Genomic DNA, 125,343 nt, shown 5'->3' with positions numbered 1-125,343 from the left:
CCATGCATTTGGAAAATAGCGAAAATTGTTTTATTGAGGAAAGATGCAGGTTAAGGGTACGTCTTAGATAATATTTGGCCAATTGCGCTAACTTCAAATTTAGTCAACTTAATAGAGAGGGTAGTGCACAGTCGTCTAACAAAACATGTTCAGGTTGTTAATGGCCTTAGCTCGGCACAGATTGGCTTTCGTCGCGGATGCTCTATATAGACCGCGCATGTGGATCTAGAGAGTAAATCCGGCTCTCGATACGCAGAAGAGAAGTTTCAGCTTTGGTGACTCTTGATGTAGCAAACGCCTATGATAATGCAGAACATACTATTTTACTTAACACAGTCGCGCAGCTACATCCTCCAAACCACAATTATGCATGGATATCTGAATTTCTAAAGGACGGATACTTTTACTGCGCAGAGGGTACCCTATGTTCTAATACTTATCATCAATCAAGAGGAGTGCCGCAAGGTTGGATGCTATCACCGCTGGTTTTTAATATTTTGGTCAGTGACATCCCCATCCCTCCTGATATAACAGTGTTTGTGTATGCAGATGACATAGCTTTTTTCGCCTCGGCCAGAGATATGCATTCTCTTTACCAGATTCTGCAGGGATATTTGGATGCTCTTGGAGTTTGGTTGCACCGTATTAATTTATCCATGAATGTTAACAAATGTGGCATACTGGTATTTCCTCCAGACACGCCTTTGCACATTTTATTAGCCCATCACTCTAATCTGATTCCACAAGTGGAGTCTGTTAAATATCTAGGTGCTACTTACCATCCAACCTTAGATTGGAGCCTTCATATAAAGAACAACTTGCGAAAAGGTGAACGCGCTCTAGGCCGGCTGACACGAATCGCCAATAAAAGGTTTGGGATGCGCCGCGACACATTATTGTTACTATACAAAGCTTATGCAATGAGAGAAGCCAACAGCCACAGAAACCAAGAAGCTCAGGGGATTTGTTAATTTTTTTTTTTTGTGGTGTTGATCTAGTAAGAATATTACTGAATATGTTGTCGCTTAAAGCTAATTGATTAGAAAAGCAGAAGAAAAAACAACCACATGCCGCAGGTTGGATCCGAACCCACGACCTCCGAATTACGCGTCCGGTGCTCTACCTCTCAGCTATGGCGACAGCTGTTAAACCTTCTGCTTTCGGGGGTATTTATGTTTACAAATAACCTAACCTTGAGAGTGTTCATCAGCGCCTCCCACGTTCGTAAGCGGCGGACGTGGAACGTCCTGAGTTACCGCTGGTGTGACGTAGAACGCCATCGAACGGCGAGGGTGGAAGCTGTGTGAGAACCCTCTTATGCTTCCTATGGCGTCAAGGCTGCCAGAACCGAGGGCCTCGCTAAGCAATTAAGCAAACAAGGGAAGGGGAATGAGGGGCTCGTTATAAATATGAGAGAAGCCAACAGCCACAGAAACCAAGGAGCACAGGGGATTTGTTAATTTATTTTTTTGTGGTGTTGATCAAGTAACAATATTACTGAATATGTTGTCGCTTAAAGCTAATTGATTATAAAAGCAGAAGAAAAAACAACCACATGCCGCCGGTGGGATCCGAACCCACGACGTCCGAATTACGCGTCCGGTGCTCTACCTCTGAGCTACGGCGACGGCTGTTAAACCTGCTTTCGGGGGTATTTATGTTTAAAAATAACCTAACCTTGAGAGTGTTCATCAGCGCCACCCAGGTTCGTAAGCGGCGGACGTGGAACGTCCTGAGTTACCGCTGGTGTGACGTAGAACGCCATCGAACGGCGAGGGTGGAAGCTGTGTGAGAACCCTCTTATGCTTCATATGGCGTCAAGGCTGCCAGAACCGAGGCCCTCGCTGTTGGATTCTGTTGGCTTCTCTCATATTTATAACGAGCCCCTCATTCCCCTTCCCTTGTTTGCTTAATTGCTTAGCGAGGGCCTCGGTTCTGGCAGCCTTGACGCCATAGGAAGCATAAGAGGGTTCTCACACAGCTTCCACCCTCGCCGTTCGATGGCGTTCTACGTCACACCAGCGGTAACTCAGGACGTTCCACGTCCGCCGCTTACAAACGTGGGTGGCGCTGATGAACACTCTCAAGGTTAGGTTATTTGTAAACATAAATACCCCCGAAAGCAGAAGGTTTAACAGCCGTCGCCGTAGCTCAGAGGTAGAGCACCGGACGCGTAATTCGGAGGTCGTGGGTTGGGATCCCACCGGCGGCATGTGGTTGTTTTTTCTTCTGCTTTTCTAATCAATTAGCTTTAAGCGACAACATATTCAGTAATATTCTTACTTGATCAACACCACAAAAAAATTAACAAATACCCTGTGCTCCTTGGTTTCTGTGGCTGTTGGCTTCTCTCATATTTATAACGAGCCCCTCATTCCCCTTCCCTTGTTTGCTTAAAAGCTTATGCAAGACATATACTTGAATTCGGTTGCATTCTGTTCTCTGGTAGCGCAAACTACAAGGTTCAACCTTTAATCTTACTGGAAAGGCCTGCTCTACGTCTCTGCCTTGGTCTCCCAAAGTCAGTTTCAAACGCCCTCCTTTATCTCGAAGCCAGTATGCCTGATTTAATTTCCCGCTTTCAAATATTCACGGTGCGAACTTTCTTCAGGTCATTGGACCCCATGACTGATGTCAGTACTGCTATTTTTGTGTCTCAGCCGGCCTCACTTTTTTACCATCATTGGCCACGATATGAAATGCCACAAATTACCTTAACGCAGAACCTTTTAACACCGATTGGTGTTGATCTCAGTTCTTTGCTGTAGGTTGACGACACGCCGGCAGCAGTGGAATTCCATTTTGACCTCATCTTCCCATCTCATGCGAAGCACATGCCCACAAACATTTTAAACGGTATTCTTTCTGGTCATATAGCGGAATACCCCCATCATGTGGTGCTTTCTACCGATGCCTCCGTCAGCTGCCAAAAAGCTGCAGTTGGCATCTTTTCGCAGGATTTGGCATGGAGCTATTCTGTCCGCTTCTCAGATTATATATCCCAATATTCTTTGCGGAATTTTTGGCTCTTGGAATGGCCCTGCAGAAAATTCCGTGTCATGTATCTCACGTTATCATCCTGGCTGATTGTTCGTCAGTTTTAGTCTACTTTGAAACTTCCCAAAAAGATTTTTTGTGCCGTTTCCTGCGATTTTTTGTCCCGTCCACTTTAAAGGAGGTCCGTTTTGTCTGGGTTCCTGGTCATACAGGCATTCATTAAAACGAGGTGGCTGATTATTTAGCAAGGTCAGCTCTTGACGGGTCAGTAACGCATCCCGTCCCGAATTTCAGTCTGCTGGCGATCTCCAGGTTTCAGCGGTTCCAACACATATTATCCAGGTTACGCGATCCCTTACTAAATACTACTGATTATAAGCACTTAGCGTATAAATGGAACGTCCGTTTGTGAAAAACCAGGCAGTGTGAGGTATCAATGGCGCGACTGCGGTGCAGGATTCTCAGTTTAAATTTATACCTATGCAGATGTGGGTGGTCACCGACAAAGCTATGCGACTCATGCGGGGACGTTGAATCTGTGGACCATTTCCTTCTCTACTGTCCAAATTTCGCACTTCAGCGAAAGATTTACCTGGAGGTTCTTCTTTCCAGGTTAGGGCTCCCATTATCTCTGCCAGTGTTGTTATCGTTCGGTGCTAGCGCCAAAGGATTTTCATTGGGTTCAATTTGTCGGAATCTCTCTGATTACATAACTGCAACTGGTAGGTTGGTTTGCTAACTCCTTTAAAAGTCTTGGAGTTTTCTTTATATTTTTTCACCAAAATGTTCTTTGTTATTTAAACTTAAAAAATTCTACTGTCGTTATACATCAATACATTTTTCAAAAATCACGTTTCGCTCCAAAATTTTGTCGTAATCTTATGAAAATTTCCTCATTTATACCACTATACCTTGGCCAATCCCCCCACGTGGGTATGTGCCATTATAAAGAGGATGAAGAAGAAGAAGTCTCGAGCGCGCAGAGAAGCAGAGAAGAATTCGTGTCAGTCTGTCAAAGGCTAAAACAACAACAACAAGATTCGTGTCAGCGTAAGCAGGGCCCGTCCATGGAGGAACCCAGCAAGGTAGCCGAGGAGCACAGCGTGGCAGAGGCGAGCGCAGCGGCGGCGGGGCCAGGCGTGGAGCTTAGCGCGTCGCACGGGACCGGGAAACACAAGAAACAGGCCAAAAAACGCGGCAAGCCTCCCAAAGCCACCACCACAGACACTTTCAAGTGAGTTTGCCTCTGCGCATGAGGCACGTACACGAGGCGCATCTCCAGGCCTTGAGTTTCTAGTTGTTTGAAACAGGTGAGCGTCCGTCGTTTACCTTGAACGGTGGTTGTGCAAGCTGGAGAGCAAGTAATGATCGGCAAAAACGAAATGTGCCCAAAATGTGGCTACGAGAAGATACGCACGCCAGGAAGCGAGCAGGTAGTGATAGCTCGAGAACCGGATTCAAATCGCAAATGAAGCGACACATGCCTCACTGAGGATATCCTTCAGCCTATGACGGCCACCTGCTGTGTTACGTCTAGGGTAAACACTTTGCACCCGTTAGTGTGCGCTTGTGATCGACCCGTGGTGGGTGGAAGGTGGTGGATCTCGGCATCATAGTCTTTGGCTGAAGGGCCTTCCTCTGGCGAGACATTTGAGCTTGCAGGACTGAGTAGGTTTTTCAACGCCAACATTGTTGACGACTCAGTGAAACTACAACGCCTTTGCCCCTAGCAGAAAATTTGGGAACAGCAGGAATCACGACCTTAAGAACCCCTTTGTGGGTTCACCTATAATTTCCGTAAGATAGAGAAAAACACTACACATTTTTCGGGTCTAAGCATCTTCAGAAATGATATGAAAGAAATTTCAGAACAATAGCAGCAATAGTTTAATTAAAAAAAGTGGGACGCATGTGTCCCACTGGCACATGCTGTCCTTTTGGAAAAGTGGGACAACACTGTCCCATTGACTCACGCGAGTACCAAGCTGTCGTTAGTTCTGTCATTGTTGGTGGAAGGGGCCGAAGCAGGTTGCACACAGGGGTACATTACACACACCACACACAAACTTCATGCGCGTTTCACTCCCGGAGGTGGCACACCACCTACATCTTCGCCTGTTTGGCACTTTCCGTAGGTTGTGACCATTACCTGCAAACCTTACTTCGTCCGCAATTCCGACCATTTTTTGTAATAAGAGGGCGCACCTTGGTCAGACGGTCATATCCCTCTTCTCCTCTCTTTTTTTCTTTCGTTGTGTCATTCACATGAAGCGAGTTCATAATTTGCTGAAATCGTTTCAAGGACATCAGCTTTGAAATTTCTTCACAATGAAAGAGAGGGTCACGGCTCCAATACTGATACAGGTGGTGCCCTGGGCACACGCTCATCAACAGCAGTGCACCAAAATATGCTCGTAACTCTTCTTTTGTCAGAACTTGCCACTTCCTTGGGTACTTCTTTGCACCGAAGAGGTTCGTTTGCTCAACTATGAATTCAATCATCTCATCATCAAAATAGAGCGCGAATGCATCAACTGCGCGTGCTGGCGCCTTTGGGGAGGTTTGAGAATCCCATGTCTTTGGGCTTTGAACTGTATTTAGCGGTTCATTTGTAGTCCATGCACTGCCGACCTCCTCCTCTTCTGGCTCACTCTCTCCACCTTGATCCAGCAGGAGCGAATTCAGTTTTCTCCTGAAACTTTTTTTTGAAGGAGTAGACCGCCGTTGGCGCTTGCTCATTTCATTGATGGACCAGCTTCGATTTCGTCGTCTTCGAAGCTCGAATCCGACGGCGCTAGCTCAGGGACAAAGTCGTCCTCGCTGCTTTGGGCTTCGTCTTCGCTAGCCTCAGACTCGTCAGGCAAACTGAAGTAGAGCGCCAGCGCTTCATCCCGCGTAAGCGAGCCCCCTGCGAATTCGTAAACGATACAAAACAGAATTATCAACATCGACAGCTTACTTCGTTAGTCGTAGCATACTTTCAGCATTCTGTGTGCAAAAATTATGCCCCTGGAGCGCGCCCTTCACGTTCGCTGAGTGTTTTCGATCCCGTCAATCCGGCTCTCGCGCTCATAGAGACCTCTTTTTCGGGCACTCTGCGATTCTGACTACCTAATAAATCGTTTAGGGCATGCACCAAGTATTTCCCTTGAAGCACAGAAAAGGAAAAACTTACCATTCATCTCGAAATCTTTTTGGGCGCGAACAAGCGGGAGCAATGTTTCCGGCAGGAATCTTCACAAAGGAAAAAGTTCAGCTTTGAATGCTGGTGGTGCCATCTACAGGAAAACCTAAAACTTAGTGGCACAAGCATTGTCAAAGACTCAGGATAGATGGCGCGACAAGACTGTTGCCCAGAAATTCACCCGCTGCCGCGTACGGAGGTTTTTCGTGAGAGTAAAAAGCGGGACCCATCTGTCCCGTTATCCCATAAAGGGTTAAGAACCTCCATGGCGCCTTGGCTAGGATGTAGCCGTCACTTATTTCTGATATTTTGTAAAACTACAACAAATGGCTCATGCCTTCACAGCGAAACTCTTTTGTCGCAGCATTTGCTTCATACCATTCCGCATTATCGGTCTGTTTCAGAAGACTTGCGACCATCTACTTCAGTTGCTTCTTCTCACGGCCAGCCTGTCTGCACCAAATTCGCGGAGATGCGCACTGGGAACACCAGTCCGTCGCCTCTCGCTTTTCTCTCACTCTTTGTTCATTGTGTGAAGGTACAGGCGTCGTGGCCTGCGTCAGCGACCGAGATTAATCGAAGCGACGGGGAGCAGAAGCCCAGACACCCGGCAAGCTAACGCAGAATTGCTTAACATACTGGACCTCCTCTAGCATATTGCTTGCATCGTTGGCAACTGCAAGTACAGCACAAGCTTTTCTGCTCCGCTCCTATGCAGGGCAACTGATGCCGGCGCCGAATCGTCGCCTCCAAAGCCCAAAAAGTCGAAGCGAGAGTCCAAGTCCAGGACCGACACTGCGGCTACTGCACCACGTGTGGAGAGCCAACCGGAGTCCTCGCCACAAACTCCCGGTGAGGCTGTGGCAGAGACAGGGGCACCTGCTGTGGCATCTGCACAGCCACCTGCTCCCGCGGCCGTGTCGGTAGAGGCACCGGCTTCTGCTTCTGCAGGTGTCGTCACACAGAGACCCGCAGAGGTAGGGACTGACCCCGAATGCCGGCATCCGCAAGCCATGCTACACACAAGCACGGGAATGGACAAGCTAATCGCGCAGTGGCTCCTAACAAACTGGTGAATAAACTTGCGCTGCTGAGGGGTGCGTCGATTTTCCACTAAATGGTATCCACGTCAAGGTGCGTGAAACTGGAGGTCGCTGAGAAGCTACTCCGGCTCTTACGCTGATCGTCAAGGGAGAAGAAAGACCATGCTCACATCCTTCCCTGGCGGCTGCTGTAGCGCGTTGTCATCACGCAGTCGAGGACCTCCAAGAGGTTTCTCTCTTCAAGGGGACTTAATCTTAAGGAGCTTAATATTAATCTTAATAAGGAGCTTCGTGCTTTGTAGGAACATATTGTAGTGTAACTAATATTATGAGCATTGCTACCTACCTGCGAACTGCCTGAGTGCTGTAAGGTATCCATGAATACATGCAATTTTTTTTAATTTCATGTGTGATACTTGAATTGTTTCCTGGTCAGCGAGTATGTGTGCGTTTATTTCCTTTTTTTTCGTGTTTTGCTCTGTTTGCAATATTATTTAAATATGATTGTTCTCGCTTGAAGTTACCAATGATGACTGACATTACTGTATTGTTTGCTGTACTGTACATGAGTTATCTTTGTTTTTAATGTGTGTGTGTGTGTGTGTGTGTGTGCTGGTAACGGATGCTGCCGCTGTGCGAAACTGGGGTGCTGCGGGCCAGTAAAACTGTCAATGGGCAGCTTTTTCTTGCAGCTCCCGTCCACCTGGAAATTTCTAGATGGCAAAATAAACTGATTTGACTTGAACTTTGGTCGGGCCCGACCACAATAGTGATATTCTAATAGCAAGATCTTGTAATTTGGCGGAGATTTCCACAGGCATGCAGTTAGCGCTACTGCATGCGATAATTCGTCAAAGTGAAAGCAGGCTTTTAAGTTCTGAAAATAAAGCGTTTGAACAGTGCTCTGTGGCGACCGTTCTCTGCGCGGTTGTTCTCTCTGGTGAGTTAGTAAAACAAAGCAGGCGAGACCATTCCGAAGTCACGTTTCCACTTCGTAGATTCAATGTCTGCTGGAGAATGAACTACACTTCCTGACTGCAGGCGTGACTGACGCTCAAGTAGCCATTTCCGCACCGCAGGTCGGCGCCTACCCGCAAGTTCACGGGACACATGCGGACCATGAAACAAACATCAGCATTCCCGCCACCGAGTGCAGGAGACTGAAACCGTGAGCCGCCCTTTCCTCTGTTTGCATCCAAGTCGACGAGTTTTCGTTTCCCGCCATCCTCAAGGCGTTTGGTGACGGCAGTCGATCCATGGGGCGCCACGAACACGAGACTCGCTTCCGAATATCTCGCGAAAACGTTAAGAAGATCGTGTCGCAGAAAATCTTGCGTCGGCGTCATTGACAGTGACCGAAAAATCTACGAAAAATGCCCTGATAAGCAACCTTTGAGGCAGGTGAGCTACCTACGTCACGCAACCTTGTGGCGTCATCACAACCTGCCCACTGGACAGTCAGCAAATTGCGTACCGCGGCTCGAGGCAGCTAAATTATTAACGTGAGTCGCGCAAGCCTCGCTGATGGCAGCACGTGCGATCGCCGGGCAGTGGCGCATCGCTTAACCGCCCCAGCACAACGCCAGCAGTGTTATGAGGGCTCCCAGGGATCTATGAATGTTAAGGAATTAATGATCAAATCTGCATATGAGGGCATCAAAGCTATCGCGTCATATCCTTAAAGGGCATAGGAGAACTTCTTGCTGGGCTAGTTGGTAATTCATTGTAAAAGTAAAGGCGCCAAAAAGCACACACACACACAAGACAAGAGAACGGGACAGAGCGCCACTCACAACTAGTTTATTTTGCAGAAAGTGTATATATGTATCTGGGTTCTGCAAAATAAACTACTTGAGTGGCGCTCTGTCCCGTTCTCTTGTTCTTATGTGTGTGTGTGGTTTTTGGCGCCTTTCATTTACAATACCTTAAAGGGCAACTGCGGCGACTGTTCGATGTTCTTCGATCGAAATGAAATTTTTAAGTCTGTATTCTTTATGGTATTCTGATGTCTCATGTAAAATTTCGCACCTGAAAGCGGCGTAGTTTTTCCGCAAGCGAATTTTGAAGAAAGTGCTCCTCGACGCGAGCTGACGCGAGCGGCACCCATTGATCGAGCAACTTCTACAGGCCACCCTGTACTGTGACGTCACTGGCGTGCCGGTGTGTCAAGCTGGTCGGGCGCGCGCGCTGGCGTTGGCAGTGCAGAGGAAAACTGAAAATTGGGTTTGAGGAAAGTAAATGACGCAGTAACCGATCCGCGACGTAAGGGAGGAGTGAAAGAAGGAAGGAAGGAAGGGGTGCCGTAGTGGAGGTCTCCGGAATTATTTCGACGACCTGTGCAATTTCGCGCCATCTCAGCGTGCCTGATGTGATGTCTACGCCATAGTGATGGGTCACGGCAACTTCTATTGTGCTATGGGGTACACAAATTCTTCATCTGTGACAATGGGCGTGATCTACCATAGGTTTCCTAGCGATAAGAACCTTCGCGACAAGTTGGTGAGAGCTGTCCGCCGTGTCAACTGGTCTCCGAGGAAGCATTCCCGCTTGTGCTCGGAACATTTCGCGCCAGATTGCTATGAAGACAGTGTGTGCTTCAAGCAGAGCTTTGGACTCGCTAAGGCTTCGTTCAACCGGCGCTTGAAGGCATATTCTGTGCCAACGTTATTCCAGTACAGCCGCCTATCACAGCGGCCAGCTGAACGAAGCGCGGCCGTCAAGAGGAAGCGGTATGTTGGATTGTAGAACTGTAGCTGGCGTGAACTCAATTCCAAAAGCTCGCCGTCAAGGCATAGCTTCGCAGAGAGAACTGTTGGTGATGCATGCCCCTGCAAGGACGTTGTGCACCGCGGCAACGTTCCGCAGCAGATTATTTCATAAGGCTGGGTCGGCCGGCACTGGCCGCACGAACACACGATCACATTATCTTTTGTTCTGACGACTGTGTCACAAATGTATGCACGAGAAATGACTCCAGTAATTACTTCTCCGAGTTCAGACCGTCCCCATGCTGCAGGTGACACGGCCTGTGGTGTCACTCGGCTGGCTCGCGCGGCGGTGGATCATACCTGAAATGCGACTCATCCAGTCCAAAATCGTCGAATGAGTCGTCTTCTCAAGACTCGCTGGTCTCGGAAAAGCTGTTCTCCGCGTTTTCAGTCATGTCGACAGCGCGGCTCAGGGTAGTTGTGATATCTTCGGGGACTTCACAGCGCGGCGAACACGCTAGTGAAGTCACCGTCAATACAGCACGAAGGCACATCTCAGGTTTCGGTCTTCGGTTTTCGGTTTCGAGTTTTGCGTTTTTTGTTGTTTAAAAATGATTTTACAGTTGCTTTTGAAAACCTTGTATCGTACACATTACAGGAGGTTCTTAGGAACACGAAACAGCCATTAACTTAAAATGGCTAAAAAATCGCCGGAATTACCCTTTAAGCCGGAGCTTAAGTGTACCCTCCAATTTTTACAGATGCGAGAAAAGGTATATTCAATCTGCGCTACACTGTGCGTGCGCGCAGCAGATTTCACTTTCAGCTGGGTCGCGTAGCGAGTTGAGCTGGGACATTGAACCTGGCGTCGTTTATGTCGAGCGAGGCTCCAATCGAGCATGTGGTCACGGAATATGCCAACTCGCATGTTTTTAGAGGACACCTAACGCGAGGTGTGGGCGGGGACGAAAGTCTTTAGTCCATTCGACACGTGGCCGGAATAATGACCGGAACAGTTGTGCTGATAGCGCCTGTGCCGCGTCATGTGTCTTCTGTATCATGCGTTGTCATGTGTCGGCGTTATCGGATGCCTGAAACGTTGTCTGTCCGTGACGTCGCTTGTCACATGAGCGCTTGCCATATAAAGATGCTGCTTGCGTGAAATAAAGGCTTGCTGTTATCGTGCCGGGATTGGGGCCAGTCTCAGTTCCTTCCTGCCCGCTGCCTGCCCGCGCTCGGCGTCCGGCAAGGGCCCTATCGCCACAGCAGTGCGCCTGTTGTCTAGGCCGGCGCCCTGCCGGCGAACGCGCTTTCCCCATCCGCAAGTGAACTCGCCCACAGATGCCGCGCTCGGGAGGTCGGCATGCTGGCCTCCCTGTGGCGCCGACAGGCGCATGTCGGTCTCTTTTAGCCGCTCATTTCCGGCTGTTGTCGTGCAATTCTTCGCTCGTCTTTGCGAATTTTCACGACAGACTTCGAAGCGAACATTCCCAAGTTCCTGGTCGTGCTTTACCACCCTAGCTCTTGTCAGGGATAGAAAATAGGCGCTTAGATTGAAGCAAAAACTAGATATAACCTTAGACACTAAATTTTTTTTAGAACACTAAGGTCATGATATGCGGATAGTAGAAATAGGAATGGTGTCTTTTAAAATGCAAAAGTCACTGCATGCATGAAGGTTTTCTTTTTGGTAAAAGCAATTAGATAATTTTTCCAGTATTAAATAGGTGGCGCCCAACCAATAAATAGGTGAAGAAGTGTTTTTCAATGACAGTATATAGGTGCGATTTGTATACGCCATTCTATCCATGCAGGCTGTGGCCCGTAACAGAGGTCTTTCTTTAATGGCATAATACTCTTTGCAGACAACTTTCCGTTAAGAATCGTAAGGTATAGGTGCACTTTTTGCCTGTGAGCAACAGTGGCCTTAATTAGCGCTTTTATGCTTCATTGTGGAGCGGCGCCATTTTAAAGCAAACAAAAATGAAGCGGAAGGCGCGACAAAACAAAAAGAAAGAAGCGGCAGTTTGTCCCTTCCCTATTGTACAGCTTGTGAAGACGCGTAGGATCCACCTTCGCTGTGCGTTCTGTCGCGGCAGCTCGCATGCCTTCTTCAGCGTTGTTAGTACTGGCCTCGAGGAGTGAATCGACTGCTCATCTCGGCTCCCTCAGAACGGCCAATATTGCAGAAATTGATTAGTTGGCTTCCTTTTTTACACCGCAGTGCCTGCCTGTCCATGATCGGGAGCGTCGTCATCGTCTTCCTCATGGTGGCCCTGGTGGTTGCCATGATGATCGCGCGCCGCAAGCAGAAGGACGACTCCAAAAGGAGAACCGCCGGCGGTGTACAAACGACTGCAGCAGACACTAATAAGGACTGGACCACCCCTGCCACGGTCTCGGAACAGGCCGTGACCACCCTTGTCGTGGTCACCAACGAGGTCGCGTGCACCAGTGGCGGAGCCTCTGTGATCTCTGTTAGCTCAGACGGCGGGGACGCCCCGACGTCTCGCTCCGACACTCCGGTTCTTGTTTCGTTGCTGGATAACACTGGTCCTCCAGTTATAGAAGAAGAATGTCCACTTATATTTAATAATTATTTTTCTTCAGTGTTCACACAGGAAGACCATTCCACTACTCCACCATTAGTAGATACCGATTACCAGTATATGAGTCCCATAGAAATAAGGGTCTCCGGTATTGCAGCATTAATAAACAATCTCAAGATTTCAACTTCTGCTGGCATTGGTGATATTAATACAAAAATTCTCAAAACCACAGTGATCCATTCAAGCAATATTCTCTTCCATATCTTTCGTCAGTCGCTATCAACTGGTGAAATTCCAAGGGATTGGAAAATTGGTAAAATTATCCCCATCTTCAAATCAGGTGATAAAACGAACGCGCAAAATTATCGCCCCATATCTTTCACATCGGTCCCATGTAAGATCCTCGAACACATTATCGTATCAGCAGTCGCGCAGCATCTAGATAGTAATAATTTCTTTTTTTTCTAACCAGCACGGGTTCAGGAAAGGCTTCTCTTGTGACACTCAACTACTGGAATTTACTAACGAGCTACTACACAATATGGACGAGAACTTCAAACAGACTGCATATTCTTAGATTTTTCAAAAGCATTCGACCGCGTTGCGCATTCACGCTTAATAGGTAAAATTACTTCCCTCAACCTGGACTCACTAACAACCTCACGGCTAAGGAATTTCTTGTCTTTTCGTAAACAGTTGACAGTTTTTAACGGCCACTCATCTACGTTTAGCGATGTTCTATCTGGTGTTCCTCAAGGAAGCGTCCTGGGCCCGTTGCTGTTCCTGATTTACATTAATGATCTGCCATCCAACATTACATCAACCATTCGCTTGTTCGCAGATGACTGCATAATTTACCGCAAAATCCGATCACCTGCAGATCATCTTGCACTTCAAAGGGACCTCGATCATGTAACCGCTTGGTGTTCATCATGGCAAATGTCACTTAACACTGAAAAATGCAAGTTAATGACATTCAGCCGCAAAAAAATCTAACTCCTCGTTCAATTACATTCTGGATAACAGCTTAGTCTCTCAGGTGTCTTCTTACAAATACCTCGGTGTCCATTGTTCATGTAACTTGTCCTGGTCCACTCATATACAGAAGATAACAGCTAAAGCATCCCGGACCTTAGGCTACCTAGAACGGAATCTTCATGGAACTCCTGCTACTGCCCGTAGGCTCGCCTATCAAACATTTGTTCGTCCGCAACTCGAATATGCGTCATCCATTTGGTCACCTCACCAGGCTTATTTAATTAACTCCCTTGAATCAGTCCAAAATCGTGCTGCGCGTTTCATCTCCAGAAACTATGACCGTCACTCAAGCGCCACAAACATTAAATTATCGCTCTCTCTTTGTACCTTGCAATCACGAAGATTAATTGCCATAGTCTTCTTATTTCACAAGATAGTCTATAGTACTAATCATTCGACTCTCCCTCTTGCGCATACTCACCGCACCTCGCGCCGTTTAAACAACCATCTCAGCTTCCAACGCCCTTCAGGTAAAACCGTTGCATTCAATTCATCCGCTTTGCCGCAGGCTATTGTTCACTGGAATGGTCTTCCTGAACAAGTCGTCAATATTCGTGATCCAGCTTCTTCTAGGACCGAAATAACAGCCATTTTTTTCTAATTACTGACGCGTCAATAACTATTGCATAATGATGTTCTTATTGTTTTATGGTGAGTACTAACGGTCAGATGGCATTGTGTAATGATGTTCGTACTGTTTAATGAATACTAAGGGTCAATCAGCATTATATAATCATGTCATTTATGCTCCTGTTATTACCCCTATATATGTAATCCCCCCCTCACACAATACTCCATGTTTGGAGCCTGTGAGGCAACGTGATTAAATAAATAAATAAATAAATAAATAAGAAGCCGCAATGGCGTAGAGAGCTCGGGTGCCACATGTGAAGAAAGTCGCTGTGGCTTTAAGAACACGAAAGCTTCCGTTTCGTAACGAGCGTGCATTGGACAACGCTGCCAACCTTGATGCCAACCACACTGTTGTAAAGACAGTTGATAAGATTGCTTTCCTTTTTTGGTAATATTATTTTGCTCCAAGATCACCTAGCCCTAAGAAGCATTCACTGTCGTGCGGCCGACGACGTCTTCACCTTGCTGATTACTGCAAACATCTCCTTTGCCATCTTTTTCTACATGGCTTTTCGCTTCTCAGCAGCCCGGACAAAGATGAGGCAGGAAGCCATTGTTATTAACGTCGAAGAGGTTAGTGCCGGGCTCAGGGGAGAAATTTTGGGTCGCTCATGGAAATGATCAGGTACGTACAGTCTTTGTCAAATGTAACCAGGCTGGATGGTTTGCTTTAGCTTGTATAGTGGAGCCCTTGTGGCTTTCCTAAAGATCAAAAGCTGTTGGAAGGTAAAAAGACCCCCAGTCCTTACCTCTAACGACCATTTCAGCTTCAGGGAAGCTGTAAGGGCTCCACTGTACGAGCTACAAGCAAACCATGCAGCCTGGTTAATTTTGACAAAGACTGCACTTGCGCGAAGAAGACGGGACTCTACAAAGGAACACACATGTACAGAGCGCCATTTCTGCCATTTCTTGGAAATGGAAGTCCCCATTTAAACCATGCATTCCCACTTCATTTTTGGTTGAACAAATTTCGTTCAGGATGTTCTTCTCGTCGTGAACGGCAGTTTACCAGTATCCGTGAAGAAAATAACAGGTGCATCTTTCCGGTACTCGCCTGTGGTCAAAAAGGCGGAGGCTGACGAAAAGGGTTGAACTTGAGGTCAAAGCAGCGGACCATGCACAGAAAAATACGTGTAACGTTCAGACAGCAAGAGGACAGAGAGGGTTAGGGATAAAACACGGCTTATGATATTCAAGTTCAAATCTAGAGGAAAAAATCGGCTTGGGCAGGGCATGCGATCCGCACGCAAGATGACCGATGGTTCTTAAGTAACATACCGGATTCTAAGGTAAAGGGATTGCAGGGAGGGTTGGGAGAAAGTTAGGTGGGCGGATAAGATCAACAGATATGCGGGGATAGGGTGGCCGCAGCTGGCATGGGACAGGGTTAATTGGCGAGTTATGGGAGAGGTTTTTTTCATGCAGCGGGCGTAGTCAGGCTCCTGCTGATGATGATGGAGGCGCGCGAGACAACCGCCTTGTGTCTCTGAAATCCGCCCTTGTCACCTCAGGCGCTTGCATGGTATGCTGGGGTCTTGTACTCAGAATTGAGGAAATCCATTATTTGCGACTGAACAAAAGGTAATTTGTCGTTCGTTTTTTATTACCTTGTTTTAGCTTTGAGGGGTATGGCGATTCCCCGGTGCCAGCCTCACATTCCGGGACGAAGACAGATACCTCGCACAGCGTGAATGAAAGGCTTTGCGCGTCTCTAAAATGCTTCAAATTACGGAATGTAATTAGCGTGTAATCATGATTAACGTTTCTTGCATTTTTCCAGGAGTCTTAGCTCACTGACCGGAATCTGGTTTCTTTTATTGCTGTGGAATAATTATTTACATTTAACTATTCAGGGATTATTGCCCACGTAACCCTTTCCAACACAAGGTTTTTCACATATTACGCATATTTTTGTCTTGCGTTCTTCGCATCCTTAGCCACCGCGGTGGTTCGGTGGCTACAGCCTGATCGACTGCTGACCCGAAAGACACGGGTTCGATCCTCATCCCGCTGGTAGCATTTTGATGGAGACTAAGTACCAGAGGCCCGTGTACTAAGCGATGTCAGTGCACATTAAGGAACCTCACTTGGTAGAAATTATCGAGCGCCTTCCATTACCGCGTCCTTAATAGCATGGGGCGCTTTGGAATGCTAAACCCGATAGACCACACCATTCTCCGTAATGTCAGCGCCGCACGACAGTGGAGCCAGCAAGGCGCCAAGCGCATGCGCAATAGGGAGCGACGCGAGCGCCGCCAACCACGTAGCGCAGCTGCAGCAGCTATAGTACGACAGTTCTCGCGGACGGACGGACGGACGGATAACAATGAGTCAATAAAGGCTTTCGTGAGTCGCCCACCCGCGGCAAGATGGCTTCCCCAAACCCACAACGAGGCTACGACCCGGACGCCATGGCCTGGTCCGAGGTTCCAGCAAACCCAGCGCCTGATAGCCCGGACTCTGCGCCCATCGAGAACTTGAAGTAATTCAAGCTAGTGAAACGCCGCTCCCGCAAGCGGAACGCTACCTCCAAGAAAGCGGACGCCACGTCGGCAGGCCGCTCAACACGGCACAACGCTGCTGCGCGCGCTGCAGCGCTTCACGGTGGGCCCCAGTGTAAGACCGGACCTGCATGGAAACCAAAGCCGCTTCCGCGGCTTCATCCAGAAGACATCGTTATCACCTTGAAGCCCCGGGTGACCGTCGCTCTGAAGGATGTCTATCAAAATGGCGAGCTGGGATCAGCGCTCGCGGCCTACCTGGGCGCCAAGGCCGCAGCATCGCTGAGCCTGCTCCCCACATGGGAGCAAAACCTGATCGTGGCAGGCACCCGAGAGCCGCACGTCGCAGATAAGCTACTGCGGGACTTCGAACTAACAAGGCCAGCTCTCCATGTACGGCCAGTTGAAGCTCACTGGTGACGTGTGCCGTGGCGTCATCACCGTGGCCAAGCACGAGACCAGTGAGTCCCTGCAAAACAAGATACAGTAGCGTGCTGGAGAGCTTGCCGATATCCGCAAGATTGGAAAATCAGACGTCGCGGCGCTCACCTTCGTGGACAAAGTGATGCCGCGATACGTTCATTACAACTCAAGTCACCCTTGCGTGCATATATGAAAACGATCCCGGCCTGCGTGCGGTGCGGTACTGTGGGACACCGAGCGGACACATGCCCCTGCCCGGATCAAACGTGCGGCCTTTGTGGCAGTGTGGTGTCGACCGTCGACGGGGTGAACACACCGCATGAGTGCACTCCGTCCTGTGCAGTCTGTGGGCAAGCCCACTCCACCAACTCCCGGGACTGCACGGGAAAATTCAGGCAGCTCAAGGTGCCCAGCCGCAAGGCTAGGCGCCCAGAGCTCCCTGGAAAACAGCCACCTGGCCGGCCGCCAAGTCATCCCAATTTAGGCGCCGGTGGCGGAACGCCGCATGGGGCAGACGGCATCGACAGCCAAACGTCATCATCATCATCCTCGGTGAAGTCACCGCCCGGGAACAAGACTACGCCCCCACCGCCACCAGCGGCAGCGTCCCAGCGGCAGGTACGCTGACCACTTCCCGGCGCTCAAGACAAATGACGTTGCCGGCGCCCGAGCATCAGCGTCTCAACACGGCACACAACAGGTGAGCAGCTGGGCTGAGATCGCCTCCTTCTCCTCCCATTCCCCCTCCTCCCCAGTTACCGTCTCCGCACTCGACGCGGAATACAAAAAACACATCGACGTGCTCCGGGCACAGAATGAGCTTTTCCTCAACAAAATTCAAAATTTAGAATCAAAATTGGCGTCCGCCGCTCCGAGCCCGCAGAACTCGGACGCAATGGAGAGCGACGCGGAGATCTCGCCTGCCCTCGTGACAGCCATCTCCGCGATGGAGGAGCGCTTAACTTCTAACTTACGATCTATGATCGAGACCGCCATGGACCAAATCTTGACCAAGATCAAATCTGCCGTCCCCGCGGTAGTATCAAAACACATCTTGGACAACCGCCGCCTCCTCCGTCGGACGGGGCCCATTAGGGACGTATCCCGTCCTTCAAAATTCAACCGTCTGATTATTGGTTCGGACAATCAAGACAGCTGCCCCGCTCCTTCCGTCATCACCCCCTTGATGGCGCACTCTGGGGCAGCCAATCCCTCCTCCTCCACCCTAAAAATTTTAAATCATGGCGAGACACCTTATTTAAAGGAGTTCCGCCATCTCCAATTCGGCCATATCAACTTCCATAACGCACTGGAAGTGTAGAGGCTTTAAAAACCGCACTAATCGGGCCAATATCCGCCTCTACCTTGAAACCTTCGAGTCCCTGCCAGCCGTGGTTGCCCTCCAGGAGCCAGGCCTGGGCGCCACACTTTCAAATTACACGACGTTCCAACAGGATCCCGCGTCTTGTCTTCTCGTTCACAAAGCCTACACAGCCAACTTAGTGGATCTCGACCTCCAGCTCGAGTATTCCTATGTAATGGTGATTATCCTACCACTCCGCGGCAGGGACCCGCCGTTGCATATACTCAACGTGCACTGCGCTCCCAAACTAAAGCTAGTGACTTTTCGGACCTCTTTAGCCGCGCGGTAAGAGTAGCGGGTCGCGATCGCCTGCTGATTGTGGGCGACTTTAACGCTCCCAGTCAGCTATGGGGGTATCGCAAGGAGGAGTCACGCGGACGTAGGCTGGCGGAGCTCGCGTCCACGTTGGGCCTCACCCTCCACACGGACCCCGTCCACCCAACACGGCTAGGAAATTTCGTGACACGGAATACGTGCCCGGAGTTAACCTTCACTCGCAACATACAACACGTAGAGTGGCTCAACACCGAGGAGACCCTCGGTAGCGACCACTGCATCTTTGACACTACACTACGCACACGCCCCCTCAAGCGTCCCAGAACACAAGCAAGATTGGACGAAAATCAGGCAAAATTTCAACTCACTTGATGATACACCCATTTCCGTGCAAGGCTACCCACTATGGTCCCAACAGCTGCTGACACTCCTTTCCTCGCATGAAATACACATCAAGCTCTCAGAGGCAGTCACTGACGTGGATAACCACCTTCTACACCTCTGGGAAGCCCGTCGCAGCCTCGTCCGCCGTTGGCGACGCAAGAAACACAATAGAAAGCTTAAAGCTCGAAATGCCGAGCTTACCCAAAAAGCGGCAGAGTACGCGGCCCAACTCGCCGACTCCAACTGGGTGGATAGATGGAACACGGCCGCGCGCCGCCGCGGTGGCTCAGTGGCTATGGTGCTCGGCTGCTGGCCCGAAAGACGCGAGTTCGATCCCGGCCGCGGCGGCTGAATTTCTTTGGAGGAGAAATTCGAGGCCCGTGTACTGTGCGATGTGAGTGCACGTTAAAGAACCCCATGTGGTCGAAATTTCCGGAGCCCTCCACTACGGCGTCTCTTATAGTCTTAGTCGCTTTGGGACGTTAAACCCCATAAACAAACAAACAAACAAACAAACAAACACGGCCGCGCGACAAATGTCCAGCCGAAACACGTGGCGTCTCTTTCGAGCCCTAATTGACCCAACCCAAACACGAACCGAAACACAAAAACATTTGCAGCGAGCCATGCCCGCTTTTCCTGGCAACACGACTCAACTGGCACAGAAACTTCTAGACCAGTATCTGTGTACAGCCCCGAGACCCCCGTGGATCCGCGTTCTCTTATGCAGGCAGAGAGAACACGGAGCTGGATCAACCTTTCCAGCTCCATGATCTGCGGGCGGCTCTCGCCAAAATGAAACGGGGCATTGCGTCAGGACGGGATAAGGCCACCGTCAAGCTTTTGACGACCCTGCCCGACTTGGCATTCCAGTCCCTCCTGGAATACGTCAATACGATTTGACGCGGGGACACCCCCCTGCCAATCGAATGCAAAACGGCTTTTGTCACTTTTATTCCTAAAGCTGGCAAACCAGTTACACAGATTACCTCCGTCCCATCTCTCACCTCATGTGTGGGCAAACTAATGGAGACGATGGTGCGGAATCCGTTATCTACATATCTTGAACACAAACATGTCTTTGCGAGCACCATGTTCGGATTCCGCCCACACAGATCCGCACAGGATATTCTCCTGTAACTCAATCGGGAAGTCCTTGACCCCCTCGAATGCCCCCATAATGATCGGGTAGTACTCGCCTTGGATCTTGATCTTAAAGGGGCATTTGACAATGTAACACATGAGATCATACTCACTAACGTAAGCCACACCGACTGTAGCCTCAACACATTCCGATACATAAGCCAATTTTTAATGAATCGTCAATCCTACATTCGAATTCAAGATTGAGAGCATGGTCCTTACCTACTCGGCACGCGGGGAACCCCCCAAGGCGCGGTATTTTCCCCGCTGCTCTTCAATCTGGCCATGATGCACCTGCCGGCCCAGCTGAGTGGTGTCACCGGTGTGCAGCATGCCCTGTACGCCGATGACATCACTCTGGTGGGCCACGCAGGGCAGCACAGGGGACATTTAAACCAGCCTGCAAACAGCGGCGACGATAGTAGAGCGCTACGCCCACCGCTGCGGTCTTCAATGTTCCCCTCAAAAATCGGAATTTCTGCACCTCCGCCCCTCACAGAAGTACACAACTAAAATATCTCTTTCTGTTGAGAGTGGTCCCATACGCGAAAGTGATGAGATACGGGTACTCGGACTCTACATCCACAAACACAGGCGGCCAGACACTACATTGGCCAAAATCCGTAAGGTGGGGGACCAGGTGGGCTGCATGGTCCGCCGGGTTTCCAACAAACGCGGAGGGTTACGAAGTAAGGATGCCTTGCGGCTGGCAAGCGCCTTCGTAACTAGTCGAATTCTCTATTCGACTCCTTATCTCCACCTACGGAAATAAGAGGATGACGCCCTTGAGGTCATCCTTCGCAAAATTGTTAAACGTGCCCTTGACCTCCCCATCACTACTTCAAACAACCGACTTATGGCCCTTGGGGTGGTGCGCCTCCAGGAGATCCGGGAGGCGCACCTTACAAACAAGTACACGCGCATGTCGCTAACGGAGTCGGATCGCCGCCTTCTTGCTCGACTCCATATCCAACACTCCACTCCCATGGAAGACAGGTTTCATATCCCGGAACTGTGGAGACGTGCCCTCCACGTGCGGCCTCTTCCAGCAAACATGTCACATGAAGACCATAATGGTCGGCACCTACACGAGCGGAAGCGCTAGACCGATATTATGGCAACAAAACTGGTGTATACTACGTGAACACCTCCGGCTCTCACCACGGGGGATGGTACACGGCCGCGGTAGTTCACAACAGCAATACAGTTAATGGCCTCACTTTCAGAGCCCGCAGTGCTACACAAGCAGAAGAGGTCGCGATTGCTCTCGCGGCCTCACATTTCAATTCAAAATACATAATAACCGACTCACGAGGGGCCTGTCGGAACGTCGAACAAGGCGGCACTCCCTTTCTAGCCTATCGAATATACCAAAATTGCATACGGGATACGGACCCCGCACACCGTTACCTTATATGGGCCCCTGCTCATCAGGGGTTGGCAGGAAACGAGGCAGCAGACGCAGCCGCCCGCGCGCTCTCTCACCGGGCTGTTTTCTCCACCCCATCTGATCAGCAACCCGAATTTAATCCGGTCTATACGTTCAAAGATATCACAACCTACTGTCAAGATAGCCATCGCCTTTACCCTAGCCCATGTAAAGGCCTCAAGAAGGCGGAGGAGCGGCTCCTTCTCCGCCTCTTCACCAATACATTGCCGTGCCCGGCAGCCCTAAAACATTTCGACCCCTCCTTTAGCGGCAACTGCCCGCACTGTAGTGCGGTGTCTTCAGACACCTATCACATGGTGTGGGCCTGCCGCTCCAAGCCGGCCATTCTCCCCATCCCCAACCCAACCCGGGAGGACTGGGAGGCCACCCCGCTCGGCTGCCACGACTTACAGGCCCAACAAGCCTTAGTCGGGCGCGCCCGGGCGGCAGCTACCGCCACTGGGGTCCCAAACTAGGGACCTCCACCTAGTGTTTGTAAGGATCGGTCCCTTACGGGCTGATCCAAACACCTCCTGTCCGTTCTGAATAAATGTTTTGACCACCATCACCAATCGTAGAAACCGCAGTGAGTGGGCACGTCTTGGAAGCGTGTACTGTGAGCGACACGAACGGTGATCACGGTGACTCGGAGTACTGTCAACGAACCGCTATGGCACCGAGGAGAGAAGGAGCTGCTACCGCAGCCTTCGCAACAACTCTGGCTCTTGTCGGAAGAGCCACAGCCAACGCGTGCTGGTGGTGGTGGTGGTGAAAACTTTTAATTACTGAAATAGAGTTTGGGAGCCACAGAGTGGCCACGCTACATGGTCGGCGTCCCTAGTCCGGAACACCGCATGACAATGTCCCGTCTCTAGCCCGTTTCACCAGAGCCCTTTGGGACTCAAGCGAGGAGCAGTTGAGAAGGGCAGTCTCCCATGCCTCTCTGGAAGGGGTAGGGGAAGGGGGGAGGTGGGGATTTTGAGTACATGCCCACACCATGTGGAAGGGAGGCAGGCAGGCACAGGCAGGCAGGCACAGGCAGGCAGGCAGAGGCAGGCATGCACAGGCAGGCAGGCAGAGGCACGCATGTACAGGCAGGCAGGCATGCACAGGCAGGCAGGCACAGGCAGGCAGGCACAGGCAGGCAGGCAGAGGCAAGCATGCACAGGCAGGCAGGCAGGCACAGGCAGGCACAGGCAGGCAGGCAATCACAGGCAGGCAGGCACAGGCAGGCACAGGCAGGCAGGCACAGGCAGGCAGGCACAGGCAGGCAGGCAGGCAGGCAAAGGAAGGCAGGCAGGCAGGCTGGCTGGCTGGCTGGCTGGCAGGCACAGGCAGGCAGGCAGGCAGGCAGGCAGGCAGGCAGGCGCAGGCAGGCACAGGCAGGCAGGCAGGCACAGGCAGGCAGGCAGGCACAGGCAGGCAGACAGGCACAGGCAGGCAGGCAGGCAGGCACAGGCAGGCAGGCACAGGAAGGCACAGGCAGGCAGGCACAGGCAGGCACAGGCAGGTACAGGCAGGCAGGCAGGCACAGGCAGGCAGGCAGGCACAGGCAGGCACAGGCAGGCACAGACAGGCAGGCAGGCACAGGCAGGCAGGCACAGACAGGCAGGCAGGCAGGCACAGGCAGGCAGGCAGGCAGGCACAGGCCGGCAGGCAGGCAGGCAGGCACCGGCAGGCACAGGCAGGCAGGCACAGGCCGGCAGACACAGGCAGGCACAGGCAGGCAGGCACAGGCAGGCAGGCACAGGCAGGCAGGCACAGGCAGGCAGGCAGGCAGGCCAGGCCAGGCCAGGCAGGCAGGCAGGCAGGCAGGCAGGCAGGCAGGCAGGCAGACCAGGCAGGCAGGCAGGCAGGCAGGCAGGCAGGCAGGCAGGCAGGCAGGCAGGCAGGCAGGCAGGTAGGCAGGCAGGCATTCAGGCAGGCAGGCAGGGAGGCAGGCAGGCAGGCCAGGCAGGCAGGCAGGCAGGCAGGCAGGCAGGCCAGGCAGGCAGGCCAGGCAGGCAGGCAGGCAGGCAGGCAGGCAGGCAGGCAGGCAGGCCAGACCAGGCCAGGCCAGGCCAGGCCAGGCCAGGCCAGGCCAGGCCAGGCCAGGCCAGGCAGGCAGGCAGGCAGGCCAGACCAGGCCAGGCCAGGCCAGGCCAGGCCAGGCCAGGCCAGGCGAGGCAGGCAGGCCAGGCGAGGCAGGCAGGCCAGGCGAGGCAGGCAGGCCAGGGAGGCAGGCAGGCCAGGCAGGCCAGGCAGGCCAGGCAGCCAGGCAGCCAGGCAGCCAGGCAGCCAGGCAGCCAGGCAGGCCAGGCAGGCCAGGCAGGCCAGGCAGGCCAGGCAGGCCAGGCAGGCCAGGCAGGCCAGGCAGGCCAGGCAAGCGGGCGGGCGGGCGGGCAAACAGGCGGACGAGCGGGCGGGAAAAAGCGCGGTTTGACAGGGCCCCTGTTCCCTATTAATAAAGGCTACATATGTTATGAATTCTGGTAACAAACACAATTTGACAACAGCAACGATTAGGAAATGGTACAAAGATCACCTTTAAAAAACATAGTTTAGTATTCAATTCGACATAGGAGTATGAAGTAGCAATGAGGGTTATTAAGAAAGTCAATTTGGAATACACCATATTTTCTACACGCGCGTCTCCACCTCCGCCTCCGTACCGGCACAGTGTGGACGGCCGAACGCCTACACGGTTACCGTGGTGCTTCCAGTGCATTGCGCGCCAACTGCGACAGCCATGACGTCAAACTAAGCACAACTGCAGCTTTTCGCTTACGACTGCCTAACTTTTTTTTGCGCTGGGTTTGGATACTGTCGTCTTAACTTCCATTCGGGCGGCGCGAACAGATCAGCTTCGCTCAGCAAGCTTCGCTCAACAAGATCAACAAGCGCACCAGTTTTCTAACCAAGCGTCGAACTTTGTCACGATTAGTTTTATCGCATAGCAAGCTGATGAGGAGGCATTTTACCTACATTAAAATTTCCTTGGAGAGCCGCTGCGGTGGCTCAGAGGTTATGGTCTTCGGCTGCTTACCCGAAAGACGCGGGTTCGATCCCGGCCGTGGCGGTCGGATTTCGATGGAGGCGAAATTCTAGAGGCCTGTGTACTGTGCGATCTCTGGGCACGTTAAAGAACCCCAGGTGGTCGAAATTTCCGGAGCCCATCACTACGGCGTCTCTCATAGCCTGAGTTGCTTCGGGGCACTAAACCATATAAACCAAACCAAACCAAAATTACCTTGGAGTTGGCGTTTAGCATGCACTGCCATTACACAGCACAAGGGCGGCGTGCATATCCGCTCCATTGAAACGTGGCCGAACGCAAGACGCCTGTGAATTATGCGATAGAAAGAGAAAACTATTACACGCACCTCCTATTCGCGCAGCCCTGATATGTAGCAATATGTGATATGTCAATTAGGTGAGAAGAAAATTTACTAATCAGTCAATATTTCATAATAACGGCATGAAGGACTGGCAAGAAAAAATTAGAAACGTGCAATATTTTTGAGGGCGCGTCGTCGACGCGACTGCCAGGCGGTTCGAATGAATGTTAGGAGTGCCATATGGTCTCAAAACCTAGCCATCGGCTAAAAAAGAATTAAGTTTTGAAGCCGCTTCTAAGGCCATAATAGCAAGAAAGTAAAACTACCGTCATTGCGAAAGAATCCACTGCCAGGTGGCCGCAGCAGAAGACGACGACAGAGGCGCTGAAAGCCGCTTACTTTGAATTTAGTCAAAGTAATTGAAAGAATGATGCATAGTCGCCCCATAAAACATGCTCAAAGTGTTGACGGTGTCAGCACAGCACAGACTGGCTTTCGTCGCAAATGCTCTATGTGGTTCGCACATTTGGATCTAGATAGTAGAATCCGGATCTCCATACACTGGAGGGAAGCTTCAGCTTTGGTGGCTCTTGATGTAGCAAAGGCCTATGATGCAGTGGGAATAAAACCGGGCTTTGCAAGAGAGGTGAGCAATGGTGCTGACGCAGAAGGCAGCCTGGTCTGATGGAGGCTGAACATGTAGAAAGATGTCCAGAAAGGAAGCATAGTATTGAAGAAGCGTAGCTTGTTGGGCCAGTTGGTGCATGGTAAGCAGAAAACCAGCGAAAAGGACGCATTCACAAGGCGTTGAAGTACATAGTACCTACGATAGTGTAGAACATACAACTTTTCTTAACAGACTTGCTCAGTCATATCCTTCATCCTTGATTTATGCGTGGATACCTAAATGTCTGGAGGACAGATACTTTTCCTGCACAGAGGGAACCCTATGTTCTAATATCTATCAAGAGATGTACCGCAAGGAGTGGTCTATCACCGCTGCTTTTTAATACTTTGGTCAGTGACATCCCCATTCGTACTGATATAAGAGTCTTTGTGCATGCAGATGACATAGCTTTTTTCGCCTCGCACAAGGATATCCATTCCTTTTACCAGATTCTGGAGGGATATTTGGATGCTCTAGGAGTATGGTTGCAACGCATTAATTTATCCCTGAATGTTAATAAATGCGGCGTACAGCCGGCCAAATATTTAGCTGGCGTGCGCAACGGCCGCGTTTTCTGCGCTCCTGCATTTTGCAACGAAGCAAACTTGCCGAAAGCTCTATATTAAGCTCGGGCTAAGTGAGCCTGTGCTTAGATTTGATATTTTCGCAAGTTTGCTCCGTCATAAGCTGCATGAGCACGGAAAACGCAGCCATCACGCACGCCAGCTAAAGATTTGGCCGGCTGTACCTGTATTTCCTCCAGACACGCCTTTGCGCATACCATTAGTCCATCGCTATAACCAGATCTCATAAGTTGAATCCGTTAAATATCTAGGGGCTACTTATCACCCAATATTAGATTGGAGCCTTCATATAAAGAACAACGTGTTTAAAGGAAAACGCGCTCAAGGGCAGCTTACACGAATCGCCAATAAAAAGATTAAAGTAAAACTCTTGTTTGGGCGAGTTGGTTCATCTTTGAACTGGTACGTACTTGCGCGAAGAAGACGGGACACAACAATGGAACACACACGACATATACAGAGCTCTGTGTATGTCTTGTGTGTTCCTTTACTGTGTCCTGTCTTCTTCGTGCAAGTACGTACCAGTTCAAGTAAAAAGATTGGGATGTGCTGTGACACAATATTGTCACTATACAAAGCCTACGTACGAAAGCGCGCCCTACGTCTCTGCCTTGGCCGCCCAGAAGCTGTTTCAAACGCCCTGCTTTATCTGGAATCCCGTGTCCCTGATCTAATTTGCCGCTTCTAAATACTGACGGTGCACACTTTCCTCAGGCCTTTGGAACCGGTGACTATCAGTACTCCTATTTTTGTGGGTGAGCCGGCCTTATTCTTTGCTGATCAATGGCCATGGTATCAAATGCGACCAATTACGTTAACACAGAACCCTTCAACACCGATTGGTGTGGATCTCAGTTCTTTGCAGTGGGTTGACCCGCAGGCAGCAGTGCAATTCCATTTTGACCACATGTTCCCATCTCATGCGAAACACATCGTCGCAAATTTGTTAAATGGTCTTCTTTCTGATCACATAGCGGAATACTACGGTGTTTTCTGTGGATGCCTCCGCCAGCTGCCAAAAAGCGGCAGTTGGCATCTTTTCGCAGGATTTGTAATGGAGCTATTCTCTCCGCATCCCAGATTATATTCCTATACTTTTTGCGCAGTTTTTGGCTCTTGGAATAGCCCTGCATAAAATTCCATTTCACATGTCACACGCTATCATCCTTGCTGATTGTTTGTCAGTCTTAGTCTCGCTTCAAACTTCACAGAAAGATTTTTTGAGCCGTTTCCTGCGATTTTTTGCCCTATTTACTTTAAAGGAGGTCAGTTTTACTTTGGTTCCTGGCCATACAGGTATTCATTTATGCGAAGTGGCTGATTACTTAGCAAGATCAGGTCTTGACGGGTCAGTGACACATCCGGTTCAGAATTTCAGCCTTCTTGCGATTTCCAGGTTTCAGCGGTTTCAACTCATATCAGCCAGATTACCCAATCCCTTACTAAATACCAGTGATCATGAGCGCTTAGCATATAAAAGGAACGTCCATTCCTGTAAACCCAGGCTGTGTGAGTTTTCAATGACGCGTTTTCGGTGCAAGATTTCCAGTTTAAAGTTATATTTTTGCTGATGTGGTCACCGACAAACCTATCTGATTCATGTGGGGACGTTGAATCTCTAGACCATTTTCTTCTCTACTGTCTAAAGTTCGCACTTCAGAGGAAGATCCACCTGGAGGTCCCTCTCTCAAAGTAAGGGCTCCCGTTATCTCTGCCAGTGCTGTTATCGTTCGGTGCGAGCGCCAAAAGGTTCGCATTGGGTTCGATTTGTGGGATTCGCCATGATTACCAATTGAAACTGGTAGGTTAATTTCCTAACACTTCTAAAATTCTTCTAGGTATTTTTTCACGAAAATGCTTTTGATACAGTTCTCAAAATTCAAGCCTGGCTCTAATATTTGTTCTGTTCGCCTATGAAAATTTCCTTGCTTAAGCCTATACAATTTGGCCAATCCCTCCATGAATTAGGGTATGTGCTATGTTTTAAGAGGAAGAAGAAAGACGCCGCAAGCTTGGCCCATCCCATGCGATCTTTTCAAAGGCTAACAACAACAACAACATCCCCTCGCGTGGGTTTGTGCCATGCTTACTGAGGTGAAGAAGAAGAAGAAGGGGAAGCCGCAAGGGTTCCTCGACTACCTGTCAAAGCCCGGTGAGCAAAAGTTTGCCGTTTTCATTTCGTTACAGGAGTTGGCGAGTGGTTCATAGTGAACAGTGCTGTGGCGTAACGTGGCAGGATTACCGGCCGGAGCCTGCATTTCCTGGAGGTCACGCTTTGCTGTAACGAAAGCCCCCAGACTCACGATAGATTCTCTCCTAGTGTGATATTACGCTTGATTTGCTGAATAACAATTCTTTTAGTGGTAGTCTGTGTCATATTCTTCTTCTTGTACGATTTGACAGCCGGTGGCGTCGATAACTTCTAGTCCCTAATTGTAGCACTCGTATTCACTTGTTTTGTGTTGGAAAGACCTGCACGGTCTTTCCAATATTGTGTTCTTTGTTTCGCCCTTCTATGCACTACGTGCATATTTAATGCGCTTCTTATCGGTGTGCACTTAAGCACGGCCCCACATGTGCTGGAGTGTGCATCCGTATATTATCGCACATTGCAGGTTCAGTTCTCATCACAAGCGTGTACAGCAGAGACGAGATCTGTGCACTTCACAAGAGCCTGTCTGAGAAGCATCAAATGAGTGTGCATCAGAGTTGATAACGGTAGAAATTCGGCCACTTTTATGCGGAATGGTTGCTGCGTTGGCTTACTGGCTGCAATGTTGTGATGCTGAACCGAAGGCAACAGGATGAAGCACGGCCGCGGAGGCAATATGTCAGTTTAGGCCAAGTACAAAAACGCCTTTGTTATGTGGGGTGTAAGAACATGTTAAAAATACCAGGTGGCTGAAATTAATCCACATCTCTCCATGGATGGTGTCTCCTATGTTCCACGTGCATTTTCTGCACCTGTAACCCTGCATACTCTTACATACGGTTCCGGAGACTCGCCCCAACATTTCCACGCTAACATGAAATAATAACCGTAAATAATGAGGGAAGGAAAAAAGCATTCTGAGATTTTGCGCCATCTTCTTCTTTGGTTGCCAGTCAGTGCAAACGCCTGAAAAGCTTTGAAAGCAAGATATTACTACGCATCTGAAGATTCGACCATTCCCATCAATATGTTCTTGACAGTATCTCATCATACCCGCCGTTTCCTCAAAATTATTGTCGAGACCGCACATCACTCTTTTTCTGTGGCCGTCTTTACTAGGCCCGAGTGCCGAAAAACTTTGCAGTGTGGTGGTCATTTCTGAAAATACATAAAATACATGCGTAGATTGATTGATCATAGAGAAAAGGGTCCTAGAGCGATATGGATAAACTAATGACAATCGTTGTCGATAGCAACAGTGAACAGTAACGAGTTAAAGGATATCAGGACAATATTATAGCATATCTCACAAAAATACATATTGAAACACAGAAGCCAGAGATACAGCCAATAGGAGAAAGAGCACAAGTAAACAAACAAAAATACAACAAAAACTGAGCAGGCTAGCAGTTGGAGATAAACATGTTAAGCTGGCGTTAACATGACGCTAAAGATAGGAGCCAACAGCCACAGAAACCAAGGGGCACAGGGGATTTTTTTTAAGTTATTTATTTTGTGGTGTTGATCAATTTAGAATATTACTGAATATGTTATCGTTTAAAGATAACTGATTAGAACAGCAGAAGAAAAAACAATCACCTGCCGCCGGTGGGATCCGAACCCACGGATCCGACCGGCGGCAGGTGGTTGTTTTTTCTTCTGCTGTTCTAATCAGTTATCTTTAAACGATAACATATTCAGTAATATTCTAAATTGATCCACACCACAAAATAAATAACTTAAAAAAAAATCCCCTGTGCTCCTTGGTTTCTGTGGCTGTTGGCTTCTGTCATATTTATAACGAGCCCCTCATCCCCTTCCCTTGTTTGCTTAATTGCTTAGCGAGGGCCTCGATTCTGGCAGCCTTGACGCCTTAGGAAGCATAAGAGGGTTCTCACGCAGCTTCCACCCTCTCCGTTCGATGACGTTCTACGTCACACCTGCGGTAACTCAGGACGTTCTACGTCCGCCGCTTATGAACGTGGGTGGCGCTGATGAACACTCTCGAGGTTAGGTTACTTGTAAACATAAATTCCCCCGAAAGCAGAAGAATTGACAGCCGTCGCCGTAGCTCAGAGGTAGAGCACCGGACGCGTAATTCGGAGGTCGTGGGTTCGGATCCCACCGGCGGCAGGTGGTTGTTTTTTCTTCTGCTGTTCTAATCAGTTATCTTTAAACGATAACATATTCAGTAATATTCTAAATTGATCAGCACCACAAAATAAATAACTTAAAAAAAAATCCCCTGTGCCCCTTGGTTTCTGTGGCTGTTGGCTTCTGTCATATTTATAACGAGCCCCTCATCCCCTTCCCTTGTTTGCTAAAGATAGGGCTATTTTAATATAAGGGGGCCATGATTTCTAAAGTTTAATGAATTAAAATCCAACTGCATGAATCCAGATTTGGTGCGCACTTTCGGGAGCAAAAAATTATTCCCATGCGAAAAGCGGGCAACATGTGCGTTACTGATGTTGTTCATGAGTATGAATTGGAAAATTATATGATGACTTATTACCCTATAAGCAAATACAAAGGCGTTGAATTTAATGAATTTATTATAATCGATTACATTAAGCTCTCTATACAAAAGGGATGCTGGAAAGTACCGGTTATACCATGATAGAATTTTGACAGCTTGAGTCTGAACAAGTTGGAAACACGATGAGTGGGAACTGTCTGTCAGCCGCCAAGAAGTTGTCAAATAATTTAGGTTTGGTTTGGTTTATGGGGTTTAACGTCCCAAGGCGACTAAGGCTATGAGAGACGCCGTAGTGGAGGGCTCCGGAAATTTCGACCACCTGGGGTTCTTTAACGTGCACTGACATCGCACAGTACACGGACCTCTAGAATTTCTCCTCCAAAGAAATTCTAGCCGCCGCGCAAATAATTTAGGGCTATGAATAAAGGCATAGTAGAGAGTCGTTAAAGTGCGCACGTTAAAAGAACGACGAGCTTTGAGTAATACTCTAATTCCAAATGAAGTCTTTCTGTAATGCGTGCATATGCTGGTTGAATTTTAAGGAAGAATCTAAAAATTTGCCAAGAAACACAGTGACCAGTTGGATAGGATGCTAGTTAATATAGAGTGAACAAATGTCATCTCCATTAAGAGCGTGGAGTAAAATATCATAAATTTTGATTTGAAAGGGTCAACCGAAAGCTTGACTTTGGTACACCTCACAGAAATGTTATTTAGATCTTGATTAAGAGAATTAGGGGAGCCAAGCACTTCATGAGAGTGTGATATTCTCCGCATATAAAACACAGTCAGAATTAGGCACCTTGGGAGGTCATTAATACATCAAAAATAGAAGACAGCCGAGAATTGAACCTTGAGGGCCACCCTTTTTAACAGTTTTTTTTTTATCACAAAAAAGAAACCAAAGATGCGAACATGTTGTTCCCGGTTAGAAAGGGAGCTGAGTAATAAATTTAGCGGGTTCCTCAGGTTACCGTAAAAAGCAAGCCTTGAGAAAAGAATGCAATGATTAATCGTGTCAAATGCTTTCGAGAAACCACAAGGAACAACAAGGTTGCATTTGTCAATTTGTAATTTACACCAGTCAGTAAATATAATTAGGCGAGGTTAGTAGAAAACCCAGTTCGAAATCTAAATTGCTTATAATATGAATGATGTAATTTTTACAGGTAGTCTGACAAGCTTCTAAGAATTACCATTTAAATTACTTCACTTAAAAAAGGGACACTAGAAATAGGCCGGCAATTAGCGAGTGAATATTTGTGTCCATTCATAAACACTGAATAACCTTGGTTGTTGTGCGAAGACACCTGTAATGATATAAGGTTTGTTATGTAGGTTAGTACATCCGCAATGATATCTGTTATCGCTTTCACATGACGTCGATGAATACTGTCTAGGCCTGCTCTAGAGAATTTCAGGCTCATAACTAGGTTTTTTATTTCATCGGGTGAAGTTGGATAAAGGAAGATGGTTGCGAACAGCGGCTTGGCAGATCAGGAGGAGCTGAAGACGGTTGGAGCGGAAACGAATACAATAAGCTCTTTTGATAGGGATAGATAATATAGACCCCCCATGATTTATATTGGTTATAACATTATTTGAACTCATGATAAGGAAAGCGTTGATCAAGGACCATTGCTATTTGCTCTCTGAACAATTGATTGTGATTCTGTTTTCGCAGTATTTATTTCTAGATGCACTTAATAGTTGGTTTAACGTGCTACTGTTATATAGCGGCTTTTGAGACGAATATTGAAACGCTGTTTTGTTAACTTTTTATATAGGTTATCGTTGCGCAGGCTAATAAGCAAGCCCCCAGTTAGTGACGGGTTTTGGGGTGACTCATAATTTTGAAGCGAAAAGCTTCACTACCCGTACCACAACCGCGCTTCGCGTAAGCAGTCGGAGCCCAAGATTTGCCGCAAACTGCGCATGCGCGAAATTGAGCGACGTCACACGCGGCTCAAACAAAAAATAAATAAAAGACAAAGAGTGCTCCAGGAAACTCTCATATCTCGGTGGACATCCGAACTGCGCTGTAAGGGAAGCAAAATGAAGTGAAAATTGGTTTTAAGGAAAAGCGACGACGCCTGTCTCTCTCATATCTCGGTGGATACCGGAACCGCGCCGTAAGGGTCTTCAGGAAAATGAAATGAAATGGAAATTGATTTTTTTTTTTAGCCGCCGCGGTGGCTCAGTGGCTATGGTGCTCGGCTGCTGGCCCGAAAGATGCGGGTTCGATCCCGGTCGCGGCGGCTGAATTTCTTTGGAGGAAAAATTCGAGGCCCGTGTACTGTGCGATGTCAGTGCACGTTAAAGAACCCCAGGTGGTCGAAATTTCCGGAGCCCTCCACTACGGCGTCTCTCATAGCCTTAGTCGCTTTGGGACGTTAAACCCCATAAACCAACCAACCAAATTGATTTTAAGGAAAGGAAATGGCTGTCTCTCATACTTTGGTGTACACCCGAAAGGAATGGACGCCACAGTACATGTCTCTGAAGCAACCTTCTAAGACAACACCGTATTCACTACACGCGCGCCTCCTCCTCCGCCTCCGTACAGGCAGTGTGTGGACGGCCAAACGCCTCCACCCAGTGCATTTTGGGGTGCTCCCAATGCTCCCGGTGCTCCCAGTGCATTGTGCGCTAACTGTGACAACCATGACGTCAAAGCAAGCACAACTGCAGCTTTTCGCTTGTATATCCAGGCTTTTAACCCTTTGTGAATTCATATAGGTTTCCGAGTTAAAAAGAGAAACACTTTGTTTTTTTCACCGCTTTAAAAACAATACTAAACAAATTTGAGGATTATAACATGGCTGGTTTATTAGAAAAAAGTGGGACGTATATGTCCCATTGGCACATTCCGAGGCTCTAGGAAGTGGGACAACACTGTCCCGTTGTCTCATGAAGGCACCAACCTTAGTTCACTTATCTACCTATTTAGTGTGAAAAGCACCAAAACAAGTGGCACACAGGGGCACCTTGCACACGCCACACACAAGCTTTGTGCGGACCTCATTTCCTGTGGTGTAGCACCATCTGCACCTTCGCCTTGTGGGCAGAATCGGATTTCCTCCGACACTCCAACTATTTTCTGGCTGTTCTTTCGGCCCTCCTTGTTCTTCGGGAATGGTCCAGTGCTAGTGTAGTGCCTGAACGTTTGTCCATTTATGAGCTGCCATCCTAGAACAAGCCGGAACCACAAGTATGCTATGTCATTGTTGGCGCTGTGCTGTATAAACGCATTGACGACAGAAGCATCAAAGAGAAACCAAAACAACCTATACCAGGACTTCTTGGAGCGCCTATCAGAAGTATAGGCATTTCGCTTCGGATCAAATTTGTCCACGGCCCCCATTGACATGTTGTAGTCTGTCAGTGCTTTTGGGCAGATGACAGCAACAGAAGAGCCATTGGCAAGCTTCCGTGATACTTCCACAATTTCATTTGGGTTGCGGAAATTCGACAAAAGGTGGACATCTTTAGTGTCGTGCGACTGATAGGCTGTGACCGGGCCTTTGGAGCGGCACAGGTATTATCTCTGCTTTAGCTTGTTGTTTCGTTTTAATTCCTCGGGTAAGTCCTTTCTGTTGGTGCGAAAAGTGCTTGCGGCTAGGATGCTCCTCTCTGCGAGTTTCCATGAGTGCAGTGCACGTGAAATAGTTAAAAAGAATAGACGCGTTCCAGGCTGTATGTTCTCTGACAGAGAAAGCACGACATGTTCCCCAAGGCTCTAGTTGGCGGGTCTTTGTGCATTATTGCCTTCATACACCTGAAATTGGAGCAAATATCCTGTCTTTGAGTCTGCCCGGCACCAGATTTTATAACCTCTCTTTATGGGCTTCATTGGAAGGTACTGTTTCATATTTGATCTTCCTTTGAAAGCCACCATGCTCTCGTCAATTGCCTGGCAAGATGACGGCGAGTATTCTTCGTGAAATTTTTTGTTAAGTTTATCAATGAGGGGACGCAGTTTTGCAAGCCTGTCATAGCAATCTTCGCCTCTCTTCTTTTCTTTGCTTGGATCGTTTACACGAAGGGAGTTCATGATATACTGGAAGCGCTTGAAAGACATCACTTTGGCGATTTCTTTGGAATTGAAGAGGGAATCGCGGCTCCAGTAATGATAAAAGTGATGACGTGGTGACACGCTCATGAGAAGCAGCAATCCGAAGTAAGCGCGCAGCTCATCTCTTGTGAGCACCGCCCACTTCTTTGGGTATTTTTGTGCCCCGGCACAGTTTGTGCGCTCTAAAATCATTTCGAACACGTCATCATCGAAGTACAGGTCAAAACAGTCCACTGCGCGCCCCAATGGCTGTGTTGAGAAGTGAGGGTCCCATGATTTTGGAATCGCAACGAGGATCTGGGGTTCATTTGTGCTCCAGTTGTCAACAACTTCCTCTTCTACTACATCACCTACTTTGTGATCTGGCTGGACTGCTTCCCGCGTGCTTTTTTTCCTTTTCTTTGAAATTGTTTGTCGACGTTTCTTTCGTTTCCCTGTTGATAGACTAGCTTCGTTGTCATATTCGTCCGGACTCGAATCTGGTGGTGCAAGCTCCGGCATGAACTCATCCTCGCTACTCAGTGCCTCGTCCTCACTAGTTTCTGACTCATCTGGAAGGCTGAATAAGAGTTCCAGTGCCTCTTCGCGTGTGAGCGAGTCCGCTGGAAATGCATGAAAGGAGAAATATTTATTTATTTTATTTATTTATTTACAGAATACTGCAGGCCCTTCTGGGCCCTAGCAGGAGGGGCAATACAGTGCAAAATGAATATACAAAAATAGAACACTGAAAGAAAATTCGAAACACAAAGCAAATAAGTTAGATGGCGTCAATCTTCTATTTCTGCAATGGAGTCAATGTCACATAGTGCTGTTAAAGGTAAAGCATCCCATTCAGTTACGGTGCGGGGGAAGAAGGAGTATTTAAATAGGTTAGTTCTGGCGGTGAATGGAGTTAGAGAATCAGAGTGGCGATGTCTTGTTGGTCGTGGAGCGGAAAATGGCTTGACGTAGGGATCCGGGCACATTGACAACTTGTTATGTTTGAGAAGGAAAATAAATTTTAATCTGAGGATTTTACTTCTTACCTGCAATGTTTGAATTCGGTTTGCTCGCATTATGGCAGTAGGTGAGTCGGTTGAACGGTATTTTGAAAAGATGAATCGAATGGCCTTGCGCTGGATCATTTCAAGCGCTTGAATTTTAGTTTTAGTAAATGGGTCCCAGACAATGCAAGCGTATTCTAACTTGGGTCTGATTAATGATCAATAGGCTAAAAATTTCAAGTCCGCAGGATCATTCTTCAGTTTGTGCTTGAGGACACAAAGTTTACGAAACCCTGATGCACATACGTTACTTATTTGTTTGTTCCAGCTTAGATTATTAGTTATCGTCACGCCAAGATATTTATATTCAGTTACCTCCGAAAGTGGAAATGATGGAAGAGCGTAAGGGTACAAAAGGCTGTTTTTTTCTTGGTTAATCTCATAAATACGGTTTTCTGAGCGTTAAGTTTCATGTCCCACTGGTTGCACCAATCCAGAATATTGTTTAGGTTTAAATTGAGTAATAGTTGGTCTTCACGACATGTAATTACATTAAACAAAACACAGTCATCTGCAAACAGCCGGATTTGAACGGGATGAGTAACTACTTCTACAATGTCATTCACATATATTAAAAATAACAGGGGACCGAGGACACTTGCTTGGGGAACACCAGAAGAGACAGGCAGGCTGTGTGAATAATGGTCGTCAATACTAACAAACTGCTGTCGGTTAGATAAGTAAGCTGAAACCCAGTTAACTATAAAGTTAGGAAGACCAACTTGTTTAAGCTTGTCAATTAATTTAGAATGGGAGATTATTGACAATGTATCAGCATTTGTAATTGGAGTCAGTTAGGCCTAGCAAAATAAGCATACGCTTTCAGGGTATCCGGGCACTGACCGCACTATCGCACGCACCATCGCTCCGATTTTCAAAATGCTTGTACCAACACATGCACAAAGCATTCCTCTCAATGGGCAGAAAAGGAAAATCTTACCATTCATGCCGAACTCTCGTAGATCGAGTACTTCGGGAGCGCAAATTCGGAGTGTCACGATCAAACAAACACAATTTTCATTTTTACGGATCTGAGGCGCCACCTATGGAAGCACTTCAAAACATCAGCAGAAAACATATTCAGACACCCGCAGTAGATGGCAGCACAATACTGATGCTGTGCTGTAAACTGGCGTCGGCTGCTATTGCGGTTTTGTCAGAGTAAAAAGTGGGACCTATCTGTCCCGTTATCCCTAGCTAAGCCACTGCATTATTTTTTCCCGTCGTAGAGACGTGGGTGATGATTATAGACATTTAGTAATGTCGCTGAATTTAGTATATGCCAGCTGAGAATATATAATGAAGCGTCACTTGTCAGATCTGAATTACTTTTTAATTGGACCAACTTAGAACTATCAATAATGATCTTAACATAGGAGCACATACCAGTCCGTGAATTACTGTCGAAGCGGAGGAATGCGAGGAAGTGACCAGTGATACTAACCTCAACAACAAATGCTGATGGATGAAAAAGCAGGTTGGTTAATATTGTCACGTAGTGGTGACTGCAGTACGGCGAATAGCATAACAGCGAGAACGTCTTCGAAACGAAACTCTTTATTTGGGCTGACTTGCGCCCGCAAAGAACTGAATCACTCGGCGGTGGTGTAGAAACACCGTGCTCGGCGGTCGTCGAATAGAATCCCGCCGCTGTCGGCCGAGCTCTTTTTAAAGCTGATAGCGAACATTCGAGATAAAGCTTCGGAACTTACTAGAACATTCTGGCGCAAACTAGAACCGGCTCCGCCTGGATGCGATCAATAGAGATAAATCTAGGCGTGTCTTGCGTCACAAACGAAGCGATAAAGCGGCGTATCGGCAGCCTTGAAGCATGAACAAAGAAACACAACAAACCAATGCTACAAAGATTCGCGGCAATACTCCCCTCTCAAAGAATCATCGACTCGATGCTTTAGAACATAATGCGGTTATAAACAATGAAAAACGGAATGTGCGAAAATAAACACCAAATGCGGAAACACGGCGTCCTTTAGCGTGCATGATAGGGCTGTAGGCGTACGACATGGACTACTTCTGGTCGTACGCGGCGTCGCTGGGATGCAGTCATTTGGTCAGGGACGACTTCATAGTCCAATTCACCTAGCCGACGAAGAACATTGTACGGGTCGAAATAGCGGCGCAAAAGCTTTTCACTCGATCATCGGGAGTGAATGGGCGTACAAACCCACACTCGGTCTCCTGGCTTGTATTCCGCGTTGCGTCTTCGTAGGTTGTAGCGTCTGGCGTCGGTCCGCTGCTGGTCTTTGATCCTTAATAGGGCAAATCTTCGGGCTTCTTCTGCGCGTTGAAGATAGGCGGCGACGTCGACGTTATCTTCCTCGGTAACGTTCGGCAGCATGGCATCCAGCGTGGTCGTGGCCTCTCTGCCATGGACGAGCCTAAAAGGCGTCATCTGGGTGGTCTCCTGCACTGCGGTGTTGAAGGCGAAGACTACGTAAGGCAAGATGACGTCCCAGGTCTCGTGCTCGGCATCGACATACATGGCGAGCATATCGGTGATGGTTTTGTTGAGGCGCTCGCTCAGTCCGTTGGTCTGCGGGTGGTATGCAGTTTTTCTCCGGTGGCTGATTTGGCTGTAATGGAGGATGGCTTGCGTCAGTTCCGCCGTGAATGCTGTTCCTCTGTCAGTGATGAGAACATCGGGGGCGCCGTGTCGCAGAAGAATGTCCTCCGCGAAAAATTTGGTGACTTCTGCTGCTGTTCTGTTCGGTAGGGCTTTTGCCTCGGCGTAGCGGGTCAGGTAGTCGGTCGCTATAATGACCCACTTATTTCCAGATGTTGATTTCGGGAAAGGGCCAAGCAAGTCCATGCCAATCTGCTGAAAGGGCCTTGAGGGGGGTTCAATGGGGTTCATAAATCCTGCTGGTCGGGTTGGAGAGGTGTTTCGTCGCTGACAATCTCGGCAAGTTCTCAATGTTCGACATCGGCAGACAGTCGGGGCCAGTAATACTTATCTTTAATGCGGCGGAGAGTGCGAGAAAACCAGAGATGTCCAGCTGTCGGCTCGTCGTGTGAGGCCTGAAGAACTTGTCCACGCAGACTTAGAGGTACAACAAGGAGGTAGGCTGTCTTGGTCACTGCTAAGTTCTTCTCCACGAGGACATCCTTCTGTAAACAGAACGAACAGAATCCTCGCTTGAACGACGCGGGGGGTGAACAAACATTGCTTTCCAAGTATTCGATGAGGCATTTTATGTTGGGGTCCGAGCGTTGCTGTTGTGCAAACAAGCTGCAGCTGATGGGTCCCAGGAAAGGGTCCCCATCGTCGTCCGGCGGCTGTGCATCTAGAGGGGCTCGTGACAGGCAGTCGGCGTCAGAGCGCTTGCGTCCGGAATTGTAAACAACGGTGACCTAAAACTCCGGGAGGCGCAAGCTCCATCGAGCGAGGCGGCCGGAGGGGTCCTTCAAACTGGCGAGCCAGCACAGTGCGTGGTGATCGCTGACCACCTTGAACGGTCGTCCGTACAGGTAGGGGCGGAATTTTGACATAGCCCAGATGATGGCAAGGCACTCCTTCTCAGTTGTCGAATAGTTAGCTTCGGCTTTGGACAGGGAACGGCTAGCGTACGCGATGACCTTCTCCACTCCGTCAATTTTCTGAACGAGGACAGCGCTTAGGCCCACGCTACTAGCGTCGGTATGAATTTCAGTCTCTGCGTTTTCATCGAAGTGCGCGAGGATGGGTGGGGACTGTAAACTACGCTGAAGTTCCTTGAAGGCTTCCGCTTGCGGCGCTTCCCTTTTAAATGGCACGTCTGCCTTTGTCAGGTGGGTCAATGGCTCGGCGATGCGCGAAAAGCTCTTCACAAATCGTCGGTAGTACGCGCACAGTCCGAGGAATCTGCGCATAGATTTATTATCGCCCGGTGGTGGAAACGTTGCGGTGGCAGCGGTTTTCTGCGGGTCTCGCCGTACTCCTTCCTTGCTAACGATGCAGCCTAGAAACAGAAGCTCTTCATAGGCAAAGTGGGACTTCTGTGCTTTGAAAGTAGGGCGGACGATTTGATTGCGTCTAGTAGTGTTCGAATTCTTGATTCATATTGCAGCGAAGAAGCACGAACACAAGTAGAAGGAACACGCAAAAAACACGGACGAACGCTGCACTCACAACTGGTTTACTGCGAAAAGATTTCGAGCTTAAAATGGCTCACGCATCTGCGCACTACATAATGAAAACCATAACAAACACGTGCCAAGAAATAACATCTTATCATAATGCCGCAAAAAGGTTGTATTCCGAAGCGTACAAAAAAACTGATGCATCACTAATGCAGCAATCTGCTTTTTCCTGTATGCGAAAGGCCTCCAGGAGTTCACGCGCCGTTTTATACTTGCTTCTGCCTAGAATTCGAACACTATCGAAACGTGGCGAACATGTCACGCATGACCGGCAGTGCCTAACCAAGTGCACATTCTCTTTGTTCTTTAAATTCCTTTGGTGCTCCCCTAGCCGGCCGTTAATACATCGCCCCGTTTGACCGATGTACACTTTTCCACATGAAAGTGGCAGCTCGTACACCACCTCAGAAGCGCATTGCACATAGGGCGTAGTGTGCTTTTTAGCACACCCGCTTCTCCTTGTTTCGCTTCCGGAAATACGAGGGCACAACTTTGACAGCTTCACCGGAGCCGAAAAAACGAGCGGCACCCCATACCTGTTCGCAACCTTCTTCATGTTATGCGACACCTTGTGTAGGTAGAGGGCAACTTCCGGTCGCAGGTTCATGTTCCTCTCTTTCTTCTTGGAGTTCGCTGTGCGTGCCTTCACTTTTTTCAGGCAAGCTTCTGCTACAGAAGTCACGACCGACAAGGGGTAGCCCGCTGACAAAATTCAGGCCAATTGGTTCTCAAAGCTAGACTGCATCTCATGGACGCACGATTTCTCAAGCGCCGAATCTAGACACAAACTAACTATGCCTCTTTTTATCACCTTCGAATGAGCAGAGTCGAAAGGCAAGAGTTGCTTCTGAACACGAGGGGCGTACATCCAACAAGTATGATCTCTGCCCAACTTCACTCGAATATCTAGAAACTGAAGTTCGTCGTTATCCGGTGTCTCAAAAGTAAATGTTAGTCCCTTTCCATGCTCCTAAAAGCATCTAAAATCTTGTTAACGATAGCGCAGTAGTGTAAAGGGCTCTGCTTGTCCAAAAAAATTAAAAAATCATCAACATATCGGTACACTTTGATGACCTCGTCCGAGTTAAAAACAGTGCTTAAAACCTGGTCAATGCTGGCTAAAAAAATGTCACTTAAAATGGGCCACATCGCAGCAATGTCAAAGTGATGCTGACTGCTTTTTTGACTCCCTCTGTGTGGCACACCACGAGTACGCACTCCATAGGGTCAAAGAATGACTAAACAGTACTACAGGGATGTCCTCCATCGCCTACGTGGTGCTGTGCGGCGCAAGAGACCGGAATTAAGGTCAGCAAGAAATTGGCGCATCCCTCGCGGCATTGCTCCTGCACATTCCTCACATTTGTTTCAGACTTTTCTGGCGAAAAACCAAACTCCTGTAGTTCAACAGGGTCCTTACTCTCCTGATATGTCCCCCTACGACTTCTGGATGTTTCCTAAAATCAAGAGGACATTGAAAGGAGCGCGAGTTCAGAAAAGAAAGGACATTATGGCTGCAACGACAGCAGAGCTAAATTCCATTCCGAAAAGGGTCTTTTCGGAATACTTCCAACAATGGCAGCACCGCTGGGAGATGCATATGGAGCCCCAAGGAGACTACTTTGAAGGTTATTAGGTTTCTAACGCTCCAGTTATGCCAGTTTTTTTTCTTCGGCCAAAGGTCGGACACTTTTCTAACAGACCTCTTAGTTAGACTTCCTGAATCATTTGTAGGGCATCGAATGGGGACGTCAAGCAGAGCTTCAATGCTGTGCCCTTGATTACCACCATCATACTGGGCTTGATGGGGGAAGTTAAATCTAAAAAATTGATATTGATATCTCCCACGAGATCAACAGACTTATTTTGTTTCGAAAAAATGTAAAGAATAGTACTAAGCCCTTCTCAAAAAGCAGGTGTGGATGATTATGGAGATAGGAAAATGGAGCCAAACATAGTATTTTTATTACAAAAACTAAAGACACCCTGGTTCACGTCAGCCCCAAGTGATTATCAGTCATAGACACTCATGTAGGGATCCAGCCAACGTTTATACCTTACTCCTGGGAGAATGAGGATCGCTGAGCCGCTAGCTTGAAAAGCAAGATAGTAAGTAGTAGATCACATTATTCCGGAGTTGCCTCACAATAAGGTGATATTTAATTATGCTGAAAGTGTGCTGAACGGGCTGTATGCATGACCTTCGTTTGCATAAGCGCATCTACAACGTCCTCTCAGTGGTAACACGAGAGGGTGCCCTTTAACAGCGCTCCGGGGAACTTGCCTTCATTTAGCTTGGATAACGCCATTGGCGTATAGCGTCAAGAGTACACAGAACGCACTTTGCATATTCGGCGCTGCGACTCTGCGCAACCAAACTATTTGGCCATCTTGGTAACATCGGAAGCGAGATCTCAACTATGAGGTATACATTTGCCTGGCGTGTCGTGTTCCTACGCAGCCTACATAGCCACGCAGACGCACGCTACCTGGTTTGGCAGAGCACAGCGGCTCGCACCTGCAAAACCGTTCTACCTCAAAGTGCTAGGCGCTGCGGCAACCGCGACAACCTCCAACTGAAGGTTCCCACACCCTCGGAGCAGGCGCCTAAACTCCTGATGTATGTATTTCGCTATGAAGGAGGTGGCAACCACTCAATGTAAGCCGCTCACATTGCAGATGATAAATGCAGCAGAACCGCCCACAGTCAGCCAGCTCAACCCGGTCGCTACTGCCTCAACAACGCAGGCGGTGACAGCGAACGACCGCGTAAGTTGACGCGGGGAGCGTTACTGTCCGGTCAATATTCGCACAGTTTTGCTAGTTATACAGCCTCTGCACAGCTTTTTATTAATCTTACCGCATGCTCTGATAAAAAGAAACTGCTGCGGCTTACCTCAGCTAACCCTGGTTATGTGAGCGAAAGTCACGCTTGCATAAACAGCGTGAAATCACGCAACGCCCTATTGCTGCAGTGCCGCGTGTCTGCCACAACGTTGACAGCGCTGACGCATGCAGCCTCTCTCTCACCATCTCCACGTACCTCAAAGCGCGACTAAGGTTTTCACTGACCCGGGGAGCTATTTCTGCGCCCTTCATATCCTCAAAATCATCGGAGTCTAGAACACTGTCAACGTCAATGCCAATGAACCCAATTAATGCCGACGGCCTATGGCTTCAGTGCCGCGTTTCTGCTACAACGCTGTCGGCGCTAACGCATGCAGCGGACACCTGTCCCTACCACCACGTAGCTTAAAGCGCGACTGAAGTGTCCACGGTCCCAGGGGGGAGTTATGCTCCTTTCCTTGCTTTCCAAATTGACGGCCTTATCAGTTTAGGCTGCCCGTTTAGCGGGTCTAGGCTCCCTATCGATTGACGCTCACATGATTGGCAATGTCGACCGGATGATCGGACTCGAGTCGCCGTCTGCGTGTGCCCACTCTCGAGGACGTCGGCTCCGGCTGACTTGCTTCGGCTATAGTGAGACGCTGTATAGATAACGCGCAGTGTTTCGAGCAGCGGCAGCGGCGACGGCGGAGCGCGCGGCTGCAGCTGCTGCGAGTCACGTGGTGCATCAATTCGTTACTTACGCAGTTGCGCTTCTCCTGTTCAAGTTCATCCGCACAAACACATTGCATTGCATTGTCTTGTGTTGAATTGTGTTCTGCTGTGCTGGTCAAATCGGCGCCTCTAGGGTGGTGAAGCTTTCACCTTAAAATGTTGTATAGCCAAGTGTTGTGTCCCCTTATTGCTTTTGTGTGTGTGCGCCCCCGCGTCCTCCTCCTAACGAACACTCGCATCCTCCTCCTAACGACCGCTTGCCCCTCGTCGCACGCTGTCGCCGGATGCCCCCCACGGTGCGCCCCCGCACCCTCCTCCTGTTCTGGGAAGCCACTCCCTGCCGTGGACGCTTCTCCACTCCCTCCTTTCTTCGGGCGGCCAGTTCGGCTCCTGCCTCGGTCGACGCTGGTCGCACCCTCATCGGCTTTAAATAAACGAAGTCTTAAAGTACCGTGTGCGTCTTTCGCTGCATTCAACACAGCGACCGGACACGACAGTGGCGACGAGAAAGTGGATTCGACCCGCGCTACGCAACGCTATTGACAAGCCATGGCTACGCGAGGGTTTCCCAATCAGATACCAGAGTTCAACGGCTCATCGTGGTCATCGTGGGTTGGACGCCTTCAGTTCTACTTTGAAGCTAACAACATCACAGACCCAGCCTTGAAGAGGGCCAACCTGCTGACGCTGTGCGGGGAGCAGACCTACGATACTGTCTGCGCCCTTATTCAGCCAAGCACACCAGCGGCAGTGTCTTACGACGACATCGTAAAAGCGCTGCAAAAGCACTACGACCCAAGGCCATCCGAGGTCTACAGCCGGGCTCGCTTCCAACGACGAGATCAACTGGGAGGAGAAACTGTGAGCGCCTACGTAGCCGCGCTCAAGAAGCTCGCTGCCGACTGCAATTTTGGAACGCTGTCGACAACAGCTACCGGGCAGGAGGGAGACGCAGCTTCTTCTGCTAACACCACCATGCTTCCCTTGGACGTGATGTTACGCGACAGATTTGTGTGCGGACTGAGTGACGAGTCACTGCAGCAGCGCCTGTTCGCTGAGAAGGACCTCACATTCAGCAAAGCTTACGACATCGCCGTTCGAGCGGAGAGCGCCGGTCACCAGCAGAGAGGGATTCGCCGGAACACCGAGCCGGTACACCAGACAAGCAACCAGGTGCGCAAGCCTTCTGTTGTTGTAAAATCGGTCAAAAAGGCACAACGCTGCTGGCGGTGTGACGACCAACACAACCCCCAGGGATGTCGATTCCAGTCAGCCACGTGTAATTTTTGCCACAAGCGAGGGCATATCGAAAGAGCATGCATTACGAAACGGAGACTTGCCAAGATAAAGTCACCTTCCCAGCCTAATCACAGCGTCAACGCCTCAGAGAATACGCCGCTATCTGATCTCCATGGAACAACATCAGCAACACCATCTGTGTTGTACGACCTGAACACCATGAATCTCGGCACGCGACCGAAGATTTTTACAGAAGTAAGCGTACATCACCAGCTGATTAAGTTCGAGGTGGACTCCGGCGCAGCCTGTACTCTGATCAGTGAGGACACGTTCCGAACTTCATGGCCATCTGACGCACCCGCCCTGCAACAAGACGACACGCACCTGCGAACGTGGTCAGGACAGAATCTGCCACTATTGGGCTCTGCCAACGTGCAGGTTAACTACAACGGCCAGACCCATACGCTACCTCTGCTTGCTGTGAAGGGCACAGGATCAAGCCTTCTAGGGAGAAACTGGTTTTCTCCACTAGGCGTGATGATATGCGGCATACACCAGACGCCGAGCCAGAACATGGTTGAGCAACTGCAAGAGAAATACGAAAGAGTATTCTCGGAAGAGATTCCAGGAAACGAAGGGCCCCCGGTCACACTGGAGTTGTTGGACAACGCGCAACCCAAATTTCTGAAGGCCAGGCCGGTGCCGTTTGCTCTCCGAGATTCAGTTGAAAAAGAGTTGGACAAACTGGAGCATCAAGGTGTCATCGAGCCGACGCAGCATTCAGAATGGGCCACACCACTTGTCGTAGTTCGCAAGAAGAACGGAACCATACGCCTCTGCGGAGACTACCGGAGCACCGTCAATCTTGCGACTAAAGCGTCCTCTTACCCGCTACCGACACCTGAAGAAGTATTCAGTGTACTACGTGGCGCAAGAGTCTTCAGCACATTGGACCTCACCCAGGCGTATCAGCAGCTGAAGGTGAGCGAGTCAACTGCTGAATTATTGGCAATTAACACACTGAAAGGCTTGTACAAAGTCAAGCGACTGCCTTTTGGCGTAGCTGCAGCCCCGGCCATATTTCAAAAATTCATGGAGACAGTGCTTCAGGGCATCCCAGGAGTTTGTGTCTACCTTGACGATGTCATCATCAGTGGCACTTCCACTGAAGAGCATGCAGTGCGCCTAGAGCTCGTTCTCGAAAGGCTAGCAAACGCTAATTTGTGCATAAGCAAATCGAAGTGCTGTTTTGCGGTGCCAGAGGTGCAATTTCTGGGACACCGAATTGATGCGGAAGGCATTCACCCTACCGAGGACAAAGTGCGAGCGATCACAGAAGCACGAGCTCCAACAAACAAGCAGGAGCTACAGGCTTTTCTCGGACTCTTGACGTTCTACGACCGGTTCTTGGAACAAAGAGCTACCGTGGCCAACGACTTATACCAACTCCTTCGGAAAGATGTGACATGGACATGGTCGCCACGCCATCAGCAGTCATTCGATGCCCTGAAAGACCTGATTCGAAGATGTACAGTCCTCCGCCACTACGACGAAAGGAAGCCTCTGCTTTTGGCTTGCGACGCATCACCGTACGGAGTCGGCGCGGTTCTATCGCAAACTGACGAGCAAGGAAGGGAAGCTCCCATCGCCTTCGCCTCACGTACGTTGTCGCAAGCAGAACGCAACTACGCGCAACTTGACAAAGAAGGGCTAGCCATCGTCTACGCGGCGACACATTTTCACCAGTACATTGCCGGCCGGAAGGTGACCTTTATAACCGATCACCGACCGCTATTGGGCATTCTGGGACCACAAAGGCCTATGCCACCAACTTTGTCTCCGCGAATGACACGTTGGTGCATCAAACTCTCAGCGTACGACTACGCTCTGGTCTACCGCAATGGGAGTAAACATCAAAACGCCGATGCGCTAAGCCGTCTGCCACTAGACGCAACTGTTGACGAACCATTTCCACCAGGAGACGTTCTGATGTTCGAAGCACTGCCAGAACCTCCGCTTACAGCAGGCACAGTTGCAGCATCTACGCAGAAGTGCGCAGCTCTCCGGCTAGTTTACACAGCTGTTCAACAAGGCAACGTGCATAAACTCAAAGGGGACAACTTCGACGCTTACCGCAGGCGAGCTACAGAGTTGAGCACCCATCGCGGCTGCATCATATTTGGGTCCCGAGTTGTGATGCCGAGAGAACTACGCGCACAAGCTATGTCTCTCATCCACGCCGGACATCGGGGCATCGTTGCAATGAAAAAGTGTGCCAGAAGCTACATGTGGTGGCCTGGCATTGACAACGACATCGAAACAGTGGTGCGAGAATGCAAGCCTTGCCAGAGCAGCCGGAGCGCCCCGCCGAAAGCTCCTGTCCCAGAATGGGAAAAGCCAGACACACCATGGCACACACTGCACATTGATTTTGCAGGACCAATTGAGGGCTGCACTTTCCTTGTGGTCGTAGATGCCTACACAAAGTGGCTTGAGATAAGGCAAATGGGACAGACGACTTCGGCAGCAGTCATTGACAACCTCCGATCACTATTTGCAACGTTCGGCCTGCCGCGCAAGGTAGTGTCGGACAACGGAACACCGTTTGTGTCTGCGGAGATCCTCAAGTTTTATCGCGACAACGGGATCTCATCAGTTACATCGGCCCCCTACCACCCAGCGACAAACGGACAAGCCGAGCGCTACGTAGCCGAGCTAAAACGCGCCCTTGAAAGAGATCAGACAGGCTCGCTGCAGCGCCGCCTTGCGCGCTTTCTCTTCAAGCAGCACACGACGGTTCAGAGCACAACAGGCGAGACCCCCTCGAAAATGATGTTCGAGCGTGAAATGCGAACCCAGCTCACAGCCATCCTCCCCGAGCCAAAGGCAGAGACGTTCCGGGAAGAAAAAGCAATTCCGCGCTGCGGCACGCTTAATGAGGGGCAGCGCGTCCTCGCCCGACAGTTTCTGAAAAAGCCACGCTGGGAGGAAGCTACAATTGTCAGACGCATAGGCCTGCGCTCTTGGCTCGTCAACATACATGGCACAGTAGCACGCCGACATCTCAACCAGCTGCGTAGATTTACGACGCCGTCTGAGAGCTGTCCGCCAGCGGAGAGAACACGTGCACCATTTTCCCACATAGCCTGGCACCTCTTCCCGGAAGAAGAGACTTCGCCCAGGACAGACCCAGGAGACACAGCGAACAACAGCCAGCCTACAAGTGTTTCTCCCCCGAGCGCACAAAGCCAGCGCGCCTCCACGCGTGAGCGCCGACCCCCTGCACGATACCAGGCAACTTTCTAAGGGGGAAGGAAGTGTTGTGTCCCCTTATTGCTTTTGTGTGTGTGCGCCCCCGCGTCCTCCTCCTAACGACCACTCGCATCCTCCTCCTAACGACCGCTTGCCCCTCGTCGCACGCTGTCGCCGGATGCCCCCCCACGGTGCGCCCCCGCACCCTCCTCCTGTTCTGGGAAGCCACTCCCTGCCGTGGACGCTTCTCCACTCCCTCCTTTCTTCGGGCGGCCAGTTCGGCTCCTGCCTCGGTCGACGCTGGTCGCACCCTCATCGGCTTTAAATAAACGAAGTCTTAAAGTACCGTGTGCGTCTTTCGCTGCATTCAACACAGCGACCGGACACGACACCAAGCTTAGCGCTTTGCGCATTAATCAGGGAACGCTGGTTGAATATCTCGGATACCACGATGCCTTCGACTTTCCCGTCAGAATGAAGAATATTCACTTCCATTGTCATGCCGGATCTACGAGCATCCTATATCGCACACTTTTCGCGAACATCCTCCATGGACTCGTAGACTACTGCGCACCTTGTCCACGCGGCATTGAATTGCGCGGCCGCGTCTCTTGAGGAAAGTGCCGTGTAACTGCGCCACAGCTGGCGTGGCGAGGATGACGAGGAAAGGAGAGGCGCGAAACAGCTTGGTGGTAGGGGTTCTAGGCGTGGAGGTGGGAGTGAAACAAATCAGACAGAAAGAGGTTCCGCTGCTGCCGCGGGGCCTTCCACTATTGCACCCTTTTCCCCCTTTCCTTGTTGGACTCCCTCTTTTATCGACGGCTGACTCCGAGTTAGGTCTGAGCACAGCAAGCAGAAGTTGTTCTCTGTGCATCCACCCTGTCTGTTTCTTTATTAGAAGGGACACTTTAAAGTAACCCGTTGTAAGCAAAGCTAGCTTTGGAAATAACGTGAACGGAGAAAAAGACAAAAAAACGGGAAGCAGCACCCGCCGCGGTGGCTCAGTGGTTGAAGACGCAAATCATTTAGTAATATTGTCACGGCTTGACGTACAGGCCGGCGGCGAGAACGGGTGAAGACAGGGAGCACAGAAAAACAGGGCGGTCCACCAGCAGCAACGTCGTCGTCGGCGCGCGGCAAAACACTCCTCGTCTTTATCTTCCACTCGCGACACTACCTCCCCCTATAAAGAAGCATCGTCCCGATGCTAGCACGAAAACAAAGGCACAGGGCGGAAAGCCGCACACGCGCACAAAAACTCCTGCTGGCCAGTGTAGAAGGAGGTGGGAAAATCAGTTCGGGGCAGACGATCATCGCGCGTAATACGGCTTAAGCCGCACTACGTGCACAATGTCAGGGCGGGGTGAACGACGTGATGACGGTCGTGTCCCTTCCGGCAGCACCTCGTAGTTAAGTTCTCCGATGCGGCGAAGAACTGTATACGGGCCAAAGTACCGCTTTATGAGTTTGTCGGAGAGACCACGACGGCGTACTGGCGTCCACACCCAGACCTTGTCTCCAGGGTAAAAATGTACGTCGCGTCGACGGAGATCGTACCGACGAGCGTCGGCATGCTGTTGGTGTTGGATGCGGAGTCTCGCGAGTTGCCGAGCTTCTTCCGCGCGCTCGCATACTATTCGGGCACCATCGTCTATGTCGACAGGCGGCTCGTGCGGTAGCATAGCGTCAAGCATCGTGGTGACCTGTCTGCCGTGGACCAGCTGGAAAGGCGTCATACCGGTCGTCTCCTGGACAGCGGTATTATAAGCGAATGTAACGTAGGGCAGTACCGAGTCCCAACTGCGATGGGCGACATCCACGTACATGGCGATCATGTCGGCCATGGTCTTGTTCAGCCGCTCCGTCAGCCCATTCGTTTGCGGATGGTACGCAGTAGTTCGGCGGTGGCTGGTGCAGCTGAGACGGAGGATCTCCTGTGTGAGCTTGGCCAGAAACGCGGCACCCCGGTCAGTGATCAAAACGGCAGGGGCACCGTGACGGAGCACAATGCACTCGATAAAAAATTTGGCTGCCTCAACAGCTGTCGCAGACGGAAGTGCTCGGGACTACACTCCTCGTCTTTATCTTCCACTCGCGACCATATTTACAGAGAGGTTGAGAGGGAAGCAGAGTCTAAGATGCCGCTTCCCTTACAATACTAGGTAGAGTGCTTTATTTAATGACCCCACTGATCTGGGCCGCCACGCGAGCTCGCTGAACCAGGGCTTGTTCGGCCGTTAAGTCCAGGCAGCCGAGCAGAGCCGCCTCCCAGTCCTCTCGAGTAGGTTAGGGGTGGAAGAGAAGGATTTTGCTGGCATTACCAGACCATGGGGTAGGTGTCAGCTACCTCCCCACAGAGAGAGCAGAGGCCAGAGAAGGAAGGACCGAAATGTTTGAGCACTGCCGGGCACATTACAGTGTTAGTATAGAGTGTGTGGGGATACACATGAATCCCCTGCCCCATTGTAACGGCCGCGCGTAATTATCACGCGATGCTATGCGCGCGCCGTTCGGGAGGTTTTGTGAGGGAGGGCACTCTCGCCACCCCCGCTTCCTTTCGCTCCCCGCCGCGACGCCGCCGCGGAGACTTTCCCTCTTTCCGCTCTTACAACGGAGAGACCTCCTCTCCACAGCCCGGGAGGAGACGCGTTTCTCCCGAGGCTCGCTTGTCTTCTGGCGGGAGCCGTGCACACGCATGGATGAGAGATCTGCCACGGAGACCGCTGCCCTTATCGCCCGGCCACCGTGTGTGACTTGACCGCCGCGGGCCGTGAGCGAGGAGCCACGCGAGGTGAGCGGAACTTTCTTCCCCCACATTTTGAGTGCGTTCTTTCCTTTGTGCTTTTCACCCCCGTACTCGAGCGGAACACTCTCCCTCGTTACGGCGGTTGTATTGTTGCTGCTGCATTGTATTGCTCGGGAGCAATAAACGCTCCTCCGAGTAGCATACTCGTGTTTGTCCCCTCTGGCCCGAACCCGCCGTGGTTGCGAGTCACCGCACCGCGGGTTGGGGGTCACAGCTCTGACTGCTAGGGCTGGCACGCTGGTGCTAGAGAGCGACAACTGCTTCTAGCCCTTTGAGCGTTATCACAAGAATAAACCCCCATAAGTGTAAGGAGTATGTTTTCGCCCGCTTTTCTTAGCCCCTTGAGAAGAGGCGGATACTGATGGTGCGAGTCCCGGTAACGAGCGGATTATCTCTGAATGTTAAAAGACAAGCGTCCCGAGCCAGATTGGGAGGGTTTACGTCGGGGGCCCGGTTACTGAGTGCGCGGGCGGCTGAGTTGACGGCCTCGTTCCCTGGTAAGCCCTGGTGACCTAGCGTGTCCAAATGAGAAATCGGATTGTGGGGTCTTGACCCCGCGGTGCTCTTCGAAGTATTCCTTGCGCTGTAGGAGTTATCTAGCCCAGCTCATAATTCCCACATGCCCCTAGCGGTCGGCTATGATGAATTTAGTTTGGGGGAAGGAGGCAGCCGTGGTGATTGCTACTTCCTCCGCGTGCGTTGCGCTAGGGGCCGTAAAAGTGAGGCCGTCTACCTGTCTTTCCTCGTGAATGACTGCGGCCGTGTACCATCCTCCCCTGGAATGGTATGGGCCCACAACGTCTACGTAGGAAACGCTGTGTTTGGAGTCTCAGTGGCGGTGCAGGGCATTTGTTCGGGCCTGACGCCGTCCATTGTGGTCTTCTTTGTCCATTTTTGTAGGAAGGGGTCGAACACGTAGGGCGCCTCTCCATAGTTTGGGCACTCTTGCCCTTTCTCAATGTGTTGGTCGTATTGCATATAAGCCGGCCAAAAGGCGACGACCAGATACAGTGTGGGCATGACAGGTGTATTGATTAGCGAAGTGCGCCTCGCGCAGATCTCGATAGGTGTTCGCCACCCCCATGCAAGAAGCTTCGTATTGGAGGTAGAGATCGGGTGGTCGAGCTCCCTCTTGATGATCTTGCGGAGAGTAACCTCCAAGATGTCTTCATCATGCTTGCTCAAGTGCAGGTATGGAGTCGAATAACGAATTCGACTCGTCACAAAATCATGGACGAGTTGCATAGCATCCATACATCTGTGGTCGCCACGCTTGTTGGGGACGCGGCGGACCATGCGGCGGACCATGCGGCCCACTTAGTCGCCAACCCTTCGAAGCGTGGGTAGGGTTGTGTCAACGCGACGATTTCGGTGAATAAAGAGCCCGAGGACTCAGACCTCAGTGGCTTCGGGTATGGGCTCACTAGCCAGAGGGAGAAGTTGACCAATGTTGACCAGACCTCCAGTTTACCAATGTTACCCTATATCGCCCAAATGGTGATACCGTCGGCGTACAGTGCATACTGTACACTTGCGACTCCAACGAGGTAGGCAGTGAGATTGAGCATTGCGAGATTAAATAATTATAGGGACAACACTGCGCCTTGGTGCGTGCCCCACGTACCCATAGTGTGAGGACCATGCTCGTTGTCTTGAATACGAATAAGTGCTTCACGATCCGTTAAGAATTGTTTCATGTTATTAAAATTGTATTGCCAGCAGTGTGTCTCGCTGAGGTGAGCGACGATGGCGCTGTGTTTCACGTTGTAGAATGCGCCCTTCATATCCACCTTGCCACTGTGAGGGTGCTCGACAGGCGTGAGTACCGCGCGGCTGAGTTGAAGCAGAATGTCTTATGCCGATTTGTGAGGCCGGAATCCGAAGATAGTGTCTGCGAACGTATTACGGGCCTTCAGATATTCAGAGAGGCTATCTAGAAGCATGGTCTCCATAATCGTGGACGCACAAGACGTTAAAGAGATAGGTCGGAGGTGATCGATATTAATGGGCTTACCTGCATTGGGGATGAAGGTGACACACGCCGTTTTCCAGTCTAGGGGGAAGGGTACATCTCATCGAGATTGCGTTGATACATTATAGCGGGGCGTCATACGCCTAAGGTTGGCCAGAAGCTTGACCGTAACCTTGTCTTTGCCCGGTGCGGTACCACTTGTCATTATAGCGAGAGCCGCCCACAGATCGTGGAGCAGGAAGGGATGATCCAGATCCGGATTATTTCTGCCGGCTTAGAGGTATTGTTGTCCACGGGGGTTTTGGACTTGACAAAGATACTGATCCCGTAGGGTCTGTGCAAGCTCGTCCGTATTACCTTTGAAGTGCAGAATGGCTCTAGGCAGATTTTTCTGTGCTTCTGTGCGGGTATGAGTTGGATCTATGAGGCTGTGGAATAGCCTCCAGGTATTGCGACTAGACATTTTTCTAGCAGCTGAGTTACAGCGGTTCACCCAGTTAGAGCCGGCGAGCTGGGCAGCATAATCAGCCGACTTTTGGGTGAGGCCATGAATCCGCAAGCGGAGTTTCTTGTTATGTTTCTGAGGACGCCACCTCTCAGTGAGGCTGCGCCGCCCTTCTCAAAGATTGAGATAGTTGTCCACATGTTTGGGTAGCGTTTGGAGAATGGTGTGTGTCCAGGAGCAGTAGTTGTTTTGGAGCAGGCTATACGGGGGCAGTGATTGAAGGAAAGCGGTCGAGTCTGGTAGGCGGGCCTGCGTTATTGGGCGGTGTAGGAATCGAGTATAGATGATAGCGTTGATGCAGTGGTCACTACCAAGGGTACCCCTGGGGTTGATCCAGTCTGCGTGTCTTACGTTGAGGATGAGGGTAAGATGGAGGCAAGTGTGCCGAGTTACATAGTTATTCACACGTGTTGCATGGGCGGGATCAGTATGGAGATTAATGTCCAGCGTGGAGATTAGTTCCGCAAGCTTTCTGCCACGCGACTCTTCCTTGCGATATCCCCACAACTGACTGGTGGCGTTGAAATTTCCCGCAATAAGAACGGGGTCGCGACCTGCTATAATTAGCGCCATGCTAAAGATGTATGAGTACGTAATGTTTTTAAGTTTAGGGGGGAAGTACATATTGAAGATCTATGTACGGGTCGGTCAGTGCAGCGCAGGGGGAGCACTGTCACCAACACATACGAATAGAATTAAGTTCGAGATCGAACTCTTCCGCGGTAAAGCCATTGTGGACAAGACAGGTGGAGGGGTGCCATTGGAAAGTGTTGTAACCCGACAGCCTCACCGCAGCCTCAGGTTCCTGGAGTGCGACTACAACCGACGGGTGCTCGAAAGCGTCGAGATATAATCCCAAGTTAGCCCTTTTTTACGGTCTCTCAAACCGTGGCAGTTCATTGTACGAGAGAGAAAGCCTGATGTTTTGGGAGTAGGCTGTGTGGCCTAGTTCTCACGGCCATGTAAAATTCTTGGTTGAGTTGGGCTAGACCCTGCAGCTACGACTGCCAGGCGCTGAACTGGGAGAAGCTCCGCAGAATCTTCGGCGATTACGCTCAGACCAGCATTTCGTGTAAATTTTGCTAGATGGTTAACGTCCTCTAGCGGACTAGGCCTACGGTCGAGGAGTGGGCCAGACTCGTTAATCCATGTTTTAATGTCACTTGTGACAATAGTGGTCGCGTTCTGAGTGATGTTTTTCAGGATCTTGCCACAGTTGGAAAGCTGGCCAACCAACCCGGCTAGGGTGCTCTCTACAGTCGTTATACGGCTGTCCATCGTGTTTTCCTGACGGCTCCAGCACATAGGCTTGGGTCCCCTAGGGCGCACTACTGGGCACCGCCGGCGACGACGGCGGGGAAAGCGGGTCTGCTTGTGCAGAGCGTAAAATGTTGCGTTCAGCAGCTAGCCGAGCTAACAGCTCGCTAAGCGTCACCATTTCGGCGCGCATCTCTGTGATTGTGGGGGAGAGAGAGGAGGACCAGAGTAGAATGGCTGGCCTGTTGGTATGGCATGTCATGGAACCAAACCAGCGAAAGAGACGAAAACACAAGGAGAGAATAACACAGGACAAAGGGTGCACTAACAACTGAATACTTTATTGAGTAAAGACCACCGAGTAATCACCACGCATACGCCAAGGCAAGACAGACACTCAAACATGGTGAATAATATAATCAAATTCTATTGTCGTCAGCGCAATCAACGGTGAACTGACGCATGCATCACCATGTTTAGCAGTTTGAAAGGCGTCAAAGATTTCACGAGCCTTCCGTGTTCTTCCATGGCCCAGAGTGGGGACATCAGCGAAACGTGGAGAACATTTTCCCGGGACACCTACTGCAGTGCAAAGCAAGATTGCCATCTTCTCCAGCGCCAACTTTTGTTCTGTGCTTGCGCAACCTCTCGTTCACAGTCACCCGTCTGACCTACGTAAAATTTTCCACAGGTCAGCGGAATCTTGTAGATCACTTCGTTCCGGCACTTTGTGTCCACAGTTCTATGTTTGGCCGTGCAACGCTTCTTAGGCGACGCCTGACGGCTAGGCGCGTCGGCTGCTTCCCACGGCGGCGCGGCACCAAAGGGGGGTCGTGGTGCTAGCCTGCACAGCAAGTTTAAGTCACGTACTTGAGTATTCTACCTTAGCGGCGACTTAGGAGAGTGCTGGGAAGGCGGACTCATTCGCTTTCACGGCGGCGTTAACTGAACATGCTCGTAGGTGGACAAAGTTGCCAGATTGTATTGATAGTACGAACATAGCATAGTGGGGGAGTTGGTATTGACTCCTGAAAACGACACAGCACAACTAAAATGAAAGACCAGGGAAAGGAAAAAGACCTACAAGCACAGAACTAACCATTGGCTGTTTAATCGAGAAGATAACAGACACACATGAGAGGGGAAAGGCAGGGATGTTAACCAGAAAGGTTTCCGGTTGGCTACCCCGCACAAGGGTAGGGAATGAGGCGATTAAAGAGGGAAGATAGAAGGAACGGGAAACACAATTTGTCAATCAAGGCAGTCTCTCTCAAAAAACAAAACAGTGCGAACCGAGGATCTTGGACTCTGTGAAAGGGCGAGGATCAAGGCGGTCCAGAGCACAACGCAGCTTACGTCTTTCGTTCACATAGGGCACTCACCCAAGAGATGAGGGATTGTCTCTTCACAGACACAGTTAACACAAGAAGGGCTGTCGGCCATCGCGATCCGGAAAGCAAGCTGATTTGTGAAGGCAACGCCGAGCCATAGACAACACAGTAATGTTGCTTCACGACGCGCTACGGCCACGTGCAGCCGAAGCGCATTAGCAGGATCATCGCAGTGAGGACTCGAGGCAGTGAGCACGCGCCGAGGACGGGGATGCGTCCTCCTTGCGTGATGCATGAGTTGGGATGTTGTTGATCGGGGATCATCGGATAGACGCCCTCCAGGGCAAGAGGAACCTCATCATGAGAAAAAGAGAGAGAAATCCTTTATTTGTACGACCCATGCCCGTGTCCATGTTCCTGTGGGAGAGGGAGTTAAGGTTCTTCCTCCAAGACGGTGAGCAGGCGCGGCTGGACGTTGTCCCATGAAGAGACTGTTTTGCCGACCAGAGCTTCCCATATTCCGAGAAAGTGAGCGACGTGACGTGGTGTTCGCTCTTGGGCTGTTACAGAATGTGTGGACAAGTGTGGGTAGTCGTTAGGAGGAAGCTGATGGGTGGCGGTGACGAGATCGTCGACCTCCTCGTTGCAGCCGATGCGGTGGAAACTGGGTACACAATTCCTGCTCCGCGAGGCGCGCAACTTTGGACTAGCGGTTCGGGGCTGCACCTGTTATGCAGCAAGCGACGCGCTCCGTGTCCACATTTCTTTTCATCTCGATGGTATCCTTGCTTCACATGCCCTTTATGCTTACAAAGCTTTCCGCGGTGCGTGACATATCCATGTTTTTGCGTGTGCCTCAGAAGCTCACCCAACGACGATAGACAGTGAGAAGAGTCACGAAGCCGTTATATTTCGCACGCACAAACCTTATTGGCTCTAATAGTGATCAGTTCGGAAAGGTATGTTGATAAAGGTGAGGTCCCCTTGAAGGTCCATGAACGCCTCGTGATGTGGTGTATATCCTGTCCTCATATTCCCTTGCTTCTTTAAATCCATCAAATGTGTTCTAAGAATTTCGTCTTGGAATTCCTTTGACATGACGCCCTCCAAAGCGAGGTGCCGTGCTGGTAACGGACGAAGCTTGCACGTAGCGCCGCTCAGCTGTGTCTCCGTCGCTATAGCAACGTTGGCATGAGCAGGGAGCACTGGGGACGAGATGAAGGGAGAACACCCTCTTCTGCTCCTTATTTGTCGTTGCCGGTGCTCACCATACACTGTTCTCTGTTGCAGTCAAGCTGGCTGACGAAGTTCCAAACCACGTAAGGAGGCCTTTCTTTACTTGATTCTTTTTTAGGGATCAGAGTTTTCGCTTAATGTGACGATACAGAGTTGATTTCCGCTCTGTTGCAAGCTATAATTGTTGTCTTTTAAGATGGGGTAATGTGCTACCTAGGCGCGGCGGAAGAGCTCTGTAAACGCACCAGCAGGCTTCAGAAAAAAATGGAGTGTAGAACCTCGGTCCCGGAAACGTACCACTTTGCTTTTAGTCTGCCGGTTCCTTAGAGGGGCATTGCGACAGGATGCAGCAAATAATAAATAATATTGCAGCAAAAAAATACATATATGGCCTGGCGAAATTGCTGCGCCCATCGTCGTTCAAATGCGATAGCCTGATTAGAGGGATCCTTTACACTTACCTGGTGGCCACAGCTGGTGGCAGTAAATCGGGGCTACGCAAGAGCTGCTTGTGACCGCTTCGCGTTAGTCATTTCAGCAAACCTGATTGGCTGCCGAAGAACAGCGAAGTCGACTAGCAAACCGATGTGTCTTCCGAAATATAATGCACGTGGGCTGGAAGTGAAAAAAGAGGGGCCTGGACTCAATCCGTGGAGCGTCTTGGTTATATTGCCACGTGTCATTGTAGTATCCGTTCGTTCGTGCTCAAGGCCGCAGGAAAGCGGTGTTATCATATTTGTTCGTGACGCGAGAAGCTTCCGGACTAATCTCGACTGATCACAGCCATGAAGAGCTGCATTTACGTTTTTCTAGATTGCATTAGATGATCTTGTCCTGTTATCTCGAAGTTTCCTTGCCGGCTTTAAACTGAGGGATGCGCGAGCGGCGGGCATTTGTATTTCTGCGACTAACGAGCGCATCTGTTACTTACGCCGCCGCCGAGTTATTCAGTTTTTTTGCGGGTGCAACATAGCCCAAATAAAGAACTTCGTTTGCAAGTCTTGTTGCTGTCTTCCTGACCGCTGGACTGCCGTCACTACAACGTGACACTATAGAATACGCACCAAAGCAGTAAGAAGTTTCCGAGAACGTTAGCGTGATTGGGGCATTTTAGGTGAAAGCAGCCCACACAGATCTGCGCCATGCCTGATGTGGACTGCGCAGGGGATCGTTATACTTCGCCATCGAGCGAGGGGTGGTGCCCCAGTGGAGGCGCTGCGTGTACGTCACCCTGCTTGCCGTGCTCATGGGTGTGGCATTCGCCAGCGTGCTCCTCGTGGTCATTGGCTCGGACGCAAGCGGTACGTCTTCCTTCTAGCGGAGTGACGCGCCACCATCACCGGAAACTTTAAGCGCACAAGCAGACAAGACGTAGAAAGAAGACGCTACACAAACGAGCGCTCGTGTCTGTAACGTGTTCTTTCTACGTCCTGCGCTTTAGGTTTTTGGAATGTCTCACCAACACGCCCAAACAATCATTTTGCTGAGCTATTACCAGCCTATGAGCTAGTCCTTCAAGGGCGCCCGTCCTTCAAAGTACTTTGGTACGTGTTGGTGGGTTCGTAGCCATGTTTGAAACAGAAAGGCGCATATGGGACGAGGACAAGAAGGCCTGTTGCTTCACGTTCCTTTTTTGTCCTCGTCCCATTTGCGCCTTTCTGTTTCAAACATGGCCCATCCTTCGCTTGTGTAAACGTCTGACAAGTGCGATGTGTCAGCGTTCCCGCCTCCTCGGCTGCGCCAGCAACGCAGCGATGGAAGCAAAATCCAGATGGTGGATGTGATTAATTGCACTGAAAGGAACATGCGCCGCCTCCCGCTGTTGCCTGCGGGAAAGCTGTGTGACAGCCGGTATAAAAGCGACGCTCTTACTTGCTGTAACAGTGCGTGTCATAGCGTAGACCTTCTGCCTCCTGTGCTTGTACTCGGCGGTGCCTCTCACTGTCATGCTCATGTAAGTCGGCTAAGACTTCTTCCCAATGCCGGCTAACGAGGCCAAGGACAATGAGGCGATGCTAGCCCGGGTTGAAGCCAACTATAAAGTAGCACTGAGGGAACAAAGAGGCCTCACACACCCTTTTACCGCAGCAGGATGTGGCCACTGCGGTGCAGCAGTTGGCCGCCACCTCCTGTCGGAGTGCATCGATTATAGCAGCTTACTCTTATATCAAAGCAAAGGTACGCAGTAGCTGTGTCTTGTCGGCACTAACCTCTCAGGATAAGGAAAAAGCTGAAATGAAAATAGAGCAGTGGGCTATCACAAAGCAAATATTTTAACGTTAACAGACATGAAGAAAGCCGCGTGCGTCAGGGAACAAACAAAATTTAATTATATCCTATCTGAAATGTAAGGTGGCCGCTTAAGACACAGAACAACAATAATTGGGAGAGATATTTGCATTTCAGTCTACCCAGTTTAGGTGTTGTTCACGGTGACACTATTATTTTTATTTAACGAAAGCAGGCAGTACTACAGTAGCCGCGAACCGATCAAGGGCCGATACTTCAAAAACATCTTGCTTTTAAGAACTATGTGTGCCTCGTGCCTAGGTCTCTGTCAGTCTGTACATCACCGGTGAACGATGACGAAACTGCCGGCCGTTCGTGCATCATTCTAATGCCTGATTGATGTCTTACTGTCGTGCTCCTAAACACGCTTATGACAGCTACAGCTCCCGTATCACTGCCAGCGCAGTGGGCACGAGAGCACATATATAAGCACATGTGCATCAATTAATGACAGACTGGGCATGCAGCTGCTGTGCTAAGGCATGGAGCTTGCGTCTGCGCTGCTTCTTTGTGCACAAACTTCGCTCGTGAACAAGTGGTCTGCGTGAAATCGTCATCATCATCATCAGCCTAACTACAACCACTATCCTACAATCGCCTTTCCTATATCCCTCAAATTAACTCTGTTCACTGCCAAATGCGGCCAAGTTATCCTTTCAAACTTCCCGATCTCATCCAGGCATTTTCTTCTCTCATCTTTTCTCGCAATCCGCTTTTTTACCTCATATGGACTATTGCTCATATTTAGCCGTCATTACACACCATGGCCACGCTAATTTCTTCTTGATTTAACTATGACACCTTTAATTCGACATGGCCCCGCTAATTTCTTCTTGCTTTATTTAAGACACCATTAATTCGAGTTCAGGCGTTTCACTCTCCCACATTTATTAAATGACGAATCGGAGTTGTCGAACAACTGATTGATAACTGTACTACCTCATGCCCTCAATGTTGGAATGTTAATCCATGTTCTTCTTGGTATCAACTTGGCTTGTATCAACTACCTCATGCCCTCAATGTTCGAATGTTAATCCATGATCTTCTATGTATCAACTTTTTTTTTCTTTATGTGTGCCACTATCAAACTACCTCTGTAGGGTGCGTCTGCCTCGTCAAGCCCTATCACTGGCTTTTTGCCGGCGCACCCAACATCCTGATGATGTGAAATAAAGTATTGATTGATTGATTATTCATTAATTCATTGCTATTTTCTTTTACACAAAGAAGTGGAAAGAGGCAAAAGGATAAGCGTGCATCTGCGGCTACAGAAATCCTAGGCCCCCTTTAGGCGCACATAGCAGAAGAATAAGACAAACAAAAAAAAAAATTAAAAATGGACTGGCGTTTAAAAATAAAAGAGTAATGAAAAAAGGCAGCATGATGCGCATGCATCAGCACATTCAGTACAAACAACAAGATGAGTGAAACAGTTTTGAAACCTATGTAAATCATTTTTTAAGATTTTGCAAGAATAAAACAAAATAGGACGTACTAATGAACTTGTATTTCAAGTTAAGCACGAAGATATATTTAGCCTCATTAGTGCGCTACTCTGGAAAACTACAACTACTGGACGCAAAAACCACGCACAGAGACAGTATTGTTTGTTTCCATGACTATTGCACTAATAAAGTTAAACATGAACCATCTAGGACCATTTGCAGCTTTACTTGTGAAGAAAAAGGTGGGCGTATATTCACTACGCAGCGAAATATTTTTACATGCATGAGAGGGACATATTGAATATATCAATGCCTTCCCTTTTTAGAGCTTTCAATAATCGTGAAAGGTTATTTTAGAGCATTTATTAAGGCGGAAGCCTTTAATGCCTCATCGTTGTAAGCAGGAGCTGTCGACAGAATATGTCACGCTTTTCAGTTGGTCGAAACGGCCGTGACGACACAGTGCGCGAATTTCAAACGCGGCCAATTATACTTCGGCTACTAACCATGCAACCAATTAAAGGGATCGTATACTGATGCTCCAAGTAAGTTTGACTGAGTTTAGTTAATTGCTTACTTAACCAATTAGTCCAATTAACCTTTCTAGTCAGACCAGATAAATAAATAAAACTGAGTAAGAAATTGGCCGAGCTTGGGAATCGAACCCCGGTCTCTGCGTGCGAGTCGAGCACGCTACCACTCCGCCATGCCAACTCGATGGTTTGTAACGAACAAAGGTGCGTCTAGTGAATACGGTATCTTCGTTCACTCCCATCTTCCTCCCTTCCCGTTACGGCGAGGTTTAGGTGTCCACCGAGATATGCGAGACGCATTTTCTTTCCTCAAAAACCAATTTACCGACGAGCAAGTCGTATTTGTCCGCGTTTCTGATTGGTCCAAATTGTCGTGACGTCCAATGCGCGAATTTTGACGGGTGTCCACCGAAATATGTGAAACAGTTACTGCGCAACTTCCTTTCCTCAAATACAATTTTCGTCTAGTGTCTACTGAGATATGTGAGTCAGTGAATGCGTAATTTCCTTTCCTCAAATACAATTTTCATTTCCTTCACTACGGCCCCTCTTTCTTCTTTCACTCACACTTCCTCCCTTCCTGTACGGTGCGGCTCAGGTGTCCGCCGGGATGACAGAGAATTACAGCGCCATTTCCTTTCCTCAAAAAGCGTTGCGTTCAAAGGGAAGGCATCGCGCTGAACGCATGGTGGCGTTCCGTGGACTCCCTGGCAGCGCTGCAACACGCTGTCGCGTTCCACTCCTAAAGGCGAAGCTTAACCGTCATTAATGAGCAGTTAATTAATGCACCAGCAAAATGGGAAGTGACAATCGCGTAGCAGAATGCAGCACTCAGCACTTTCACCACTTTAGCCGCTAAAGTTCCTCGTAATTTTTTGTCCATAGATTTTGCGGAATTTGGGGATTATCGAGCCTTCTGGAATTGGAGTGGTGTAAATAGGATTGTTAGGGCATAAATCTGCAGTTTCATTAAATGGCGAACTCTATTGTCAGGTACTTAAACGGTGCTACAGACACAATGTCTACCCGTATAGTTATTCAATTTTACCACAATAAGCAATGAGAAGATATCAAAAGGTTTTGCTGTGTTTTCCACATTTTCCACGATCCGCAATATTTTGTTTTATAGGCTATGGATGTTCGGTCGGCTTCCTTTTGTTGTAGTTCGGCAGACTAAATGTGAGTAGGTTAGGTAGAAGGCAAACAGACAATTGTACACCATCAGTTTAACTTTCTTTTTCGGGAAAAAACAACGGCAGTGGCGACTTAAAGCTCCTTTTATGCTACTCAAATTATCTATTGGACTGTTTATATGAGCATTCCACAGCCATGTCGAAGCAAAATATACACCTAGTACCCTAAAGTTGTCTACGACATCAATCGGTGCCGTTCTAAATATTATGTTCTCCTGTAGTGAAATTTGTTTTCCTTTTGGTCGAAAAACAACTACTTTCCTTTAGTTCACGTTAATTTTTAATTGATTGATAAAATTCCATGAGTCCAATTTACTCATAAAACTCTTTGCTTTAAAGATGCCTTCAGCTTCAAAACGTGATCATACAAGGCCACTTGCATCATTGACATTGTGTAATAAACTTTGTATCTGAACAAATGTGTGCAATATCATTAATATATAAAGTAAATGAGACAGGACTGAAAAATTCTATTCTTCTGAACGGATGAGGTAATTTGGTTTCTGCCACAAGGGAATCCATTGATTTCAAAGTATTGAAACCTGTTTGATAGGTGTTGTATCGTAAGTAATGATAATTAGAATGAAACAGTACACGTAGCATACGGTCGAGCCGATCTGTATTCTGCTACTTCGTCGTCTTCTCTACTCCTGTGCGCGCGAGTGCGTGCAGCGCACTTGCCACACTTCATCTTTATCACATTTCCGCCGCACTTAAAACAAAACAAAATGTCTAGCGGATGTCATAGTCTTTGAACCATGCGGGCCGCTTCTTTTTGCGAGTACTTCGGCGAGGCGGCGCAGGAAGTGAAGCCGCAGTTGCCGCTGTCGATGTACTACACGAGGGTGGAGGAGCGGCTGCCGATTCCGGAGCGGGCGAAACCAGGTGCGATGAAGGGCCCGGGCAGCTAACTTCAGCGGCTGGCATCAGATGGATTGAAGGCGCGTCCGAAGAAAAATCCTGGACCACGATTCCGGACTGTGGACTGGGCGGCGGCATTCTGTTGCCGTCGACAGGCGGCGAAATATCAGCGAAAAGGGCCGCTGGAGCTGGGAAAGACAGTTGCTGCTGAACTACTTCCGGGCGAACCGCAGAAAACTTGGACGAGTGCCACACTCAACCATCATCCAGCAAATAAGATGCAGGTCCACGCTGCTCCACAATCTTCCGAGGCTCCGAAAACCGAGCTGACAGTTTGCCTCGCACAGTTGGTTTGCGAACACGCACGTACTGGCCAATCTGAAAGTGACGACGCTTGGCGCCACTCCGCTGGTCCGCATAAAGCTTGTACTGCGTTTGCTTCTCTTGAAGCCTCTGCCGCAAAAGCTTAAGCGCTTTTGTCGGATCCGTTGGGAAGCACTGATCCGGCAGTCCTACGACGTTCAGTTTTGTGCGGGGCAACCGGCCATGAAGTAGGACAGCTGGTGCAAGTCCTGTCGTGGCATGGGGCGTACAGCGGTAGACACCGAGGTAGTCCACAATAGCTGTACGTAGGTCGCGTCGCTCGCACAGAGCCAGCTGAATATAGGACTTAAGCACTCGATTCAATCGTTCCACGAGCCCATTAGCTTGGGGATGGTACACTGAAGAGTAGCAATGGCGTATCCCCCGTTCGCGGAGGAAAGTTTGCATGGCCATCGATGAGAATTGAGGTCCGTGGTCAGAAACAATCTCTTGAGGGTAACCCTCACGAGCAAAGAGGCCAAGCAGGAATTCTTGAACGGTTTGAGTTGTGATGGCATCCGCGAAGAAAACCTCTGGCCACTTGCTATAATAATCCATTAGCGCAATCGCGAAGCGGCAGCCACTGGGAGCTTGATTGAAAGGCCCCACGATATCAATGGCAACCTTATCCCAAGGTTTTTCTGGGAAGGCGACAGGTTGCAGAGCAGCAACTCCGAGTTCCTTGGAGAAGATATCTTCGAAGTGTGGACGTAGCTCAGGAGGTAACAGAGGCGTATCAGGTGTCATGGAAAGACATTCCAACGATGCACCTTTGATCTTCATTTGTAGGGCTGCAATGGAATTCAGACCCAGCAGCGTTGTGCCTCCCGAGACAACGTACAACAGGATGCAGGCGGTACGGTTGTGAAACGTGGCTGTGGCAACAAAACAGCCTTGGACTATAATCCGAGACTTAGAATAGTCCAATAGTTGAACTGCAGTTGGTTTAAGCGGGAAAATTGCAGCGAAGAATCGGTGGTATAGGTCTTCAGAAATAATCGACACAGATGAGCCGGTGTCAATCAGGAAGCGGATGGACTTGCCTTCAATCAGGACCGACGCGAAAATTACGTTTTTTTTTTACTTTCAACATTGAGAATAGATGCACTGCTGGAGCCATCCGGCATCGACGATGTGTCAGCAGTATCTGCAACTTGCTGAACTTGACGGTCGGACGACTTGCAAAGAGAGTCTAAGTGGCCCATCTTGCCGCACCGACGACACTTGCGGTTGCGGGCTCGGCATGCAGGGTTGTTCGCCAGGTGACCTGTAGAACCGCAACGGTAGCACATGCGCTCTGTTAATGCAGCAGCAGGTTGTGATGGTTGACTTTGGCACTTGCAGCAATGGGCCTGAGGTGGTGTTTGTCTCGATCCGCGCTCGCATCCCACACGATGTACTGGAGCGTCCTCCGCAGCCAATTCCCTGGCTTCACGGGAAGCTTGCTCGCACTGTCGAGCAAGGAGCACAGCGCGCGACAGAGTCAAGGAGGAGCCTTCCATGAGTAGGCGCTCACGCAGATGGCAACTCGAGGTCTTCTCCACTAGCACCCGCAGTCGCCGACGAGGCTGCGAAGGACAGCGACGTACTCATGCGTTGTCTCTCCTGGAGCCTGAACTCGACGGCGAAAGCGATGACGTGCGGCGATTACATTCACGGACGATTTGTAATGCGCCGACAGGATGGATATCGCCGCATCAAATTCGTCAAGGCGCGGCGCCTCGTCACCGGAGTGCGATGCAGCTGCTGTAGGCGCTGGAGTGGACGACGGCGGCGCCAAGGTATAAAAAATGCGCTGACCTTCCAGTCCGATGCAGTTCAGCAGGATGGCCTTCCGCCTGTCCGCGCCCAGAGTAGAGGCACCAGAGGCCAGCATGTAATTCCGGACCGCCAGCTCCCATTGCTCCCATGGAAGGGCAGGACGACCAGGAGTCGGCAGGAACGGCGGTGGTGGCTGAAGCCCAGAAAAACTCATGACGGATGGTGAGCAGTCCACGTCAAGGTCCTGAATCAAAACAGCATCCTCGTCGCCAAAATATGTTCTATCGTAAGTAATGATAATTAGAATGAAACAGTACACGTAGCATACGGTCGAGCCGATCTGTATTCTGCTACTTCGTCGTCTTCTCTACTCCTGTGCGCGCGAGTGCGTGCAGCGCACTTGCCACACTTCATCTTTATCACAATAGGTTGCTCTTCATCAGGGCCAAAACATATGCCAGCTTATGCCATAATGATACAGTTTTTCAAATAGGATGGTGTGACTAGTGTAATAGAAAGCCTGAGTGAAATGAACAAAAATGCCAATTATAATGGGTTTGTCTCCAAAACTTTCCAGAATATATTCCTTCTGGTCCATCAGCGCCAACTTATAGACCTCTCCTTTCGAAAGCCATACTGTGAGGTAGTTATGATATTATGTTTGCTGCAAAAGTGCGATATTGTGTTTAGGATAATTTTCTCGAGACCTTTAGAAGAGGCAAGAAGAATTGACACAGGCCTGTAGTTAGATACGAATCTCTTACCACCTTTTTAAAACAAATCTCTCACGCGGTCAACTTGCATTTTTGAGAGAATCACATCCGTACAAATTATGATCATCATCATGATCAGCCTGACTACGCTCACTGCAGGGCAAAGGCCTCTCCTAGTCTCTAAAATTAACCCTGTCCTTTGCCAGTTGCGGCCACCGTAAATACAAAGATCAAACTTATATGCCAAAATAGGGCTGATTATAAATGTGACATACTTCACAGGTCTTATCCGTATACCGTCAACATCAACGCTATGAGAAATATTTGAACTCAGGAAAACAGAACAGATGTCATTTGCATCTAGTGGCTCGAAAAAGCGTGCTATAATTTTCGTGGCGTAATCTATTAAATATATATGTGGCTGTCTAGATTATGCTAAAGTCTCTGTAAACAAAATAATAATTGCAAATGTTACCCATTGCTTCCGAAACTAGCTTCTTACCTTCGTGAAGAATTTCTTAAACTGTCTCCTTTTTTATATCACTTCGGCCCATGAGTGCATTCAAGTTATTCTACATTTGGTCGGTACGCGTTGCATTAGAACTGAATATATTTTGATAGTACAGGTCACTTGCGTTTTTCAACAGCAGAGTTAAATTATTGCAAAATCTTTTGAAAGCAGCGAGATCAAATTTTTCAAGAGATGGGATTAATTTTTTAAAAAAGAGGTTCTTTTCAATATTCTTCAATAGTCCTTCACCATCCAAGGCTTTCGTCTCCCGTACGGCGTTTAAAAACAAGATGACGTTGGTACACCGAAATAAATCAACTCAAAAAAGTATCATCGGCTACGTTTGCGTCAGTTGCTTGGAGGACGTGGTCCACAACAGCTGTTTCTGGCTCCTTGTGGAGAACTTCTAAGAGGGTTCGTGTAACCGGTTGATAAATAGTAAACACTTCTTGCTGGAGGTTTGCTGGAGTACCGCTTCTTATGCTACAAAATACAGGCAGGTAGTCACTGATCGCATAAGAAAGAACGCCGGTGGTAACGAGCTTGTAATAGTAGTAGTAGTAGTAGTAGAAGACCTTTATTCGGCCATAATTTACAGGCCGAGCATGTCGACCGCCTGGGCGACCTGCTGATACATATGGATCAGAACCAACTAGCCCGGCAGATGGTGTTACCTGAAGTCGCTGTTCTTCCTCCCCTTCAGCGTCAAGCCAGTCGAGCCAGGTGGTGATCGATAGAGAACGTGGGGGTTAGGAACCCGACTGCTGAGCAGCCGGGCAATAGTAGAGGCAATGGGCCAGGTCCGCATAGATACAGGGGCAGTTGGGACAGAAAAAGTCCGATCGATAGCGATAGAGAGAGAGGCGGGACGGGGTGATTACTGCATTCATTTGGATGTGCCGAAGAAGGCGAGCCTCCGGCACGGTGAGTGAAGGATGAGGGGGAGGGTAAAGGCGTTTGTCAAGGCAATTGTAATTGTAATTGTTTATTACCAAATCTAGTTCAATCTCTTTCCCAGGCTTTGTTCCTGTCTTTTAGTGTTACAGCTGTCATTTTTATTTCTACAGATAACTATATATCCTCAATTTGAGTTCACACCTTTTTGTTGGTTGCCAAGTTTCTGCCGCCCAGGCGAGCACTGGCCGCATACAATGCTGTATACTTCCCTCTTGAGAGATGTTGGTAAGAAACTGCTCATGACTTGAGAGTGGATGCCAAATGTGCACCGCCCCACAAATATTCTATTTTGTCAACCTCCTCGTCCGGGTCCGCGGTCACTACTCGCTGTAGGTAGATGAGTTTCCTTCCAAATTCCTGTGGTTCGCTTGTTGTAATCATCTGCTGTTGGTTGTTAAGACAAGTAAACGTTTCTGCGAATTTCCCGTTATTGTCTGCCTAGCTGATCCATTATGGTCTGTAAATCGTCACCGAGGTCTTTTGGCAAAGCAATAGGCACCAGAGAGGGCACCAGCAAAACAGAGATTACCAACCTACTCACCATTACGCTTTCTATGATGTCTCTTTCCAATCGAGATCTCGTAGCACCTACTGCAAGCCCCCGGTGAATAATACTGAGAAGATCGTATCGCTTTGACTGATTGGTATGTTATCATTTCTTACTGATTGGTTCTCATCATTTTCACTGCAGAGGACTACGGTTTCTGCTTGCCCACTACACATGGCGACCTAAATTAAGATTCAGGGATTTCAAAATCCGACGCTGCACAAAAGTTTTGGGGCCAGGGGGAGACAAAGTGAAATCATAGTTGTCATCCTCAGGCAGCTAATTAACTAAAATACATTAATGAACGTTTTCGCAAATACGGCTGAAGTGGCCATTTACGTCTCAAACATGAAGGAATATGAATTTCTAGACTCTTCCAATTGGTATAATTCTTCTGGAGCACGTGTGTTCCGAAATATTTGCACCAATGTTTGACTGATTTTGCGTGATTATGCATGCAGAGCATCAGCAGCCGACGCAAATCTCGTTTCTATTTTCAAGCAGTGTTGCAGTAGCCATTTCTTCAATTTCGATAGCCGAAAGGGAAACGCATGCGTGCTGGAAAAATTCTACTAAATGGAATTGTGTAGGAGTCCGACAGCCTTCCAGTTTACCTTGTAAACATGCCTGCTTATTGCAGGTGGACTTTGTGTCTGGCGTCACCTCGACGAAAACGAAAATTCGAAAACCATTTAATTTCTACCTCGAGGGTATGACACGATAGTGTTAATGGCTATGGTCAGCGGCCCGGGGTCCACTTAGCATATCACATCGCAGGATACGGCGGCGCAGGCGGCTTCGCGCGCGCCATCTCTTGGTGGCTGCGGCGTACTTTGTGACACTTCTTAGTTCCGACGGCCGCCGCATGCCAGTGCCACTACATCAGTTACTTGCGCCAAAGTGGCCAAACCAGCCCACTAGTCCGGATTTTTGGCTCAAGCTGCCGGCGGCGCCAGGTTTTCCGCTCCACGGGTCCATTGCGCTATTGCGTAATAATGTAATACGGACACCTTGGTAGGGACTTATATTTACAGGATTCACAATGTAAAGTTAGTGCGAGGGCCTTGCAGCGCACCTTTTAGAGCGTGGAAGGAGGAAAGCTGTTGGAAATTTGACGAGTGATATACGAAGTACTGGTATTCCAGCGGTATATGGTTTAAAAAAAAAGCATGACTTGACTGCGGCCACTGCAGGGCAGCTAAACATGTTCGTTGACATTGTCGCGCGTTGTGTGCTCCGGATCCGTTAATGTACTGGATAGAACATTTTTCAAACTTGGGAACGAGAATCTCTACGGACTAGCAAGAATTCGCATAATGAGGCTCACTCCCCGACATTGCAAACGGTGAAACTTGCAGCACAACGACTCTTGCAGGATTGTAGAGACTGTCGCGAGCGCACCTCGTCCTTCGTACAGACACTAAAGCACACGCTTAACATGTGAAATGACTGTGCGCCTGGAACGGCATTTTGAAAAAAAGGTTGTCAACGACTCGCATACGTGATACGCATACAAAGAATCGTGAAACACGCGCGTCACCTGTGTAAGTCTTCAATTCGGTTGCGTTCCGTTCCTTGCCACGTTAAATGTCCCCAATTGCGATGCCATTTGTGCAGACGACAGTGATAGCGATACCACGGTGGACACAACCCTCAGTACGCCTTCTGGGGTTGAACCGATGGGCAGCATCACGTCGACCGCCATCACTCCACCTCGCAGCATGAGCACCGAGAGCCCCAAAGGGGCGACGTCGACCGCCATCCCTGCTTCCGCCGTCCCTAGCAGCGCATCCACCGAGAGCCCCGAACTGACGACGATGCCAGATACCATGCCCGAGACGGAGCCCTCGACAACCTCCAGCACGGCTTCAACAGGTGTGCTACGCCATAGCGGGCATTCGTAGTCGGTAGTGTGTGGGTAGTGATAGTGCACGCACGTGGGACGCAGAATGAAGTGCAGGGCGTACGCAGTAACCTTGCGTACGAAGTGATACTGCACGGAACGAATGCGTTGAAAGTTGCGTTGACAACGCTGCGGCGCTTTATTCGCCTGCTTCGAACGAAATAGAACATCAGCGCTGCAATCTTCGACGCCACAAGTAATTTTTACTGCAGCCATTTTCTTAGCGGTTTAAAAAGCCCAGACAATACTCAAGGGACACTGGCTTGACTTCAACTAACTTTTACCTGACGCATACTTGACATATATAGCTTTCACTTAGCACAAGCAGACGCCTCGTCATTCGCAACACGCCTTGGTGCATCCTACACCTTTCTGCGTGGCATGCGACTATTTATTACCTGCACAATCGCATGAACCGCAGGAGGGGGGAGGGTGCAGCTATACTTGTTGAGAATGACGCGGCGTCTGCGTGGGCTAAGTGAAAGCTATATATGTAAAGTATGCGTCAGTGAAAGTCTATAGTGTGTCCCTTCTGTGTTGTATAGACGCAGTGGCTGTGTTTTTTTCAGCCGCTGCGAAAATGGTTTCAGCAAGCCATTACCAACTAGCCCAATGTAATGTTTTGTTGGGAACCTTTTGATTCGCATATTCTCGTGCATACATGAGGTGTAAGTAGCCACTATAGCTCTGTTTCAGATACGTCGGCTATTTTTAAGCTGAGAAGCCTAACTAGACGCTTTATACACCCTAGAACGTGGTTGTCATAGCAACTACACTTAGCAAAGGAGTTGTGGAGATCTTTGTCAAGTAATACGTTTCTCTTTATTTTCATAATTTCTCCCATTAAAAAAATGGTGGCTGTTAGTGCACTCAGAGCTGTCACCAGTAATACCAGGAAAAAGTTATTCAACTCAGTGCTGACGCGTTCTGACTTCTCACGTGGAAGTCGGAAGTGTGTGGCGGTTTTTGGGCGCTATGTGTCTTGTTTTTGTTCTGGTGCATTACCAAGAATTCGGGACAGCAACCAGCCAGTGCCGCTAAGCCAGCCGGCCTATCACATTGTGCTCTGCAGCTATTCCCTCATTCCCTTTCTTCATTTCGTCATGGATGACGGTAAAGCGCCATTTTTTAATGTTCAAAGCTATGCGACAAGCGGTGGCAGCAAAAGGAACTACAAGCGCTTGCCGCGTATTACTGGTAACGATGTTTCGCCTCTTGCACCCGGATAATGACAGGTTCGCAATACGAGCTGAAAATGCCAGCCAGCCTGGAGCCCACTACGCGTCGAGTGGTACTGACTTCAGGGCGCTAAGCGAGCCCTCCAGGGTCGAAAACTCTGCCGTCAGTTCCACCCTCGTTTGGTGTTGGCAGCACAAGAGAGATTCAAGGTGTAAAGCACGAAGCAGCGTGCATTCTGCACCATCGCTTTGCTAGTCGTACTAGCAGGTACGTAGAGAAGCGGGGTTCCTCTAACTACCGGACAGTCACCGGGTCGCGGGCGCAGCGCAGATCTGGAGAGGTAGAGAAAGTGGAAACTAGGCGACAGAAATCTTTCGGATGGTTTCATGCGCGGTAGTTCGATGCCGAGACCCACGACTTAGACTTCCGTTTCCGCCGCCAACGAGCTAGCGCCAACCCCCCGCCCTCCCCCCCCCTCCCTTTAAGCTGCCTCCTACGGCCGGTACGCACCAGGTGTTCACCGGATTTTTTTTCCTTTAGTGCGAAAACACTATTTCGATGGGGGCCGCCGCGGTGGCTCAGTGGTTATGGTGCTCGGCTGCTGACCCGAAAGACGCGGGTTCGATCCCGGCCGCGGCGCCTGTAATTTCTTTGGAGGAGAAATTCTAGAGGCCCGTGTAGTGTGCGATGTCAGTGCACGTTAAAGAACCCCAGGTGGCCGAAATTTCCGGAGCCCTTCACTACGGCGTCTCTCATAGCCTGAGTCGCTTTGGGATGTTAAACCCCATAAACCAAACCAACCAACTATTTCGATGGGTAAACCTATGTTCGCGACGCTTGTAGGTTTGCGCCATCACTGCCGACGGTGCCGCCATCTTACAACATCGTTTTTACATCCATAGCGCACCCGCCTGGCCGTTACCCTCTCCCACAACGCCTCGCCAGCTTGCTCCGCCGTCCCCACTGCCGACGCGCGAGAGCCAGTGCCGTCGGAATCACGTTAGCAACCACGCGGCGGCGATGGTCGCGCTGTACTCGTACCTGTATTTTCATGCTGTAGCCTTGGATGTGGTGTTGCCTTAAGTGCTTTAGAACTTCGTACTCGTTTTAAAGAAGTAAAAACACTACAATTTGCGACGTGAAAAACGGCACGATCAGTCAAGATTCGAAAGCCTACATTAAAGTAACAAGACGAGGCAGTGTTCCTGCAATTCTGCTTTCGCACGTTAATAGAATTCTGGGTAACATTCTCTAAGTTACTAATAGATACGTGCTAAATTTGACTATCTTAAGTTTATTGCTTACTCTTGTAATTTTTTTTTAAGATTATAGGTTGTAGTGTTCCCTCTGATTCAACTCGCGTTTTTCTTTGGCAGCCTTTTCTGTTACGGCAACCATTGCGTTGAAGTACATCATCCGCCTCATGTACGAGAATATTTTGGTTCGCATCCCGGTGCTCCATGGTTCTCCACTGGAATAAAAAATTAAGCCTTGGTTTTACCACGGTGATACCAACTGATCAAGGAAGAGCATTTTGGAGATGGCACGGACCAAATCTGTAGGGCACCATCGGGTCATGCACGCTCAGTTATGGTTTAACATCGATTTTGGTCCAACTCTACCGAGGACAAATTTGGGGTGCAGCTTGAGCCTAACTTTGGCAATGGCCCGGGCCAAATCTGGAAGGCGCAATGGGGTCATGCATGCTCAGTTGTCGATGAACATCAATTTTGGTCGAACTCAGCCGAGGACAAATTTTGGGCGCGGCTTGGGCCTATTTTTGGCAATGTCCAGGGCCAAATCTGGAGGGTGCAATCGGGTCATGCATGCTCAGTTATGATTGAACATCGATTTTTGTCCAACTTTGCAAGGACATGTTTCGGGCTCGGCTTGGGCCTAACTTTGGCCATTGCCCGGGCGAAATCTGGAGGGCGCAATCAGATCATACATACTCAGTTCTGATTAAAACACGTTTCTGGGCAAGTTGGTAACATTCTTGAATCATATTGCAGCGAAGAAGCACACACACACAAAGAAGAAACACGCAAAAAAACACGGACGAACGCTGCATCGACGAACATCGACGACGAACATCGATTTTGGTTCAACTCTTCCGAGGACAAATTTCGGGCGCGGCTTGGGCCTAACTTTGGAAATGGCTCGGGCCAAATCTGGAGGGCGCAATCGGATCATGCATGCTCAGTTATGATTGAACATCAATTTTTGTCCAACTTTGCAAGAACATGTTTGGGGCTCGGCTTGGGCCTAACTTTGGCCATTTCCCGGGTGAAATCTGGAGGGCGCAATCAGATCATACATACTCAGTTCTGATTAAAACACGTTTCTGGGCAAGTTGGTAACATTCTTGAATCATATTGCAGCGAAAAGCACACACACACAAAGAAGAAACAAGCAAAAAAAAAACACGGACGAACGCTGCATCGACGAACATCGACGACGAACATCGATTTTGGTTCAACTCTTCCGAGGACAAATTTCGGGCGCGGCTTGGGCCTAACTTTGGCAATGGCCCGGGCCAAATCTGGAGGGCGCAATCGGATCATGCATGCTCAGTTATGATTGAACATTGATTTTGGTCCAACTCTACCGAGGACAAATTTCGGGCGCGGCTTGGGCCCATCTTTGGCAATGTCCAGGGCCAAATCTGGAGGGCGCAATCGGGTCAAGCATGCTCAGTTATGATTGAATATCGATTTTGGTCCAACTCTGCAAGGACAAATTTCGGGCGCGGCTTGGGCCTATTTTTGGCAATGTCCAGGGCCAAATCTGGAGGGTGCAATCGGGTCATGCATGCTCAGTTATGATTGAACATCGATTTTTGTCCAACTTTGCAAGGACATGTTTCGGGCTCGGCTTGGGCCTAACTTTGGCCATTGCCCGGGCGAAATCTGGAGGGCGCAATCAGATCATACATACTCAGTTCTGATTAAAACATGTTTCTGGGCAAGTTGGTAACATTCTTGAGTCATATTGCAGCGAAGAAGCACACACACACAAAGAAGAAACACGCAAAAAAACACGGACGAACGCTGCATCGACGAACATCGACGACTAACATCGATTTTGGTTCAACTCTTCCGAGGACAAATTTCGGGCGCGGCTTGGGCCTAACTTTGGCAATGGCCCGGGCCAAATCTGGAGGGCGCAATCGGATAATGCATGCTCAGTTATGATTGAACATTGATTTTGGCCCAACTCTACCGAGGACAAATTTCGGGCGCGGCTTGGGCCTATCTTTGGCAATGTCCAGGGCCAAATCTGGAGGGTGCAATCGGGTCATGCATGCTCAGTTATGATTGAACATCGATTTTTGTCCAACTTTGCAAGAACATGTTTCGGGCTCGGCTTGGGCCTAACTTTGGCCATTTCCCGGGCGAAATCAGGAGGGCGCAATCAGATCATACATACTCAGTTCTGATTAAAACACGTTTCTGGGCAAGTTGGTAACATTCTTGAATCATATTGCAGCGAAAAAGCACACACACACACAAAGAAGAAACACGCAAAAAAACACGGACGAACGCTGCATCGACGAACATCGACGACGAACATCGATTTTGGTTCAACTCTTCCGAGGACAAATTTCGGGCGCGGCTTGGGCCTAACTTTGGCAATGGCCCGGGCCAAATCTGGAGGGCGCAATCGGATCACGCATGCTCAGTTATGATTGAACATTGATTTTGGTCCAACTCTACCGAGGACAAATTTCGGGCGCGGCTTGGGGCTATCTTTGGCAATGTCCAGGGCCAAATCTGGAGGGCGCAATCGGGTCAAGCATGCTCAGTCATGATTGAATATCGATTTTGGTCCAACTCTGCAAGGACAAATTTCGGGCGCGGCTTGGGCCTAAGTTTGGCAATGACTCGGCGAAATCTGGATGGCGCAATCGGGTCATGCATGCGCTGTTATGGTTGAACATTGATTTTAGTTGGACACTTCGGAGGACAAATTTCGGGCGTGGCTTGGGCTTAACTTTGGCAATGGCCTGGGCCAAATCTGGAGGGCGCTATCATGTCGGGCACGCTCAATTATGCTAAGAGAGCGAGGACGGGGCCTAGTTGGTCCTGCATGATGCTTATTGCACACTATACTTCATGAGACGAACACAAAGGAAGGGAAGGGCACTGAGAGTGTCCCTCCTTTATTCTGTGTTCGTTCTGTGAAGTGTAGCGCGTAATAAGTATCAAGCTCAGTTATGGTTGGACATCTGTTTTGCTACAAACCAGCCAAGGTCAAATTTCTGAGGTGTGCTGGGAAAATTTTTTTGAAATCACCGGAGCCAAATTTGGGGGTTCTCATCGTTTCGGGCAGGCTCAGTTATAGTTGGAGTCAATTTTGGTCCAAATCGACCAACAGCCCGTAAATCTGTTGCTATGCTGTGCTTCTCAAGGTTAAAGCACGGTCAAATCAGGCACGGAATGCTGAGCGAGGGCGCTCGGATACTGAGCCGGAGTTCCTGGGTTCGAAGCCGGCCGCGGCAGCCGTGTTTTGATGGAGGCGAAACGCAACAGCCCCCCGTGTGCTGTGCGATGTGAGTGCACGTTAAAGACACCCATGTGGTCGACGTTATTCTATAGCCTCCCTCCCTCGCCCTCCTACGGCACCTGTTCCTTCCTCTCTCCTGTCACTCCTTGATTTACATCTTTCCTTACGGCGTCTTTCGGGTGTCTGCCGAGACATAAGACAATGACTGCGCCATTAAGAACTGAATATTGGTTTTTGAGGAAAGGAAATGGCACAGTGATTGTCTCGTATTTCGATGGGCACCCTAACTGCGATGTAAAGGGAAGGGGATCAATTTTAATTTTTTTTTTGCGTTGAGTTGAGCTAGCTATTTAAGAAGTAGCTCGCAGTTTAGCTTTTCTAAGTACGAGCTGTTGAAACTGAGAATTGGTTTTTGAGGAAAGGAAATGGCGCAGTATTTGTCTCAAATCTCGGCTGTCCAAGGGTACAGACGGTCAGACGCCGCCAATTTATCACATGGACGCTATAACGGCTGAACTGCTGCTCGCAGTAAGAGCGAAACGGTAGAATGATGAGGAATCGATGAGGTAGTTCTCGTCTTTCTAGGTTTCGAGCATCAAAGGTACCCTTTGCAGGTTTGTCGAACTGCTTGTGACGCCGACTTTGGGATGCTGGTAACTGCGTAAACATGCCCGCAAATTTTTCTCGTATATTATTCAGACAATAATATTAGACTAAAGTTCATTTGTTGGGATCCGTGTGCACGCGTCGCCTTCTACAGCACTCTCGGCATCCGTGCGTGCAGGAATTGTTCCTCCCCCCGTGTTCGTGTCGTGCACAATCGGCGAGCAGGGCGTGCGTCGCGAGTCCTACCCGCTGCAGGAGCGACTCTGCGACCAGTACATCTTCACCGAGGTGGCTCTCACCGATGACGGCTTCTCCTCGGTCAACGGTACCATAGCGCTCGAGCTCTTTAAGCAGGTAAGCTGACACAATTCGTAGTGATATTGCATCACAGTTTCAAGAGCTACCACGAGCCGTTATTGCTGGCAAGAAAAGATCCTGTGTTACAATAGAAGGCATAGTTTTCACGTGAATATTTATTAGTGTTTTACTGTCTTCAGTCTCCGCGCTTCCTGGAAGCGGGAGTTTTTCGAATAAGAGAGCGAGTTTACGGCGTCTCCTTGTTCGCTGTAACCGAGTGGTGCGTGTGCAGTTGTTTGTTGTATATGAGATGGATGGCCATTTCTCTGGCGCATGTTTTCTTGGTAGCACCGCCCTCTATCAAAATAACAGAGCGTTCGTTATATCTACGACCGTTATAGGTGGGCTCGATTGCATATTCGTTACCTTACTACTCTACATTGCCAAGGAGTAGCTGTGTCATTAGAAAGACTTTCTGACGGGCTAGATGGTATATGATCCCCTTGAAATACTGCGCTCTAAATAGATGTTAAAAGAAAAGAAGTCGAGACGACAGGACAAAAGCGCAAATTTCAACTTTAATAACCAACAGATGAAGCCAAGCATGTTTATAAAGCCGCTCAGGTTATTAGCGGTGATATAAGCGCATCTGAAGAGAACAGAACATTTTTTATTTCACACATTAAGCGAAAAGGGAGGGTGGAGAAAAAGCTGTTCGAACACAGCTTGAATGCGCTTCATCCCCCCAAATGCAACAGTAAGAGCTTGCATATTTCACGTTTCAAGATTACAGAAAAAATCTATCGATTTCTGAAGTTAATTACTGCCTAAAAGACTACAAGTTTCAAAGTTTCCAAGTAACAAATATACAAGGCAAAGGACAGTAACTGTTTACAGAAAAAAAAATAATGTAAAAAAATGAAGATCGGACAAATATACGTGGAAGAGAGACATACAGGCGCAACGCACTTGTCCAAAGAGAATACACTACTAATTACATAGACAAATAGAGGGGAATGAGGGGCTCGTTATAAATATGAGAGAAGCCAACAGCCACAGAAACCAAGGGGCACAGGGGATGTTTAATTAATTAATTTATTTTGTGGTGTTGATCAGTTTATAATATTACTGAATATGTTATCGCTTAAAGCTAATTGATTAGAAAAGCAGAAGAAAAAACAACCACATGCCGCCGGTGGGATCCGAACCCACGACCTCCGAATTACGCGTCCGTTGATTTACCACTGAGCTACGGCGACGGCTGTCAAACCTTCCGCTTTCGGGGGTATTGTATTTATGTTTTCAAATAACCTAACCTTGGGGGTGTTCACCAGCGCCACCCACGTTCTTAAGCGGCGGACGTAGCACGTCCTGAGTTACCGCTGATGTGACGTAGAACGTCATCGAACGGCGAGGGTGGAAGCTGTGGCTGTTGGCTTCTCTCACTAATTACATCGGTTATTAAAGTTGAAAGTTTCCGTTTTGTCCGGTCTTCTCTACTTTTCCCTCTTAACATATATTTAGACCACAGCATTTAAAACAGAAAAGAAGAGAAAAACAAAGAGAAATAAAAAAATTTTGAGATTAGTGCTGCGATCCGCATTGGGAGAAGGCGGAAGCATTAATGGCTCCTTCACACTCATCGCCTAACGGCAAACGCGCTAACATGCACACACCATGCAGACAATCGAAATAAACACGCGCACTCGAGGGCAATGAAACAAAGACCTAAAACAAGGACCAAAAACTACACGCCCGAAAGCTACAGACTAACGCTTAGAAAAACCCACTAAGACTACACGCAACAGGCCCGGAGTCATTTGACTCACAATGCAAATTTTGCGTGTAGAAGGCGGACCTCTATTTTAAGGTATGTCTCCTGCCAACGAAATCAGGCGGCGGTCGCTATTAGTAATCAGCCAACGCATATGGGGTGGGAGGCAGCTCTGACCAGCTCGGACGAAGCGAGACAAAAAGAACTCATCGAAAGAGCCCGGACAGCAGCCTACGCCAATGGGGTTCCGGACTGAGAGCTCCAACCGGCGCTACAACCTCCTAAACAATTTTATTAATGTGTTTTCACCACCACTACGACGGCGGCGAGGGGAGGACTGACGTAATAGGAAGTGCCGGAGTGGAAATGGAATGGCGTGCACGAGCTTTCTAGAAGACTTTTTTCTCTCCGGCCACCCATCCTCCAAGAGGCAAGTGACCGCATTCCAACGAGGCGACATGACGCCACGCGTCACGACGACAATCACGTTGGCCCACCCACAGACGTGCCGCTCTCTCTCCGATGACGCCACGATGGCCGCACCCAATGTCAAGACATGACGTGACGGCACGTCATGCGTCCCCGTGGCAACCACGTTGGCTCGACGTCACCACTCCCAACTATTGCATCTTTTTTGTTCGGTACACTTTCATTTTTTATTTAACATGGTTGCACGTGTTGCGTTTTGCCGCAATATGTACGTCTACTCATGTTTTGACGAATTCATGCTATATCAACGTCCCATACTATTTTGACGCCTAAGTGACATTTTTGGCTATAATTACTTAACTAAGTACTCCGCATCGACCAAAATTTGACTTTATCACGCTCACGCCACCCTCTATCACACAAAATCATCTTTTTCACTTAACTCCCACACGAACGAAGAAATCGCTGCCGACACGTTTTGCGGACACGGAATCGTCGACACAGCCAAAAAAACATTCTACTTTATAAAAACCAATCCTTTCGCAATCAATGCTAGTCACTGCTTTGTTAGTACTGCGTTAGTAGTATATTCAACTTTCGCGAAAAAGCCTGTGTCTGTGCGTGTTTTTGAAGCCTTCAGCCACTAGAGCAGTGCCCCTGGGGGATTGGTGCGCACTTCCGGGTAGCAGCGGTAAAGATTCCACCCAGCTACAGACCTCCACCCACACCCCGCCCACCCACTCTCACCCTCCACAAGTTCCTCGCCCGCCCATCCACCTGAGGAAATGTAAAGCGAAGTGTACAATTCATACTGCTAACGCAGATTGGTAACATCTCATCGTATGATTTAGTTTTGTTTTATGTGGTTCAGCGTATTAAAACAACTTCGGCTATGAAGGCTGACGTTGTAGAGGGGTCCGCATAATTTAGAACACCTGGGAATCTTAAACGTGCACTCACAACGCACAGTACACCAGCCTCTAGCATTTCGGCTCCATCGAAATGGGTCCACAGCGGTCGCGGTCGAGCCAGTGCTTTTCCAACAGTAGCCAAGCATCATAGCCATTGAGCCACGAGGGAGGCTCACACATCGCATGATCACTCGTCATTTTTCAAAAATCATCATCATCAGCCTGACAGCGACCACTGCAGTGCAAAGGCCTGCCCCATATCTCTCTAATAAACCCTGTCCTGCGCTAACTGTGGCCATCCTGTCCCCGCAAACTACTTAATCTGACCACCCCGCCGCGGTGGCTGAGTGGTTACGGTGCTCGGCTGCTGGCCCGAAAGACGCGGGTTCGATCCCGGCCGCGGCGGCTGAATTTCTTGAAGGCGAAATTCTAGAGGCCCGTGTGCTGTGCGATGTCAGTGCACGTTAAAGAACCCCAGGTGGTCGAAATTTCCGGAGCCCTTCACTCCGGCGTCTCTCATAGCCTCAGTCGCTTTGGGACGTTAAACCCCAATAAACCAAACCAAACCAAACCTTAATCTGACCCGCCCACCTAACTTTCTGCCATTTTTGATATGTTACCAATACTAAACAAGACAATTATCGATCCATCTTTCACGTAAGATTGCGTCTAACTTACTGTACGATATAATTTATGATAATATTATTGCCAGACATTCAAGAAATAACTTTTCTAGGAGATGAGCGTGTGTTCGTATTTAACAAATTTTTTTTTATGTGCACACCCTAAATGGCAGGGGGGGGGACTGAGGTTTAAGAAACAAGAACAGAAATTATCATAAAACGAGCCAAATGTCAATTTGAACGTAGAACAGGAAAGCAGAGTTTGAAGAGAAAACGAAAGAGAAGAGGAAAAATAAAATTAAAGAAGGATGCAATCGCTGATAGTCTATAGAATACAGTTTCCTGCAAAGAAAAGTACATCTACAGCAAAAAAAATTGTTTGGGCACACTTTTCTTTTTCGCAAATAACGATATAAAAATGACAATCGCTAGAGGACGCTTCACAGAAAAGTAGAGGCTTCAGATGGTGTATTTTATCTTTATCTCAAGAAAGTCACAAAGCGGGTAATACAAAGGCAGAAATTATGATATATCTTGAAAGATAAATGACTGCAGAGATGACTGAAAATAGAGAGATTCGCTTTTGTATTTTCTAACGCATTTAAAGCTTCCTTTTCGTGAATAAGAATTCAGTTGACAGTCTGCGCTTGTGTTGTGTCTCCGCGATCGCTTCGGTCGTCGTTTTTTTACGCTGCTAAGTTTGAGTTCGCACCAAACAGCCCAACTTTCTGTGCCTATGAAAAGAGTGAGCATCGTTGATAGTGGCAACACTTGATGGCAGTGAATTCCATTGTTCTATTGATGATACAAGTGTTGAATTGCGGAATTGTTCATTACGGGCAGAAATCGATTTTACTTTGAATGCGTGATCTATCTTAGTGGAAATGTGATGGGCTGGAAAAATATGTGAACGAGAAAAGGATATGTTAGTTTGGTATAAGGTGTGAAAAAAAAGGAAGCCGGGGAAATGTTCGGCATGTGGCGAGTGATTGCATACTCAGGATGTCTTTTAGTACAATAACGCTTTGGAATCGCCAGTAACATGACAAGATGAAGCGTGCTGGTTTGTTTTGGACAGCTTCAAGGTGTTTGGTTAACGTCAAATGGCGGGGATGCCAAATGATAGACGCATATTCTAACGATGGTCGGACGGGCAAGTTGAATGCGAAAAGTCTAGTGTCACTCACTGTTCGCTAGGTGAAGTCGTCGCTGGAGAAGGCCTAGTTTGTTTAAAGCTTTGGAAGTTATCTGCTCTATATGGACATGCCATGTTAATATAGAATTAAATACTATACCAACGTATTAGAATGCCGAGACTGATTCTACTGAGGCATTATTAAATGCGCATTTGTTAACCGGTGTGATTCACGAAGAGGTAAATTTAAAGGGGTCGTGGAATGTTTTCGAAAATTTTGAACGACGTGTGCATTTGGAATTCTGACCCGTCATTCTATAGTGCCGCGAATCTTTGTAGCGTTCGTTTGTAGTGTTGGTTTGTTCATGCTTCAAGGCTACCGACACGCCACTTTATCGCTTCGTTTGTGACGCAAGACGCGCCTAGATTTATCTCGATTGATCGCATCCAGACGGAGCCGATTCTACTTTGTGCCAGAATGTTCTTGTAACTTCCCAATTTTTATCTCGAAGGTTCGCTATCAGCTTTAAAAAGAGCACGGCCGACAGCGGCGGGCATTCTGTTCAACGACCGCCGAGCACGCTTGTTGCTACGCCGCCGCCGAGTGATTCAGTTCTTTCCGCGCGCAAAACTGCCCAAATAAAGAGTTTCGTTTCGAAGACGTTCTCGCTGTTTTGCTGTTCGCCGTACTGCAGTCACCACTACGTGACATCTGGCGGAGGTGCTGACCTGCTATCCAGCTATGCCCCTCAGAATTGAAATTGGTGCACAGCCAACGCTCGTGGTGCTCCGCCAGCCCCGTGAGCCTCCGTTTTTCCGTGGAGAACCACGCGAGGGTGTAGAAGACTGGCTGGACATGTACGACCGTGTGGCAGCGCTGAACGCCTGCGCTGAATGCGTTGGTCCCCGCAGGGAGGCGTCTGCAGCATGCAGACGTTGGTGAGTGGCGACACCACGGGGTTAACCCGAGCATCCGCAGGGACATCCCCGCAGGGGGATGATGGTGAACAATGCGTCACCACGGACCCGAGCATCCGCGCTTAGCCGTGCGTGGCATCGCCGTGTCCGGGGAAAAGGGGATCCTGGTGGTTGAGCCGATGCCGAGCGTTTGGACCCTTAAGGCCCCTCGGCGCAGGCAACGCACCACTTTGGCCCCAGCTTCCTGTAGACGGCACCTCCGGCCTGACCAAACCGGAGGACATCGGCAGTCGCCTTTTCCTGTCCGCCCCTCTATCTTTGACTTTCCTATTTCCTTTCTTACAACTTTCCTGTATCCTCCTCTCTTCTTTGTTTTTTTCTTTTTTTCCTGGCGGCGAGGGTTAACCCTGTGTGACCAACTACCCTCAGTTGAGTCATATTAGGTTATAGTTAAGGTGTACAGCTGGCGTGGGCAGGACTTTCTTTCAAGTTCCTGTCGCGTCCCCTTTTTGGACTCCATGGTGGGTGGCTGGCACCATGACCGAAAAACATAAATTTTTATGGCTCCCCCTTTTTCCAATCCAGATCGCTCTCTCAAAAGAGGGCGGAACGGTGCAGATGATTTTTTTCAGAAAAGAAAGCTATCTTTCCCAAAATTTCATGTCGTCCATAGCGAAGCAGAAGGAAAACAAGCAAGACTAATATCCCCGTTCCTAGTAGCAAAGTGTCTTTCAGATACCTTGGGCCTTGGGTACAAGGTATCCAAAATGGCCAGCGGTGACTTACTGCTCGAACTTCGTGACACTGTCCAACACTCTAAACTCTCAAACCTTGCGTCCATTGGGGAAATCCCAGTCTCTGTCACTTCACATCGATCTTTGAACACTGTCCGAGGCGTCATATCTGAAATCGACTTTATCCACCTCTCTGAGAAAGAAATGCTTGAGGGCCTTACTGACCAAGATGTCATAAATGTTCAGCGCATAAAGATCCGGAAGGATAACAAGGAAATAGACACAAAGCACCTGATCCTCACTTTGAATACCAGCACACTGCCCGAAAGCATTGAAGCTGGTTACCTGAAAATAAATGTAAGACCATATATACCCAACCCACGAAGATGTTTCAACTGTCAGAGATTCGGCCATGGCTCACAGAGTTGTCGCGGCCGCAAAACTTGCGCGAAATGCTCGTCAAAGGAACACCAATCTGAAGAATGTGTTGCTACACCGCGGTGTGCAAACTGTGAATGAGACCATGCTGCCTATTCCAGAGATTGTCCTTCTTGGAAAAAAGAAAAAGAAATCATTACTCTCAAGACTACTGAAAACATTTCTTTCAAGGAAGCAAGAAGGCGATATGCTCAAACAAACATATTCTCCTTCAGTGCAAAAACAAACTTCGCCGATGTGGTGCGTGGGCGCAGCACACCACACCAGGCTTCGGCACCTGTCCAGGCCACACGCAGTGAGCCTGTGGCGGGGCCACCCGCGCCCCCGTGTGGAGTAGCTAGCGCTACTCCGCAAACCCCGAAGGAGGCAACGCAGACCCCCGGGTCGGCGGGCCTCAAGACCTCTTCCCACAGGTCGAGGTCTAACTTGAAAACCAACGTGCCTCCTGCACGGTCGTCCAGCGCCTCTGCAGAGGCGATGGACACGACAACCCAAGGCAGCCCCGTGCCGTCCACGTCGGTCTGACGACGAAGCTCCTTGGATCGACTGACAAATTTCAGGTTCCGAGTCACGGGGCCAAATCCAAGTTAATTTCAGTTTTTCTTCACGCACACACAACATAAAGATGGCTTTCATAATACACTGGAACTGCCAAGGACTCGTAAATAACTATACAGATATCAAAGACATTTTAAACATGAATTCTCCTGTTGCTTTATGCATGCAGGTAACCAATTTAGGTCCTCGGCACACAAACGTGCTAAAAAAATACACTGTCTTCCGCCAGGACCGAGAAGGGGCGAGCAGACTCTCGGGAGGCGTAGCCATCGTTGTGCAGCCTGGAGTAGCAGCTCGCGAGCTCAAACTGAAAACTAGATTCGAAGCCGTAGCAGCCACTGTGGTTGCTCACAAAACCATCACACTTTGTTCGATATATCTTCAACCGCACCTCGAAGTAACGCAGCATGACTTAGAGAACCTTTTAGAACATTTGCCGGAGCTATACGTGGTAGTGGGAGATTTTAACACACACTCTTGTTTTTGGGGCAGTGATAAAACGGATAGCAGGGGTCATGTCGTTGAGGATTTTATACTATCTAATAATATTTGTCTACTAAACACTGGTAAGCCCACTTATTGCTGTCCAAGCTCAGGAAAAATGAGTGTTTTAGATTTGTCTTTTAGTTCTCCATCTGTTTTTAGCGATTTTAAATGGGATATTTTAGACAACCCCTACGGAAGCGATCATCTGCCTGTTCAAATCAGCATGTCTTCCCCACTATCAGTCATCCCGACAAAACCACAGCGCTGGAAGCTTCATTTAGCAGACTGGCAACTTTTTAGAACACAAGCCACTTTAGAAAAATTGTTTTAGAGAATCTTAATATCAATTAAATAAATGAAAAATTCACAACTTGTATTCTCGCTGCCGCACACTCGGCTATACCTCAATCTTCAGGAATAGTACGGCAAAACCATAAAGTGTGGTGGACTGAAGATTGCAAAGAAGCAAAAAAAACTGCAAAACAAAGCTTGGGGTATATTTCGCAGATACCCTACGCAGGATAACCTTATTAACTTTAAAAAAGCAAGAGCTAGGGCTCGGAACGTACGTCGAAATGCCGAAAACGCATCATGGCAGAGCTTCGTTTCATGAATAAACAGCCACATCACATAAAAAAAAATGTAGGAGCAGGTACATAAACTAGATGGTCGTTACTCGCCATTCACGGTTCCTCTTCTGACGGCTCCTGGTGTGCAGACAAATATAAAAGAACAAGCAGATATGTTAGGTGAACATTTTTCCACTATATCGAGTTCCTCTCACTACACAGAATCATTTTTAAAATATAAAAACACGGCCGAAAGACAGAGACTGCCGACAACAAGCAATGCTCACGAAGCATATAATATCCCAATTACACTACAAGAAATTAAGAGCGTACTTTCTTCCGGTAAAAAGACAGCACCAGGACCAGATGGCATTCATTACGAAATGCTCGCCCATCTGTCTGAACCTGCTGTGGTATAACTTCTGACATTTTTTAACAAAATATGGGTATCAGGAGATATACCAGAGGCTTGGAAAAAAGCCATTGTGGTACCATTGTTAAAGCCCGGAAAGCTGCCTACATCCCCTGGCAATTACAGACCCATAGCCCTGACAAGCACACTTGCAAAATCCTTCGAAAGCGTTCTGAACATTAGGTTAATGTTTGTATTAGAATCCCGTGAACATCTTGACATTCATCAGTGTGGGTTCAAAAAAGCATGCTCTACAACAGACCATCTTGTTCGCCTTGAGAACACAGTTCGAGAAGCATTTATACACAGACAACACTGCCTTGCGGTCTTTTTTGATTTAGAGAAAGCTTATGACACCACATGGAGGTTCGGCATTCTGCGGGACCTTGGAGACCTCGGCATACGTGGTACGATGCTGAAATGCTTGAGTGACTTTTTGTCCAACCGTTCATTTCAAGTAGGTCTCGGTGCCACTCTTTCTAAGAAGTTCACTCAAGAGAATGGCGTACCTCAGGGATGCATATTAAGCACTACGCTCTTCATAGTAAAAATGAACTCCCTAGCAAAAATAATTCCAAAGTCCATCATGTATTCAATCTATGTCGACGATCTCCAGATTGCTTGCGCATCCTCTAGTGTTACACCGTGTGAAAGGCAAATACAGCTGACAGTAAACAGACTAACAACATGGGCAGATAAAAATGGATTCAAGTTTTCCACGCTAAAGTCAGTAGCTGTACTCTTCTCGCTTAGAAGAGGGCTCCACACTGATCCCACTCTTTTCCTGAATGAGGTGACATTACCAGTGAACAATGAACACAAGTTTTTAGGAGTAACTTTTGACAAAAAACTCACATTCCTGCCACACAGCAACACCCTCAAAAAGAAAGCTTCTCAATCCCTGAATATAAAAAAAGTACTGTCACGAAAAAATTGGGGTTCCGACAGAACATGCCTTTTAAAAATTTACCGTTCTGTAGTACGCTCTACCCTTGATTATGGATGTATAGTGTATGGCTCAGAGAGGCCATCATACCTTAAACGACTAGATCCAGTACACAACTTAGGTTTGCGTCTTTCCACCGGTGCATACAGGACGTCACCCATAAACAGTCTTTATGCAGAAACCAATGAACCATCACTTACAGACCGAAGAACCATGCTCACATGCTCGTACATTTTAAAAATCCGTTCGATGCCCAAACACCTATGTTACCCCATAGTCACAAAATGCCCATCAAGAACACTGTATAACAACAAGCCGCTAGCTATAAGACCACTCCTCCTGCGTTTTGAAGAGATGTGCCAAAACATTGGTGTTGTAGACACATTACCTGCCATTGCACCAAGACGAAATCCACTGCCTCCATGGTACAATTTTCCTGCAATCTGTGACCTCACTCTTACACACTTCCATAAAAAGAAACTCCACAACAACATATAATACAAGTATTCCTTGCACTGGAAGAAAAATACAATAGTTTTACGGCTTTTTACACGGATGGATCAAAAACAGATGTTTACGTAGGAAGCGCAGTGGTACGAGGGAATTCGGAGAAAACAATAAGACTTCCACAGTGCGCATCCATCTTCACTGCAGAAGGTTACGCAATCTGTACGGCCATAGAAAAAATAGTTAACGAGAACCTCCCAAACAGTATTATTTATACAGACTCCTTAAGTGTAATTACAGCTCTCCACTCTGGAAACGCTATCACTCCTATACTTGGTGACATCATACACGACATAGTAACAGCCACAGCTCGAGGACAAAACATAAAACTCTGCTGGGTACCTAGTCATGTTGGAATAACAGGCAACGAGAGAGCAGATTTGTGTGCTGCTAAGGCTCGTGGAAAGGAAATTAAAAATGTAAGTATACCCTGTAATGACTGCATGAAATCAATAGAAAGTAAACTAAGGAAAAAGTGGCAGTCGGCTTACAACAGTGAAGTAAAAAATAAACTGCACTTGATAAAACCAGTTTTAGGTGAATTTAAGTCGTGTGTGCACCAGGAACGTTTTAAAGAAGTTATCTTATGACGTCTCCGAATAGGCCACACGCACCTTACGCACAACTTTCTCCTTACAAAAAAAGACAAACCTGTTTGCGAAGAATGCGGAGACGAACTTACGGTTAACCATATTTTAATATCTTGTGTTAAACTTGAAAAACTGAGAAAAAAGTACTTTAGTCAATTTTATAGAGAATGCATTCCTTTTCATCCAGCACTGCTCTTAGACGATAATGCCATTGTTAACATTCCTTCTATATTTAGCTTTTTAAAAGAAGCAGGCGTACTGGAAAAACTATAATTATTTAACCACTGGCTCACTATATTGCATGTTACACCTCAGCCACTTTCTCATTGATGTGAAGAAGGCTGAGGTTTTTATTTTATCGGTTGGGATTCTCGATATCCTTGGCAAGCCAAGGATGGCCGCTAAGGCTACCTGACCTTTTTAAAGCTTTTACCATCAGCCATTGCTAGATCTCGTCTTCTCCGTTATTACTAGGTAGTTAAACTTTTTAGGCCCTTTACACCACTGATCACGTTCCTCATTTTTATTAAATCCCGCAGAAAACATTTTCCATACCTTGTGCTTGGCGCATGATGACCTTAGCTGCCTATGTGCTATAAAACCCAACACAACACAACACAATATTTTGGGTTGGATGGCACTTCGAGAACCTGGTTTGAAAACCACGAATCTTCCCTCACGACCTGGGCGACCTTCACGAAGAAGTTAGTGGGTACGTTCACTAGCGTCGTACGGAAGGAAAGAGCAGAGTTCCTGCTGCAGTCACGAATTCAGCTCCCAAACGAGTCCGTGACTGCGTACGTGGAAGAAATGAAACGCCTTTTCACGCGCTCCAACCCTGACATGACTGAGGAAAAGAAGCTCAACTTTCTGATGCGTGGCGTGAAGGAGGAACTGTTCACAGGTTTGATTCGAGATCCTCCAAAAACCGTCGCTGAGTTTTTAGTTGAAGCTTCCACCATTGAACAGACCCTTGACGCCAGGACCCGTTACTGCAATTGACCACTTGAAGTGCTGCCGACAAGGCCCCCAGCAGATAACCTTGCAAGCGGGGATAACCTGCAAGATTTGACACGCGAAATTATTCGCGAGGAACTTCGTCGTCTACTGCCATCCCCAACGCAGCAGACGCAGCAGCCTCATGTGGCGTCGCTCACGGACATTATCCGCGAAGAAGTGCATCATGCGCTTGGCACCCCGTCACCTTCGCCTCCGGCTGAAGCTCCAGCCTTAACCTACGCCGCTGCACTACGCAGTCCTCAGCCCCGGCGCGAGAGCCGAAGTCCGCCCGCCTCTTCGACGTGAACCAGCTGTTCCCGAACGCCGCCCCCTTGCCCCCGTCCGCCCAGCCTACGAACGCCGCCCAAGCCCCAGGAAGTGCGACGTCTGGAGGACTTCCAACAACCGCCCAATCTGCTTCCATTGCGGCGAAGCTGGTCATATACTTCACCACTGCCCGTACAAGTGCATCGGCCTGCGAGGTTTCGCCATCGACGCCCCTCGACCGCTCCCCGGCCAGCGACCACGAGAAATCGACGACTACCTTCGTAGAGGGGAGTACGTGTCTTCAAGCCGTCTTTCCCGCTCCCCGTCTCCTTTCCGCTACCCGTCGCCGTCCACCGCACTATTTGCATCACCAAGCCGCACCCACTACACCGACGACGCATACAACAACCTCGACCACGACGCAAACCGCCTTCAAAACTACGCCGCCATCAAGAAAAGCTCCGAAGACACGCCCCGCCCACGATTCAGATACCCGGCGAAGCCGTAACCCGACGCCGACGCCGACGCCGAGGACTACGTGTAACTCCAGATGGCCTCTTCGAGTTAAAGGTGATGCCATTTGGTCTTTGTTCCGCACCAGCCACATTTAAGCGAGAAATGGATACAGTGCTGGCAGGCCTGAAGTGGCAGATTTGTCTGGTATATTTAGATGACCTAGTTGTCTTCGCTTCGAACTTTCAGGAACACCTAAAAAGGCTTTCAACAGTACTAGACGCAATCAAGTACTAGACGCAATCTTTCAAGCATCTCTAGAACAGCACAGTTTGCCTGCCGACTGGTTACGGGCAAGAGTTGTCCCAATCCACAAATCTGTGAGCAAATAAAATGTTGGAAATTCTAGGCCGATTTCAATAACTTGCACATGTTGTAAAATCCTGGAGCATATCTTATCAAAAAGCATGTTTCAATACTTCGAGAATTCTGATATCTTCACTGCAAATCAGCATGGCTTCAGAAAACGCCTGTCAACAGTTACGCAGCTCACTGAAACAATTCATGATTTCGCATACGCGATTGACAATAGAAGCCAGATTGACGCTATATGCTTAGACTTGTCGAAAGCGTTTGACCGGGTCGCGCATTCTGAGCTGCTCACAAAACTTTGTTATCTTGGCGTTAACAAAAACATTGTTATGTAGATAGTCTTACCTGGCAGAAAGAACGCAGTTCGTAGAAGTACGTGGCGCAAAACCTTGTATGTTGCCAGTCACTTCGGGAGTTCCCCAGGGATCTGTTCTGGGTCCGGTTTTATTCTTGAGTTATATTGATGACATTGTCGAAAGTCTGAACACAAAAATTACAGTTCGTCTCTTTGCAGATCACTGCCTCATTTATTCAGCAATTTCAAGTCAAGAAGGTCAGGTATTGTTGAACCAGAGTTTAAACAGTATACAAGAGTGGTGTACCAGATGGAAAATGAAAATAAATCATGATAAACTGTTTTTGCAAGGATAACTAGGAACACTAAAAATATTTTCCCTTTCGACTACCAGATATACGGCAAGCCTGTAACACGTGTCAGGCATTTCAAATATTTAGGCGTGACCATATGTGAAGATTTGAATTGGAAATTGCATGTCAATAACATATGTGCATCAGCTGAGAAAAAACTTTGGTATTTGAAACGCAAACTTCGACTTGCACCAGCAGATGTCCGACTCACTGCATACGTGAGTTTAGTACGCCCCAAATTAGAATATGCAAGTGTTGTATGGAATCCTTTTAAAAAAAACCAAATAGATAAAATTGAACAGGTTCAGCGACGGGCTGCAAGGTTCATACTCTCAAAATACAGGGCAACAGACTCAGTCACGGAAATGCTTGATAAATTGAACTTGCCGCAACTTTCCCAACGACGACAAATAGCCAGACTAAAGTTCATGTATCTAATAAGTAAAGGCCAAATCAATTTCAACACAGAACGGTGCCTTCAAACACGATCATCACGTCCTGTACGCGGTAGCCATCCTAGGCAATTCCTTCCTCTACAGGTGAGAACAGATACGTTTAAGTTTTCGTTTTTTCCAAGAACAATTGAACTTTGGAATTCCATACCATACGACATAATAGAAATCAATTCCCTTGAGCAATTTGAACAATCTATCCTCCACCACTTCGCTGCTGATACATTAACAGTATAGCAGTCAGACAGGTACCCCTTCCTCCCCTTTATTATTTTTATTTACGAAGTGCGCTGTAACCTGAAATGTAGCACGTTTGATAGCCCTGTAACCCCAATTTTTGATGTTACTTTTCTACCATTGTGTTCTTGTACGGCGAGCTGACTGGAAGTGTATTCATGAAGAAAATTGTGTATATAGAAAACTGGCGCTGGCTTCAATTGTGCACTTATGTCGTATTTACTGCACTGTGTTTGTGTTGTATAAAAAAAAGTCATTGAATTCCCACCCTGTATCGGCCCATAAAGGGCTAACAGTATCAATAAATAAAAAAAAATAAATAAAAATCGTCCGCGCTAACCTTGAAAACAGAGAAGTGCCACTTTGCCTATGAAGAGCTGCTGTTTCTGGGCCACATTGTTAGCAAGGAGGGAGTACTCCCAGACCCGCAGAAAACAGCTGCTATTGCAATGTTTCCGCCACTGGCCGATAAGAAAGCTGTGCGCAGATTCCTCGGACTGTGCGCGTATTACCGTTTGCTATCTTGCTATCTGTTGCTATCTGTTGCTTTTCATTCATCTTTTTTACCTGATTGTAAGATCACACGTGCCTCTGTCTTTATAAAGCCATGAAGTTTCAAATAAAATTTTAGTTGCAAGTACCGCCCTGTGTCGTCTTCTTTCTATGTCCCGTGTCCGCTGCGGTGTCTAGCGCCTTCATGTCTCACCAACTGGCCTACACAGCTACCCTCCTAAGTATTACCGTCGTTTCGTCAAAAACTTTTCGCGCATCGCCGAGTCACTGATCCACCTGACAAAGGCAGATGTGCCATTTAAATGGGAAGCGCCGCAAATAGAAGCCTTCAAGGAACTTCAGCACCGTTTACAGACCCCACCGATCATTGCGCACTTTGATGAAAACGCCGAGACTGAAATTCATACCGACGCAAGTACTGTGGGCCTAGGCGCCGTCCTCGTTCAGAAAATTGACGGAGTGGAGACGGCCATCGCGTACGCTAGCCGTTCCCTGTCCAAAGCCGAAGCTAATTATTCGACAACTGAGAAGGAGTGCCTTGCCATCATCTGGGCTACGTCGAAATTCCGCCCCTACCTGTACGGACGACCGTTCAAGGTGGTCAGCGATCACCACGCACTCTGCTGGCTCGCCAGTTTGAAGGACCCCTCCGGCCGCCTTGCTCGATGGAGCCTGCGGCTCCAGGAGTTTGATGTAACCGTCGTTTACAAGTCCGGACGCAAGCACTCTGACGCCGACTGCCTGTCACGAGCCCCTGTAGATGCACCACCGGCGGCCGACGATGAGGACGCCTTCCTGGGACCCATCAGCTCCAGCTCTTTTGTACAATATTGAAATATACCTGCGCTTAAAAGACACGGACTGAAAGATAGAGACTCACACACATAGCGCTGGACTTACAACTGAATTTTTATTCGGGAAACACTGCTCTTTATGCACACCAGCAGCTGATAAAAATAGAAGATGGTAACACCCGGATGATAAAAATCGACAAACTGTCTCGTCACATGTCCAGTCCTACCTTCCTTTTTGCAAAAATGCCCTTTCCTTTGATAGTAGTGAAAGGGACGTGCTACTCACGCATGCATCCCCACTGTCCGCTATGCTCATGGCTTCAATTATTTCACGCGCCGTTTGGTCACGGTTCCTGCTTACTATCTTCGTCTCGTTATAGGAAGGTACACATTTACATTCTTGATAATGAACCACCAAATTCCCATCGCCTTTCCGTTCCATGTTCTTCCGATGTTCACGGAGCCGCTCGTTCAAACATCGCCCCGTTTGGCCTACATATGCTTTGCCACATGTAAGCGGCAACCTGTATGCCACTCCTTCCGCGCATGCGACCATGGGGACTTGGTGTTTCTTTTTACACCCCTTAGCTTTCTTTCTGGGTACGTTACTATTTTGCATAAGTTTTCCAATTTGTCCGGGGCTGAAAAAACGACCCTAGTTTTTACCTTCGAAGCAATTGTTTTAAGATTATGGGACACCCCATGAATGTACGGAATCACCACAGTTTTCTCCTTTTGTTTTTCTCCCTCCTTGGTAGGCACCGTACCCTTTTTGCCAAATTTCTTGAGCATGCTTTTTGCCACCGACACCAAAACCTGATCCGGATAACCTGCTTCCTTTAGCCTTACCACCTGCTGCTCAAAACTTTCTTTGACTAATTCCGGGCAAGATTTCTTCAACGCATTTTGAAAACATAACCTCACGATTGCCCTCTTCACTAATTTCGAATGTGCAGAGCTGAACGGATGCAAACCTTTGTTACCTCTAGGCTGGTACATCAAAAATGTCCCATCAAGTATTACTGGCCCCGACTGTCTGCCGATGTCGCACATTATGTGAAAACCTGCCGAGATTGTCAGCGACGAAAGACCCCTCCAACCCGACCAGCAGGATTTCTGAACCCCATTGAACCCCCCTCATGGCCTTTTCAGCAGATGGGCATGGACTTGCTTGGCCCTTTCCCGAAATCAACAATTGGAAATAAGTGGATCATTACAGCGACCGACTACCTTACCCGCTACGCGGAGGCAAAAGCCCTACCGAACGGAACAGCAGCAGAAGTCGCCAAATTTTTCCTGGAGAACATTCTTGTGCGACACGGCGCCCCCGATGTGCTCATCTTTGACACAGGAACAGCATTCACGGCGGAACTGACGCAAGCCATCCTCCATTACAGCCAAACCAGCCACCTGAGAACAACTGCATACAGACCAAAGGACTGACGGCGCGCCTCAACAAAACCATCGCCGATATGCTCGCCATGTATGTCGATGCCGAGCACAAGACCTCGGACGTCATCTTGCCTTACGTAGTCTTCACCTACAACACCCCAGTGCTGGAGACTACCCAGATGACGCCGTTTAGGCTCGTCCATGGCAGAGAGGTCGCGACCACGCTGGACGCCATGCTGCCTAACATTACCGAGGAAGATAACGTCGACGTCGCCGCCTACCTACAACGCGCAGAGGAATCCCGAAGACTTGCCAGAATAAGGATCAAAGACCAGCAGCGGACCGCCGCCAGACGCTACAACCTACGAAGACGCAACGCGGAATTCAAGTCAGGAGACCGAGTGTGGGTTTGGACGCCCATTCGCCTCCAAGGATGGAGTGAAAGGCTTTTGCGCCGCTATTTTGGCCCGTACAAGGTTCTTCGTCAGCTAGGTGAATTGAACTTTGAAGTCGTTCCTGACCAAACGACTGCATCCCAGCGACGTCGCGTACGACCAGAAGTAGTCCGTGTCGTACGCCTAAAGCCCTAGCACGCACGCTAAAGTACGCCGTGTTTCCACATTTGGTGGCTATTTTTGCACAATCCATTTTTCATTTTTTATAGCCGCATTATGTTCTAAAGCATCGAGTCCATGCTTCTTTGAGAGGGGAGTAATGCCGCGAATCTTTGTAGCGTTCGTTTGTAGTGTGTTTGTTCATGCGTCAAGGCTACCGACACGCCACTTTATCGCTTCGTTTGTGAAGCACGACGCGCCTAGATTTATCGCGATTGATCGCATCCAGACGGAGCCCATTCAACTTTGTGCCAGAATGTTCTAGTAACTTGCCAAGCTTTCTCTCGAAGGTTCGCAATCAGCTTTAAAGAGAGCGCGGCCGACAGCGGCGGGATTCTATTCGACGACCGCCGAGCACGCTTGTTGCTACGCCGCCGCCGAGTGATTCAGGTCTTTGCGGGCGCAAGTCAGCCCGAATAAAGAGTTTCGTTTCGAAGACGTTCTCGCTGTTTTCCTGTTCGCCGTACTGCAGTCACCACTACGTGAAAATAGTATACCTTGGTTCGTTTCATCGTCCGGGTTTGTTGAACAGCGAAAAAAACGAAATTTTGGTTTCCCAGCGCGCCTACCCCTCAACTCACAGCAAACGTCATCTTAAAAAGCCAATCAGAGGCTTCTGTCGTCAACACAACATGGCGGCTTAGCGAGGCCTGTTGAGCCGTAGTTGACCGTGGTCCCAGCACTATAACGACTGGAATGTGGCGTCACAATGACGTCACGCCAGGCTGCACCGTCGCCTGCTCAAAACGGAGTCTGCTAGCTGTTACGCTGACACATGTGCGTAAACTTGGCCGGCGCGCCGCAACAGTCGCCACTTGCAAACTGCCGCCTACCGCAAGCAGGGACACAGGGAGAGGCAAGCATCTCTGCGCCGCTAGGCCCGGCCCACATCCGGTGTAACACTTTGCCACCGCACTCCAGCGCCTGCGCGCTGCTTGGCTACTGAATTTCCCACCAGGAAAGACAAAATATACAAAATAGCGGCGACAAAACATGCCTGTTCATATCGCACGCTTTCGGCACGGCGCTGGACGCGGACGCGCCGGGCGACAAACTGCACTGCTCTCTGGCTGCCGTGGTCATCGCTAGGCCTGTTTCGCATCGAAGCCGCGGTGGAGAGCGCTTCGGAAGTAACCTGGGTTATAATACAATGCCTGCTCTTGGCATCCCTTTACTGCCAACAGCATCGTATCACAACAAAAAAATAAGGTAGTTTTTGCGGTGCGCTCAGCAGCGGAGCTAGCGGGCCCCAGGCGCGCGAGCCGGTCCGCAACGGCTGGGCAACGGCAGCTGAGCGGCGGTTGTGGCAAGAAATTTGCTCGTATTACAGTTCCTCCTTCTACCAGCAACTCGGCATTGTTCAACGATCCTCGAAAATGATCTATTTTCGACAATTCTTGCTCCTAGAGTTTATTATTTACGTTAAGAACAATCATTAGCTCATTATTATGACGCCAGCGAACGGGATCCAGGTTTGCCGGCCGGCCTGTGGGCTCGATGTATTTCACATTCGCACCAGAAAAGACAAAACAGCCATGCTATCATAAAGGCTGCCTGCTATATTCGAGCAATGACAGCATGCCGAGCGTTCGGCAACGACGTCGCCTGCTGGCGCGCCCGGCGATGCACTACGAGGCTCCCCGACGGCCCTGGTCGTCGCTAAGCCTACCTGGTTTCGCATCGATGCCAAAGCTGAGAGAGCTTCTGAACTGGTCAGCGCTGTAAAAGGTACTAATCTCGTCACCCCTTTAACTCTGAACCTGTTCCATAATAAAATAAAGATATGGTCGATTTCCGCGACGCCCTCAACAGCGGCACTAGCAGATTCCAGCTATGCGAGCGGCAAGCAGGCAGCAAATAAAGCGGCCATGGGATGAAATTTGCTTGTATCGCAGCATTTAATACCAACAGCAACTCGGCATTAGCCAACCATGTTCAAAAATGACTCATTTTTGGCATTAATCTATCCCGGGGCCTGTTGTGAACATAAACAAATAATACTAGCGTGTTTTTCTGACGCCGGCGGCTGACAGGCTGGCCCCGAGAAACGCGCCCCAACGCCGTTATGGCGCTGGCGCTCTGCGCTCTCGCATTCTGCTGCTTGTCAGTGTGACGCTCCGCGTTCGGCCTGTCATTGACGTCGGTAGGGCGCAGGCGGCGAGCTGCTGTCGGTCGCTGTTACAACGTTCGCAACGGCGCGTCGCGCGCCCGGGACGTAGCAGTCATGCCGAGAGCCCGCGACTCCTCTGTTAATGTCAGTCACAGACAACATAGCCGCAAATTAAGCCCACTGAAATAAAAGTACTGGGGCACTCTTTTTTTTCTCTCTCTCTCTTCCCCTTTTTGCGCTGCTTTGCCGGCCCAAGATGAACGCGTTTTTGTATGGAACAGCACAGGGAGCCGTCACTTATTTAAGATGGAAGACGGTTTGCGACATGTCGTAACAGTTGCCGTAAACCTCCTATCCCAGCGCACATAGCCAAGCGACTACAACGTAAAGGGCTCGCAAAACATGATGGTAAATCCCTCAAATGCTCTTATCGTTCGCCGATGTCGGCGACAGCAGGGAGTTTCACATCGCTTGAGGAAAAGACGAAGGGCGTGCGTATAAAGAATGGAATCGCAGCACATTCGTCACATCAACCAGTCCCGACCCAGACATCTTATCTTCGTGAGTTAGGCAAAACGTCCGGTCTTGTACCCAGGAGCCATCCGCCATGGTAGGAACAGCCACCTCTGCCAAGTGAGCTAACCAGCGTAACCAGAGGATGACGCGCTCTAAGACAAAATTAGGTAAAATGAGAAAACTATACAACTTAGTACGTGCGACGAATGATTCCTCAATTTGAAGGCTATGGCTGAAGTTCATTTTCAGTTCGTCCTGGAGAGTAACGTTAGCTCTTCTTGGGAATAATAGCAACTTTCAAGCTGTGGGGTGTACCGATCTCAAACGGCACATGGGCTATGAGGGACGCCGTAGTAGCGGGCTGCGGATTAATTCAGACCCCCCTGGTGGTATTCAGCACGTGCTGACAACCCGCAGCACACGAGCGTTTTAGCACTTAACCTCCATCAAAATGTGGCTGCGACCTTAGCATAAGCAACTGAACGCTAAGGCCACTGTGCCGCCACACCAACGTAATTCCTCCATCTTGTCAAGAAGTGCAATGAAGTTGGATGGATAGAAGATAGGAGCATACCTATTGAAACTTGGGGGTGGCTGTTGCCACCGTGCTCGTTTTTTTTTCTCTTCATATTTCTTTAAACAACACGTTGAACTTTACGGTAATATCTACAAGTTCACCGTTTTGCTTTAGATACACTTTTTAATCTCGAACTTCTAACCTTACATCACCGCCCTGCTTCTGAGCCACCATTTTTACACTCGCATTGCCGCAGGGTGCCTCACTGTAGCGCACCGCCTTGCGGCGAACGCGAACGCACGAGGCACCAACTAGTGGCCATAAGTGTCAGCCAAGTTCATAATCGCCGCACATTCTTCCCATTAACCAATCCCGGCCCAGATATCTTATCTTCGAAATTTAGACAAAACGTTCGGTCTTGTACCCAGGACCCCTCCGTCATGCTAGGGACAACCACCTCTGTGTTACAACCTCCTTCCTCGGTGTAGCTTTTAACGTGAACATTTCCATCGCAGTGGGGGAAACTTGAGGCATATACCAGTCGTCAATCCGGAGCAGAACCATGAATCCTGAAAGGAACACAAAATCCACCTCTACCAATAAAAGCTCGGCATTTGAATCTAAATTGCCCGTTGAAGCACGCTTTTCGGATAGCGGAGCTAGGAACGGAAACGTGCTCCAGATCGGTGGTTGGAATGCGTGTTTCTCTGGTCAACGTTGCAGCATGCTTGCTTTGTCACACGGTTTGTTCGCTCCCCGTCTAGGCAGTCCGCGTCATTGATTTGGCTGCGTGAAGGAAGGAAGGCATATTCCCACCGCAAAGCATAGTAACTTGATGCAGGTAGTAACGGGAGGAGGCATTTAAATGCGGCACCGGAGGTCTGGAGGTTATCAAACAGAGGAGGGTAAAACCTCGGCTATAATTTTTGTAATTACTAGAACATAGCTTGCTTGGAAGACGGAATTTGTTGGCGTTTGCAACGATAAGTATTTCGGATTTAGTGATGGAAATCTACCCGAGGGCTTGGGCAGAAAAACGTGCCCCTGAAAGAAAAGACGCTAAAGGACCGCTTACTCCCTTTTAATCCCACATAGTCCTATTTGTGTTTAGAGTTATGGGGTTTGATATGGGGAGACAAATACGTTCTCCCCGATTAACCGCGGCTAGGTCACGGGAGGGTAATCGGCGTCCACAAGGGCCTCGTGGCTCAGTGCTCAATTCGCTAGCAAAACGTGTCGGGCGGCTGTGCAACGCAAAATTCGAGTGACAAAGCCCTTTCTTGAGCTGAACCAGAATGCCCAGTTCATGCGAGGTTAAAAAAAAGCGGGTGGGACAGCAAAATGCGGCACTTCTCAACACCAAGGTCCGGTGGTCGCGTCTCTCTTGACATGGTGCAGGCAGCTCTGAAAAGCCTTAGGCCTCGCTACCATTGTGACAACGACTCAACAAAAGAAAAACCCGAAGCGGGTTTCGTGCGCGTAGCCGCAAGGAGACACCAGCTTTGTGGGGTGGTCCTACCCGGCTCACTGCACGATGCAGCTTCTGAGTGGTCGGCGCCCACCGTATCGGACGGTTTGGGAGCGCCCGGTGCCGCGCTGCAATACCAGCGAGCTCGTAGCGGCACCCGTGGCCCCGGGCCACCCGGCTCCCGGAGCCGCGACCCCCAGTGTCGAAAAAGAGACAGCGAGAAAATATATACAGTAAACTCGGACCACCCACTCGGCTTCCGTACCCACTCGCTTCGGGCTCGGCAACTCCGCGGTTTCTAGGACTAGCGCTTCTCGATGCGCACCAAGTGGTTCTCGTGCTGAAGAAACATGCTGAGCATATCGAAACATGCTCAACATGCGAAGAAACATGCTGAACATGCTGAGCATGTCGAAAAGTTCAAACATGCTGCAGCGCAATACACCTGGCACCAAAGAAAGCATGCCGCTGGTACTAGCGATAAAAATACAACTAGGCCTAGCACTTGTTAAGTCCGGACAAAGAGCGTTCCTCGAACCGAACAGACAGTCGTCCAATGTGCCAAGAGCAGGCCCCGCGTTGGGCGCCAGATATGGAGTTTAATAACATAAACTGCCATAAATATTGAATATTTGTTATAGACACACCATACATCCCGAAAACGCATCAAAGCAGGACCTAAGATTTTTTTGTTCGTGATCAAATGTGTTTTCTTGAAGACCATTTTTACCATCATCCTACTGTGCCTGAATTAATTTTTTTCTCCTTTATTGGATCTTGTGCTCTTTTTGTACGTAATTTTTGTTATGGCTTGAAGTCTGCTACTTTCCACGCGTAAATATTAATCTGTAGTTTTGTGTATGTTTAGAGCAATGTGAATTCGATATATCCTAAATAGCACTAGAGTTATATCAGTATATACAAATGGTGTCTGTTTGTTTCTTGTTACTACGCATGTGTCTTTTTTTCATGATAACTTGCTTTATTACGTGTTATTCTTATTTGACATGTTAGCTATGATTGTTCTTTGAAATTTATTCTGTTGTCCGCTGATTTCTGCCTTGATGGAAGGAATCATGTATTTGATATGGGGGGGGGGGGGGCGGGAACCAGTCAAGCTCTCCAGCTTTTTTTCCCTAACCTCCCCCATCATGTTGATGGAAATAAAGGCTATTATTATTATTATTATTATAATATGGGGACATAAATACGTTCTCTCCGCTTAACCGCGCCTGACCCAGCGTTGCAGCATGTTTGTTGAGTCACACGTTTTCTTCGCTCCCCGTGTAGGCAGTCCGCGTCATTCATTTGGCTGCGCGAAGGAAGGAAGGCATATTCCCACCGCAAGGCATAGTAACTTGATGCAGTTTGTAACGGGAGGAGGCATTTAAATGCGGCACCGGAGGTCTTGAGGGTACCATATAGAGGAGGGTAAAACCTCGGTTATAATCTTTCTAATTACTAGAACATAGGTTGTTTGGAAGAAGAAATTTGCGTTTCCAACCATAAGTATGTAAGACAGGCCTTCGGCTCCCGAACTCTCGGCGGCTGGCGCTTAAGGAAGACGACCACGACAAAGAAGTCGTTCCGATGCTCGTGCGTGTGCTGGACTGATCGCTGCCTCTGATTTGTACCGGGACTGTGCCGCTAGTCTTTCGCGTCGCAGCGCCTTGAAAGACGTCCTGCACTACACTTGGTGGAGGTGACAGCGATCCCCTCACCCTGGAGCTTCGCAGCCGTGCACTGCCTCCCATTTCTGCGATGCCTGAGACCGCCCCCCAACGCGCATCACCGCTTCACTCGGCTGTCATCTGTTCCGGGGTAGCGCGGCAGCGCGACCCAGCCTTTTTCAGTGGCACGGATGACACGGATGTGGAGGATTGGTTGACTTCCTATGAACGAGTGAGCGCGTATAATAAGTGGGACGGCAGCGTCAAACTCACCAACGTTATATTTTATTTGAGCGACGTAGCCAATCTGTGGTTCCGCAACCACGAGGCCAACATCTCCAGCTGGGCGGATCTTAAAACTGACCTCGCAGAGCTCTTTGGCCGTCCCGTTCTGCGCAAGCTCCGTGCCGAGCAACGCTTGCGCATTCGGGCACAACAAAGCGGCGAAAATTTTACCACCTACATCGAAGATCTTGTCGACCTTTGCAAGCGCATCAACGCCTCCATGAGCGAGGCCGACAAAATGAGAAACATTATGAAAGGCATTGATGATGACGCCTACCAAATGCTTGTAGCCAAAAACCCCTAATCTGTGTCCGATGTGATCAGCTACTGCCAGAGCTTCGATGAGCTGCGGAGCAGCGTCTTTCCACCCGGCGGACCGGATTTCAAGACGCCACAATATCGAGCTTGGCTCTTTCCGGGGACGGTGCTCTGGACCAACCGTCGCTCCTCCAGCACAATCAGCAGTTTGTCCGTAAGGAAGTAGCCCGCCAGATGTGCTTGTCTATCTGCCCACCTACGCCTGCGCCGCCACTGACTGCCAACCTCCAGCGTGTCATACAGGAGCAGGTCGCCGAGGTACTGCCCTCTCCTCCTCCACCTCCTCAGCAGTCACAGATCGCGGCTCCTTTAACGTACAGTGAATGCTGTGGCGCGACCGCGGCCTTCACCTACTGCTTTTGTCTACAGGCCACCCCACCACCTGTTAGAACCCCAGAGACCTGCCCCTCCCACTTAACGTCTTGTTGCCCGCCCACAATCGCAGCCGCAGCCTCTCAACCCCTGGCGCACGCAAGACAATCGCCCTATTTGCTAGGCCTGCGGAGTCGCTGGCCACGTGGCTAGTTTGTGCAGCAGTAGCGACCATCGTCCATACATTTATAGGTGTGAGCCGACTTACGACTTTCCGCCGTCTTCGTCGCCTGTGTCACGTGAGCCGCCTCCAGATCCCTCTTCTCCTAGTTACCGTTTCCGTTCCCACCGCTCGCCATCTCCTGGCCGACGTTCCCGTTCTCCGATGCTCCATCGCCACCCGCCGCGCAAGCGGAATACTAACGGCCGCAGTTCCGGAGGCAAGAACTGCGCCGCCAGCAACACGATCAAGACCTGTTTCCGTGCCCGCCAACATTATCGCTGTGTTAATTGAGGGAGTAGCCGTCGAAGCACTTGCTGACACTGGCGCAGCTGTTTCCGTTCTCAGTCACACACTCTGTCGACGACTCAAAAAAGTGACGACGCATCTTCCCGCCGTTTCTCTCCGCACCGCCAACGCTCAGGACATTCGACCATTAGCCGCGTGGACAGCCCGCCTGCTTATCGAGCACGTTCCCTACACAATAGAGTTCATCGTCGTGGCCCGCTCATCTCACGACGTCATCCTTTGTTGCGACTTCCTTTCCACACATCACGCTGTTATTGACTGCGCCCGTGCTCAGCTTGAGTTATCGCCCTTCAGTGACGCTCCCTTGGACGTACCCGGAGCTGCTGCCGCTACTCTGGTCGTCTCAGAGGACACTGATGTCCCGCCTTTTTCTTCAGTGCTAGTGCCTCTTCCTTGTGCTGCTCTCCCCGACGCAACTGTCATATATACGCCCTCTTTACGATGCGCTGATCAGACTGTGTTTTGCTGCCTCATGCCGTGTTGACAATTAGTCGTGGCTCAAGTGCTATTTATGTGTCCAACCCGGTCTCCTGCCCTACCACTTTGCTCCGTGGCCAATCGCTTGGTAGTGTTGCCGTGCTCGATCCCGCCTCAGCATACCCCCTCGTCGATAGCACGGCCGGCCTTCACGTCAGCGCCATTACGCCCGTTCCCATCGCCAATCCATCTCTTCTCGTTGTTTTTCACCGTTCCGTCGACGCCGCCCTGACCCCTACCCAACGGGCCCAACTTGTCGCCGTCCTGCACCGTTTTGCAGATTCGTTTGTCTACTAGCAACCTTCATTGGGCCGCGCAACCACCGTTACCCACTGTATTGACACTGGCACACATGCCACTTTGCGCCAACGTCCGTATCGCGTGTCAGCCGCTGAGCGCCGCATCATTGACGAACAGGTAACCGACATGCTCAAGCGCCACGCGATACAGCCGTCGCAAAGCCCGTGGGCATCGCCGGTGGTCCTTGTCAAGAAAAAAGACGGTTCCATCCGGTTCTGCGTTGACTGCCGTCGTCTGAACAAGATTACACGCGAGTACGTTTACCCTCTCCCTCGTATCGACGACGCCCTCGACTGCCTGCAGGGCGCTGAGTACTTCTCTTCCTTGGACTTGCGTTTGGTGCCGATGGCAGAGGCCGATCGCCCAAAAACTGCATTCGTCACACCTGACGGGCTCTATGAATTTAATGTCATGCCCTTCCGCCTGTGCAATGCCCTCGCCACATAAGAGCGCATGATGGACAACCTACTCCACGGACTTAAGTGGCACATATGCCTTTGTTACCTAGATGACGTTTTGATCTTTTCCCCTGATTTTTCGTCTCACCTCCAGCACCTTGAGACTGTTCTTCGCTGCCCGGCCGACGCTGGCCTTCAACTCAATTTAAAAAAGTGCCACTTCGGAGCTCGCCAGCTCACCATCCTCGGACATGTCGTGTCCAAGGATGGCGTTCTCCCGGACCCGGCAAAGTTGCGAGCTGTAGCAGAATTTCCGAAACCCACTTCTGTGAAAGACCTCCGCAGCTTCGTCAGCCTCTGCTCCATTTCCGTCGCTTTGTCCGCAACTTAGCCGCTATCATCGACCCTCTGACCAAGCTGCTTTCCTGCCACGACCTTTCGGCCTGGTCGCCAGCCTGTGATGAAGCCTTTACGACACTCCATCGCCTTTTGACCACTCCGACTGCGTCATTTCGACCCTCATTCTCCGACGGAACTCCACACCGATGCTAGCGGCGTCGGCCTCGGTGCAGTCCTCGCTCAGCGCAAGCCTGGCTTTTTCGAAGATGTCGCTTACGCCAGCCGGACACTGACAAAAGCTGAAGCCAACTATTCTGTCACTGAGAAGGAGTATTTAGCCATCCTGTGGGCAATCGCCGAATTCCGCCCTTACTTGTACGGGCGCCCTTTTGACGTTGTCATCGATCACCACGCCCTCTGCTTGTTATCGTCTTTGAAATATCTCTCTGGTTGCCTGGCGCGCTGGGCTCTGCGGCTTCAAGAGTACGACAACCGCGTTGTCTATCGTTCCGGCCGTAAACATGCCGATGCTGATGCCCTCTCACATTCCCATCTGCCGTCTGTGGCAGCGCCTTCTATCTCCGCCCTGCATTCTTTGACGTTTGAGCCCGCTGATATGGCTTTCGAGCAACGCAGAGACCCGTGGATCGCTTGCCTCTTGGATTTCTTATCTGGCCAATCCTCTCGACCTCCTTCCCGTGCTCTCCGTCGTCAGTCCCACCATTTCGCCACCAGAGACGAGCTTCTTTACCGCCGAAACTACCTTCCGGATAGTCGCAAGTGGCTGCTTGTCATTCTAACCCATCTGCGCTCCTTCATTTGCTCTTCCCACCACGATGATCCCCAGTGTGCCCATGCCGCCTTCTTGAAGACCTTCACCCGCCTACGGCAGCGGTACTACTGGCGTGGGATGTACCGTTACGCGCGCAAGTTCATTCAATCCTGCACCGCATGCCAGCGCCGAAAAACCCCTCCTCGTCGACTCGCCGCTCCTCTGCAACCGCTGGCTTGTCCAGCGCAAGCGTTTGTACTGTGTGCTTCTTCTTGTCCCTGTCTTTTAATTGCGCTTTGCTAAGTTCAACATGTATTACCAACTCGCCCAACTTTCTGCATTGCTTGCAGTGCAGCACTTCGAGCGTATTGGCATTGACCTCTACGGCCCTCTTCTCAGCACATCAGCCGGCAACCGCTGGATTATCGTCGCCATCGATCATCTTACTCGCTACGCCGAAACGCTGCCTTTACCATCGGATACAGCCCACGACATTACATCCTTTATCCTCCACCGCATCATTCTTCTCCATGGTGCTCCCAAAGAGTTGCTGAGTGAGAGAGGTCCGGCCTTTCTGTCTGAAGTTGTAGAAGCTCTTCTTAAGGAATGCAACATCGTTCACCGCACCACCTCCGCCTACCACCCGCAGTCAAATGGCCTGGTTTAGCGTTTTAACCGCACTCTTGGCGACATGCTGGCCATGTATGTAGCTTCCGATCACTGCAACTGGAACCGCGTTCTACCTTTCGTCACCTATGCTCAAGCCACCACCGGAATCTCTCCATACTTTCTCCTTTACGGCCTTGAGCCTTCTAGTACAATGGACACTTCTCCCTTACCGCCCTGATGATTCTCAATTTACGCCTCTGTCTGAAGCCGCCACTTATGCCAAAGAATGCCGTCAGTTTGCCCAGTCCTTCACTTAACACGCCCAGGAGCAGCAGAAAAGCACCCGTGATTCCTCTGCACTCCTTTCCACTTATCTTCCTGACTCTTTGGTCTGGCTCTCGGTGGCTTCTTCAAGTCCCGGCCTTTCCTTCAAACTTCTCAGCAAGTACCACGGCCCCTACCGCATTCTTAAGCAGACTTCCCCCGTCAATTACCTTACTAAACCCCTTACTCCGTCCACTGACCTTCGTCGCCGTGGCCGTGAAATTGTTCACACCAGCCGCCTTAAATCATACTACGACCCCGTCGTCGTCACATCACCCTAGGCCGCCAGGATGGCGCCTTTTAGCCCAGGGGCAGTAGTTAGACAGGCCTTCGGCTCCCGAACTCTTGGCGCCTGGCGATTAAGGAAGACGACGACGAGAAGGAAAACCGTGCTGATGCTCGGGCGTGTGCTGCACTGATCCCTGCCTCTGGTTTGTACCGGGACTGTGCCGCTAGTAGTTCGCGTCGCAGCGCCTTAAAGGATGTCCTGCACTACAAGTATTTCGGATTTTTAGTGATGCAAAACTACCCCAGGGCTTGGGCAGAAAAACGTGCCCTTAAAAGAAAAGGCGATAAAGGAAGGTTATTCCCTTTTTACTCCCATATCGTCTGATTTGTCTTTAGAGTGTACAGTGCCATGCACACTTAATGGGAAAGCGTGCTTAGTATAGTACAGCGCTGGTTGCAGGTCAGGTTTAATACGGAGTCCTGCAGTCTAGGCTTAGTGGGAGGAGAGGGGGATAAGCGGTGTGCAGTCATGAGCAATATTAGAGGCAACAAACTTTTTGCACGAAAGGGCTAATTGTCTGGTTACTTCCTCGCTAAACTTGATAATCTGGCTATTGTACGCCAAGAGCGGATCTATTTCGAAAACACGAAAAAAGCTCTGCTTGTTACGTATAACTATGGAATAATGAATAATCAAATTTTGTTCCCTGTCATATTGCTGACGACTGTACAGTGCTGTCCATGCTTAGAAGAAAAGCCTATTAATATTTCAGGGCTCATTAATCTCAGATTTAGCATAGTGTCTCGCACATTAATCTTCCTGCAGTGTGCCTTGTCGCATTGGTGAGGCAGGATAGCGAGGAAGGAGGTCACCGACTAACAGTGCTTTGGACACTTAGAGGGAGCATCTAGTCTATATACGAGCAGCAGTTGCAGCTTAGATTTAACATAATCATAATCGGTAAAGATAACATAATCATAATCGTTAATCATCATCGTTAGCCCGGATATATCTGCAGCAAGAAAAAAAAGATGGCATTGGATGCTAGCCAGGTTCGCTCCACCCGCGGCTTATGGTCAGAACAGCCCACTGAATGAGTTGCTATACTCTGCCACCAGCCGTTCCTTCACACGTTGTGACTTTGCCAAAGATACTAGGGCAGGTCAACCTGGGTAGCATTTCGCCACGGGCACCGGGGACATTGGACCCGCTGCTTCGCATATACAAGAACAGCCTCCAATGAGTCGACATGTATCTGGTAGTAGACAGGGGCGTACAGTCTCACGCACATATATTAGTGCGTTCCGATGTTCAGCATCTGTAGTCAAGGTACCGCCCAATCTGCATTCCCATTTCCTTTCTTTCCATTGTAAACATTGGCCAAAAGGTTCCAGGGCGTTTCGTGTTACGCTTGAATAACCCAGGCAATGCTCCAGGGATAATCTTTTAATAAGTGCAAATGCTGTGTTACGGAGCCTTTCTCAGTGGAGTTGAGGTTGCGAACGTATGTTCTTGTTGCCGTCTTTTGCCCTTTGAGATTGACACTTACCCGCACTTAAAGGTGTTGTTATTGTTGGCCTTAGGAAGGATTGCACATGGAGGTCCTCATTATTCGTTTGCTGCTTTCATCTCCTTTTAACTCTCTCAGTCGGCTGGATACGGGGGAATGATCCAGCGCGAGCAACATCGAAAGTAAGCGTTGTGTATTACTACACATTATTGCGCCAATTTCTCACGAACTGAACACTTGTAATATAATGCGATGGTGTCCGACATCACACGAAAAAGTTTAGATCCATGGGTGATGCGAGACAGCAGAACTGGGAAGTGGGGCAGACACGGGACCTTCAAAAGAGGAGAATCGTGATCACCCACGCACCACAAGCAATGGAGAGAAGTGTGCACTTCTTCCAGAGGAGTCTCGCGAAAGCAAAGTGTCCTCGAGCATTTTTATTTGTGTGGGGTTAATTTGCGGCTGTGTATCAGCGACCTAAACTATATATTCATGGACACCCAAAAAATAAAATAAAAACGATAACGTAGTTTTCCATAACATCCTTTATTGCACCTTTAAGTGCAGTGACTGGCGCGTCCTGGAAATAAACTGAGGCAAATGTGGCAGTATGATACATAGCTGGCACGGCAAATCGCATTTACTCAATCCGTGCTTTGAAAGTAGTTCACAGTTAATTACAAAAGCGAAAACGAAAGCAACGAATGATTCCTCAATTTGAAGACTATGGCCGATGTTTCTTTTCAGTTCGTCCTGGGTAGTAATGGAAACTCTTCTTGGGAATAATAGTAACTTTCCAACTTTCCAGCAACTTTCCAGCCGATCTGAAACGATACATGGGCTATGAGGGAGGCCGTAGTAGCGGGCTCCGTTTTAATCTAGACCCCCCCCCCCCCCCCTGGTGGTCTTCAGCATATGCTGACAACCCACAGCACACGAGCATTTTAGAATTTAACCTCCATCAAAATGTGGCTGCGACCTAAGTATAAGCAACTGAACGCCAAAGCCACTGAGCCGCCACACCATCTTAATTCCTCCATCTTGTCAAGTAATGAAATGAAGTTGGATGGTTGGAAGATAAGAGCATCCTTTCTGAAACTTGGGGGTGACTGTTGCCATCGTGCTCGGCTTTTTTTTCTCTTCATATTTCTTTAAATAGCACGTCTAACTTTACGGCAATGTCTATAAGTTCACTGTTTTTCTTTAGATACACTTTTTAATCTCGAACTTGTAACCTTAAATCACCGCCCTGCTTCTGAGCAACCATTTTTCCACTCGCATTGCCGCAGGGTGCCTCGCTGTAGCGCACCGACGTGGTACGAACACTGGCGCACGAGGCACCATCTAGTGGCCATAGGTGTGAGCCAAGTTCACAATCGCAGCACATTCGTCCTATCAACGAATCCCGAGCCAGACACCTTATCTTCGCAAGTAAGGTAAACCGTTCGGTCTTGTACCCAGGACCCCTCCGTCATGCTATGAACAGACACCTCCGTGTTACAACCTCCCTCCTCGGCGTAGCTTTCGCAGTGGGCGAAACTTGAGGCATATTCCAGTAGTCAATCCGGAGCAGAACCATGAATCCTGAAAGGAGCACAAAATCTACCTCTACCAACAAATGCTAGGGATTTGAGTCTAAATCGCCCGTTGAAGCACGCTTTTCGGTTAACGGAGCTGGGAACGGAAACGTGCTCCATATCGCTGGTTGGAATGCGTATTTCTCTAGACAACGTTGCAGGAAGATTGCTGAGTGAAGCCTTTTGTTCGCTCCGCGTCTAGGTAGTCCGCGTGATTCATTCGGGTGCGCGAAGGAAGGAAAGCATATTCCCACCGCAAAGCATAGTAGCTTGATGCATATAGTAACGGGAGGATTCGTTTAAATGCGGCACCGGAGGTCTTGAGGTTATCAGATAGAGGAGGGTAAAACCTCGGTTATACTCTTTGTAATTACTAGAACTCAGCTTGTTTGGAACAAGAAATTTGTTTGCGTTTCCAACCATAAGTATTTGGGATTTTTAGTGACGGAAATCTACCCCAGGGCTTGAGGCAGAAAAACGTGCCCCTAAAAGAGAAAGCGCTAAAGGACCGCTTACTCCCTTTTTACTCCCATGTAGTCCGATTTGTGTTGAGAGGTATGGGGTTTAATATGGGGAGATAAATACACTCTCCCCGCTTAACCGCGGCTGATCCAGTTAAGAACCGCGCGGACCCCACCCCGTGGTGGCAAGCGCTATCGACCGCTCGTAGACCCTGGCGGGCCTTGCTCTGCGGGAACAATAGAACGACACACTGTCTGACAAAAACAAGGCATTTATTGCTATAACAACAATAACGCCAGCTAGCAACAAAATACACTGAGGAATCTAGAATCTCCGACTCACCAGAACAGTTACGAGGGAACGTTCGCCCTGGCTATGGCAAGGGAAAACTCCGAGGCCGGATGGGATGGGCTGCAGGGAGCATGTTCCGACCAGGACGCACCCACCAGCGAAGAGCGGAGCGGCGCGCGACAAGTCCACGTGCTTCCCCGGTCGGGAGAAGAAGAGAACTGTCTCTGCCCCGTGCGCGCGCAGCTAAACAAGCCATCCGTCACGCTAGTGTCGCTGCGACGTGAGCGCCCTCCCCTGTTAGTTTAAGTAACACAACTAAGGGGTAGAATGTAAAGTTGGGCGAGTTGGTATTCGTTCAATTTGGGTGGAAAAACAGCGCGAAAGGGACGGAATACAAACAACAGCGCTCGTCTGTGTGGTTTCCTTCATCTTTGTCTTCCCTCCCTTTCGCGCTGTTTTTCCACCCAAAATTAACAACTATGGGGAATGTGTTGCGGGGAATCTAACCACAGGTTGCGGGAAAGCGAACACAAGGGACAAATGCGTCCCCACATCCCCCCAACGTTAAATAGACCCCCGCGCCTGCAATTTACATCGTATGGAGGAGTCTCCTGGTCTTCATGTACTTGAGGCAGGTCTTGCAGCAGAGATCACTCCGACAGCGCGCACGCTGTTTTCCGCGGTATTCCGAAGGCGGCGTGAAGGTCTCCGCTGGGACGACTGGCATGGCCCGCGGAATACTTGTCCGCAGGCCCGCGAAGAGGAGGGACGGTTGACCACTGCAGGCCAGGATTCTGTAGTAGTCGCCAGGGTAAAAACAGCCGGAGGTGGCTGCTGTCTGGTCTCGCCACGGCTGCCCCGGATGGATACGGCGAACAGGATTCAGACCGCTCCGTCACAGCAGGCGGCAGCGAGACAATGTGCACAGGACAGCAAGCCGGAGTGGCTCCACTGGATCTGCAAAATTTCAGAAACGCACTCCGCATGCCTTTAACGGAGGTCACGGGAGCGGAAGTGGCGTCCACAAGGGCCTCGTGGCTCAATGCCCAACTCGCTTGCAAAACGTGTCGGGCGGCTGTGCAGCGCAAAGTTCGAGTGAACAAAGCCCTTTCTTGAATTGAACCAGAATGCTCAGTTCATGCGAGGTTAAAAAAATGGGTGGGGCAGCAAAGTGCGCCACCTCTCAACACCACGGTCCGGTGGTCGTGTCTCTTTTGACATGGTGCAGGCAGCTCTGAAAAGTCTTAGGCCTCGCTACCATTGTGACAACGACTCAACAAAAGAAAGACCCGAAACGGGTTTCGTGCGCGCAGCCGCGAGGAGACACCAGCTTTGTGAGGTGGTCCTACCCTGCTCACTGCACGATGCAGCTTCTGAGCGGTCGGCGCCCACCGTATCGGACGGTTTGGGAGCGCCCGGTGCCGAGCTGCAATACCAGCGAGCTCGTAGCGGAACCCGTGGCCCCAGGTCACCAGGCTCCCGGAGCCACGACCCCCAGAGTCGAAAAAGAGACAGCGAGAAAATATATACAGAAAACACGGACCACCTACGCGGCTTCTGTACTCACTCGCTTCAGGCTCGGACACTCCGCGGGCGCTAGGCCTCGCGCTCCCTTGATGCAGACCAAGTGGTTCTCATGCTGAAGAAACTTGAGAAACTTGACGAAAACGTGCTGAGCGTGTCGGAACCGACAGTCGTCCAATGTTCCAAGAGCAGGCCCCACGTTGGGCGCCAGATATGGTGTCTAATATGGGGAGATAAATACGTTCTCCCATCTTAACCGCGGCAGTCCAAGTTAAAGGGAGACTGAAGCACTTTTTTTGAAAATCAGGCTGGCAACGGCGTCCTATAGTTTTTCATGCTGTATGCTCGAATATCGCATCCAAATAAGGCAAAAACAAGCGCGAATTGCCTTTTTTAGCAGAAATATGCGGTTGGTGCCGCGGGGCACGGCGCGCGGCGCGCCGCCGCTCTTGATTGGTCAAGAGAGGTCGTGACGACATTTTGAGGACTGGATAAGCTGCCGATGCGGATCCGGCGCTGCGTTGAGTGCAGATCGCAGCTTTCTGTGGCTTTATAAAAGGGAATATGGCGACTATTTTTTTACTCACCTCCAAAGAGAAGGATACTACAGTTTGCTTTCATATGATACGTGGAATAAACAAAAAATACGCGAGGAAAAAATTCTATGCCTAGCACAATCATACGCCAGCGTCAAAGACGCGATGCAGACCATGCGTAAAAGGTGCCAGCACAACCTCGGCTCGTATTCTCGGAAAGGAAGGGGTGCGAACAATACTCAAGTCAATTACCACTACCGGACGCCTCCTGGCTCGCCCGGAAGGGCGTCATCCTAAAGAAAAGGCCCAAAGCACTGTGTACAAAAAATCCTGTTCTCAGTACCCGGCGTTGCAGGTTGGGGCAAGAAAGTATTTCAAGGAAACGATGAAGGAGCACATAGTTGGTGTCAAAATTAGCGAAGCGCAGTGGCCAAGCACTGCGAGGCATGTGACCATAAGATAGTGACGCAATCATGGTGCGCTGGAAACCAAGCCAAATACGCGCACAAATACGCTTCACTCCTAGCGCGTTCAGCAGATGCCAGAAAATATTAATCGCTGCCTCGGAAACGTTCGCCTTTCCTAGATTTGCAGTTTAGGTTCAGTGAAGTAGTGGCCAACTATATAAGTGTTTAAAAGCCAAGCTAGCTGAAACTCGTCCGCTGGCGCAACTTGATGAAGAAACCGAGTAAGGTTGCGAGACATGGTGTTTTTTTGCAAAAACTTGGTTGGCATTCATTTCTCTGTTAAATTGGCATCCGAAATCAGAACGTCGAACGCTTTCATTTTAATCGCTTAGCTACGATTAAACGAGATGCCGCATATGAAGAGCTTCGATGCTTGCTTGCTTTGCTTTATTGTGTTTTGCTTTGCTTTCTTGCTTGTACACGTCGAACCGAGTATAAAATCACTAACCAAGCCTTGCTGAGCACGCCTCAGGTGGTCTGGCCGCACCTAAGCTGAGAAGAGCAACACATGCTTGAGCCTCTATTATTACGTTTCTGCAGGGGCTTAATGAGCATGTTTCTACTTTTAGAAGAGGCGCTTCTTCGGAATGGTGACACGCCTCTCAGGCGCGAGGAAATGAAAGGAACTGCGTCATGGTTCAACCGCGACAGAACTCTCCAGAGATCACATTAGGGACAAGCTCTGCATGTAGCCGCTCTTACGAAAGTGCTTCGTGCAGAGTACGCTTGCTTTGGTCGGCTTGAATTCTTCGTCACAGCAGCGAGCGCTTGCGCTTCGAGCGTATGATCTTGCGGAAAACAGTGGAAGACGACACAGTCACGGGCGTAGTTCGTGGACACGAACGCAGAGTAGTACCTTGTGCTGAATCTGATTCTCAAGGTCGGCTGACACGCTTTGTGTGTCACAACGCACGCAGTACTAGGAACAACGCATGCAGCACGAGAAACAACGCGCGCTGAAAGCTCTCTCGGGTTGGCCGACATGGACGAGGTTTCCTCTCCGCTGTTCTCCTCTCCTGCGGTCACGCGGGAGATTTAAACATCGCGTTTTAAGCATGAAATGCTTTTAGCTCCCGTTGTCGGCATTGTGGTGACGTTACGCCGAGACCGAGAGCCATCATCCGGGCACTGAAATCCACTCATCCGGGCACTGAATTCCACTCATCCGGGCTCTGAAACGAGAACATCCGGGCACCGTACGAGACTTATCGAGATTCAACGAGACTCTCTAAGCCCTCCTACGGGACCGGCATACAAGCGCCGGTTGCTCTCCAAACGAGTCACAAAAAATAACTGCTGCCAGTGTCTTCTCAATGTTTATCAAGATATCAGTCGAGCTGTGCATTTGATAATGCACGGAATTATAATTTCCGACTTCTAATAACGCGTGGAAAAAACACATACATGCCACAATACACTTCGTTGTCATACGTGATCTGTTAGGGGCTTTGAGAGAAGGCCGCTTAGAGAAAGAGGGGAGCTCGAGAGCGAGAAGGGCTTTCGGCGGAAAACTTTCGCTCCCTCTCCAAGGATAGCGTTGCGGTCCCACACTCACTAGGGTGCCTCGATGCCAGCGCCGCCGTCCAGGGTGGTGACACGCTTTGGCATGCGCCGCGCCGCCGTCTTCTCCGCGCTCGCCATCTTGGGGCAAATCGCTTTTCGTGCCGCTGCTGTGGAGGGTTCGAAGCTGTGTTTTGCGCTGGATTCTGAGCTGATGAACTGCTTTAGTTAACGAAAAATAGCATGCCAGGGTGTTGTGTTTCATTGTGTGCCGGCTCGGCGAAGAAAGGAGCGCGATGTTTTCGTTTTCCATGGGATGAGGGACGGAGAAAAATATGGGAGGCGAAATTGAAGCGTGAGAACTGGAAGGCGAATGACAACGCCAAGATCTGCGAGGTAAGCCACAATGTCTGTGCTGTTTTTATGCATCATTAAAGCTTCTTTTTTTGGCTAGTTTGCCCATATAGATAATGTAAAAAAATTTAGCGCGAACAGACACACACCACGAGGAAGATGAGAGAGACACACAAACACAAGCGCTTGTGTTTGTGTGCCGCCTTTCTAGTGGTCGTTGTCTGCGCTAAAGCTTTTAGATCTTTTTCTAAATGTCGCTCACAGTTATGTGCTTTCAGTAGGAATAACATTATACCACACCGCTTCGCCCATCCGCTTGTAAGCACTGACTTTGTGCGGTTTGAATATATGTTTTTGCCTTGTTCACCAATCTCGCACTGTGCGCAACAGGAATTTTAGTGCGCCTTCAAAGCTGCAGCTCGAAGCCTAGTTAGAAACGTGAGTACAGCACGTGTTGCATCGCAGTGCCTGGCATTGGAAGTAGGGCGTTTTGTTTTTGAGGCGGAACATTTTGAATTGCCAGTTATGTGAAGGCTTACAAGCTAAATATATGAATCATTGCGTCTTTTCACTTTCAGTGAGCTACACTCAACTTCCGTATCATTCACGGAGTGCCTCACGATGATCTTTACTCTCTCGCGATCGCACATTTTTTTTGTTCAGAGCTGTGGTGAAAACACGTGAAGCAGGTGGAGCCCGGTATTTGTCGAAAGAATGCGCCATTGTACTCTTTCAACAGCTGCCCTTTACACTCGATCTTGAAAGCTGGTAGCAGCCGTCGAGGATTCCGGTTCACGCAGATTAAGGAGCATCCCCCTCTCTCCTTTTCAAAAAAGAATATAATAGAGGCTGACGGGTGAACCTCCCACGTGCTACCTACCCACTTTTGTGGGTAGGTAGCACGTGGGAGTCAGCCGTCCTGGAATTTTCCAAGTGGTCTTTTCGCAAGTGCTAAATTCTGCGCAGCACAAATAATAGGCCCCTTCACCTTCCTTTTCTCAAATTATTCACGGGAATAATTTTTCGAGGTATTTGCGATTCGCAACGAACGCAAAAGTTAGGCCCTCGCTAAAATTAAGTCGTTTACAGTATATGGCTGGCAATTCGACTAGTCGCGAAGAAACTTTTATTGTGAACTGGCCGTCGCTTTAAGAAAGCGGCCGCGAGGAAGCAAGGTGCCTGCGCAGTACAGAAGTTCATCCTGAATACAGCTCTTTCTTCTCCATGCAATGACACATCGCGAGGCGAAGTGTCCCGTTGTCAAACGCGCAAATACCGGTCCGAGGTTAAGCCAAATTTAAGTGAAGTTAAATTTGCCCGTCCGACACCCGAATTAGTGCTGTCGCTTCGTTGGCATCCACAGAAATACTTCGTGATCCTGTGCTTGTAATATCGCACCGCTTCCTTAACGCTTTTTTATTATCTCATTTGTTTGCGTGCACACGACCAGAGGCGCGAAATGACAGTTTTATCGGCTCTCTCATTTTAGCGCCGCTTCGAGGAAGATCAGTTTGAGGGCAACAGAATGGATGGACGGCGGCTCCTCAAGTCAACGGCTGTCCCGACTTTGATTTTAGACGTGAATGTTTGCCCACATTCGGCTTGCTAGCCTAGTATCCGCATCAGATAATCTGAGGAGCACTAGAGCCTCGGATATGTTTAGGTACTGATGAATTAATTTCTTTCTTGCGCGAACAGTTCAGCCGAAGCGAAGAAAGCCGCCTGCACCGCGGCTTTTTCCTGGTAGTTCTACGCCTGACGCTACAAAAGGCTCTTCGCCAACCCCTGAGACGCCACCTGACCAGGAAGAGACCCTAGCGATGCCTGAAAACACGCGTGAAGGTTCAGGAGAACAAATCGACATTTTCTCGCTGTCCTCAAGTGAGCTGCGAAAAGAGCTGCAAGACGAAAAAAGAAAACGCAGCCAGTTAGAATAAAGTTTGTTGCAGGCAAACAAAAAGCTGAAAAAAGCTGCAAAAAAAAAGCAGCTCGAAGACAACCTTACAACGTTGACTGCAAATTTGAGCTTCCTAAACCAGGACCAAAAGGCTGCCTTGGAAAAGAAAAACCGGAAGAATTGCTCCTGGGGTGCCAACACGATCAAGAAGGCGCTACAGCTTACGTTTGCATGTGGTTCGGCCGGCTACGACCTTTTATTGGAACAAGGGCAGCCGCTTCCATCTAGAAGGACTCTGTGCCGGAGACTGCAACACTTAACCTTCCTACCTGGTGTGCTAACAGAAATTCTAACTTTAATGGAAGCCAAAGTGGCTGCAAAGTCTGAGATTGAAAGGGACTGCGTACTTTTGCTAGATGAGCTGGAAATTCGGAGAGGTGTGGAGCTGGACCGTAGCAGTGACTGCTTTCTTGGCAAGAGCACGCTCCCCGAAAGTGACCAGCCTGCTAACCACGCCCTTGTTTTCATGGTAGGTGGTTTGAGTACCAGATGGAAGCAAGTAATTGCCTACTCTACACAGGTGCGTTTGTCAGTGGAGATAAGCTCGAAGACTTTGTCTTTCATTTAATACAGTTGTGCACCCAGATATCATTGCGCGTGGTATGTATCACTTGCGACATGGGTAGTTCAAATCGTTCCATGTGGAGGTCACTGAACCTGTCGAGTTCTCGCAGTTCTGTAACTCTTTGTTCTGTGCCACATTCATGTGACAGCGAAAATGTTTTGTATTTCATGCCAGACCCTGCGCATGTGCAAAAATTTGAGAGGGCATTTGGTGCGAAAAGATGTGATGCATCTTAACGATGCCATCGTCGCAAGGTTCAAGTTGCCCAGCAATGAAGTGTCGATCGCGCATGTGGAGGCTGTTCTAAAACTCGACACAGACCAGTTGCAGGTCGCATCGAACTTGAGCAACATCCACATATCTAACGGTCATTTTACAAAAATGAAGGTAGGGATAGCGGTTCAGCTGTTTCGTGAAGCCCCAGCAGCGATTAGATATTACATCGAAATCGGGAAGCTGTCACCTGAAGCAGAAACAACTGCGTTGTTTTTTGAAGTAATTTTTAAATGGTTCACAATAATGACTGCTCGCCATCCCTCTGTCGCTCTCAGTTTGGAGAATGAGAATAAATATGAGGAAGCCATTGCACATCTCCAACTCACAATGGAAGTCATCAAAGGCTTGGGAATAGGAGTAAAAAAAGTGTGGAAGCCAAGCCAGGCAGGGGAGCTCATGTCAACAACAGTAGTCCTGCAGCTGCACATCTTTCTGCTGAAAGAACGCCGGTACAGTTTTGTTTTGACTGGGAGGATGGTCCAAGATTGTTTGAAAAACCTTTTTTCGGTCATCAGAATGATTTCACCTGTGCCGAGCTCATACGACCTTATAAAATGCACTCAAGATTGTAGCTGTCAGCCAGTTCCTCAAAGTTCCGAAAACTTCAGGCTACGACATCGATGACAGCACTTACCTGGTTGATTTTTTTTCGGCCGAAATCAAAGAAGTTCAGCACGAAGCTGAAGTGCACGAAGGACCTTCAGCATGTGATGAAATTGAAGCAATAGAGTCATTGACAAGAGCTGAAATCGACATCGTCGCTCACCTGGCCGGGTTCTTGGTAAGGCCCCTTGCGCTTTCCTCAAGGTCCTGCGCCCCGTGCACACGAATGCTCCTTTCTGAAGAGGTACGAGAGGAGCATACCCTAGTGCAGTTGAAAGAATATAATGGTGGAGCCCGTAACCTTGTATATGTGAGCGAGCAAGTTCTTGACTTTGTTTCTTCGTGCGAAGTCTCTTTAAAAACCTATCGGAACAAAAAGACATCTGTCGTTTGAAGAGTCCAATGAAGACCATTAAATGCCTTATCGAACAAACTGTTCCCATTCCAGCGGTTGATTGCGCGGAACACCCAAATCTTATGAACAGACCGTTAGAGTGGTTTGTGACGATGCGCCTGCGCATTTACTTGAGTTGGTAAGCCAGCCAGAAGAATCGGATGATGGGTACGACAGCAAAACGGTCGCTGGCACAAACCTTGAATAAACTGTCTCCTGCTAGGCATGCAGCCAGAGGCAGCTTCAAGCGGTTGATGATTGTTTTGAAATAAAATGTCGTGTACATCATCGTGTGGCAGGAGTCAAAGTTTGGTCTACTCATCACGGATAATCTTTTTCTGCTGCGTCTATTTTACTGTCTACAATAGACGACTGCGATGCAAAATATTTTTGATATGCGCGGCTGACTAAAACGTCAACTAGTTGTTCATCTGCATCAGCAGACGCAGTTAAAGCCTTTTGCATGTCATGCACCTTATAAACTCCGTCATGTTCTGGCAGTACAAAAGGCATTGCTCTATAAAGCAGTCACTGTAGTTAAAATAACCGCTTTGAGCATCTGAGACGGCCAAAAAGTAAGTGCTGTCCTAGCTGCACAGTGGTCATTTGCTCTAAAAGCTGCGCTTGTAGGGAAACGCTTGCTCTTTTCTCATTTATATCACTAAGCAAAAAGTGCTCAGAACTGTGAGCATATATGCAGAAACCTTATACAGCTCAGCCTGCTAGCGAAAGCGCGTTCTAAAGAAGGATACCGGCCGACGCTCCGTAGCCCCGCATTTCAGCGCTTGCCCCAAGATGGCGCCCACGAAGGTCGTGTCTCCACCCTGTACGGCGCAGCGCTGGCATCGAGGCAACCTAACACTCACGCATGTAAAAGACCGGCCGCTTGGCCTTCAAGCCCTTTCCCCCTCTGTCAGGCAGATGTATACACGCTCACGGAGTATTCGAACGCGCTGCATGCACATTCTTGTCAGGCCTGCGTCTCGTCGTGTCCGCGTACGCTTCTGCATCGTCCTGGACTTCAATGCCGCCACCGTCACAGCTGCTTAAGCCGAGCAATGGAGCCTGTGTTAGGCCCGTATACATTTCATGCTTACTCTACTCTCGGTTACGGGAGAGGCGCAATTCAAGTTTCAAGTTTATTTAAAACGCCCATAGTAATACAAATACAATAAAATCAGTACAGAAGGAGGTCCCATAGTACAGGACTGTTGGGGGGACCTCCTAGAACAAATCAAGTGGGGTAAAATTGCAAAGAATGGAAGGCAGTGTATCAATTAGCATAAACAATCTACAAACAATTTACAATGTTATGTGTGAAAAACGGAACAAAAAGTATATACAGCTTTCAACTTTGAAACATAATGCAAAGAAAATGAGACTTTAAACAAGGATTACTACTGTTTAGGCATGTGAACTACACAGGAAATTAATTAAGCACTCTTTAATGCGGTGATGAAATGAGTGAACAGTAAACGACGCTTTAATTTCACATGGCAAAGTATTCCAACAGGATATGCCGGCAAGTATTGTGGTAAATTTTCCATAATTAGTCCTCACTTTAGGTAGAAGAAGATTATTACGCTGTTGAAACCTAGTAGAATTAGTATTTATAAGCTGATCAGGAAAGCCATCAATATGAGCATGATGATTAATTATCTTGTAGATAATGATGAATAATTTCACAGCGAATAACTGTTGAAGTGGAAGTATGCGCAAGCTATGATAAAGTGGTAAAGAGTGTGTTAGGAATGAACTGAATGACATGAGCCTGATGGCCTGATTCTGAAGGCGCTGAAGTCTTTCAATGTGAGTGAAATATGTATTTCCCCAGCCGGACAAACAGTAGCTAAGGTGACTGCGGATATATGCATAATATAATGAACGTAAGATGTGCGGTTGAAAGTATGCACGTGTTCTGATTATGATATGAATGCCGAAGGAAGCCTTATGCATGAGTGATTGAACATGGAGATGAAACTTCAAGTGCTTATCTAAAGTAACCCCAAGGAATCTGAAAGATTCGGAAATATCCAGTGAATGGTTATCAAGTGTTAGTGATGGTGGAATATTTATGATTCTGAGAGGTGAGTGAAATAGCATGAAAGTTGTTTTTTGGGGTTCATTTGCAGCATGTTATTTTTGCACCACTGGCTGATATTATTTAGGTCTATGTTAAGTTTATGCTGAAGTGTGGTGGTGGATTTGTCTGAAGTGGAAATGGTTGTATCGTCCGCATATAATACGCATTTTGTGTGGTTTAGTGCGATAGGTAGATCATTAATGAATATTAAGAACAGTAACAGTAACAGTAAATATTAGTTTTTTAATTGGTGATTGCGCCACTGTTTTAGCCAAAAACGAAAAAATAATTTCACAGACGTGATCAGCAATGACACTACTTCAAAACCCTAAAATATTAGCTGATTCGAAAACCGCCTCAGTATCCCTTTAAGAACCGCGCGGACCCCACCCCGTGGTCGCGAGCGCTACCGAGCGCTCGCAGACCACGGCGGCCCTTGCTCTGCGGGAACAAAGGAACGACACACTGGCTGACACAAACAAGGCATTAATTGCTATAACGACAATAACGCCAGTTAGCAACAAATTACACTGAGGAATCGAGGATGTCCGACTCACCAGCACAGTTACCAGCGAACGTTCGTCCACGCTAGGGCAAGGAGACACTCCAAGGCCGGCCGGGATCGGTTAGCGGGAGCATGTTCCCACCAGCAGGCGCCTACCGCCGAAGACCGGAGCGGCGCGCGACAAGTCCGTGTGCTTCCCCTGTCAAGAGAAAAAGAGAACCGTCTCTGCCACGCGCGGGCGCATCAAAACGAGCCATCCGTGGCGCTAGTGTCGCTGCGACGCGAGCGCCCAACCCTGTTAGTTAAAGTAACACAACTAAGGGGAGTGTGTTGCGGGGAAGCTAACCACAGGGAACAATTGCGTTGCGGGAAAGCGAAGGCAGGGGACGAATGCGTCCCCACAGAGTATACAGTGCCATGCGCACTTAATGGGAAAGCGTGCTTAGTATAGTATAGAGCTGGTTGCAGGACAAGTTTAATACGGTGTCCTGCAGTCAAGGTTTCGTGGGAGGAGAGGGGGATAAGCGGTGCACAGTCATGAGAGGGAACAAACTTTTTGCACGAAACTGCTTATTGTCTGGTTATTTCTTCGCTAAATTTGATATTCTTGCTATTGGACGCCAAGAGGGAAACTATTTCGAAAACACGCAAAAAAGCTCTGCTTGTTACGTATAACTATGGAATAATCAATAATCAAACTTTGTTCCCTGTCATAGTGTTGACGACTGTACAGTACTGTCTATGATAAGAAGAAAAGCCTATTAATATTTCAGGGCTTAATAACCTAAGATTTAGCATAGTGCCGCGCACATTAATCTTCCTGCAGTGTGCCTTGTCGCATTAGTGAGGGAGGGTAGAGACGAAGGAGGTGACTGACTTACAGTGCTGTGCACATATACAGGGAAGATCTAGTCACTATACCAGCAGCAGTTGAAGCTTAGATTTAAGATAATCATAATTGGTAATGATAACATAATCATAATCGTTAATCATCATCAATAGCCTGGCTGTATCTGCAGCAAGAAAAAAAAGGATGGCATTTTTTGCTAGCCAGGTTCTCTCCACCCACGGCTTATGGTCAGAGCAGCCCACTCAATGAGTTGCTACACTCTGCCCCCAGCCGTGCCTTCACACTTTATGACTGCCAAAGATCCTCCGTGCGAAGGAAGGCGGGCATATGCGACTGCCCGTCTAGGGTAGGCCAACCTTTGTAGCGTTTCGCCACCGGCACCGGGGACAGTGAACCCGCTGCCTCCTATATACAGGACAGCCTCCAATGAGTCGAGATGTATCTGGTAGTAGATAGGGGCGTACAGAGTCCTTATATATGAGTGCGTTCCGATGTTCAGCATCTGTAGTCAAGGTACCGCCCAATTTGCATACCCTTTTCCTTTCTTTCCACTGTAAACATTGGTCTAAAGGTTCCAGGGTGTTTCATGTTACGCCTGAACAACCCAGGCAACGCTCCGGGGATAATCTTTTAATCAATGCAAATGCTGTGTTACGGAGCCTTTTCAGTGGAGTTTAGGTTGCGAACGAATGTTCTGGTTCCCGTCTTTTGCCCTTTGAGATTAACACTTACCCGCACTTAAAGGTGTTGTTATTGTTGGCCTTAAGAAAGATTGCACATGGAGGTCCTCATTCTTCGTTTGCTGCTTTCATCTTCTTTAAACTCTTTCAGTCGTCTGGATACGGGGGTATGATCAAGAGCGAGGAATATCGAGAGCATACGTCGTGTATTACTACACATTAAACCGCCAATTGCTCACGAACTGAACACTTGCAACATAATAGGATGGTGTCCGACAAATTACACGAAAAAGTGTAGATCCATGGGTGATGCGAGACTGCAGAACTGGGAAGTGGGGAAGACACGGGACCTTCAAAAGATGGGAATCGTGATCACCCACGCACCACAAGGAATGGAGAGAAGTGTGGACTTCTTCCAGAGGAATCTCACGAAAGCAAAGAGTCCTCGGGTATTTTTATTTCTGTGGGCTTAATTTGCGGCTGTGTTGTCAGCGACCTAAACTAGTCATTCTTGGAAACTCAAAAAAGAAAAAAAAAACGATAACTTAGTTTTCCATAACGTCGTTTATTGCACGTTTAAGTGCAGTGACTGTCGCCTCCTGGCAAATAATATGAGGCAAATGTGGCAGTATGATACACAGCAGGCACGGCAGATCGACCTTGCTCAATCCATGCTTTGAAAGTAGTGCACAGTTGATTACAAAAGCGAAAACAAAAGCGACGAGTGATTCCTGAATTGGAAGACTATGGCTGATGTTCCTTTTATTATTTATTTATTTATTTATTTATACATACTGCAGCGCAATTATATGCGCTATGGCAGGAGTGGGGAAAAAAACAAAAAGCAAAATACTAAAGGTAACAAAATACAACAATATGTACAAAGTGAGCACAATGAAGTTCAAAACACACAAAAAGTAACAAACAAAAAAGGAACTGTTAATGGCACGGTCGGAATATTCAGGTATTATGTGCCTTCCATGGCAGTTATAAAACTTTGAACTGGAGATGAACGAATGGATCCAGGTAAAGAATTCCAGGCTTCTATTGAACGGGGAAAAAAACTGAATTTGAACAAATTAGTACGTGCAAAATACGGTATCAAATTTAGCTCGTGATGACTTCTTGTAGATGATAAAGGTGCAAAGTTAATGTAGTGGTTAACTGAGAGCCTTACCGATGAATTGACGATACAATGTAAGAATTTTAGTGATTCAGTGTGGCGACGGGCGGAGAGCGTGGTTAAATTCAATGAGAGAAGTGTAGAAGAGGGTGAGAAATCGCGATCATAACGATGACATATAAAACGCACAGCTTTTTTCTGGACTGCTTCTAACATGTTAATTTCAAACTGCTTGTACGGGTTCCACACTACAGCTGCGTAATCAAGAACAGGGCGGATTAGAGATTTATACAACAGTAGCTTTGTGTCTTTTGGTGAATTGGGTAGCGTGCGTCGTAGATAACCTAGTTTTTTTAGTGCTTTATTACATACGTAATCAATGTGTTTAGACCAAGACATGTTATGCGTGAATATGACACCAAGATATTTATACTGAGAGACCCTATCTACCACACGGCCATTGAACGAGTAACTAAAATGGGAAACGGAAGATTTGTTACAAAAGGACATGAGGACGGTTTTGTCGAAATTAATTCTCATTTGCCAGGTACTACACCAACTACAAAACATAGCAAATGACTCTTGGAGGTGACGATGATCATTAGGGCCATTAATTACTTCGTATAAAACGCAGTCATCAGCGTAAAGACGAATGTTAGAAGAAATGTTATGTGGCAAGACATTTATATATATTAAAAGAGTAGCGGTCCAAGGACGAAACCCTGAGGCACTCCTGACGTCACATCAACAGCAGCGGAATGAGAAGAATTATAAGATACGAACTGGGAACGGGATGAGAGAAAGCTAGAAATCCAAACAACCAAGTGAGGATTGTTTAGTACAGCATTTAGTTTAGCAAGAAGTTTGGAATGTAGAACAGTATCGAACGCTTTCGAGAAATCTATAAAAATGGCATCAACTTGGTTGCCGATATCGAGGTTAAGAAATATATCATGAGTGAATTCTGTTAATTGTGTTACCGTACTAAAACCGCGCCTAAACCCATGCTGAAAGTTAGATAGCAAATTACTGGATTCAAGAAAAAGCATGATGTGTTTATGAATGACGTGTTCCAACATTTTGCATGATTGTGATGTCAAAGAAATCGGTCTATAGTTAGACAAGCATTGCCTATCACCGGATTTATAAAGAGGGAGCACTTTGGCTAATTTCCATGAAGAAGGGACAGTAGCAGATGATAAAGACTTATTGAATATGATGGACAGGTATTTCGATGACCACATGGAGTAACGAACCAGGAACGCATTGTATATTCCATCTGGACCGGTACATTTCTTAACATCGAGGTTTAGTACAAGATTTAGGATGCCATCAGGGTTTACCACAACATCACTGATTGCTGAAGAAGAAATTATATTGGTGAGCGGTGGAATGACATTGTTATCGGGAACGAACACTGAGTGAAAATATTTGTTGAAAGCATCTGATATTACTGCCGGCTCACTGATGACGTCATTATCTAATCTGAACGAAGTGGATGAAGTATCGCGAGGTAAGATGGGTGACCAAAATTTTCGGGGGTTAGTTCTTAACAGATCGCGCAGGTGGACACGAAAAAAGAAATCTTTGGCCGTATGTAACTTAAGATTAAATTCCTCTTTCGCCTTGTGAAATCTCTCCAAGGTTATGGGATCGTTGCTTCTTCTAGAACGCCTTAGCCTACGAACGCGACGAGATAAATGCAAGATGTCTCGAGTCATCCAAGGAACATTAGTATTTTTTTTCTTAGTTTTAAAAGGAACAAAGCGTTGGACACAATCGTTGACAAGACATTCAAAGTAATTAACAAGAAAATTTACGTCTTGGCTTGCTGAGAAAGCAAAGAACGTATCGAAATGATCAGCTAAAACATCAATGATGGAATTGTCGTCAGCACGAGTGAAGTCAGGAAAAGTAGTAAACAAATAGGGTGATTTGGAGACTGGACAAGGGAGCGAAACTAACACGCCTTTATGGTCTGAGAGCCCGTCAATTACTTCGCAGGAGAAGGAATTATGGGCCAAAGAAGCGCTTAGAAAAACTAAGTCGAGAATGGAATTCAGCCTAGTAGCATTAGATACAACCTGAGTTAGTCCAAACAATAAGGAGATGTTTATTAGTTCTCTACAAATTGCAATGTCACGACCAAATGCAGACAACGAAGGCCAGTGGATGCCAGGAG

The 125,343-nt window shown here is 48.8% G+C and overlaps 1 protein-coding gene across 1 annotated transcript; it reads left to right on the top strand.

Annotated features, from left to right (window-relative positions):
- The first annotated feature begins 4,057 nt into the window (after positions 1–4,057).
- On the top strand, positions 4,058–79,941 carry LOC149337703 (uncharacterized). The gene is made up of 8 exons (XM_089554496.1): positions 4,058–4,231; positions 6,900–7,158; positions 8,304–8,392; positions 12,157–12,468; positions 58,458–58,594; positions 70,084–70,341; positions 76,839–77,014; positions 79,801–79,941. Exons 1-8 carry the CDS (start codon positions 4,065–4,067, stop codon positions 79,939–79,941), a joined length of 1,539 nt encoding a protein of 512 aa, XP_089410622.1. The 5' UTR covers positions 4,058–4,064.
- Positions 79,942–125,343: the final 45,402 nt, after the last annotated feature.

This window comes from Amblyomma mixtum, chromosome 7 (assembly GCF_055824585.1).
Source record: "Amblyomma mixtum isolate Tamu chromosome 7, ASM5582458v1, whole genome shotgun sequence".
NCBI lineage: Eukaryota > Metazoa > Arthropoda > Arachnida > Ixodida > Ixodidae > Amblyomma > Amblyomma mixtum.
Note: the sequence above shows the minus strand (reverse complement) of the source record. Positions and strands in the feature narration are given on the sequence as shown.

Bases quoted from the DNA above. Each gene is read 5' to 3' on its own strand.
- LOC149337703 (XM_089554496.1), top strand. From the start codon at position 4,065: ATGGAGGAACCCAGCAAGGTAGCCGAGGAGCACAGCGTGGCAGAGGCG. The intron at 4,232-6,899 runs GTGAGTTTGCCT...GCTCCTATGCAG, and splicing joins ACCACCACAGACACTTTCAA to GGCAACTGATGCCGGCGCCG. The intron at 58,595-70,083 runs GTACGTCTTCCT...CCATTTGTGCAG, and splicing joins CATTGGCTCGGACGCAAGCG to ACGACAGTGATAGCGATACC.